This window comes from Brachionichthys hirsutus, unplaced genomic scaffold, assembly GCF_040956055.1.
Source record: "Brachionichthys hirsutus isolate HB-005 unplaced genomic scaffold, CSIRO-AGI_Bhir_v1 contig_200, whole genome shotgun sequence".
NCBI lineage: Eukaryota > Metazoa > Chordata > Actinopteri > Lophiiformes > Brachionichthyidae > Brachionichthys > Brachionichthys hirsutus.
Window position 1 is genome coordinate 151,525 of NW_027180317.1, and position 130,733 is coordinate 282,257.

The following is a 130,733-nucleotide window of genomic DNA, read 5'->3' on the forward strand; positions in this document are numbered from 1 at the left end:
TGCTCCAGCGCCTCTTCACTAATGCCCAAGTGAGCCGACAGGTAGGAGATGTAGCGGATGGTGAGGCGCAGCGTCTCGATCTTGGTCAGAGTCTGTCCAGCTGGTGCGACTGAAGGGGGCAGATATGCCCGAAGGTGATGCATGGCTTTGGTCAGATCCCTCATCCTCAGCTTCTCCCTCTCGCTCGCTGTCTGGCGCTTCTTCCCCGGGTATCTGGACCTGGATTTCTTTGCGGTGGAAGTGGCCGTGGAAGATCTTGAGTGCGGCAGACACTGTGTCTTGTGGGTCAGATGAGATTCTGAAGGGGGGTTGACGATTAAATAGTCAGAAGAGCCTTTTTCATTCCCAACAGCCTGGATGGAATTGGGGGAAAGGCAGAAGGAATCCACAGAAGAGGTAGGAGACAGGCTGCTACCAGCACTAAAGTAGCCAGTATCTGAGGCTGAATCGAAGGCAGGAGCATCGCAAAACTTGTCTGGCAGTGACTCGCAGTCAAAGAGGAAAGAGCTGTCCAGGAGCGGGAGAGCAGAGCAGAAGGAAATGTCCATAGTTGCAGTCGAAGATTGTCCTCGAGCAGCAGGCTGTGTTTCTGGTAAGGCAGAGGCAGGAGACAGTGACGAGGGCCAAGGAAGCGGCTTCATATATGTGGTGAGAGGTGTGATGTTGCACCTCTGGCAGCCACCTCTGGTCCTGAGAAGCTCTGGGAGCAGAGCTGACACCTAAAGCAGGGGGTCCCATGGGAAACTGGTCAGCCTGAGGACAAGGTGTGACCTGGCAGCTTGCATCATAAAGAAGGCGAACTCGCTCTCCTGCCAGCCTGGGAACACGAGGCTGCCAAGAAAAGATATGACATAACAGTGACAGACATCCATGCTATAGTGCAGCATGCTGCATCACCATCCATACATGCTGCACTAGTGCTTTAATGAAACAGTGAGGCTGCGTGTCATTCATTGTGCCCCTGCTGGAGGAAGTGTGCCTCTCTGGCTCTGAGGTGTAAAGAGTTTACACCTCAACCTGTTTAGACAGGAGTTGGCTCCACTGGCCTGGGACTCCCAAAGAAAGAAAAACACATTATATATATGCAGAAGTGGCCTGAATAGATATTATTAATCAGAATTAACAAAAGCGATCAGGTCCAACCACTGTGACCAGGTCTCCATGAGGGTTACTTCCCCCTTTCAGACCAGAAAGCAAGAAACAGTTTAACCTAGAAGATGAATCAAAGAGTTTTAACTTTAAATCAATCAATAAATAAATAAATCAATATAGTAATGTTGACATGTTGATCCATCACTGAATCACTCTGACAATGAGAGCTAAGATAATCTCAAAAATAATTTTCAAATGATCCTTTTCTTTTTCTTTTTTCTTTTTTGCCAAGATCAGCAGATCACTGGATTCTTCCTACTGTTTCTGTGAACTTGAATGACCGTGGATCTGGGCCCTGAGCAGCGTTCCCACAATCCTCCGCGTCACATTTGACTCCTGCTCTGAAGCAGAGGTGCAAATCTGTGAATGACGTGCTAACCAGTCACACACCTGTCCACCACCTCCATTTTGGGAAAAAAAATCCTTCTTTAAAAAAGACAGGATGCAAATTCTTTGGAAATTTAAATTGTAAAAATTAAATATCTACATGCCATTTTAAATATATTGTCGGAGCGGGTTTATTGTAATATTTTTTTCCATTTTATCATCTGTCTAGAAATATGTGAGGTGACACCAGGCTTAACAGCTCCACTAGATCCACTGTGACATGACCCAACTTTTATATTTTATCATACCCGGTATTAATCTGCTTTTGCACAAAAGGCTAGGCAGGTCATCTTTATCCACAGCTCAGTGTATTATTTTTAATGTATGTTGCTGTGATTCCATTTGCGTGCTTTAGTGAAGAAACTATCCTCTTTATTTTACATAATATTTAATTAAGTATTACTTTGAACCTTCTGCAGAATCTTCCCAGCTGTCGTCTTCTCTCTTTTCCTTCCAGGTGGATGATAGAAGGAATCTTTCTACTCTTAATCCACATTAGCCTGACGGTGTTTACTCACATGTAATGAGAGAATAATCAGCACAGAAGTGCTAACCCTTTCATCCCAGACTCGTTTAGCTCCCAAAGTTTATTAGCCTTTCTGTGATAAAAGTGAGTATATTAAGTCTCTGTTAGGTTCGCAGCTTGCATTTCAAATGAACTGCAAGTATGTGGGAAGCTAAACACTCGGGCCTAATTCTCCAGCCTGCTATGCAGAGCCACTCTTCTTCGTGAATATTAAAGGCCTCTCTGTTGGCTTTAGCAGGTAATTAGGGTTGTAGGTGAGAAAAAGGGGGAAAGAGTAAGAGCGCTCTTGGTCTAGACTTAGTGGTGCCACGGACCTCTCTGTGTTTGTAGAGTTTCATTAACAAAGATACTCTAAATAAACTAGATAAGCTGCCCCAGAAGCTGATCTCCAGTCTGCAGGGGATGAAACCTCAGCTACTGACTTCTCAAATGCTTAAGACCATAAGAGGAGGTTGTTATAATGTTCCTAATGTGTTTCTGTGGCAACTAACTGCAAATGTAATATATGGAATTCTATAAATATTATATACACATGTATATATGGATGTGTCATATGGAATTACATTGCAATAGTAGGATGAGCAAGACATGGAAAGCATGCAAATGCAAAAGGAAGTTTTAGGCTGCTATAAATAATATTACCTCCGCCAAGGAGGTTATGTTTTTGACATTGTTTGTTTGATGGAAAAGAATAATGGGTTTTGGTCTAATTTAGATCCCATTGAGAGCAATCCGGATACCCATCTGGATTAAAATAATAATAAATAAATAAAAAACTTCCGGAGGCTTTTTCAAACAATCATATCTAAAATATTCATTCAATTCACTCACCAAAAATCACAGTCATAGAGGGGTCCGATATGAACTATCATGCAAAATGTCTTCTGGATCTTTATCCAGAATGAGGTCAGGATTAACATTGAAAACCCCATTTATCGATTCAAAAATCTGTTAAACATACAACTGCCAACCAACCAGTCCTCTTGCCCCACTCTCCCCCACATAGCCCCTGTACCTAACAACCAGTGCTATTTCTTGCAAGGAAGGAGGCAACACGAAAACAACATGACACTCTCACATGTTTTACAGATCAGTGAGAACAAAAATGGTTTGAACAATGTCAATATTAATTTGGGAAATGTGATTGTACACTATTAGCCTCTAGGCTAGCGGCAGTGATTCAAGATGTGAGCAATATAGGAATGACACAGACAAGTATGCTCCTTTAAAATGGGCGTTTGTTGCTTTAATTTGAATTCTGAATGCATCCAGTAAAGTCATGGGAAATGTAATTCTGAATTAACATTAATATGATTCATATAAATCAATGTACGATTCTCATCAAGAGTCCAAACACAAATACATACAAACTACTTGATTTCCACCCACGGCCTTCAAAATAAAAGCACTTCAAAAATGTCACTCAGCACTGGAAATGAAGCGACTGGATGCGATCACTTAGAACACAACTTCCAACACTCCACAATATCCATTATGACCTGTTTACCACTGATAAGAACATATAAATGAAGATGTGATTCTGTCATATTGGTGTAAGTGTCGGGCATTGCATTCCATGTTTCAAATACAAGTTTAACCAGTATTACAATCTCACTCCATTTATATTTTATGTCATAGCTACCATGAAGTGTAGCTTTTCCAACCACTGTTCCTGCTCAGGAAAGGTGAGCCCTTTGCCGCCCAGGAAAGTTCTCACCTCTTCCAGACATGCAGCGAGGCGTTTCAGCACCTCCTGTCTGGACAGTCGCCGGACTTTGTTGTGGAGGAGATCAGAATGCATGCTTTCCACCTCGTGCAGTAACAAATGAAACTTTTACCTGTTACCATTAATTTGTTGACAGTCTGTGACAACATTCATGACTTCTGTGTATTCTGGAGGAAATGTTTATGCACACAATGCCTCTTGGTGTAGGGTGCAGTGAAATGTCATACCCCCCGGTCACTTATGCAGATTCATTACTTTCGTGTGGCAGCCTTTGATTTTTACAAGGGAGGAAAAAATCACTTGTTTCTAACATTGTAAGATCTACTGTAGCAGCAGTAGATCAGTGGATTGGGAACTGGAGGGTCCCGGAATATGGGCTGGTGACTGGAGAGGGGCCGGTCTTCCTCCCAGCTGCTCCTGGCGCGCCTATACCACGGGGGGCACCCCTCACCCTATGCCCTCCCCACATGCTACAAGGTCCCTACATATATGCATGTGAGTGTTGATTGAACCAGTAACAATTGGAAAGAGCATTCTTATGTTTGGTGAATGATGTTTCATGAAGACTTTGAATGATGACAAAAATATATATATTTTAATATTTTAATATAAATAGTGGTATAAAGAAATATAAAAAAAATAATTGTTAGATATCGATATTTACATGGAACATTTCAGCACATAAAATAAATACAATGTAGAATAAGATATATTTCCGATAAATTACTTGTTTCACAGTGAGGCAGCAAAAACAACGAAGTAGTTTCTGTCTGTTGTTGGAAGATCAACGCTTGAGTGTTTAACTCCAGTACTCCATGGGAACCAACGGCATGCAGAAGTCTTCACCAAACATCTGTACCAAAAGATCAAAAGGATATTTGATGAGCATTTTGTACATTTTATTTCAAATCAAAAAGATGAGTGTTAATAATTCATGTTCAGGGGTAAATGTTCACCTACCTGACATGAGGGCTGAGTGGCTGGAGATGAGTGCAGCATCGCGTCCAAGCTCAACTCTCTCTGAGTAGCTTCACTGCGCTGATCCACTCCAAAACTACTGCTCCCAGAATGCATTGTGGTGTTCTGGTTTTGACACTGGGTTGAATAAAATCCCAGGTTCTGCAGCTGGACATTCTGGCTTACCACAGAGGCTTGCTGGAAATAGCTGAGGATGTCAGGTGAGGAGGTGTCACTGGCAGAGGTGTCTCCTTGTTCCCTTCGTTGGAACAGCACCTCCTCACTGAGGCCCAGCTGGGCTGACAGGTAGGAGATGTAGCGGATGGCGAGACGCAGGGTCTCTATCTTTGTCAGAGTTTGTCCAGCGGGGGCCACCGACGGTGGAAGGTAGGACCTGAGGTGATGCAGAGCCTTGGTCAGATCCCTCATCCTCAGCTTTTCCTTCTCGCTGGCGCTCTCCCTCTGCTTGCTACGGATCCGAGTGCCTCGGCTCGACTTCCGGCCGCGGACAGACAGGGAGCAAGATGAGGACTTCAGGGTCTTGGAGTATTCCATCGTAGCTGCCGTGGGAGTAGGCTGCGGCTGTTTCTGGTAGGAAGGTGAGAGGCTGGAGTCCATAGAGTGTACAGGAGAGAACGTTTCTGCAGAGGAGCTGCTAGAGAAGTCCGAGTCAGAGCACCACTGGTACTGAAGGCTGTAGTTCAGGAGAGAGACGGAAGAGGTATCCATGTTATGAGAAAGGACTCGACTGGAGAGCCAGGGAAGCTGTGAATGCTGCTGAGCTCTGCTGCACTGGTTTATAAGTCCAGGCCAGGCTGCGGAGGTGCGAAGTGACACCTCCACAGATTCTCACAAACCATCACTGTCCAAAGCATAGGCCCCTGAAAACACACACACACACACACACACACACACACATTGCAGAACCTCTCTCTCTCTACTCTCTGTCTGGGAAAGTTCAGCTACTGTAATGGAAGTGTGAATTTTGACTCCTGCTCAAAACAATAAAGATTTTTTTGGTCTTGCTTTTGCCGTTTTTGTTTTTTTTTGCTCCTGCAGGAACCCAGATGCATTTTGCACATGTGTAATGAAAGGCCAGGGACTGTTTGGACATGTTCATTTGCAAAGCCAAAGAAATAGATCAGGTATTTGCTAGATAGAAGAATGTGTTGATGCATTAAGTTAACACTGCAACAGTCTTTATGCTGAACGTTAGTCACAATTCATTCTTTCCAACTCATGAACAAACATAAGCTTCACTCCATTATGCAGACGTGTTCTTTAAGAATCTCAACTGAGCGATGATAAAGGCCTGTGACGATACACATCTTAGGCTGTGCAGAACAATTATTAAACAAAGTGGGACCTGTAGAAATCAGTGTCAGAAATGATCCTGTTCTCCTTCTAGACTGAAACTCTCCTCTTGACCCTTCTTGTTCACCTCACACCAACCTTGAACCTGACATCAATGCGTTCTACCTTTCTCTTGCACTCATCCGCTTTATATCCCACTTCTCACCAACACGATCGTTTTATAGACATAACAAGCCAGGTGTGAGCCGTGATCTCCAATCCTTCACTCTCCCGGACCTCAGAAGTGAATCCTCCCCCTTCTAATGTTCCTCTCCTATGAGCTCCTGAATATGAGCCAATCTCCTGTAAAATTACTAAATGTAAATAGATCTAATGAAGCATTATCGGCCTGCATTATCCGGTTAAAGCAGAGGCGTGATGTTTTCACGCTGATGTGAACTGATGAGTCTGGAGGCGTCACTTCACACCTCAGCTGTGAGAACCAGGAATGCTGGAAAAATATGGTTGCTTCCGTCCTCCCTCTCTCCTCTGTCCTCCTCTGTCCTGTGTGTTCCTCGGGTAGGACGACATAAAGGGTATAATATAAACTTCTGAGTGATGCATTTTTGTACCGGCTTTGATAGTTCTACACTTTGTTTTTTTAAAGCATATAGTACTGATCCCCATTGTAAAACTTGAACAATGTTTGATTTGATTGGTCAAATTAAAGCATATAAGGGGCATATTTTTGGGGTGATTTGCTGAAATTTAATTCTTATTGCAATATGTTGATATTTTATCCTATTAAAAATACTAAAAGGGTGAAATAATGTAAAAATAAATAAATAATAATAATCGGAAATCTTTTGGCAAGGCTTCAGCGGATTTGCTCAAGTTCAGTGCTTGAATGGTATGTTTAAACTAAGACCTCTAAGCAAACCGATGTTGTTTTTTAAATCATTGTAAATTAATTCCTCTGATAAAGAGTAGAAAATTACAAAATGATCTCGTCTCTGTTTCAAATATATTCTCGCAGCATTTTGTCATTGTTCTTTGCCATCCGGATGGAGAAACGGTTCAGCAGTGTGGTCAGGTGAACGGACTGGATCGTGCAGCTCAGTCAGTTCGATATACAATATATGAGTTTCTCAACAAGCTATGGTGCCATGTATGCTGTGTCAGGCCGAGGGCAGGCTGAACTAGGTTTGAACCCCCGAGCGACCCTGCCAGTCACCCTGACAGAGGTGAGGCTGTGGGAGCTCAGCTAGAACTTTGGCACCTCTGGGTGGATGAGCACCCACCCACTGCTGGCTCTGAGGCTGGGCCACCTGCCACCTGTCTGGGACTCCTGCATCCAACAACCCCAACAGGACCTCCAGCGTGGAGCTTCTGCTGGGAATAAAAGCTCATCTCCATGATTCCTGTATTAAACAGTGATGTAACAATGCTGCACAAAACTTGTCATGGTATTAATTAGTAACATAATAAGTACACAGTATATACAGCTCATTTAGAAAGGTGGGGGACATTGAGGCGCGCTGTCTTTTTAGAGACACAAAGGACACACATTGCTTTTATTTCAGTTGGGTCCATATGGGATACAAACAAGTACTGCAGTTTCCAGATCTTATAAGCGGTTTGCACAAATATTCTCTTGTTGGTAGTTTTGTTAATAAATCATCGTGAAATTAATTGTTTCATTATTGATTAATAATATTGACAGTATTCTTTCTTACAGCTCAGTGAGAATAATTTCTGCTTTCATAAGTTATGAGAACATTTAAAATAAAAAGTTTTTTTGAACCTTGTGGAAGGGAGAGTCAAAATGGCTCCTTTAGACCCGGAGTCATCAGTTGGCCCTCGGTCCTTCCATCCCGATGACTTCTGACATGATGAGAACAAGGACTGGCCTGTCATTACACCGATTATTAACGTTCCAATCAATAAAACTTTGTCATCAAAAGAAGAGGCAATCTAATAATAATATTGTTTTTATTTCAGCCCAAACCTAATGGCACTTTTCAAATCTTTGAAAATGAGCACTTAAGTTGTTGCGGTGGTGCATGGGTCACACAGAGTAGAGAGAAGACAGCAGAAGTGCAACTCCAGGGTTTCTTTCAGAGGATATAAAGGCTTTAAAGTTTCATTTTAGTTGGGTTGTGAGGTCTTGATAATATTTCCTAAATTGATGTTATTTGGGGCCCAAATTGTCCCTTTCAGTGCAACAGTGTGTGAGTGAATGTAAAGTCACACAAAGTACTGGATCAAGACTATAAGCCTCTGATTTAACCCCCGCTGAGTGAAAGCTATTTATTTTTTACAGAGTCGCAGCAACATTTTAACTCTGGTGAGTCATGGACATCAGACTTTCCCTGATAAAACAGAATAATGAATAAAATCAAACTGCACGATCTCATCGGGAATGCTTTTACATGCTGTATATTTGCATGTGTTTTATGTGTGTGTGTGTGTGTGTGTGTGTGTGTGTGCGTGTGTGTGTACACATGTGAAGTGCCAGGTGAGGGAGACACATTCTGCACCCCAGGTGTGAAACATAGTTGGAACTGCAGGGGTTACACAGAGGTGGATAGTAAATTTTCTTCTAATTGTGAGAGATCGACATTTACAGACACCGATATTCAGTATGAAAGTAGAATCTATGGAATGTAATTTAATTGTTGAAACAGGAAGTGTTAAATTAGCTATTTTATTACAGAACATTCAAGTAGCAGAATCCAATCCATCATGAATTTTAGTTGCATTAATAAAAACAAACTCTCAATTAAAGCATTGATTTTAGAGACACGTGTCTTCTGTTCGCTGCCATGCAGTCTGACATCCAGATAAACCTGGTGTACACATCAGCAGTGTCTTTCACACCTCTGTCAGAGTAAACACATCCTCCTACAACTGGCACTTGCTCACACTTATGTTCTGCCATGTTTTTACAAGCCCTCCTCACATAGCCCCCCCCCCCCCCCCCCCAACAAGCATCTGTTGCTGGCATGGGAACAGTTATACCCAACTCCTGTTCACCATCATTAGGATTCAATGCACGTTTCTATGCTACCGTTTCTAATGTACCTCACATTACTGGTTCAGAGTGCCAGAAAAGATTCAGATTTGTCTTGAAGGAAGTAATTCAGAATATAATCAATGTTTTTTTTAATTATAGAACAAAACAATATTCAAATCTTCTTTGTTTAATAATTAAACATATAATATTCTAAATCATCACAATAGTATTTGTGTCTTTCTCATTATAAATCTTAATTTTCTTTGATTTTTAAGGTTCTCTGCTTACTTTTCACTCGGTCCACAGTAGAAACTGACAATCCTCTAAGATTCTGTTCCAATATACTGTATTCTAATGCGTAGGCCAACATTATTAGAAATACAGTTCTTTGCTTTCTTGCCAAAATAAATATGTAAAATATGTAATATATAAACATCATCTGAAATAGGAAAATATGATCATTAGAACAAAACACGTAATTTCATTGTTTAATATCTTTCTCAATTTTAGAAAAAAGATGACAAATAAATTAACAAACAGAACAATTCCTTACAATTTGTCATAACAAGATGTGACAAATACAACTGTTTCTACATCATCACCACCTACAGAACACAGCTCTACAAATCAGAAGGGATAAAACGTGTCAGTCGAGGATAACCTGGGGGGAAATCCAGCTGCTGTTCAGGTTGGAAGAAATGGGAAGCTTTGGAGTCGGCTAAAAATAAATACAAAATACTCCTACAATTGATAAAATGGTTAATCCATGTTTATGATTAGAGATAACAAACCAAGCAACAACAAGAGGACTAAAGAGGATTATTTACAGCACAGGACAGGAGAAAATAAAGACTCGGCGAATGAAATTAAACAGTTTTCTTTGATAACGACACCAGCAGAGCCGATGCCGCTGAGCCATGGCAGCAAATACGACAGGAATAAAATCAAATTCAGGCTGCGACTCGACGACCTCTCTCTCTCTCTCCAACAGGGAATGAACGCAAAGCACAACATGGTCACATGAACTACATCACCTTTCAAATACAGACACATTTTCATCTCATATTAATCTTTTCTTTACACAAAACTTCACACTAAACAAATGCTGATTGTGACAGGAGGATAGGCAGCACCGATAAAGAGGAAATGACAAACACTAGGTTTTCTACGTTGTGACAGCGATGCCGGGCGGCCTGAGGGAGCGGAGAGCAACCACAGTTCACATAGGCAACCAGACGGGCTTTCAAGATTTTTAATCAGACATAACCAGAGCACGTCCATAAAATACAGCCGGCACAGCATGACCTTTAGCCCTCAGCTTTCAATTTCTCATTTGTCAGTTAAAGCTTGTATTTCCCAAGAAGCTCTCCCCACAGCTGCGGTAGAGGGAGCCTGCAGGCCGCTGCAGTTTGGCGATTCAAGAGAGGATTTTCTCCCGGGTTTCGGGCAGCTTTAATGCTACCATACCGCCGCAGACGAGGGCAGAGAAGGCCAGGAAGATGGGAACGATCTTTGTGATGCCGATAAAGGCTGCGAAAATGAAGCTGGCGACGACGGCCGCAAACTTACAGATCCCGTTCAAGATGCCGAATGCCGTCCCTCTGGAGATTGAAAAAGACAGAGAGAGATTAGATCCATCAATGTACATGACTGAATGCAAAGCACCTTGCAATGGGCAAAATCTTTTTCTTAATGAAACTCAGTTTCTATTCTCGCTATCACTGGAGAACAAATAAAAAAGATATATAAAACGTTATAAAATGGAAATAAATTTCAGATTTTAAGCATTAACATTCAATATTGTTGGGATTTATGACAACTCTCCAGCAGATCATCCATAATTGCTGCGATATCATTGCTAATTCATATCTGCTAATGGTGTTTGGTTCGACGTTTGTGATTCCAGGCTGGCACTGAGGTTCGATGCTTTTGGTATCAATATGGTGAAACAGTATCTTTCACTTTCCCAAGAGAAGTTTGAAGGTTATCATGCCTCAGGAATTTAGCTTCAGCTGGTGGAAACGGAAACTCTCAAGAGAATACACAGTTGGAATGTAATGAGCTGCTAATGTGGCCTGAGCGCTTTCTGATTTAGCCCTACAGATATTAAACATTGTTAATTATTGCTGGGATTCAATAACAAATAACCATGCGATTCTAGAAATGTTTAATACAAAATCTGTTAATCAAAGTTAATCAAGTGTGGTGTGAAGCCAAGGCCAATGTTTTTCCACACTCAACAGTTTGATTGGCAAGCAGCACACTGAGAGCTCTCACTGTACGTGTGAAATAAAACTGTGGGCTGGTCTGTCTACGGAAAACTGTTGATCCAGTTTCATTTGAAAGCTCCACTGACAGACCTCACCAAAGAAGAGGTGGGCATTTGTTTTTGGGAAAAGTGTTGTCTTCCCTCGCTGCCCCCCCCTCCCCTCCTCTAAACTCTTGCTATGCATTAGAGGAAAATGCCCGGCTCAAATTAGATTGATATGATTCGGTGTTTAAAGTGAAGGAGTCTGCTGCATGGTCGGGGCCACACGGGACCTTTCACCAGTGGTGCAGAGTTCGGCTGCACCTTTTAGAGGAGGGGTAGAGTTCAACAGAAATGACCTCCAGTCCGTTCCAGGCTGCTACGCTGGCGCCATAGAAGAGACACTGCCAACATATTACAGCTCCTTGGCTGAAACTGAGTAGCAACAGAAACGTGCAGGCGGACGACACCAGCATGGATCCACCTAGACAGAAAGATAGATTGCGGATCAATAGATCAGATGCAATCGGTTCGATCGGTCAGAGTTTGCCGCACAGGCATTGCCGATCTCACCTATTATTCTGATTCTTCCTATCTTGTCCATGAACAATGCGGAGATGATGTTGCCAGGCAACACTGCCAAACTACCCAGGAAGCTGACCATGTAGATGACAATGTCGTTCTCCTCCTGGAAGTTTAGATGACAGCCTTTTTTCGGGTGGAGAAAAGTGGTGTTCTCCATTTGACAGTCTTTAAACTTCTCCTGCCAGAGATCTGCAGAGGAAAGAGGGTAATAAAAGGATGCAACTGCAGCAGCTTTGATTTATGGTTTACATTTGGCTGCAGTATCATTATCCTCTCAGTGCTCGAGGATAAGCATTTTGCAAATACATAATTAATGCTTTCACTATATATATATATATATATGGTAATTAGATTAAATACCTTTTATTGATCTCTAAACTTTATGGAATCAGCATTATAAAGGTCCTATAATTTTTGTCCCATACTCATTTTTCTTGATACCTGTGTTATAGAAGACGGTGTTTTTGATGGTGCAATTCTCAAACAAGGTGTTGGTTGATTTGATGTCCTCAAAGTAGCAGTTTTCAAACAGAGAGTCCTCAAACTTCACAGATTTAATCTCAATGTTGGCAAATCTAAATGAAAGAGAGCGGTGCATCATTCAACACTGGTGTGGACTTTAAATATAGCATGAATGTGCATGTGGGGTGCTGTTGAGGAAAGTTACTTGTCATGGATGTACTCTCCTTCACGATGGATCTGGTTGATCAGAGAGAAGTTGAAGTGGAAACGTTCGACCCGTTCTCGGTGGAAGACTCTGACTTTCGACTCGTACTCCTCGTACTGCATGTATTTGATCATATCAGGGAACCACACTCCCAGCCCGTGGTAGCTGATAGACATTAAAGCATACAAGTCCGGGCCCATTAAATGAAATGATATGCATGATTAGATTTAATCACAGGGGTAAATTTCTTTTTTTTTTTAGCTTTTTGAAATGTTCTAAAAATGCTTGATTTGGAAAAAATTACCGGCATGGTTGCAAAAGCATATATTCTTTGAAGGTTTTTGACTTAAATTATTGACGCAGTTTGGACAAGATAAATGATGCTACCTGAATGCCAAGCAGAACCAGACAATAACCAGGAAGAGCCCTTGCAACCTGAGCGCAGGAGCAGACAGGGACATTATGTTTGCCATCACCTGGAAAGCAGACACACAAAGCATAAAGCCACTTTTCACATATTGATTTGATTGATTGAGTGGGAGTGATCTGCAGACCTGTTGCAGCACGGTCATGTGTCTGACGGTCCAGCGCTGGAAAGCAGTTCCAGTATCACTCTGGATCTCTATGAACTCATCGTCTTGAGTTTGTGGAGTCTTAATATTGGTCACCTTGACAAAGACACACATTTATACAAAAGGTATGATAAACATGCTCTTCCCTTATCTAAGTCCCTTTTCACTGAATACACAGAAGGAAAAGTGGTTGTGTTACTACGAACATTAACAATGACTCAGCAAGTCCTGACGATGTGACGGCAAGGCAGCATGACCGCATCCTGAACATGAAATGGATAAACGGCTAATTCTGCCATCGTTCATTTCACTGTTCACGCCTATTCATCTGGTTTAATAAAGGTTATACAGCTTTTTTCTTATAAGAATATAGCATGCTATTTGTGACCTAAAATGAATGATGTGCAGCATGTCTGGCACAGACAGACATCAATGTGATGTTGAAATTGTACAGCCTACTGTATATATTTATTTTATCTTTTCTATGCCGAGACTTGTAGTCATGTCTCAGAAGTGAATAGATGAATCCAATCATGTTATTTCTGTAAATTAGATCTAATAATCTGTAGTTTGATGCATGTGTTATTGTAAATGAAGACATACGGTGAAAACTCTCTCCGGCTCGCCCTTCGCCTTCCAGTTAGTGTCATGAACTCGTCGAAGGATCATCCACGCCTCATCATGTCGGGCATTCTGAACAAACAAACATGCACCTACCAACTTACAATACATTAAAAACACTTCAAGCGCTTTCTGTCACACCTCCCAGAATTTTGGACAAATTTATTTCCCTCATGCAATTAACAGTGTTCTCGTGAGGTCTGGTTCTTATTGGATGGGGTCATAATTCAGAGGCATCCTAGCCGCCCTGCTGTAACATACAAGTATAATATCACACGTGGTTAAGGGTCTGACAATGTTGCATTAATTAAACATAGATGTGGTTTTTTTGCATTTGAAGCAGACTGTACTGTAATATATGTTTTAATCCTGCACATTTTAATCTGATGATGCTTTATCTGACCTCCAGGAGGAAGCGGGGACTCTCTGGCATGAAGATGACTCCAACAAGTGCAGCCAGCGTCGGGAAGAGACACACAAAAATAAATAATCTCCAGCTGTGCATCTGGAACTCTGAACCGATGGCAAAGCCCCAGCCTGCAAGACCATAAAGTAAAGTCAAATGAAATGTTAATAAGTCAAGAAGCTTCGTAGCTGGCAGATTTAGTGAAGTGCCAGAAAAATGTTGTTTGAGTCTTTTAAAAATGGAAATATGACATAGATTCAAATTTGGAAATTCAATTTTCACAGAGGTAGCTGTATTTTTATTTTGACCTTCCATAATATATAATAATTCTCTAATGGTGGCAAACTTATGTCATATTTTATCATGAAGCGCTCATGCAAACTGAGAGGAAAATAATCCCGTATTTATACAGTCAAATCCTTCTACAGTGAATAATTACTCAAATCTATCACACGCTGTTGTAGCTGTGTGTAGCTGCATGTCAGCGTCTGTTACCATAGTGAGGAATGATCCCCCAGGCAGTGAAGGAAGCATAGAGGCCTCCAAGCATCCAAAACATGCAGAGCCAGCTGAGATGCTCGCCACGCTTATCCAGCTGCAGGAACTCTGTGAAGTAGGTGTACACTATTGGGATGGAGCCGCCGATTCTAAGGGAGGAAGCAGCAAGATAGGAAGCCTTCCTGTTAAAATGTACAGGAGGGAGTGGTTGACTTAAACTCTGCTGTTTGATGTGGACTATTGGTTAGAGTTAAATGATGCGGGATTGTACCTTAGTTTCAAAGGCCTACCCACAAAAGTGGATCTAACGTTAGTGGCCTGTCAGCCAGGGCCTTTCAGGCAAACTGAAACTGTCTGCATTGTTTCTCGCATTTTTAAGAAATGTAAGAGATATATAGTAAAAAAAAAAAATTAAATTAAGATAATGGCCATTGTCATTTGTTATTTGTGTTTCTATTTTTTATTATGATGATAAATCTTATTCAGGGTTGAGGAGTCTGCCTGTTCTTTGTGCTTTGTGAAGCCAGCAAAAGAGAGTGTTGATGACTAACATGGGGCTCGTTATCCCAGTGAATCGGCAACAGCTGAATGTTTTATTATGGTGACCTTGTATTATTATTATTTTCTTTAGCTTGGCAATAAGCTCTGACTTCAATATCGCAGGTCTGAGAACACTCGTGGCGCAATCATTATCAAAATGAATGTGTCTTTAAAAACTGCAAAATCAATCTGTGCATGGCACCGAGGTGCTGAGGACAGCAGGAAGCAAGCAATAAATCCCAAATGAAGCTTAAAACAAGCAAAGAGCATCGTTCACTTTTTTAATTGGTATAATAAAGGCACACTCTGTTGAACTTAACACAAAAAACTCTCCTTGTGTGCAGGATGCATCTGAATGTTTTATATTTTTATATTAGTAGTAGTATATATATACTATATATTATAATAAATATAGCAGCTAACCAGTCAGTGGATGGGCGTGGTGAATTCTGATGTCCCCTCTGCATATATTTATGATGCCCTCAGGCTGTTCTTTAAGCTGGTCTAAGTGCTGCTGAATTTCTTTCAAAACTTTTGCTACACAAATGCAGATATGTAGTCCCCCCCCCCTAAAATGATCGAGACATTTTTTAATACAATAATTATTTATGGAAAAGGTCAGCTTTTACTGAATAAAAAATATATAGATACATTATGTAAATCTGAGTTTTCATTCTTTCGGTTTAAGGGATGAAAATGTAAATGTGTTTTATGTGTCTCACCCGAAACCAGAGCAGAACCTAAAGAAGAGGAAGAAGCCGTAGCTCTGAGCGAAGCAGGAGAGGAAGGAGAAGAGCAGGTCGATGGTGAGGACGTAGATCAGACACTTCCTCCTCCCCATCTTGTCACACAGACCCCCCCAGAGCAGTGCCCCAACCATCATGGCTACATACACCAGCAGACCTGTAAATGCACACAAGGTCAGAAACATTATGTTGTGACATTTAATCTTTACAATCCAGAATGTCTTGATGTCCCTGAAACACACAGTGTGAGCTCTCTGCACGAATTTTCGAAACACTTATACCTCAGTAAAGGAAAAAAAGGAGTATTAATCGGCACTAGGGGGCTCCCTTTACCTTTGAATCACCACACCATCAGTGTGTGCCGCTGCATCCTCGCAGAAGACGAGACCGTCACGTTATTCAATCAGCTTTCAGCTTCGTTCAGACCTGCTTCTGCAGTTTCCTTTTTGACATGTTACATCCTTTAGACCTGGACACTATCCCAGGATGCATTCTTGATTAGGTCACCGCTGCCATTTATTTCCTATGTTAGGTCTCAACAGTGACCAACTGTGCTGCCCACTATTGCACAAAAAAGATGACAATGTTTATGTGCATCCTTTTTTATGCACCTAAGGAGAGAAATATGCCCCCCCCACACACACACACCTGCTGCCAGGGTCAGGACCCAACGTCGGCTCCTCACTTCAGTGCATTGTTTAAACCTGAGGATCTGTACCTTCTGCCTGCTTTATGTTTTTACTACGGTACACACACCCCTAATTACAGCGGGGACTAAGCAGCTTTACAGCCTGTGGAGCCACAGTCTGCGCCTTCCCTGTGGATTACTAGACGATCCAAATGCTCACACGCCCAGCTACACATCCCTAAGTCATGCAACAGGAGACTGCTCGGGGCATCAGGAGACAGAGAGTCAAGGCTGACATGCCACCTACTATCATCGCCACGTTGTTGCTAGAGGATCTAAATGTGCATAGGCAGGGTGACAGAGTAGTCGTGTGAACTGAAAACCTGTCCTTCAGGCGGAGGCCCAGGATCATCCCCCGCAGCAAAAGTAAAGTGTCCTTGAGCATGGTGAAGACAGAATCCCTGGAGGGGACAGACTTCGCCTTCTTGGAGTATTAAATGTGAATGTACTGCTAACACCTTCACCACTTGGCAACAAATCTAAAGTGCAAAAACCTGAAGAAGTATCCACCGAGCGTGAATATGTGACATTTAAAGAATGATGCCCCCCCCCAACAGATGTGAGGTTTCTATGGAAGTGCAGATGGCTTTGTTTAAAAACTTGTTTTTTATGACAGATATTATAAATTAAGCTCCCCGTGTTGTAGCTTCAGCCCAGAGTATAACGTAAGTTATATGACTATTGAACAATGGACAGCCGGTGGCGTGGTTCCACGATGGCTTGTTAAGTTATTCTCCATTTTCATTGTGACTCTCTTCTCTAACTCAGAGAATCAGACTAACTCGACAACGCTGACTGAATAATGTAGAAAGAGGTTGACAGTAGCTTGTCAGGAGCGTTTGCACCGCTGGCGCACAGTTGCTCTGCAAATGCTTGTATTGTCGCATTTTGCAGAGACAGGACAGAACAGGACTGTTTCCATGGGAACCCCAACACTTTGGGAGTGGCATCTCTTCATCTTCTACCTTCATAAAATAATGAACTTATAAATAAGCAATGGTGCACGTAATAGTTCCGACATTGACTGAAGTCATTACTGACATTTGCATTCCTGATCCAACAAACAAAACTAGTACCAGATCGCTAACAAATAAAAAACGCTTTGATGTAAGAGTACAGGTGGGAAACTAATGGGACATTATCCACACATCAGATTTGACATTTCATCAGGGCTTTGTTTAATGATGTTGTAAAGTGGAAAGGTGTTGTTAATGTTGGCTACAAAAGCCAACAAAGCAATTTCGGGAAGTAATATCCACACCAAAGAGGATGAGGCACGAGACATAGAACAAGCGGGTTTGATTGGAGGAAATAGAAGAAGAGATGGATAATGTGCATAAACAACGACGCTGACGTCGCCCAGCAGACAAAATGTAAAGCTGATGAAAGGAGGGGCTGCATTTAGCTGGACATCTTACTTGACTGACATATATTGTTGTGCAAAAACACGACTGACTCAATTTCTTTAAGAGAAAACTTTAAATTTAATCAAGCAGAAGATTCAAACCCTGGTAGAATTTTCTCTTTTATTTATCCAACATTCTACATCCCATCAAAACATTCCTGTTTCTCTCTCTCTATTGATTCAATTATATAATAATAATAATAATAATTATTATTATTATTATAATAATAGTGCATCAAACAGCCTCCTCCTTTTCAGAAACTGTTTTGTAGTCTGTTTGCTCCCCCAGACACAGAGGGGGAGATTAAACATGTCTGCTCTTGTGCATCTGGTGAACGGAGCATGAGTGTGAATCAGAGTGGATCATTCTGCAGAGCTACTTCATATTCCCTACCAATGATCAGTGTTCGCCTCCCTCTCTGCAAAGACGCTGTGATTTCACTTTCACCGGGCCCTATTCCTGCTACCACAGGCTGTGAGAGGCCTGAAGCGTGTCTGACAGCTCAGCACCACGCGCTGCAGCCTGCAAGGATCTCTGACGGCTGCAACATGCTGCCCATTAGCCTTGGAACACACTCTGAATGCAATCATCCCCAGGCTCTTCATCAGCATCTCATGAAGCTTCATCCCCAGGAGTGTGGCGATAGGCAATCTACCACAGTGGACACACGCAAGGCCTCAGAAATAAAGGACTTTAATTTACAGCTTTGTTTTCACAGCGTTAGGAACAGAGCTGATTGCCTAAGATCGTGTGTTTTGAGCCTGTTAATTGCTGTCATGCCATATTTGGGGGGGGGGGGGGGGGGGAATCAATCAAGATAACTGAACAAAAGGAAACACTATTCACATTCTACTGTTCTTTTGGCTTGTCTCATTGGGGGTCACCACAGCAAACCAACTTTCTCCACTTCACCCTGTCCTTTGCATCGGCCTCCCCAACACCAGCCACTCTGAGGAGACAGGTCCAGTCGAAATTTCACAACAAAGCGAAATTTCACAATAATATCTCTTACCTCCACAAATGAGGTTCCGTTTTTGCTCGCCTTTACCAACACTGTGGAATTAGGAGTGGGCAAACAGATTTGTTGTATCTTCAAAAGCTATGGATTTCGATGCAGAAGAATCCGCCATTACTTTACCAAATGTGTGCTTTTTGTGAATAACTTCTAAACTAAAAATGATATCAAATATCACACGTGGTTAAATAAATAAATGTAGGACCTTATTTTGGGTGTAAATCACAATATAGGGGGACCAAGGTGCTTGGCGGAGGTCTGCGCTCTCTGAGTGCTTTTCTAGTTCATCTAATAAAATCTTGTCAAGCAAATGTTTTATCACTAAACCACATAATCTTATAGAAGCCTCAGTTTTCGCATCCTTCCTTTGCTGTCACTTACCCAATAGTCCTTTGCCAGAGTTGGATATGCACATGTCTTTCTCAGCACTGGGCATGACGAAGCCCACCACAAAGCCGTCCACGCCATCAGCCATTAGTGCCAGTCCCAGCACGAAGAACAGCATCCACTGGAAGCGTCCATGGCCGCATTCCTCCATGATGGCCTCATACTGCTCTGGCAGGTTTTCCTCCTCCTCTTCCTCCTGTTGGCCAACCAGACGGGCTTTCCTTCTGGCTTCCGTCCGAGCTGCCCGCCGAGCCTCCTTGATCTCGTCAGGGTGGGGGATGCCCTGGTACTCTCCCTCATATATCTGCTCATCATCATCTGCACCCTCAGTGGCATCACTGGCAGCATCATCGTCCTGTCCAGTGTAGTCCTTCTGGTAAGGGTATCCACCCTGACCGCCGCCATCCTGGGTGTAGGTGTATTCTCCACCCTCGGTCATCTGCTGGTTCACGTTGTTATGATAAGTGTCATCCATGGCTCCTGTTGGGGGGTTTGAGGAGCAGGACTGACTTTGCCTTGTAGCCGTCGTACTCTGAGGACGCTCAAGTCGTCAGCTATGATGAAACAATCGTCCAGGAAGCTGTATTGCTGCAGTCTTCTGGGTGTTCTCCAAGTCGACCTTCTGGGGAATCGCTGCTTCAATTTTTAAAGCCTCAACAATTGTAAATGACTATTGCCTTTTTTGGTTCGTGGATTGCTGCATGCTGAACCTAAAACACAATGCATTAGAAATATGATGTCAAAGAGCTTCACAATATGAAGATATTATAAAAGCATGAAGGCCTCAGCATTATCTCGACGCCTGGAAAAGCATTTCATGCACTCACAGAAGGGCAGATTCTAATTTCCCTTCATCTTATTTTGCTTTGTGTCGCTGTTTAACAGTTAACTTTTTTTCTAACTTTTGAAAATTTGATTGTATTACCAGTTCCCTATTATGACAAACTGATTCATTATAACTAAATTGCCTAAATACTAAATATTTGGGTATTTATAAGTGCGGGTGTTATAAGTGTTCGGGATCTATCCCTTGTATGCCTTGAATCCCTCGTCCCTCCTCACAAGCAGATAATCCATTCATCTGGCTTCCTGCTAAAACACTCTGGCGCCATTTTGATCCATCGCACGGCACTGCTGCAACTATGACTCAGACCTGCCTTGATTTCTGCAGAGGCCAGAGGCACCAATTCTAGTCTGATTGCATTTTAGGGATTCAGCTGGCTGCCACACACATCTCTGACATAATGAATGCATAAACAGTGAAGTCAGGGACACGTTCGTTCAAATTCAAACAACTGTTATCCCAAGGCTGGACCCTCTGTAACTTAGAGATAACAAACGATGATGCACTGGAAAATTAACGGCTGATGACCAAGCTGCATAGCTGAACATTAGGGAGAATTTAACTTACTTCAGAGCGGCTCTAATAAGATGTGAAATAAGACACATCTTGATTGAACTTTTGTGTGCACAGTCTGACTCAAAGTTTTTGCTTCTGTCTGATACAACTGCTCTGTATTCATAGTGAAATGCCTCTGTGACTCTTTCAAGGGCTCCCTGACCCTGACAGTAATGCCTTTAAAGCTAGGTAAAAGGTAAAATGACCTAACAATGGCAAATTCTTAAATGGAATAGTAGATTGAGAGAAGTCATAAAATCAGTAAACTGATTTGTGGGACAAAATCTATTTTTATAGCATTATAATTATAACTTTCATCTGTAAGGAAAGCAAAAAAATATTTTAAGATTTATACTAATAATCGACATGGTCCGGTCCTGGAGATGCACAGCATCATACGATCTGTCCTACATGTTATGGAAGATTAGTCAAGGAATCTGACTCCTCTTTAAAGGCGTGTAATATTTAAAATCTGTATTTCAATAAATACAAATGAGAAATGCTGCTCAGCTGTTCAGAAGAAGCTAATGTTTGTAGCACTTAATATAATTTGAAACTAATGTTGATAGGAAATGAAAAAGCAACAGGATTCATGGGACATGATTATTTTCTTTGTTTTCTTTTTTACTTCTTACATGTAAAAAAAATAATGGATCGCTCCAGAATCTCACAGGCACCAGTATGAATATCAATTCAAATTTATGTTAATTCATGCCAATTATCCCCCCCCAGACAATTCCATTATTTCTGGGATGTCACTTTCTTGTTCTTGTATCATCCTCTAGCATGCGGATGGCTGGTTTGTCGAAGTCTGTTTGGGACTGAAGCTGCTGCAATTTAATCCAGATTAGGAGTTCAGATTTTTTTTTTTCATTTTGTCCTCATTGCCTCACATTATTGTTTCATTTCAAACCTCGTAAAATTGTCTGATGGTGGTGGTGGATTATGGAGCCGGGATTGAAGCCCTGAAATATATTTGCTGCTCCTGGATGCGTGTTTATAAACGATTCCACAGTTAAATGTCAAATGTGCACATTATTTACCTTTATTTCCGACAATAATTGTGATATTTTGGTCCTAGTACATGCTGTTTATTTCAGTTTATTTGAGTAATGTGAATAATACAACTTGAATAATTCAGGAGAGGGCGAGAGAGCGGGTGGACGCTTGGTCTGGTTGAGCGATCGTGTGTTGCATCCATCATCCAGCTACAGCACACACAGCTGGTGCTTACATAACAGCCCGGCTGCCTATATTAATTTTCCTCCTTCTCCCTCCCTCTTCTTTCTTTTCTAACATATTGATTCATATTTGTGTTTGTCAATGTACCAACCTGAAACCTTTTACCCCCAACAAGCACAAAGCCCCAGTCTGCCCTCCGTGACGGCGCCCCTTTTATTAAAAAGTCAAAGATCTCGTTTGACTCGTGAAAATCAATGTGAGTCTGAGCATTAACAAGAAGAGGAGAGGTTGCACTGTAATTGATCAAAAGCTAGCTCAATCTCACAAGTGACCTTCTATTTGCTCAGAATCGGCTTGAGAGACATGAAACTGGCACCTTCACCAAATACAACTTGTTCTGTAGCGACAAACAGAACCACACACAGACAGATATTAACGCGTGTAGTAACAGACTTTGGAAAAATAGTTGGGCATATTCCGCAGAAGCAGCTGCTGCTCTGGGGCGAGGAGCTGCAGACCTTTTCTTTCCAGCTATGGTCTGATCATCAGTCATCCAGCAAATTGAAATACATTTAGCATGAGTGCAAACTTCCAACGCCGGTCACAGTGCAGCTCCAAATGTTTTGCTCTGCCTTCTTTTTATCAGCTGTGAATGCATTGCTCAAGGGCACACCATTGGTAGTCACTCATAGACAAGTGTGTTTATTTATTCATGTTGTCACTCATCCAGAAACCTGGATATAAGATATATGTATTAATTGCTATTTATGAATTTTGCTCCCCCCCCCGGCCCCCGCCCCCACAGATGTGTTATTTATCAGTTGCTCAGGGCAGCATCACATCCGCACAGTCTATACTATTTGTTTGTTTATCATTCTGCTTGAATCAATTCTTTATCTCTATCAAACGTGGGTATAAAGCAAAGAGTAATTCTTTGCTTGGAAATGATGAAAATTGCATCGTTACCATGTATATACATACATATACATATACATGATATCGTATTCCCTCAATAATGGCAGACATTGTCGAGCGGTTAACCTCACCTAAACGCCACTAATCAACAGTGTGAGATGTCTGGCTGCTCGTCAGGACAGATATATTGAGTTAAAAACATGCACAGACATCTTTTAATCTTCTAATTCGTTACATGTATCTGCTGGTGGAATAAAACAGTGAGTTTATTTTCATCTCAGCTACTCTAATATTGTAATATGTAGTATTGAAAGGTCAAATGATGATCCGAGATGACTCTTGGACAGGACTTGTCTGCAAACCTATCAAATGTGTTTCACAGTAAAACACTATCACAAAGTTATGGAGCAAGAATTGCTGATCGAATATGTCGGGATGAATAATGTGATATTTTCATGTCCATAGCTTAACAAAATGCTACATTGTCCCAAATACAATGGAGGGCAGTCAAACTGATTAGAGACTCCTCTGTCCTATACGTTTCTGGACTTTGACTTTAATTGTGCAATAGGACGACTTAAACTTGACGAAATATTTAAAACAAATCCTTGCTATATGACTTTTTAATAATGTTAATAGTTAAAAAAAATAATGCTGTTGTGGGAGACAATAAAGAATTAAAGCATGGCACCACAGGTATTATTTCAGCCTACATTATTTCTCTCTTGTCCTGTTAAACAGATCAAAAAGGACAGCATGGCCAATATTTGAGGGGAAAAGGGGGTTGTCTTACCAGAGGTGTCATCACTTGTAAAAAAAAATAAAAATAAAAAATCTCCTGGACCAAAAAGACTTAAAAAACTAAAGTCCAAGTTGTATATTCATCTGCCCAAACCCTACATGTCGGTTTATCCTAAGGCCGTACTGCAGCCAGGGCTGAGGGATTAGGATCCAACCTCACGATCCCCCCCCGCCCCCATCACCCCTCCCACATCAGGGCTCATCTCTATAGGAAACTCCCCGGAACCAACCCCCACCACCAAGACACCATGGTACAGCCTCTAAAGTGTAAATAGCAACAGGCTCTGCTGCAGTGAGAGTCGACTGGATCCAGTCCACAGGATTATTTTTGTGATACTCTTGATCTCTGAATCAGAGGTCATTCTTGGCTGGCAGCGCAGCAGCCTTGGAGCTGGTGGAGAGATTTTTCCCAAGGACACTTCAGAAGAGCAAATGTTAATATGTGCCCAGTGCTCTCTGTAATCAATGTCAGGAGATGTCAAAGCGTGTGCACAACAAACAGGAGGTGCCCGCTACCTGTGTCATTGCAGGTCTGAGCTGTGGTAGCATTGGCTAACGCTCAGAAACATCAGCCGGGCTGTGCCCTTCTGCAGCAACAGCTGCAGGCTCCATTTATATGTCCTTGAGTTAGAAATCGGTCTGCTGCTTTGCTGTGTTTGCACATTCATCCCAAGTGTCGACAAATGTGTTTTGAGAGATGGCTGAACTATTTGTCTTTCCTTGACGCAGGACTGAAGACTTGATGGTTCATTGAGAACATTTTGATGATGATCCAGATCACCATGTCGCTGGTGTAAATGCAATTAAGAGTGAAATGAGCTGCTTGGCGGAGGTTTGTGCACTGAGAGTGCTTTTCTAGTTAGCTATTTTTCTACTTTTAGTGAAGTAAAACGTTTAATGCTGCTAATGTTTTGATAATAAGTTATTTATAATTTAATTGACATAAATCAATCATCTAATGCGTGTGGTACCAATATCTATAGCTGTCCACTACACAAGGTAAAATATAATAACTGACACTCTATAGACAATACTGTGAAATAATGTCCCCACTAATGTGCTGTGCCGTAAATTATTTTAATCTATTAAAACAAAGACTTTATTATGACAGCAGCCAGTCCACCAACTCATCCACCCCCACCAGGGGACATGGTACGGCCTGCAATGGGACATCATTTTAGAGAGTAGATGTCTTGCATAGAGGCAAAGCTCTCTAATCCAAAAACCAGATAATTCGAGCGCAAAGAGGATTAGCTCCACCCCAGCCGAGCCATTGGATAAATTTAGCCCTCATACTCTCTGTCTTCGCCAGTCTGCATTCATCCCCTCCCCCTAGTCCCGCCCTTGATAGCTTTTACCCGTCTGTCCAGACACAATCTCCACCAATCAAACGCTGCAGTTTGGGTGCTCTCCAGCATCATGGCTCTCTTTTCAGGTCCGGTCTCTTGTTTGTGTTCGTGACAAAGAGTGAAATCACACATGATAATATAGATGTGAGTCATCCTGAGAGAGAAGTTTAGACTTTGGCTAACATACAATTTGTCCTGATGCCTCTGCCCTTCATCTGCAGAGAGTCTTCCTCTGGACAATGCTTTGATATTACTGCTGATGCTGCCTGCTTGAGCTCCCTCTGGAGGAGGGGTCCCGTTCTGCACCATCCCTGCATCACAGAAGCATCGAATGTAAAACTCCAGGAAATCAAAAGTTGAATAAAACCATTCGACCCACACTCTATATTCTTCTTCATACTGGTCCAGATTGGAACATTATTATTATTTCCTCCAGTGAAAGCCATAGCTGTGTGTCATATGTTTATTTCCTCTGACATATGAAGTCCATGCATTGAATGGCTGATTAACATTTTTGAAATAGCATGTTAGCTTTCTCTTCTTTCCATGACAATAATACATTTGATATGTGTTCAAAACGTGATAAGTGTCAGAGTGTTTTGCTTTAAATTCAATTGATCTGTAATATTGTTTTAAGTCCCCCTAGGATTTCTATATCACATACTCAACTTTCTCTTCGTTTTTCTTGATTTTAAGTGCCTGTTTTCTGTATGGGCATGGAATAATTTATAGATAACAAGGCAGAGTCAGGAAGCAAAGCCCTGCTGGTGCAATTACGGCGATATCGCTTTATGCTATTTTTCCTCTGCTGAGTGCTTCTTTAAAAATAGACTTTGTGCATCATGTTGGATGTCACTATGAAGGTAAATTTCATAGCCATCCTAGATTTTCATTTGCTGCTCATTTCCCTTTTTGGCTGTCTCTTTGATGCATATGGTTAATTTTTTTTTACAAATATATTTCAAATTCAAATTGCTATTTAATGTAACTATCACACTTTAGCGCTAATAACTTTATTACATTGCAAGGATACTGATTATCATGATGATTATGTGTTATCCACAAAAATTCAGGCCGTCTTTTTTCCAAACTGTGCTTCCTTCGAATCCTCCTGTTTGCTCCTAATTAAAGAGGAGAGATCTGAGGGAGTTAATCTTCTGTGCTTTTGTTTAGTGAATGGAGGTTGGATGTAAAGGTGGATGGGTGTGTGGGTGGGTGGGGGGGGGGGGGGGGGGTTATCGTGGTCCAGACCTCCTCAAATCCTTGTCCTTTGGTTGGACACACCAGCTTGCCTAAAGTCACCTGATCTGATCTCTGCTGTGCGTCGATGACTGCACACACACACACACACACACACACGTACACGCACACACACACACAGTGATTTGTATTATGGTGCGTTTAGACTACAGAAAGAGACTAAAGCCCAGACGATGGGATCAAGTGTATTTTATGCCCTCGTGCATCAGAGACACTGACATCTTGTGGACGTGACGGGGACCAGAACGACCCATTAGTGGTGTTAATTAAAAAAAATATGATTGATTTATTTCACAGTTCTGCATTGAGACCTTTCACTCTTTTTTAGTTGCTTCATAAAATATAGTTTGCAGGGAATACTTGTACAGTTCAAAGTTTGATCACCAGTTTACTGCACATATTTAACCAAAGGTCAGATGATACAATCAGGTTAGTTTAAAGCCTTAAGGTTAAAATGTTTTCTAGAATTGCAATATTCTACCATTCACCTATTTTCAATGCAAGCCTGTTAGTTATGATTGAAGGCGTGAACTATATATACTGTATATATATATATATGTTGCATTTGAGTCAAAATATTAAAACATTCAAAAGAGATAGGGTTTAGAATTAAAAATAAACAATTGCAGACTTTCAGACGTTGACAACTTAGCTCATACTTTGTCTACACATTTTATGTAAAGTGGGGAACAGCTTGGAGAGGAAACTTTTCCCTTTGCAGCTCTAAGAAAAACAACTAAAATCTCATGACCAAGACTGAGCGAGAAGAAATGTGGACGGAGCTGGAGCGTTTCCCCTGAAACAGAAGACAATGAATGCACTACACTACAGGCCCTTCAGCCAAATGATATGCCTCTCACTCCTTCCTCCCTCCTTCAACGTCTAGTGTGTTTTTGTGTTTCTGTCCAAGTGTTTACTCTGGCCGGAGGTTTTTCAGTCGTCTCTTCCATCCTCTTCTATCCAAGTTCTCCAACTTACAAAACCTCCTTTTATCCCTGGATAAAGGCAGCAGTGTACTTTTTTGTGTCACGCTTGTTTCTCATGTTCTGGTAGTCTGCTTCAACATTCCCTCCGTGTCCCTCTAGTCCTCCTCCAGCTGCAATAATATGTGTAAGTGCTGCATGGCATGGCGGTAAATGGGTACTATTTTCAATACCACCTGCTATTTATCTAGCCCTCAGCTCGTTATTGGATGTGGAGAGAGAGAAAAGCTCTGAGCTCTAATGCTTGTGAGGAGGAAGGCCCGGCTGCCTGCTGGGCCTCCCGAACAACCATTCTGCAGTTCAATTTCACCTGGAGGGATGGGAAATATATAAAGCATTGCAACAGTATACTTAATTTCCTCTACCTTGATTGCAACACGGTTCCACGCTTGCTTTTCGCATGATAATTGCTGAATATAAGCGCTTTGTCATAAAGTGAAGTGTTTTTGCTGCATGAGATGCCACTGTGAGGTTTTCTGCTTGAGTTTGATTCTGCACAGAATCTCGATGAGAAACACAAAACTATAGTACAACCCTCACCCTAAACATTCTCAGGAGACACTTTTGCTGAGCTGGATGGTGTACTTTTTTTTTTTTTACCAAGTACACCCTCCAGTTTAGTACTATTTAACCAGAAGCATTTACTTAACCTTAAAACTATTAAGATTCGTCAAAACCCAGTGGATACCTGTGCTTCAAGCAAAAGGGATGTTTCTATTATATTATTCTATCCATTATATCCAGCCTTCCACAAATACATCTATAATGGTGGCGGATGTTAGCACGCAGGACTGCACCTGTTTATCATTACTCATGCAAACGCACACCATGTTGTGTTCAGTATCTCGCCCAACAAGTCACGCACACACACAACAATCCAACGTCTTTTCATATGTTGATCGAGGGCAGTTTTATTATTTTATATGAGTATTTATTGAAACAGCATTATGAAGGCAAACAAGAAGTCAAAAGTAAATTAGTCAAAGGTATGAACACACAATACTAACAAAAAAACAACACCCTGTAGAGTACTTATTCCCAGCAAGGTCTTTGCTTTGCCCATACCCTACCTATATATATATTCATTTACAAAGTTATTTAAAGGTGATATAATTATTTATAGTCATTAAGTTATCATCTCAGTTGTTGATAATAACTCGAACTTGTAAAGGGTATTAGGTTTATTAAAATGAACGATTGGGGCTTGGTGAGATCCAAGAATTTTATTCTCATTATGACATTAAAACATTGTGTTTTTCAACATTTTCTTTAATTTGTCTGAGAATAATACCTGAATTATGATGGAGAAAACACATCTATGTGTTTTTGCAGTTTGGTGTGAATGCATACAAGTGCATCTGGAAAAGAAAGCTGGCATTTGGGCCAAGTATAAACTCTTATGTACGATCTTCAAAAAAACCGCTGATTATGACACGACTGCAAGGCAATCAGACGACTGTGGTTACGCAGAGTCATGAGCTAAACATAGTAGATTTCAAACAACATAAAGTTGAAGGACATTGAATCCATTTCAAAAAGTAAAAAAAATAACAAAACACTGTCAGTTGCACTCGTTCTAAAGGCTGAATTATTGGTCCAGAGACTGGTACCGTTAAAGTGTGTGGGAATATGGCCTTTATTGATTGTTTCTCATTTGCATGTCTACTGTGATTAATATTATTTTTGCCTTGATTGTTGCTTTCGCTGTGGGTTTTTAGTTTTGTTAGTTTGCATGTATTGTGTTTTGTTGTGCAGAAACCTTTCTTTTCTTTGATTAATTATGTTCAGGACTCACCCACCACCTGATACCCAAAAACAGAACGCACCTGCTGTCAATCACAATGCAGTGCAGGAATGAGTAGGTCAACGCGAAGGAATAAAAGGACGAACACAGGAGGATGAGGAAAAGGAGGAGGACAAGAGCGAAGGTGAGGGAAATAAGGAGACAGGGTATGGACTTTAACCTATGGACGTAGAACAGGGAGTATGACTTCTTTGTGGTACTGCAAACATTGCTTCCAGGATGTCTTGTGAGCTCGACATAATGCATATTAAAAATACATATTGATTATAACGACACAAAAAAATATGTTTCTGTTGCCTAATCAGACTATACTGTTTGAAGCACCAAATTGGTAGATTGTTTCGTAAATACTCCTTATGTAAAAAAATGACATGTTCCGAATAGTTTATGTTTGAAAAAAAGCTGATTGATGACGACAGAAATGCAAGCCAGTCTGAACACTGTGCTTTTGGGCAGGGTCGTGAGCCAAAACTGACATTGCTCTCTGAAATACTCTTATTTACATTGCAAACATTCAGAATTGTAAAAACAAAAAACAAACATCCAATCCAATCAATCCTATTTTATTTGTAAGCACTTTTAAAACAGCCACAGCTGACCAAAGTGCTGTACAGGATACAAAAACATCATAAATAAAAGACAAAACAGCTCACAGACGACATGTTACAGCAAAATAAGTTAAAAGACATTTAAAAGTAGCAGTCATACAAACATGTCAGATCTGATGCCATACTGGTTCAAAAACAAAAAAATACTAAATATAATAAAATAAAAAAAAACAGATTTAAAAACAGCAACACATTTGCTTCATCTGGTGGCTGGGTTAGAAGCATCCTCTATTGGCAGAGTTACAAAGTGTTGCAGGGCTTGTTGTTGGGTTGTTGAAGAAACAAGAAGCCAAGCGCCTTCAAGCATTAGTTGGTCCCCTGCCGGACTTATTATGACGCTGCTATCCTACATTAGCAGAGCGGAAAAGCGTGCGCCATGACGCGCTTTTATTTTGAAAAGCGGCACTCGGGACGGCGATAGATTTTGGGCAGCTTTGCTCCTGGAAGCCCGACCGCCACACACTTTGTTTCTAACTTGAGCAATCACAGTTTACCCCCCAGTTATCTATAAATATGAACTCCACTTCTTCATCTGGCCCAGAGATCTACTTGTGTAAACGTGACGCCAGCGCCGGAGCTCCACTGCCCCGGGGCTTATAATAATAGCCCTCCTGCGGACTCCTCCCACCGAGTTGTCCTGGGAAACACTAACAACTGGAAGAAAGTGCGGCTCCGACACTCACAAGTTTCTCCCAGCTGTACTAAAGTTGTTCAAACATTTTCAGGGCGTTTCTTTCAGCCTCCAAACACAGATTGTCCCTCCAGTTCATTAGGAGGATTACGCGTCTGAAAGCGGCTGCTTTTCCACACTGAGCCGCATCTGCTTGAGGTAAGTAAGGGGACTAACTGCGCTCTAAATGATTCCTGTAATCGGCTCTGTGCGCGTATCTTGTGCCCATGTCGTGTTTTTACGCGGACCGAGGTTGCCAAATGGCTCCCGGTCGCCGGGCTGGCTTGTTGCGCGGTCGGCATGATGACATCCTCTCGGAGCGCTGGAGGGCCGATGTGCGAACTTCTCACGTTTCTGTGAACTCGACGACGGCGAGGAAGACCTCAGCTGTCCTTTTAGAAATGTAAAACGATACTGTTCAAAAGGAGTGTACGAAATACTCAAAGCAGGGGGGGGGGTCGCACATGCTTCCAGTTTGCGCGACTTATAAAGGCCACATTTGTGTTCTTTTATTGTTATAAATGAAGTATTGAAAAAACAATTTGAAATTGGATATGAAAGCGAGCACAAGTTGTCTTTTTTTTTCTTTTTTTTTTTTTAGAATAGCCAATTTCTGTACCACAGTGCGCGTAAAGAAAGGATTAACACGCACCGTTGAGTCACTTCTCTTTCTGACAAACCGGAAACGCTTCAGAAGTCGCACTCACGTCCGGGTATTGATTCCTCAGCCGCAGACTCCATTCTAGATGATTTTGTTGATGATTCTTTGACCCCGGAAAGCTTAACATATTCGGTTGGAGTCACGTGTTTGTCATATGTGGACGCAGTTTCTTATGCAGGAAGGTGTTTTTATCTAAATATAACTAACCTCACACAGATACTGGTACACAAAATCCAATTACATGACTAGAATAACCCGGTTATTGCCGTTGGTGCTGTGTTTCGGCCCCTATCATACCCGACTGTGACTCATATTCTAGTCTTCCAGATCCAAAACTGTGATCTAGATCCAGTTGCACACAGCGATGAGTTATCTGTTGTGGAATATTTATAGTTTCTGTTATTTTTCACAATATTTCTTAAATGTAAAAATAAAAAAAGTAGTTAGAAGTCTTGTGATATTGAAAATGTGACTTAGAATCGGGATCTGTTCTGCTGCAAATTGTAATCAGTTCTTCTTTGGTCCATCATCCACTAACGCTCAATTTCATAAATAAATCTGCCCGCAACCTTTTGAGATGTCTGGCAGACAAACACACCTGGTTGATTGCCAGGTTATAATAACCACTAAAACATTACTGTTCGGCAGCAAACCGTAATGTCGCATCACCATGGGGAAAACTATCATGAAGGACGTTCTACTTCTTAAGCTAATGAGAGGTGAACTCAAACGGGAATGGCCTGACCTTGCTCACTGAAACACCAGGAACAGGTGAATAAACATGGCCACCCTCTGGTTTCTAGTGTCGAGACACACCCTTAGATTTGCTCTCAATGCTCGTATGCCGCTCACTTTCTGACACTTGCACTGATCAGTGACCAATAAACCTGATTTAACCTAAAGACGGACCTTGAGACTTGAGGGATGCTCCAAACACTCTGATCGTTTACGTCCAATATGTCGTATCTTTCTGGTGTCGTTCAAAATGATCTAGTATTTACAGGCTTTTACAGACCAACACCTGCCATAGTAGCATCGGATCCTTTGTGTTGAGATGCTTCTACATGGTTTGTAGAAATGACAAAGACTGAACTCATTTGTTAACACTCCACCCGGGTGGCCGGGCGCTCGCCATCACTGGGTTTGCCTCGTTTGACAAGCGTTTACGCTTCTTTCCGTCATTTCAAAGACTTCTTCCAGGCTTGGCGCAGTGTGTCTAACTCTGCAGCCTCGGCGTCAATCTGCACTCTGCCTTTCCCTGTGGGATTAGTGTGCCATTGAGTGCAGTGATTCAGCAACCTCATATTAAATTCTTCAGAGGGTGTGACAGCGTGAAAGAAGGCAATAATGCTGTTCTATCTCACTCCTAAAGCCTCTCACGGGTTTGTCTTTTTTTTTTATAACAAGAGCACTTGAATTATTTGCCAATGTTCAACTTTCATGTCGTAAAGGATCACGATTTGGAATGTGAGAGGTTTATATTTAAAATTCTCTTTTGGCTGTCCCAGTCAGAAATCTGTATTTAGCTGCAGTGCGAGAGACAAACGAACGAGGAGTTGGCCTCCCGTTTCGAGTATACTGTAAATTACCGTGAGGATTGAGCTGGCTCCAAGCTGAACCCAGCCAATTTCTCATCCTCACAAACCCCTAATTTAATGATGATGGAGGACACACACAGTGTCAGCCTTGTAATTACACTGCATTTAGTATCAAATGGAAGCATTAGAGGACGTCTTGCAGGTACCAGTTTACGATGCCGCGCTGTCTCAGGGACATGTTTTGAATGCCTCGGATGGCAGCTGCTGACTTCCCTGCTGATATTCACAATAAAGCCTTGACTTCGTTTTTGTTAAGACTGGAATTGCTGGAATCCCCTCAGCACACCAAACAGCAGCCGTCTATGCTGCGCCCTGCAGTAGTGTCTCGCTCTGCCTGGGACCTTTCTCGAAGACTTTGTTGCTAATTGTCGCAGTGCCTGTGGTGCCACCACATGGTATGACAAATAAATGCTTAAAACCTTGTCAGCATTCAGTTTGACCTAAAGACATGCCTTGTTGCTTATAAAGCTCTCCCGTGGAAATGTGGAGTGGGTTGATAGGATTGTGTAATACCACTCCATCACTAAGGGAAGGACAGGGTGTCATGACATTTAGGTCAATAGTACTAATTTAGACGTGTGGCAATAATACCATACATTGGTGCGAATCGCCTCTGGCATTTACTGCCGGGTTCAAAGGAAGTCCTCTCTCATGAATCAGATATCAACGCAGTCACGGGATGTTTCCTATTGGTCGAGGTGATTCAGCTGAGCGCAATAAGACGTCAGTCAGGTATAAAGCAGGACATTTAGCCCGTGTCTACTCATTGACCTTTTGTGCTGAGCAGAACTCTCCTGCTTTTCGGTGGAGCCTCAATAATTTTTGTAGAATATTCAATTTAATATGTGCAAAGACCTGTTCCGATGTCAGTCAACTGGCCGATGGGAGCCATTCATTATAGCGGTATCGTTGCATTTACACATCTGCATAAAGACCCATAGTTTGTTGTTGACATATTATTATACCCCAGCCAACAAGGGCATCTAAAGGCTACTCATGCATCCATTTACAGGAATTATTTTATTAATTTATCAACATCTCCTCAAAAACTGCTGATTTGAGGGAATTGCAAACATGGGGGGGGGGCTGTTAGATGCCATCATTCATGATCATAATTGTTTTCAATTGGATTATTTTTTTATTTTGTTTTGGCACAGTTGAAGTAAGGCAGTTTTCTTGGTAGTTTGGGTGGCTTTAACAATCCACATCGACACAAATGAAGATTACACAGTAACAGGAGCATCTGTGTCTTCTATGTTGTTTTACTTCTGCTCGCTGAAACCCTCTCATTTTAGTACTATTTAAGTATGTAATAATAAGAAATATGTAAAACTGTATAACCCGGTGATCATCAGTGCTTTTTGCTGACATTCATTTTTTTTACTTGGTACTTGTGTTAGTCCTTATTTTCTGCCATCGTCACCAGCCACTCCTCAGATGCTGGGAACTGATCGGATCACGGGCTTGTGTGAGAAAGTAGCAGCATATGAAAGGGTCAGTCATCATATCCATTTCAGTTTTAATCAACTTACTTGATCTTCATCTTGATATTGTAGGATTTCTTTTCTTCAGTGACTGGATTTTTATATATAGGTAATTTTGACTAAAAGTGCTTGTAATCATGCAAATGCTCAAATACGACAATTCCCATTGGCTGTTTGAGGAGGGTCCAGTGCAGGCCTAATGCAAAGCTGTGATTAGTGAGCTGTGTTCATGGTTTAAAGAACATATAAAGGCCTATTTTTTGACTGTTCAGATTCAGTTCTTGACTGAGAGAAGGGGGTACTACTTTGTCCCAGTAAACCACGCGGCGCTAGACAGTTCGCTGGTGTCTCCAGCCCCTCTGCAAGGCAACATGAATCTTTATTTCAGGAGACTAGCAGCTTTAATAAATAGATCCATTATTTTGAAAGCAAAATGTTCAATTTGCTGCCTACTTGAGAATCAAACATGGTGGGAGGCCAGAGTGCTCCGCAGTGTTATTGATGCCCCGTGTCCAGCAGTGGAAGGCAGCCGCTCTGCCGCAGCATGAGCTCGGGGGACAGCCATTGCTGTTCCAGCACTGAACAGACTGAGGACAGTCATTTTTCTCACCATAGAGTTCGTTGTTCTGCTGGGCTCATTTGTTTCTGCTGGAATTTGCTGCTCCGCTAACGTTACTCTCTGGTTGATGACATGGAAAGTTCACAATATACTTCTCATTACTCTCTCAAGGGTAATTATTGAGTGAGTAAATCAAAAAGTGCTAGCAGCCCCTTGCGTTCCTTGATGATGAATTACAAGCCTTGTGTGTGCCTGCTGTACCCTGTCTGTGCTGCACTCGTAGATGAGTGCTGTCTTTTTTTTTTTTTTTTACTCCATCATGTCAGCTAACATTTAGAAAATGGATTTTCCTGAAATTCCCAGTGCTTCACTCCGGCGAGTCACGAGGACTCCTCCTGTGCTGCTGATAAGAAATGTCTTCAGCCCAGTGCACTTCACTTTAAAAAAATGTTATGCCATTAAAAAAAAAAAAGCAGGAGCAGGGATACAGAAATGTAGGGAGAGATGCCGCGAAAGTGCCGGCCAAATTCAAACCGGGGACATTGTGGTTCATAGTCGTCATCAAACCGCCAGAGAGGTGCCACATTTGTAAGTAATAATTATCGACTCACGCACGCCTGTGAGGCACAATGATGAGGATTAGTTTTCTTCCTCTTTACTTCTTTTGCCACCACATTTATTATGGAATCAATGTATGTTTTGCTTCCCACATTTATCCGTTCGTTTTTTTTAAGTTATAAGTAATACATGTCCAAGAACATTCTGCATTCATCTTTCATAATATTCTGTAAGTATTTAATGCTGCTGTGTGTTGGTTTGACAAACCAATGTTCAGAACATACAGGATTATTCAACGTACAACTATTTAAAGACAAAGAAATGCAACAAATTCCTTTATTTGTGAACCGATAAGTCAGACTTTTGATCTTTTATTTATATATATATATGAAAAATGACCTAAATAGCCCAGTTTTTATGTCATTGCCAATCATTTAGAGGTTTCACCAAAACAATTCCAGTCCATGGCTTTAACGTGAACATGAGTCCTCTCGGTGTTTGGGAATGATACTCTCTCTAAGGTGTTGATGCCATACGTTTACTTCCCTACTAATGACCTGTTAGAATAAAAATTCATCCTCTTATTGTCTGACAATATTTCAGCGAAACATGGAAATGGCTCATCAACCGCAAGCACATTCTTTATTTTCCCTATAATGAAATAGTCGAGGTTGAACTGTTCACCATTTTGTCTAACAGAGGTTGTTTGCATGTGCACATGCTCCAAACTACAAACCCCGAGGTTGCAGCAGACACCTGACCTGTGGCCTGCAGGCTCCGCCTCTCTCCTCTGACATCAGATTTGATCTGCCTACTGGCTGTGTTAGCACAAAGCCATATTTAGCCCAGTGTAATCAGTTTGGTTCGAGCTCCATGCCTGCTGCAGATACCTCCCTAGCATAAACACACCTGCTCTGCGTGATGGACTTTAAATGAATTCGAGGTGCACCTGAGTCTGCGCCCAGCTGCGGGTAAGGTTTCCACCGATGCCTTCATTTGCTGCTTAGTTGGCTGAGACAAACACTTTGAATATTGTTCTCTAGTTTTTGGGTGATAACATTCGAAAGAGAAAGTCGGCACTCAGCTTTTAGGCTGTGCTTTGTTCTTTATTGATCCACAAAGTTATCTTTGTGTTGACTCTGGAGGTTTTCGTCCTTGCTTGATGATATTCCCCAGGGCAGTTTGACTGTTCTGCACCTAGTATGCACAGCAACATGTGCTTCAGTGATAAAGCCTAATTGTATAACCAAGGAGTCTACTGCTAAATTCAGTCTGAATTTGGCTCATATTTCATATATGTGATGGCACTTGCTGGAAAGGCAGCGCTTTGTTAAAGAAAACTGCTGGTAAGATCTTCATGAAGTCTTTATCAGGATGAATGATTCCTCATTTGATTGAAAGTTGAAAGTCTATCAAAGCTTGCTTCAAAACGCTGCTTCGGTTCTTTGAAGGTGATCAGTCTGTTTCTGTTTCCTCTTCATGTTGAATGAATGATTCGTTTATTTAACAGGGACAGCGCACATTAATAAACATTTCTGTCAATGTGCCAGAATTAGCCAAAAGGCTATTTTTCATCTGTTGTCCCTGGACAGAAATTTCATAGCCCCAAAATATATATACATATGAAATAAAATATATGTTAATTGTTAACTTCTAACTTCTCAGTCATGGCTTATGTATGTATCAAACGCTGTCCCAGGTGTGCGTGACACACGTACATACGGGGATCTGAGTGTAGAAAGTAGAGTTGTTGAATGTTATTGCAACGGAGTCGAGGTCTGTATAATTGTTAGCTGAAGTGTGGACGCTCCAACTGGACTTTTAGGAAAGGCCTGAAGTTGCTTTGCCTCAAATCCAAGAGGCAGAACAGAAGAAGCCTCTTGGATGACAGGTGAAACTTTATCTCTGCGACTGAGAATCTCTGCAGCCATATGGGTATTTCAAAACGTGTTTGACGTCACGCGTCTGAAACGATACGATTTCCTTGAAGGTCCTGAAGCGATAAAACGGATCCACTGTCAGATTCTCAATGCAAGACACGGCTGCTAATGGTTTTAGGATTCTGTGTGTGCAGTTTGATATAGACAGGCAATAAAAATAAACCATTTGATGAATTATGGCATTATGGGATAGATTTTTTTCTTATACTAGTGTAATGAAGATTCAGTTTGATGATTTATTTTAATTTTAAATGATTGATTTCACCATGTCAGAATTGTGTATCAAGTTTCATCTTATGAGAAACTGACTCCAAATGGTTAAAAAACAATGTAGCAGAGGTTAAAATTTAACCCCTAATATAGGTCAAGCTGAAACCGCTGAGTCATTCATTTCCGATGGCGCAACACAGCAGTATCTTGCTTCGTGCTTTAGTCTCTGCCTTCTTGCCCACGTGTTTTGGATTCCACATCTCCAGGATAGAAATGTTAACGATGTCTCAAGTCCAAGTCGAGATAATTGTGATGACATCATAATTTAGAATATTCAGTTGGCTCATATGAGGGCTAGAATGATCTTCATGTGTAAATAGCCCTGCAGTGTCCCTTTTTAAGTAAACAGTAATATGTAACTCAAGTGTTAGAACTGGAACATTTAGGTACACCTTTAAAGTAATAAATACTTGTTCTGTTTTTTACATGGAGCATTTGTGCGTTCTGAGATGTTACATAGAAAGGGAACCGATGAGGGGAACTAAGTCACGCCAACTGCTGGCAAAACAGTTCCCAAAAATCACTGCTGTTTGCTTTAGTTTCACAGTTTTTCAGAATTATGACCAAATTCTGAAGATTGAGTTGGTCTGTGAGCCTTTTGTCTGTTGAAGGGACTCCTGAGACGTCACCAGTGCATTACTGGGTAAAACACACACACACGAATACTTGTAGGCAATTTAGAGTTTCTCATTGAGCAAGCCTGCAGGCTTTAGGTTTACATAGAAGGACCCGGAGATGAATTGTAAACCTCAGACCGCGCCAGTTTCATTGATGCACTGTTCAATTTAAGTAGGTCTGTTTGTTAAAAGAAGCCCAACAATACCCATAAGCCACTACTGCGGTGTACCCACAATGCAATAGTGGCTGAAGGGTTGTTAATGTTAATCTTATCAGGCCAGCTGTGACACTGAGGTTTGCATCGCTCCGGATTCCCCAAACTAAACCTCTTACCTGCCAAATTCGACAAACGGCCACATTCCTTTCCTGAATCTGAGTCCCCCCCCCCCTTCTACCTGAGTGCTTTATTCGCACATCAGCCCCTAGTTTGTCTTCTTTTCATTGGTAGATTATTTTGCACACTGCGAATGAATGAGGTAGTGCAGTTTGTTGGCATTTCTGTTTCTGTAAATGTCAAATCCACGTATATTGCCTGGCAAAGCACCCAATACCGCTTACATTTCCAAGTGCAGGTGAATTTGATTTGCAGAAACTGTTTGGTTGCTTATGCTGAACAATTACTCAATGTAAAGGTAAATAACATGTATGTTCTGCAGGTTCCTGGGCCATATTAGATATTGTAGTGCAGCACATTTGATCAGAAAGCAATGACGCCCTGCCAATCCCTTTAAATGTTTGAACACTTTTGTTCTTTCTGAAGGAGATTTAAAAAAAAACCCCAACTAAAAACAAAATGGCAGCAAAAAAACAACAGAACCTTTCTACATTTGCTGATTCACTCTCATACCAGGAGAACAAGAAAATTATTGCTAACAAATAAGACTGGAAATAAGGCTTAAAAGCGAGTCTGGCTTTGAACTAAAGTTAAAACATCTAAAAGCAAATGGAAAGCACTAATTATGTATGCAATTTTTCATTTGTTGATGATGTGGAAATAACGGAGTATTTCCATATATGGAAATACTCCGTTAACCCTTTTGATTTCCACATCATCAACAAATGAAAAATTGCATACATAATTAGTTAACGGAGTATTTCCATATATATATATATATATATATATGGAAATACTCCGTTAACCCTTATATATATATATATATGGAAATACTCCGTTAACCCTTATATATATATATATATATATAGTTTGATATACAGCATGACGGCATAGTGGGTAACGCTGTCTACTCATAGCAAGAAGGTCCCGTCCTTGAGTGTGTGAGTGCTTGTCTGTCTCTATTGGCCCGCGAAGCGCCGGTAACGTGTCCGAGGTGTACCCCCCCCCCCCCCGTGACCCGCAAACCAGAAACATTGCTGCAAATGCTATGATCGCCTCGTCTACAAGAAAATGGATGGACTTGGTTTGATATGTGACTGGGTATTTTCACTTTTGACACTAAGATGCAGTGCGTAATGGACACAATTAAAAAAAAAAAAAAAAAAAAAAAAAAAAGATGTAAGTCGACTAATATAACTCACTGGCAAAGTGAGTTTGGAAAAGAAACAGCAGGTTCTCCAAATTGTTGGACTTTATCTTTTCAGAGTGTCTACAGAGCACCTCCTGAGCTCATAGTGTGGAAATAGAGTGTGTTTGTGTGGGGGGGGGGGCATCAAACCTGGGGAGGAGTGCTGATCAAGGCTCAGGCCGTGATTACAAGCCAGCCCCCAGTGTGCCTCACAATAAGATAATGCTATCTTGGCCCACAGGTATTTGGTTTCAGTGGAGAGGGTAATAACTGTCACCAAACACTGAGGAGACCTTTCATCCCACAGACTTGTGCTCTCAGCCAGCGTTTGTGTGCAGTCTCTGCACAGAGGCCGCTTTTGTGTGGCTGGACATCACCACGATGGCCTCATATCTGTCCACAGACACAATGCCTTGGCTGATTAAATCAAACAGCCGTGACTATCTAAATGGTAGCCGACATGGTGCGTCCGAGTTACTGTGGCGGTGTTGCTGAAGAGGTGACGTAGCCGCGGACTAATTTAGCCACACACCAGAAGAGCGGCGCTGATACTGTAAACTGTGAACTGTAAAAAGAATTGTACGGGGGTTTAACACACAGCAGACGCACTTTGCGCTGGAGGTTTGTGCTACAGTGGAATGCAGTCATCGCACGACATTTTGTGTTGATAGACCAGAGGAGAAAAGCGCAAGAGGTTAAACAAACACCCGAGTTAAACATCAAACCCGGCTGAGCCTTAATCCTCCCACAGTTGGCCACTTTCGAGGTTTGTGATTGCAAACGGTTTGTATTCGTTGCCGGGACGAGCCGTTGAACGCTTCATGAATTTGAGTAATTTTCTCATTGTGTGTCAGAATTTTATCATTATGAGTCAGACCTTGTTCAAGTTTGGAATTAAACTTTAAATGGACAGAATAGGGTCTAAAATGTCATCGGTGTGAAAATTAATTTCATATCATTCCATTCCTCAAGCGCTTCCAAACCTAATAAAAAGAACATGGCATGGGAAAAAAGGCAGATTGATAATAAATGAATAAAAAGAGGTTAAGAGCAGTCTGGTTGATTAACTGCTGGAAAGTTCAGCGTGCACCCTTTCTCCTCAACTGGCCTCAAAGCTCTCCCTGGCGTGCTTATCTGACATTTGGTAGAGGCTCGTATCCAAAGCTCCCTCAAACTCGAGGTCTTGCATCCGAAGCGAAGCAAACCCTGAAACGTAGCAATGTTTGTCCGAGGCTCTTTGTGTCTTTGCTCATAATTGGAAAGCTGGAGATTTTACGTGAAGACAAATGGGTCCCTCTTGGTTGTGTTTTTTTATATTTGTCATATAAATGTATTTTTTTGGGTGCAAAAAATAAACCACCCAGAAAGCATGCAGGCCAGGTGTCGTTCTGCAGGGGTGGGCTGCAAACCCAGTCCTTCCGCTCCCTGTGATTTGCGTCCTGCCTCTGTTGTCATTATGGAGACCTGGTGTTGGATCACACCATAGGCCTTTATCAGGCTTCTGGCCTTCTTTAAAGATGGTTCCATGTCCTTGGCTGCAGCTCTCCATGTGCACATACATTCCGAAAGCTTAACGAAGAAGCAGCCGTAGGTAACACACACACACATCTACATCGACTTTCTTCAAGTTAATTAATGGCCAATGGGAGGATTTTGACCTACAAACACTGAAGTATAACGATCTGTGGTGATATTACACTGCTGCAAATGTGCCAGTGGTAAATTGAGTTCGACTGCTGTGGCCTGTTTTGTTGATGTTGTTGTTTTTTCTATCTGCTCTGGATTCTATAGAGCGCACATCTGAGCAGCTGCTTCCTACTACTTACTGTCTGTTACTAGGAAAGGAACTCTTCTTCAGACCCGTTTTTGTTTTTGTTTGTTTGTACAATCACATTACTTTCTATTCAGTGGCAGCTGCTGAAAGTGTTGATTATTATTTCATCTTTTATAGAATTAAGTGGTTTTCAATGGAATGTTGCCTCTAAGGAGGGTTACTGAACCATGTGTGATGCCAGACTGGTGAACCCCAGCTGGAACAAACATTTCACTCTCCATGGGAGACTTTATAATAGACAGAAGCAACAGATTTATAGACCGATCTGCCTGAAGAGTGTTTTGAATTAGGTGTCATAATCTCTCTCTGTCCAATGCATGTGATTGTGTTGGGGAATCCTCAACTGATTGGTAAGGGCGTAGGAAACGGTCTGATTAATGAGCTGTGAAGTTAATCCTATTTATCCCCCCCCCCCACCATTCACGCTGCAGTCACATGGCTATCATGGCTTAGTCTGAAAGCAATGAGACCTGTGGAAGCTCCAACAGGCCCATTCACAACACTGATCTGGCACGTCGTCACTCCGAGCCCTGCGCTGAGTGCTCTCTGATTTGTTGGTCCATTTGTGATTACTGTGCACGTGGAGGTGATGATGCCCAGCTTCTTCCTTCAGCCTCCGCTGTTTTAAGCAGTAGTTGAAAGGTGGTTTCAATCATAACGGCGATAATGAGGAGCTGGGATGAAGGCTGGCAGCACGCCGTGTTTTAGATTCTGGTCTGGTCACTGTAGAGTGAGCTTAAGGGATGCTACTTCTTGTGGTTCTTCTCTTACCGGAAACTTAGTTTGCTTTTGCTGATGTAGATGAATGATGCTTAGGTTGTTGTTTTTTTTTTACTTTCCTTTTTTGAAGGAATTGTCAGATCAACAAACAGTCAGTTGCTCTCTTATGATAATGATGGTTCCTCTTTAAAACTGAGATGCATTCCTCAGTTAGCAAAAGTCCAACTTACTGTTGACGTCTGCTGATCTTAATGATTAACCATTGGCCCCATTATGAAGATGAAAAGAGAGCAATTGTCAGATGTAGTGGTTTTCTTTGAGAAAATTCGGGTGCTTTGGTTTTTCATGTCTTCGGATTCTCCAGTGTTGCCATTATAATGGATACCTGGCGTGTCATAAGTGATATCCAGCTATCCACTGCATAAAGATTTAGTTTTGGAGCATAGTGTCCAAATGCATGCATCCTAGGAAACAGTGCAGCCTTTTTTTTAATACAGAAATCAATTTATGGATTTTTTTTAGTTGCATCATTTTCACAACAGCAGTTATTGGAAATGTCCTACATGTCAAAGATCCCCTGTGACTGCTGCTGCTCAAGAGGACCGTTACATACGCATTTGATACGGCCATGGGTCAATCAAAGTGGTGACTTAAAAGCCAACAGCATAGCTCCACACTGCATCTCGTGACTTTCTATTCACCATTTTAGTTTGAGCTAATTGATTGAATGGTTGAATCCCACATCTCTCATTAACCTCCTATGTAAGACAGCTGGCAAATGGTTCCAGCGAACAAACTCAGATGAGCCGAATAGCTGTTCAGGGCAAAACAACAAAATATAGGGCAAAAACCGTGGGAGGAATATTTACCCCTGAGTACTGATGCATTTCATCAGGCAGCCAGAAACGCAACCCTGAACACGATCTACCAACACATGAACCCATACTTCTTCATTAGCCTTGTAGGGCTACATACCGATGAGTGTCTTTGCATCCTCATCGTACCAAAATAAAAACATATTAGAATTGTCCCAACCTGTCCCCCACAGTGAATAATAAAGTAACAAGAGGAACAAATGCATCCTGTAATGACGTGGCGTAGTGAATCGGCTTCCTTTTATTTGTAACTTCCATCCTTGTATAAATAAAGGAAGACGTGTCCTTAGAAGGGAATTAGGCAGATGGTTGAATGGTGAATCAAGGGTGAGAGCAAATCACTTGATGATCACATACAGTGGAAAACAATACATTTAAAATAAATGATTGTTTGCAAGTCATACCTGAGGCAAAATGTTTGATACATTTTTTACAAATACATTTGAAGTCATATTACCCAGTTCCAGCAGTAGGTCATGTGTTTAGCTTTTTCCACCTGTACACATATTACAATTCTCTCACTGTCAACTATATGGCTAAACAATAAAATATAAATGCAGATTCTGTGTTTTAAAATGATACAGGCTGACATTTATTCTGTATAACATCCAACACATAAGCTCAACATGTCAGTCAGTCAAAAATGTGTAATAGATGCAGATTAAATACTAGGATAGTGATTGCTAATAGATAAATAAGTTCTGTTCAAGGTTTCTGCCTGTTAAAGGGAAGTTTTTCCTTGCCTCCGTCACCACTTTTGTGGTACAAGTTGGGTTCTGCCTTTCACTGCAGGTCTTTCCCTGTTCTACCTGTAAAGTGCCTTGAGATAACTTTCTGTTATAATCTGGCGCTATATATATTAATTGAATAGAACCAAAACGTTATTATCGGGGTTACAGTGGTAAATCCACCAGGGACCTTTCTGTGTGGAGTCTTCGTGTTCTCCTCGTGTCTACTTGGTTTCTCTTCAGGTTCTCCGGCTTCCTCCCACCACCAAAAACAAGTAAAATAGAGGTGAGCTGCTGACTCTGAATTGCCCCCTAGGCTTGAATTCGTGAGTGATTGCTTGTTTGTTGAAATGCCCAGGTATTACCATGCCTCCTGCCCAGTGTCAGCTGGGATGAGCTCTGTCCCCCCAGCATTTAAGAAAATGAGTGAAAGAATGAAAACACATTAACAGGTGAAAGAATTACCCTAACTGGTTGGCAAAATCATGATATTGACAACTGAAGGAGTGAGCATTGCAAAGGTGCTTTGTTCAGCCATCAGGTGTGGGTGTGTGCTGAATGTAAAGTAAGGCAGAGCTGATAAAGGGCGCAGAAACGTTCCTTGAATGAGTAAATGCTATCTGCTCTGTCCTCAACAGTGGAACTTGTGCTGCACCCACTTCCCATTAAATCCTTTTTTTTATTGTGCAATGGGTTAGGTCAACTCGTGGTCAAGATGTCACGTCAACGAAGCAACATCTTTCATGGTCAAACAATGAAGCCGAAGCCACTGTCGCAAAGATCTCGGATCATAGTTACTAATGAATTTGGAGTGGTCATAAAGAGAGCGCCAACAGATGACGTAAAGAGCAGGTCTGCCAAGTCGAAGAGAACCAATGAGCCAGTTCGGTCCAGGCCCATTTTCAGATTCTTACCAGTCGAAGAAGCTGGTTTCTGGTCTGGCCCAGTGCTCTGAAGTCAAGAGGATTAGACTCTAGAGTATTATTAGAACTACTGATTATCCCCTTACCTGATCCTCCTAATTCCAGCTCGAGCCCATTTATTTAGCAGAAAAGAGGCAGAATGTTTGGATTGGGCTGCGCAAGATGAATTGGCCTTGCCGCGCTTTGGTGCTCTGTCGAGTTCATTTGCTTTTTTTCTGCTCAACTCATTAGGTCCTGGCCTTTTGTCGCCTCCTCCCCCACTCTGAGATTCATGTGATTAATGCCCTGTTGACCACTGAGGCCAAACAGCGAGGGCTTGTTATAGTGCCAGGGAACAGCAAACAAAAGACAATTGTCTTTCCAAATGACAGAGGAGGACACACTCTCAAAGCTGGCAACTCTCTTGTCTTATTGTTGCATGCAGACATGTCAATACTACATCTTGAGTTCAAATAAAAGCTTTCTAATCCATGGACATGGATTTTGTGAATTTAGATCTTCCTATCTTGATCGTGTTGGAAATCCATGAGTTTTGTTTGCCAGTGTTTTTCAGATTTGTTCAACATGTTTATTTATGTATTTATTTATTTATTTGAAAGGATAAAACCCCTTGAGATGAAACCATCTCGTTTTCAAGAGGGGCCTCAATCAAAACAAAACAGAAATAACAAAATAACAGCAGTGCAGATATGAAAAAACAAAAACAACAAACAAAATAAAATAAAAAATACTCTCTCTTTACATACAAACACACATCCACACTCAAACTACACACATACAAACATGCACATGTAGCTCTCTGTCAAAATAGTAATAATAAACTAAAATTGCAGTTATTACATGAGAAAATAAGATAGCAATTGACAGAATGGCAAATGACTGAGATTCCACACCATGTTTCACTGCCATCTTCCACCCAGCAGAATGTTTGTGGCATGCATGAGCATGCTGCTAAAGTTGGCTTGTCATTCATGCCCAGATTTCAAGTCGCTGAGTCAAGCAGGATCACACGGTGTCACTTCAGCAAGGATTCAGAAAGGAGCGAGTGCAGGTTAAAAGTATCTCTCTTCTTAGCCAAGCGTGCATGTTTGTAACCGACTCCAGAGTCTATCCGTGTTGCTGGTGGTAACGATGATGACACATAGATGCAAATCCCAGTGTGTCCTGATCAAAGCACGGCGGGCCCTCGGTTCCGATATAATGCGGAGATTGACAGAACTCTGTCATAACTGTATTATTTAACGACTCAAATGAAATCTCTTGGTGGCATGGTGGTGCAGTGGGTAGCACTGTTGCCTCGCAGTGTTAAGATGCTAACAAGTTGGCTGACTACTTCATTTTTTATTTTTGAGACACAGGAATCGCATTGTATACAAATAAAATCGAATATAAACATAATATATGTGGCCCCGCGCTGACATTCCTAATTTCTCCTTTCCAAATGTAGCAAGTTGAACATTTGAAGCCACATGTTACAAAGCATCCAAATACAGGAAATGACATCGACTCCCATTAGATTGTCCAAGCAACATTTATGCTCCCTACACCCATGTTCCGATCCATTTGTCCTCAAGTCTAGATCTGTAATACATTTGTGTTAATGTAATTATACGGCCCCCTGCTTCTGAACTTGTGCCCAGAAAGCCGCTTTGAAGCCCGGGTCCCAGACTTGGAAGTAAGGAATCAAACGGGAACATGAGCCGCTAAAATCCCACTTGACTGATCTTCCCGGCATAAACCGATGCAGAAAAAAGAGCAGTGAAGTAGCGTGGCTCGGTGCCGAACCTAAACCCTTCTTCCGCTTGGCCGATGACTAACTGGTTAGGATGGGCAGCAATAAAGATGTTGTCATTTGCCTGACAACATTTCTGCTTATCTTGAAATACACGAGCACAAAACGGCACCTGCCAGTTGTCGCTGGTTGGTGGGTGTGTGTTCGTTCTGCAGGCCCACTCACACAAAGCGCGCTGGGCCTTTTTCCAGGTCAGCTTAACTGTCACCTTGTTAGCAACAATGTTCTGATGCTGCTCCCATACAGAACATGCATTTTTTGAGACTGGCGCCATCAGAAATTCATTCAGATCAATTTGTTTACATCGGTTTAAAATAGAAAACACTATCATTTGACTTGGAGCAACATTTAGGAGGTCAACGAGCACGACTGATATGACCAGGTTATTTCATGTTGACATTGTTAGTGGAGGTTAGTCGTGGTTGATTGAAGACACACCTAGGATGTTTTGCTTGTCATCCGAGAAGTTGAAGCTAAAAACATCTGTTTACCGTGGGTCTTTGAGAGGTTTGCAGAGAGTAACCAGAGGAAGTTGTGGAGAATGGATCATAGCAGCAGGACCAGAGGAAGCAGCATGTTGTCAGTTCAGCAGTAAATGTACAGAGCATGTTTAAGGGTGTAAATAAAAGCTACAGCTTCTCTAGTCAAGAGCAAAGGGAAGTGGTTTGTCCTCACCTGCTGAAAAACAAAGGCCTGTTTGAGCCCTGAAGCTGGAACTGACGCCTCTTCTGTTGCTTGACTCGTGTATTAAAGCAAAGCTGAAGAGCAGTCAAAGTAGATCTCCTATTTATTTAGTTGTATAAAATGTTTTTTTTGTGTGTGTCATTAGATGGCTGCTAGACAACAACACGGGTTCCTCTTTTTTGTGTGTGCAGCAAGCAGGAAAGAAAGTGGATTTGAATATGTGGCAGTAAATAGTTTGAACCAGATTATTTTTGTTTGATTAAAAACACGTTGGGAATGTTGGAAATATTTACATGCATTTTCAATCGTTTGTAGCTTTTGGACAGCAATGCACTGAAGTTAATGGAAAGGTTTGGCGGCACAGAAACGATCCCATGCAGCCATCGCTGGAATCGGGACGATCCACATAATTTTAATGTGATTTTGGATTCAAATGTTATTCTAAACTGCATTTGGTTGAAGTTATTAGGTGTCATCCTGTCTCAGAGGGCTTGATGTTTGAATACAGGTAGTCGTCGACCCACAACCTCTGCGACTTGCGACTGTTCGGCTTTACGATGTTTTTAATGACATACCGTAAAGCGAGCGAGCGAGTTTCTACGGTTTCTCCCACAATGTCTACCGAGAGGAAATTGTCTCTTTCTACTCAACCAAAAGCTTGACTTTAAATGCATTTATGGCGCACTGTACTTCCCCAAGTAGCCACCGATTGTCTTTAATATTGATTTAACAATAATTTTATCTATTTTAATTTGATTGTATGCAATTAAAAATATGATTTCAAATATATTTCATCTTACTTGTTCTTCTCTTTACAGCGTCCGGGGACATGAAACTCAATCCACAGCAAGCTCCACTTTATGTAAGTATTTCTACAATTATTTGATTTTAGTATGATTTTGCAATCTGTTTAATTACCTATAAGCAAATCCATCAGGAAAGGCTTTCATTAACTATGACGAACCCTGAAGTCACCCTGTCAGGCCCTTTTAGCTACTGGTACATTACTGTTGTTTTCTAAAGCGTCAGTGTGAAAACAAGAACAACTGACATGCATATTTATTTTCCAGTTCTTCTGCAACAAATGGGCTGAACTGCGGGTGTGAACAGGCTGCCCAGTACCTGGGGGAGGATATGCCTTTATCACGCTTAGCTTTACTTTATATGGAGTTAGATAACCTCGTGTGCTTCCTGGAAGAGCTCGGCCTGACCTGGGAACAGGCCTAATCAAGTGGTATAATAAAATAAAAAAACAAAAACAAGTGTGTGGCTGTGCAGGGCAGGGCAGTGGGGAAAGCAGCATTAGGCAGGCAGATCAACTGGGAAACAGTTGGAGCTATCCCGACGGTCAATATTGTGGATGCAACTTATGTTCTCAGTTACGTGACATTAAAATAACGTGATTGGAGATTTCCCAACGAGCAGGCAGTTGTCCTCTTTGTTAGCTTCAAATCTAGTTGACTGGGGCATGTGCCATTTGTCCAAAATAATAGGTGAGCACATAATTAATGGCTTGGCACCTTGCGCAAACAGCATGGCTATGTGGCCAGAAAAGTGGTGTTTTTTTTTTTATTTTGATTATGTAAACCGTGTGTGTGTGTTTAAGAACATGCTGTTCTGCAAAGTTGGGTTTGTCAAGGAACAGGGTATACTGGTCTATTGGTTGTGGTGGATAAGTTTCTCAGGCCTTACTGTATGATTTCTTTTTCATGAGTGGGAACACCGTGGTCAGATAAGGAGTTTATTCAAAGAATGTCTTACCAGCAATGCTTTCTTGAATGGTGAGGCTCAATTATAGCGCAATCATCCTGCCTTGAACGTGCTGCATTCATGGAGCCCTAAAGAGGAACAACTGTCAGGTGAGATCAGCAGCGCTTTGGATTAACATAAAAAAACCAATTTACTCTTCCTTTTACAAAAGGGGTTGATAAATTTAATGGACTCCTGGACCTCCTGCTGTCTCCCTAATTAAAATACATTTTTGGGTTGAGGGTCAAGTATATATCATCGAGACGTTTCACCGGGATCCTGCCTTTCCTCATCGCTTTTAGAAAAATGTCAAATTTGTCTCTGTTACTACCTCTGAGGGAAAAGACGGACAGCAGTTGTGCCTCCATGACATTCCTAAGAATGGAGGTGCAGGATAAAGGTGCACCAGTCCCACCTTGACATAGACGGAGGTCAATCCTCTGATGATACCCCGCACTGCAGAAGAACTGATTTTGATGCAGCTTCTTTTTTTAATGCAAGTCAGTAGGAGTTTTAAACTCACGGCTGAAAGGATGCCACTCGGTTCCAGGCTGGCTCGAGCATTTTGCTCGGCCAACTCTCGAGCTGTTGTCAGAGCGGAATTGAAATTGATGGAATCCAGTTATTGACAGCGACTGTATTAATCCCAGCAGAGATTTTCAGAATTAATTAATCCAGATTAGGGTTGTTTTATTTGTGGCTGATATTCCTCGTTGTCTTCATACAGTACAGTACTAGTCTCTAAAAAGCAATCAGTCACATGAATCATAAATAATTATAATAATAAAATGGTCAAACTCCGTTTGATTACAAGTAGCCTGGTTTTGTCAATGTAATTACAAATTTTGAAATTATCTTAAATTGAACTCAAGTAGAGTGTAAACCTTCTTAAAATGTCCACGTCAGACTTTAGTATTTAAAAGCGCAATTCTTTTAATTAATTCAGATTAAGACATCTTTTTGTGGTGAGGTGGTTGACCTGTAATTGATCCCTTTTTAAGGTGAGCATTTTGCAGACACTGTGATGGAAATGAAGAGTTCCGTTTCATGCGTCTAGGGGAGCTACCAACATGTGTGATGCTGAAGGTCGTGGGCTGTGTTGCTGCAAATTAAAGTGATAAATGAAATGTTCATTAATTTTCAGAGAGCAATTAGGTGTGTGTGTATGTGTGGTTGGGGGCGTGAAGTAGAAAATGGACCACAAATGGCCCTTAATGATGTTAAACTAAATGAACCTGGCTGACACTGCAGGTTGACATGAAGGTCCCCTCACTTCAGAGCTTTTTGTTGGGATCAAGTGAAATGGCAGCACTCTTAGTCGTTTGCATTATTCCCCCCCGCCCCTTCTCTTTGGGGAGCTTGGTGCTTGTTTTATTCTTCTTCCGGGATGCTATAGGCTAGATTGAAATGTTTAACAGGCTGGATCTGCGCCTGGAGGGGTACCTTATCCATGTGTGTATAATCGAGAGTGTTGGGGTTTAATTTGTTCACCAGCGGATGATTTGTGGCAGCTCTTAAAAAGTGAGTCATCTTTCAGTAACTGCATCTGGGCTGTTCTGACTGAGTAAACATGCTATTTTGCATTCTTGGTTGTTAACAGGCAGCGTTTTCCAGGCTGCCGTCCAATTAAATGAGCAGGTAGGAGCTCAATGCCTGACAAAGGGCACATGACTGCAGACATAGAAGCAGTTGTGATGATGGAAACTGTGACTGAATGATATTTCAGCAACGCCTTGAGAGAATTCCTTCGAATTTACCACGCAAATCTAAACTAACTCAAAGGTCATGATCACTGACCCCAGAGGACATGTTTCTTGCCATAACTAACCAAATTAAAATTATTATTATGTCAAAAGTTCACACGTCGAGTGGAAGTAACTGATGGATTTTTATCTAAAGGGTCAAAGATCACTGGCATCATATCGACAATTTTCCAGCATATTGGTCAACACCATAACTCAGAAGGGGAGATTATGACCAAAGGTCATCATTGATTGGAGAACAGATCAACTTGGACGTCTTCCTTGAGACCTTTGTGATCACCAGGCTGAAATTTATGTTTACATTTTTTTATTTATTCATAGCCAGTCAGAATCGATTACCGGCATCTTGGTCAAGCACATACATGGCCTCCCTCCTCACTATATTTCCTACCTCTCTGTAACATAAGTTCCTGAGTAGACTTTGATATCCTCAGACAGCAGCCTATTATCATTCCCAGGGGCTGGCCTGAAGTCTAAAAGGGACAGAGTGTTTGCTGTCAGGGCTCCGGGACGACCTGCCTGTGGAAGCTGAGTTGACTGAGACGGTTTATAAACCTCTTCTTCAAACATGGAGAGCCCTTCCTCGTCTTGCCCTTGTGATGTACTTTGTAACAAGGGTTTATAAAGTGTTCTCTTAATGAGATTGATGATGATGATTGATTATTAATATTTATGGGGCTGTTGGTGGTGGTTATTTTAATTTGACACCCTAGATTTGTTCAACTATTTGTAGGATTTTACAAAAAACTGCTTAATGGATTTTCCTGAAACTTGGTTGGGGAATAATTCTTTTTTTAATATGGAACACTTTTCTGGCTGTGTTTGTGAATAACACTTAACCTACTTGGCAGAGTTCAGTGGTTCTTTACACAAAAAGGAAGGAACCATGTAATTTTAGAATGGCTCCAGATAAAGGGGCGATGCGTGATTTTATCCGTGGTATATTTTTTCAAATTTCTTTAACAATGCACGATCTGTGAAGGCAGCAGTTCAGATCAGAAAGAACAGGGAATTCTGACTGTTCTAGAGCAGCTGTTTTCCCTACAGCAGAAATGATGGATTTCATATTCTAGGTGCATATAATTACGGATCTAAATACAGGAGTTGCGTATAAACCGGAACGTAACCGGCTGCTAGTCGGCCTTTTTGGAGGAACCGCTCTGCCTTGGTCTTGATAAAGGAACATCTGTACAACTTAAAGCACAATCCTAGGTCTATTGGTTTTACAGTTACAGTATTAATGATAATGTAAAGGAGAAAACATCTCAAACCTTATCAGGTGTCTTGATAATTAGCTTCCATGCTAAGGTGGGGCAAACGTCCACATTGTACAACCTACAGTCAGAAACCCAGGTTAGGTGATTAAGAAGTATCCAGGCGATTTAAATATTTTTGAATTTAATCCATGAAAAACAGGTTCTGAGAGATTTCAAAACGGTATGTGTCACCGAACTCGGTACCGTTCCAGGATGTGAGCTTTCCTCTCTAAAGCCCACATCCTCCCGCTGTTCTGTTGATGTTGCCCCTTCCCCGCTGAAGCTCCATGATTAGCCGGCCAATGCCCCAGCAGGTCACTTTGTTACGTAAGTCGTAGGAAGTGGCTGACAGACTGCTGCCACACAGGTTTGAAACTGTAGCTTGTTTTTGTTGTTGCTGTTGTTGCTGTTCGCCTCGGTGACGTTTCGTGCATGTGCTTGTTTGAATGCAGCTGTTTTTCCTTCCGTGTCCAGCAGATGTTTGTCGTCCTTGTTTCTCCAACCCCCTCTGCCAAAATATTTGCCTCCACAGGACTGACAATGGTCTTATTCAGCTTCTTTCCCATTCGTCCCTTCAGTCTAACTATGTTTGAGTGAATTGATCTCAGGTTGATGACAAGGATTCACAAAACACACCCTTTTCAAACCAGATAAAGAATTCATGTTTTTTTTGCTAATGGCTATTAAATTGAACAGAACATCTCATCCATGTAACTCGTGATCCAAACGCAGCAGGTTGATGGTTGAGATGTAATGTCTCAAATGTTTGAAGGTCCTCTCCGTTCAGCATCACCACAACAAACCTCACGTCAATCAAAACACTCATGTCTGCTTGGCTTCCTCTCCCATGCAAGTCATTTACTTCAGTCTGATTCAGTGTCGCTCTTTTGCCTGTCAAAGCTGAAACGTGGCAAAGCCGGCATCCTTCATGCATTAAATCAACGCATTTAGTCATGTCTGTCAGACGCTCACTGCAGGCTGTTTCCTGTCCTGTGGCCTCTGGGCGATGTGGTGGCCTTTGAACATGTTTTCCCCTTTTGCATTGCTCTGCAGCAGAATTGCCAAACGGCTGCTGGTTTGCCTTGCTGCTGTCAACCTGCTGATCCCCCCCACATGGAAGGGCCTGAGGCTACAGCTTCACAAGCAAAGGAGGAAACGCCTTTAACCTTGACTGTTAAGCTCTTTTTGACACCAGCTTTTGCCGGCTGCCATATCAGACTGCTCATTATTTAACTGGGCAAGTGAAAAGAGTGCCTCGCTGGTCAGATTAAGTAGGATGAAATGTCCCATTATGCCTCCTCGGTGTCACCAAGCTGCAATCCCACAATGGAAAACAGCGCATTTTGAACAATATCCCTATTTTTTGCTGCTTCTCCTCCTCCTCCTCAGTCTGTCCTCGGATGACACCACATTATCCTCCCAACGCTTCAGCCACCACATCGCCATTTGTCACATTAGAGAGAGAGAGAGAGAGCAGAATGCACCATTAACTATGCATGCTTGTGTTGGAATATCTTATCTCTTTCACATAGCAATTATCTAGCAAGTAAAATAGTGGAAAAATTATATTAAACCTTAAGTTAACTTTGATACTCCAATCACAAATCTATCATTAACTCTTGCTAAACAAATTCTGTTGCAGTGTGTATAAACCTACATAGAAATACCCCCGTTTCTCATTCTATTACTAATTTTTGTACAGCACTTTAAATACGTAAATGCTAAAGTGCGGCTCATAAAAAAACGCCCTCTCTCTTCCAGCAGAGGGTCGCCCATGTTCCCGGTTGACATTTTTGTAACTAATGATCTGCTTTTCACACAAGTTATTTTAAAATGAAAGTCGAAAATGTGCGTCTTTTGTCTACTCTACGCATAAAATACTACGGTAACGGAGTAAAGTTAAAGCTGCATGGAAAAAATCTGTCCGTGCCATCGACTGTTGTGCTGTGCAGCTAGGAGACAAGGAAATAAAGAAGCTTTAGACTAAGAGTGAGAAAACAATGAAAGGTTAGATTATTTCAAAATCAAGGCTCTTCAGCTGTTTCAGCAATTCAAGATGATCCAAGGCTGCTGAAAAAACCCAAAGTACTGCTATTCAGCCATGTTGCCTGCTTTTCTCAAACTGTTTTCACCCAATGCACTCTGAACATGGAGCTCCTGCACCGATTTGCCATAAAATCAAGCTGCTTCTCTGTAGTCGAGCTCTGCCTGCTGTCTACTTTCCCCGTTTGCTAATGATGTGATGTGCAGCATTTCGACGTCAATAAATCATTATCATATTATCTCAGAGGGATTAGTGTAATTGATGTTAACGAGTGCAGTGCTGCGAAGGCGTGCACGCTCCACACCATGGATTACTCTTGTGCCCTGTTTTTTGGATTTATATAGCCAATCTGTTCGATTGACGAAGTCTAGTCATGGCTCATTGACGAGCTATGATTAGACTTCATGATCCTGATTTTTCAACAGGAGATATAAGCAAGCACATTTTCTTTTTTATTATCATGCTATTTATTTCTTTTTCAATCGGCTAGAGACGAAGAGTTAGATAAGAAGTGCTCGAGTCCGAGATTGACAACCTAATGCCTACATTTTGCAGGCGGTGTTGCAGGGAAGCATTCCTGTTCAGAGCTGTGTAGGATAGTCTCGGTAGATACAAGCATCCCTCACAAGAAAGTGTGAATTACTATACGTTGCATCCAGACATCTCGTCATCTAAACTCACCTACACATTGACTTGGAACTATTTGCCTCACTTTGAATCAACCAACATGCACAAAATGCATCAACTGTGAACAAAGCAATGTGCCTTGAGAAAATTACCTTCATTTACATATCCACCTTTTTAGTAGACTTGATTCCAGTGATGCTGTTGTAACTGCAAGGGTTTAAATTTTCATCAGCTACATATTGAGAGGAATGCTGCGCTACACAGCTGACTGATTTACAATCAGTCATTTAATTGTTTCTATTTTTTTTCCTTCCAAAGATGAAATGTATGCAAGCTTTCTGTAACTGCCGTTTGTCCCTGCAGGGGCAGTGCGTTATCACGGTGCAGCTTGCCGATGAAGAACTTGCTGATGAGGAGGGCGTTGACTATTTCCTGCTGTTTGCTGGCAGCACACAGAGACACCTGACCAGCACCCTGAGGAGCAGTCATGACACCTTGTATGCACTGTGTCCTGGTAAGCCAACCTGCCCACGGATGCCTCGCAGTTTCCCTCTTCTCCGTTGTCGACCTGTGGGCATGCAGCTCCACCTTCAGTATTTAATATAGGCTAAAGAAAAATTATATTTAAAAATAAATAAATAATAATACAAACTATGGTAGACATTCAAAGGTCAGAATGCAACTCTTAAAAAGTATACGATAATACAGAAGATCATTAATACATAGTTACTAAGAGTTAAAACAGTTAAATAGTGAATGTATTGGTTAATCCTCCATAGCCCATATATGCTATTTCCCACGATAATAGTACAAGTAACTTAATAAGTTGAGTTATTATTAAGAGGTGCTAAAGCCTGCCAAAATGTCAAACGTTTTCATTAATTAAAGAAGGTAGATGAATGTATTCTGTTCTTGCAACACACTGGAAGCATGCCAAAGATTCAGAGGTCACTTTGCAAAGAATTGATTGTTTAAGCTGCATATAAGATGATTTGTGATTGGAAACATGGGAATAATATGAATTGAATGGACGATAATAGATGTTGCTGATGTCACCGTGTTCCTCAAGAGTTCCAGACAGGAAAAAATAATAAGGCGAAACATATTAAACTGAATTATGTTGTTGTCTCGGTGTCACTCTCCACTAACGGATTAGCTCTGCTTCACTGCTGCGTCCAATCAGAACAGAACACCGAAGGCCTGGTCCTGTGACCAAGGTCGTGGGATCGCGTTCTCAGATGGCCTGCATGGGGAAAACGGCTGCAGATGCACTAAATCACTACTTTGACTTGAATTGTGGTGTCCTTGAGTACGGATGCACACCACTGGATTTTATACTGGGGATATATTTTCCAACTCATTTTAGCAGATTGCTGGTACCAATAATATTTGCTCTGATTCCCCCCCAATTTCAGAGATTGTCTACTCTTATCGTGATGGTCCACCGGCAGATGCAGAAAGTCAATGCTTTTCATAATGTACACATTTGCTGAGCCACATAATAAAAGTTTCTCATCAGTTGTTCCCTCCGCATAATAAAAGCATCTTCAGTTCTTTCTGTCAAGTAAGCAGAAATGATCATTTAGGGTTGTTACCACCAGTATTACAAATGTTACATAACCAGATTCAAATTATGTGCCGAGTCTATCATGCATCCTTTCCCTTGAGCAAGGAAATTGAACCTCGAAGTTTAGATGGAGTTACCGAGACAACAGCTGACGGTTTGTAGCAACAAATTACACTGACACAGAACATTAAAGCGATTATTATTCCAGATACAGAGGGCGCTCCTGTTGATTTCTTTTTAGGAGAATAAAATGAAGAGTCCTGAATCTGTGGTGCATGACTTGGCATTTGGAGATGGAATAAATTGAAGCTGAAGGCTGTAATATCCTGTAAACTAGAAGCAGAGCTGTCAGGACTTCAGACATTAGCAGGGCAGCCATGCAGCACTTTCTTTCCCTGCTGCGTTTCCACACCGGCCATGTTTGTTTACCACAGTTGTTGTTGGACATTGCTATTGCTATGACGACTGAAATTGTATTTGTTCTTTGTCTGGTTAAATTTGATCTGTGCTGAATAAATGGTAAAGAGGGGAACTGAAAAGTGCCACAATAAAATACCAATCATGTTTATTGATATTAATCACCTCCAATAAGGAGGTCATCTTTTTTCTGGCATTGGGTTGTTTGTGTCTTTTGCCTGTTTGCAGCATCACTTAAGAAGTGGAGTTGTAAAACCGTGACTCATGATACTGAATGAAGCCAACGCGCTTCATGGTTCCCCCCCTTTTTTCCAAACTTGCTTATTTATCCACTCCAAAATGTGGTTATTTCTTCCATGGCAGATCCCCGACTGTCTCACTTTCTGTAATGGTTCACAGTAATATGTCAGGTAAGTGGTGTGTAATTGACAAAAGGTCCAAAAGTCCAATCTGGCAATATGTGAGAAAGAGAATATTCTGTATCTGTTCCACTCTCCCCCCAAAAAAGGGCCATTCCTTACTGCCCTCTATGTTTAATCAAAATGTGTCTGGTAGTTTGTTTAATAGATGTTAATGAAGGAAGAATGAGCAAAAACGAAAATACTGGATAAATCTTGAGCTTTCCAGATGTTGACGTGACTAAGATCCTCTGTGTGCCGCATCACTCAACACGTACAACTTTCAGTCATATACACAGACAGATGTAGAATCTATTCAATTAGTCCTTCTGTTTTTTTATTTTAAAATGGCAGTAAAATACATTATTGCTCCTTTCTTCTTCTCTCTGTGTCTCTCCTTTTGTCGTCTTGCAGCTCATGACTGCTGTGAGGTGGCGCTAGTCACCTTGTGTTCAGTCAGCCGAGGTGTCCTCGAGGCCCCCCAGGACCCATCGCCCTGTCTGGGTCATGTGGTTCCATTGGCTGAGCATCAATTCAACTTTGTTCAGGATTTGGCCTTTGACATGGCTCAGTTCTTGGTAAGCAACAGATCCAGACATTTTCATATGCAAACATGACACCAAGCACATAATCTGAGGTGTGTCACAGGAAAAGAGGAACAGTGACAGCGAGACAGAAATAATGTTGTTGTGTTTTCTCTGATCAGGCTTGAAGTCTCCTAGTCATAACTTATCATCCCCTAGACGTTTAATTTAAAAGTTGCTATGCCAAGAAAAAGGACAAGGTGATATAGCTGTCTGAAGCCCTTCACGTTTTTTAATAGAATATTTTTCTAACTTTTCTAGCCTGAATATAATTTGTGTTCACCAACCCAGCACAGGCACAAATGGAGTTCAGTATAGCATGTTTGTCTTCCTCCATGTACATCATAAGTTTTAGTCTACACTCTTATGCTGAGCCTCTCAAAGCGACAAAGCCTTGGCTCCTCCTGTAAAAATTCCTCTTTCCGACCTTCCTCCGCTCAGGTAAGCACAGCCGGACGGGCTGACGGCCTCGACGGGGCCCTGCTGCTCGATGAGTGTCGGATCCCTGTGCGGGAGTGCGAACGTCTAGACGAGAGCCTGGCGCTTGCCCTTCACCACCTTGTGCTGCCACCGGGATGGAGCTTACTGGGGAGAAAGCTGAGCAGCAGCACTGGTGAGCCTGCAGGCCAGCGGCATGGTCTCATCTAAACTTGTGATATCCTCGCATGATAAAATGTCCCAGAATTAGACGGCATGTCTAAAAATATGCAGCGTAATGCATTTCATGCATGTGCTTTTTGTGTCTTATCTTTCAGTGTCGGCCACATGTCATTGAATCCCGGGAGATCAATCTCTTAGTATAATGCAACTGATTTCTAACTCTATAGACAAGTCTAACGGCTGATTTATGTGACACGCCCTCAAGTGCTGCCACCACTACTACTCACGATGGTGACAGAGAGGAACTGAGCACTATTTATACTGACATGTGGGTTAATCACAGTCAGCAGACACGCCCTCTGACAGATGGAGGTTGTTCGCGTGAAGTTACTCAGTCTCAAAGGACCAATCCATAATACTTCATGACATGGGCGTTAGAAAAACATTACAGACCCTGTTGAAATAAAAGTTCTGAAGTTTTTGTAAAATGTCACTAAATGGGATGTGAATGTGGTTCGCAAATCATTTTTTACCTGAATATGGAAGGAAGATATTGGATGTTTGAAACTGATAGAATTCCCTGTTTGATAAATGTTAGATCTGTATTTGCTGCCTGCAACACTTTGCTGAAAGGTGGAGACGGGGACATTGACAGAAGACACAATATCAATGACTTCTGAAACCATTTGAAATGCAGACCTATCAGTTCTGAGGACAGTTTTCCAAGATGAGCTGGCACCAGGAGAAGTCCGTATCGCTTCTTATATTATATACTTGTATTGATGACAAACAGTGATGTTGATCAGATTGGACATTTAAAAGCTTCTCTATTTTTTAAAAACTCTTTTTAATGACTTGCATCATTACATTCTGTTTTATTGATGCTTTACAGACAGTAGGGGTTGCACTAATTGTGTCTGATGTTCACAATCGGAATGTGAAAGTGCTGTGTGGAGAAAGTTAGGCAACTAAAATCGACTGGAAATACTTGCTTGCATACGATAAAAATAATGATTTGTTCATTGTAATTAGATCTCTCTCTGAAACGACCGATTAGTCCTTTGTCAGCAAACTTCTCTGAATATTATTGAAACATGAGCATTTAATAGAGGTTTATGAAAAGAGAATTGACTTCACTGGATGACGTTTCTCGCTCCAATATTTTTTAACCCCAAAGTCTTAGTTTGTTGTTGGAGCATAGCCCAGTCCTGTGAGTTGCATTTCCAACACTTTAGCAAACTGATTTCTAAGCAAACGTGCTTCGAGGTGACATCTTCTAGACACATTGCAATTGTATGGGCAGGTTTAGAAGTGAGATGTCTCTGCGGCTACTGTGGCCTTTCTCCTTCCACCTACAACCTACAATTAGCTCATAGCAGACTTTTCCACTGTGGGATCTACTTTTTCTTATGCAAACAACATGAATCACTCAGAATTCAGCGCACATAAGCAGAAGCTTCTCCCAGAATGAAAATACTCCTACGTAGCAACGTAGCTTCATCTTCCTTTATTTTCTCTGTTGATTTAATGATCAATCTTGTTTGTGATTTACTAAATAGTTTAAATATATCACCAACGGTCAAAGGCATGTCTTAAATCCCCTCTATTTGAGGGGAATCTTTAGATGCATTGTGAAGGATTTGCAGCTGCAGCTGCTGCGGGGATCCAGACTATCATTTATACTGGTATACTATCTTAAGTCAATGATTGTAAACGGGAACTAAGGTAGATGTTCATTTTACTCACAGTGCACTGAACAGGAAATAATAATCCTCATTATGTTAATTCTTATTGAAGCATTAAAAGTTTTAAATCTACTTGTTTTAAAAGAAAGACAGAGAGCGATCCAGAGACAGTAAATTAACATGCGTCATGCAGTGTTTATATTGAAAGGGAATGCAGAGTACCGGTAAGTGTAGATGTGATACACAAGCTTTGTAAGCCTGTGTTATCATTACTTTAATCCGTTTATTTTAGCTACGCTGCAGACTGCATCCTGACAGCTGACTCTAATAAACAACGCTGACTGTGCAACGACAGGGGCTGCGTTCTGTCTTATTTATGTCAGATATAAGTTATGGGTTGCCTCCTGCGTGTCTGCCAGGTCAGAACATTTGTAGATTTAACACTGGGCGTCTGTTCAACAGGCCGGCTACATTTGATCTTCATCAGTGTGATTTGATCGCTGTTTGGCTGCATGCAAAAACCAAACGGTTGCATTCTGTGACTAAGTTTAGGCTGCAGCTAACACGCGTATCCTCAGAAGTATCACTGCAAATCAAAGCTCCAGCTGTGATGGAGATGCAGTTGAGTCCACCCTGGAGCTTTTCTGTGTGGAGTTTGTGTGATCTGCCTGTGTCTGGGTTCCCACCACCAAAAACATGCAACCTGGGTGTCTGTCGGTGTAACTCTGTGAGTGGTCGATTAGCGTGGTACACCATGGATGAGCTGGCGTCTCATCCGGGCTGTGCCCCATCTCTCGCCTGTAGCCAGCTGGGATAGGCTCCAGCAGAGCTGTGGCCCGCAGGCCGGATATGTGACTGCAGACGAGACGATTACGATTAAGAAGATGAATGATTCTTATTCTCTGCGTCACAGTGAAAGGATGTTTGACGTTAAATTGCAAAGCAGTCGATTAATATCAAGTAATGAGATAATATGCAGTAAAAGTACAAAATATAACTTGCTATCAGTAGCTCGATAATAAACCTCTGTCAGTGGCTTTAAAGTATACTTGGTATTGCATTCGTACCTAATAAACGACTGTCTGGTAGATTTTCTCAATCTTCTATTAAGCTTCATGAAAGGGGCCCTGTTTCTCTCTATACATGAGGCTGATGCCAACGTGGTCTTTCATCGGTCGGTTAGACTTGGAGAAGGCGGATCCGGCCCCTATATGGCATTCATCTGGCGGGTATCGGTGTTGTCTCTGTGCTGCAGCTCAGCCAAGAAGCAGTTTGGGTTGTGAGAAATCGAGCTGTGTAAACAAACCGACAAGTTTTTATTAAAATTAAAGTGACAATTGTCTACAGCCATTGACTGTGAGGACTTTCATCACTTAAATTTAAAGGAGTTGATGGTGAGGATGATAAACATGGTAATCGCTTACTGCTGGAAGGAGCTATAGCGCGGCCCCTGCCTGTGGCTATTGATAAGATGATGGATTATGATTTAACTTGAACTTGGATATTAGAACAAACCAGCAGAGTCAGTGGGATGTCTGACTAAAATTGAGACTCAGTAAGTGTGGAGTGGAAATTGAAAGTCCAGACACTCCTCATAATGTTTTATTCATTATTGGTTTGGAGCCTGAAAAGAAAAGTCATCACATCAGATTTGCGCTAATGACTTCCCTTCTGATTAGATCAAATCTGTTTCTTGGTGTCGTGAAGAGAGTAACTACTTTTTAGGCTTACGCACACGTGCGTACACACATACACGCACGCAGCCCTTTGCATAATAGCCGGTTGTCATGTTGTACATTTTGAAGGCGTCTTACTGCTGTGGTGAGTGATGTGTGCTCTAATAAACTCTGCTTTGAAATGTGTCACTGCTTCAACACAAGACACTTGGAATAGAATAACTGTGGGAAGGCAGGAGGGCTGCTGCTCGGGTTTGGATGATGATGGATGGCAGCAGACTATGGGTGGAGGTAATGATGTTTCATCTGTCATCTTTGCGCCGTGGACACGCAGCCGTCCCCTGATCTCACCGTAGCCACCACACATTAGGGGACATTAGAACCTGGAACTGTGCAACTTAGAAGATTATAACACCTAATTATGTGTTGGTGTTGAGGAGTGAGTAAATCCTTGTAAATGTATCAGTAGTACTATTTAGTGTCCAGGTAGTAACTCCATGATCTCCACCATTAACTAGTATAAACATAAAGGACCAGTCATGTCTTTAAGGCAGTTAAATGAGGCAAATGAGGTGGTCTGTGTGTGCCTGATGATATAATTACTGGTGATTTACCACAGTATTCATTTACTTTTTTCATGGTTGTGTGTCCCAATTTAATTTGGAGTGAATTTCATATAAATATTAGTGAACGTGGGTTGTGCTCTTTTGCGAAGAGTAAAGCAAAATATTGACAAATTCATTGACAATGAAAATATGTTTAAAGCTTGGCGGAAACCAATTGATGATGCACAGCTAGCGAAGCCAGCCAGCTTCCTGTCATGTCTCTGCCAAGGTGCAGGTCCACAGGAAGCAGCATGCAGCAAGTAGCAGCGTCTAACTGGATGACACTCTCAGGTCAAAGTACAACAAAGTCACGGATGGTGCGGCTGCCAGTTTTAGGGAATTGCCACCAAATCCAAAATTCCCTGCTGCTGTTGGCGCCTGTCATTCCCGTCTAATCCAGCTCGACCAGGCAGAGCGATAAATACGGCAATTAGGTTGAAATCCGTCAGCGCATGTTGGTAAATGGAATGAAGCCTCTCATCAGCAAACGCAACCAGCATTTTAAACCAGCATGTTTTATATTGGGGCGATATGCTTTATGTCGCTTAGCCCGGCACAGTTTAAAAGTCCTACGATAAATCCCAGTCGAGTTTCGACACAGAACTGCTCATCTGTGTCAAACTGAAAGATCATGCATTTCTCCTGTTTGCTCAGATAAATGTCTGATTTGATGAAGAAAACCTCCATTCAAATGAAAGATGAAGAATAAAACACAATCTGTCTGAGGAGGGTGAAGGAACGATCTGTCTAAAGAATCCACACTCGGCAACAGTACAGACATTTATCTCTCCCGAGCCTGTGGTTTCTGTTAGAAATGCATACAGACCAGCTGATTTGATAAACCCGAGTACTCTGTGTTCAGTTTATTTACTCTGCATGCAAACACACTTGGGTTCAGAGGTGGGGATGTTTCACCGCAACAATAATATTTTTTTTTTTAACCCATTAAGGCTTTTTATTTCTCCACAATTGCCTCTGTGTTTTGCTTTTTATTTCATTTATCTCTGAACAAATGTTAAAGTGACAATAAATTAACCAGTGCCCAGACAGTAAAAGCTATTGATAAAATAACTGGTTAACTGTACATTCCATCCATTAATGTTCCCCATTGAAACTGGAGAATGGTTTAATTTCATAGATTAAGCTTGTGATATGAATTTCTCGACAATAACGGCGGCTCTTGCTGGCTGTAATACAATATGGGGCCTTCCTAAATGAATGTGTCCATTATCTCCTTGTCTTTGTGGATGTGTCAAGAGGAGGGTTTTATTGTTCAATTATATTCGATTTTTCTATTGATGTATGGAACAAATAATGAACTGGCATTAAAAGCTCTTGTAGCTGCTCACCGCTTCCAATCCAATCCCAAAAAAGTTCGAGCAAAGTCTACAACGAACAGAACTAAGAACAGAACGTACTTGTGTTTGTTCTGCAAGTGCTCCATTGCAGAAACGTCCTCTGTACTATCATGCTTTTCATCGCCCCATCCTTTCTTGTGAACGACACACTTCTGAAGATGCCTCTTGCATAACAGACCATGATACGTGTTAACCGGTGGGAGGATTTCTTTGAGCGGTCCGCTTCTGTCCAGGCCTTTTGCTTCTCCTGTTTGAACCCGTTACTGGCTAAACGCGGACTGGAATACAAGCAGTTCAATGGAAACCCAGTTTTACAAGCGTCACATAATTCTCTAATTCTGTGCGTGGCCCTAAGGCACTAAATAGTACTGCCAGTTGGCATGTTGACCTGAAGCCAAAACAATTCCAGTACATTTCGAAATCTTTTTTCAGTCATTGATGAAGACCAGCGCAGCGATAAGCGACAGTTTCATCAGTCATTAAATGTATGAAGGTCTGCGTTATTTATTGGGTCGCTGTGACTCCTATACTGGTTTCATTAGACAGCACTGTGGCGTTGCCAAGCTGCCTGGAATACTGCAGTCCTTGCAGTCCTCTGGGCGGCAGTGGATCAGGAGGTGCATTGGGGGGGGTCGTCCACATATCAGCTGTTCAATCCCTCTGTCCACACACTGAGATACTGACACTGGAAGATAGTGAACCCCACTTCCTCCCAATGGTTGTTACACTGGTGTTTGAGTGATCGTGTGCAAGTGGCCACCTCACATTGTAACCTCTATTACTACTGTATAAAATATGTGAAGGGGTGAAGCACGATATATATATATATATATATATAAAGTGCTATAAATATAAAATCTGTATTCTCTGGTTCTGTGTTTGTTTATCGTTTATTATTTTACCCTTGCATTTGTTTTTCTATTTATTGTCCACTGTCATTTCCTCAGATCCGAATCCTCAAGAGACTCTGCTACATTTCTCAGCACGTCGAGGTCTCTTTCGGGTTACGCAGTTTCTACTGAGGCAGTCCGGAGCGAGAAACGCGCTGCGATTGCCCAACAGAGAAGGCCACACCCCTTCCACCATCGCCGCGCTACGAGGACACGGACGACTTCAAGAGCTCCTCACAGAGCACGTCTTGCAACAACAGTCAACGGCTGACGGGTATCCGGATCACTCTGAAAATTTAATGGGATCTAAGTTAGACCGAGACTCATCTTCAGATGTTTTTTCATTAAGATCCATCCAGCAGTTTTTCCATAATCCTGCTAACAATCAGACAGATAAAAACACAAACGCTGTTAAAAACATGACCTCCTTGGTGGAGGTAATCAATATATATCTCAATCTCAGTACGGCAAATGTGGTTTCTCCTGGGCCTGTAGGGCGGCGTTATTTGTGTGTTGTCTTCATAGATCAATATTATCCAAGAAGCACAAGCCGCACAACCTGAGCAGTTTTAGCTGCTGCAGCGTAGTTGGGGATGGACTGAGATGTTGTGGGTTACCAGGATTGTTCCGACAGTATTCAGAGAGATGGGGAAACTATCTGCAGCGCCAAAGTCTTGGTTACAACTTTTGTGTCTCCTGAAATGACAAAAGTCTCAATAACACAAATCCACACGCGTGTCTCTGTTCTGTTGGCAGCTGTTAGGTTTGAACCGAATCCCAGTATAGCGATTCATCAAACTGGGAAAAGTACAGACTGAGGCGTGACTTGGAGTGAAACCGGCCTCTCTTCTTCATTCTAAACGCTTCATTTCTAATAGTTATCAAGTAACTAACAATGACAATAGCGCAAGCTGAAAGACAACTACCTTATTCATGTTGCTCATTACCAATGAAGCCTTTGAGTTGCTCCACAGCTCCCCTGTTTGTGTTGTAATTACATTTTCTTCAGGAAAAGTGAAATCACTTGCAGCCTGGCTGGTGACATCACTGTCGGGCCTCCCAGTTAAAGCAGTCCACCCAGGATTAGGCAAACCGATGTGTCAGAGTGGGAGGAGTCTCCTCTTTGCAGCACTATCTTTAAGAACAACACCACACACACCTTACCGTCAACACTTACAGCAAGGTTTCTCAGGAAGCTTGTCAAAAGGATTTTTACCACAGACAAACCGCAACATGTCCCACAATGTCTGTTACTTTTTAACTTTCACTAGCCGCTTTCTCATCAGACACGCTCACACTAAGGCTGCTTGATTACCCGAGATGTCCAAATAGACTAACAACCACAGCGTTTCCCACTTGGGTTAAAGAGAAACACACATGGATTATTAGGAGGAGCGTGGATCCGCTGACATCGGTTTTTCTTGAATGCAGTTCTGCAGTGTCTTATTGCTCTACAGAAATGTTTGGATGATCTTAGTATTCACTTCATGGCAGGGCGGAAGCAGACACCGAGACTGACCGAGGAGCCGAGGCTGCCCGGCTGCTCTCTACGGAAGCCCGGCTAGTTTGCCACCTCCCCAGGCTGAACACACACACGCTGACGGTGAGCGTCCACCCCGCTCGCGTCCCTCCGACCCTGCAGAGGAGCGTGGAGCAGCTGCTACACTTGATATGCCATCTCCACGCCAAGGTGAGTCACACGACCCTGCCTTTTCACCACATTACTGCTTGTTTTAGTACTGCTGCCGGACATTGTTCACAATTGTTTGTCTTTTCATTGCCCTCGCGTCTTTCACCTTCAAACTTACTTTGCCCTGTAACACCTTTAGCAATCGCATGTGACGAATGATAAGAAAGAACTGCGTTGGTTTCCATGAAGGGAAAGCTAACCATCGCTCTCCTTTTCTACGTTCTGAAGGGAGTTTCTGTTCTGGAGCTGCCGTTCGAGTCCCTGCACACGGCTGTTGAATGCTGTGATGGCATAGACACGGAGCTGACGTGTCGTGGCCAACGACGTCTACCTGATCGAGAGTTGCGGTACCTGGATACAGCGACAGGAGAGCGCTGTGTGGAAGACTGGTCAGGGGCAAGCGGCAGCAGCAGTGTTGTTTGTGGACATAGTGAGACGTGGAACACTGAGAGAGACTGGAGTTTGTTTGTGAGCGCACCAAAGACAGAGGTACGTCCCCAGGAGCATGGCGTCGGTCCCCCGGAGCACTGGGCGTGTCTCAGTTCAAACACTGGGAGAGATTACTGCCAAATGGAGGAGGAGGAAAGGGAGCAGTCTTTTTCCACCCAGGGTTTGAGTTTGTGTGACAGGAGTGACGGAGCACAGAATAAGGCAGACGGGGAGAGCTTCACTGTGGGAATCGTGACACCGGCAGGCTGCAGTAAACAGGCAGCGGACACTGATAAAGGAGAGGCTGTGATCCAGGAGGAACAGGACACAAAGGGAAAAGAGGCATCGGAGCCGGAAACCGAGGACGTCACAGCTGGTAAGGAGGAGGCCACCTCCGAGACCATAGATCTGACAACGGCGAGTGGAAACACAGAAGCATCAGTCATGGGTCAGTCCTCGTCATCATCGAGTTCTGATTCTGAAATGAATGAGAGCTGCCAGGAAGGAGAGGATGACGGAAGAGAAGACATTCAGATGGGTGGGGAACACCGTAGCAGCCCGTCTTTACACGAGGACAGGGCAGACAGTGAAGGGTTAACAGACCTTGCGTCATCCCCAGGGGACCCCTCCAACCCGTCGTTGATAGACTGCGATGATGTCATGGAGGGGCCGGCATCTGCCGGTCCGTGTATCTTGATGGAAGAGCTCCACAAGGGGGAACCTCCACCAGATGTAAACAGCCTAGAACAAAACCAGGAAACAGCTGTTGGGGATTACACGACGGAACGGCAGCGGGGCGTGGCCCCACAAACTGGGCGTCATTCAGGGAAGTGGACTGAAGCAGCCAGTGTTAAAGACATAGCTGGGCTTTCTGGATGCCGTGTCGAGCACACAGATCCGCTTCCGTTGGCCGAACCTGACGATGCAGTGGCCTGTCAGGCCGCTGGCGACTCCACGGAAGACGTTCAGACGGACACTTCACCTGAAATGATTCCCGGCTCCAGTAACGGACCTGCTGATCAGGATTCAGCGTTGAACCATGGTGCTTCCAGTGATGATGATGATGATGATGGCAGTTTCAAGTCTGTTGGAAGCTCCACAACAGAAATATTCCACCCCACTCGGGACAATGCGAACACGGGGGATTGTGAATTTCCCAAAATGGACACGGAGGAAGTGATCTCAACAGACATGAAGATGGAGGACTCGCATGGTTCGCACCCTGGTGACAATGGTGAACATTCATTAACTGATACAGGGATCCCCTTGGAACTGGGTACTGTGCATGCACTGACAGCGACAGAGCGCGGCGAAGCTGGCGTTGATCCTGAAGAACAACTGTCACCCGACCGTGAGACAACGGATGCTGTGAAAGACACGGGAGAAGATCTTGTGCCAGGACCTCCTGCAGAGGATCTGCTATCTGCCTCGTCAGAGAACAGAGGATTAGGAGAGACCACCATCTCTGAACCAATTGCGGGCATTCAGCATTTGGTACCGGACATCACCTGTCAGGATTTATCTGAACCCTACCCTCCTGTTGTAGGAGAAGGTGAAGTGATGGACTTGGGTCAACAAGACGATCAGTCAACGGACACCAGTGAAGAACGTGCCGCTGAGGACAGTGGTTTCCGGTCGGCGCTACAACCCAAGCCGGACGGGTCTGAGAGGACGGGAGATGAAAAGCCCCCTGAGGAGGGTTTAACACGCTCGGAGCCTCCTGCTGATGCCTCGCCGTCACACAGTGGCGCTGCAGACGCAGACGTCGAAGACGCTAAAGCGAAGTTGCCTTTTCCAAACGCCGAAGCTTCCAGTGAACCGCCTTTTCCGAAGGAGACTGAATTTCCCAAAACTGTCGATGCAGTCTCACAAAGTGCAACTCCAGGTGGGTGAACGTTGCTTTATTTCACTGTCAGGTTTCAGATGTATGCTAGTTTCTTACACTCAAACTCAAAAGTGTTCGACCCTTTTCTTAAATTAAATTTATCCAAATAAATTTAAAAATAATATTCTAAACCAGCTAAAGTTATAATTCCTAAATAACTTTTACATCAGATATAAACATTTGCCTTAGCATAACCTGCTAGTAGAACCTTTTGCTCATTGTCCAATGGTTTTGGCAGCTACAGATTGTTTTATGTTAGTCGGCTAGCCATGTTTTTTTTTTTTTAATGATGGCTGACCGAGGCTAACACTTTCATGCCAGCTATTTTTGTTAAAACAATAAATGAAACTGAATGAAGTCCTCTGTAGACGCTTCCGTTGCGTTGTGGCTTTTGTAAATGTGTTTTTCCGGTTATTTTACTCCATTTCCATGTACAGTGTTTCCTAAGCTGCAGCTCCTGCTGCCTGTTAGTTGTATCTTATTGTACTCGGTTGTCTTTAATTTCTGGCATGTAATTATCTAACATGTAACATTAACTGACATCAGTTTATGATGCGATGCCATCTTGCACTTTGACATAAATGATGCATTAATGGAGATACTGAGCTGATTTGTGATAGATACATTTTATCTTTAATACTTTATTCTATATGTAGACTGACAACACTTCTTATCATTATTATATACTTGTTCTTTTAGACTCGGGCTCATGCATGCATGTACAGTCCCGGATGCACACCCCGAAGGCTTCTCTAATGCAAACACCCACAAACTTGTTGTTGTCGGCATGGAGCGGCAAGTAAAATTCTGGCACTCCTCTGTTGGTAGTTTTTACTCATCAGGAATAATTGCTCTAGACTGAAGTCCAAAAAAGAGAGGTTAAGGGCGAGGCTGGTGCTGTGCGTCGCGCAGAGCGTGGGGTGTCATTACGAACCAGGGGATATATTTACAGCTGAGCAGCACTTCACATCATGCACAATCAAAATTTCTGTTGTTTCATGGGTCTGGAATAAAGAGGGGGCCTAGTCAGTCTCGATTCTAGAGGATGTTTAAAAAACACAAAGGCAGGCGAGGTTCTTTTTTACATTTTTTAGCATCCATTAAGTAGTATTGTGTTACATAACCAACCCAAGAGAGACGTCTGTCATGCAGCCAAGATAATTTTATCATCAATGGGATGATTTGGCTTCTGTTTTTCCAATCAAAGAGTGATACATCCTGCAGCGATGGTTGACAAATGTTTTTCACTTAAAATGCCAGCTATTTATTCCTCTATTAAGAGTATTTCCTATTGACACCATTCTGTGTCGTCTACATTGCTCCAGAGGTGGAAGTCGTCATGTCTGAGGAAAGTAGCGTTGGTGCCGAGAGGAAGGAACATGGCCCAGCAGAGGAAGCAGATGTCTCCATGGTAAGCTGTCTCTCTATCAAGCCCTGGTTTGTTCTAAATTAAATGAACATGAGGTATCATTTGCCAAACTTTCAGATGACCCTGAATAACCTTTCAAATAAAGTTGTGAAGCAACTGAGTACTGAGTTCTTTATGAATATATAGTAATCAGTTACTTTTTTATCGTTTGTAAGAATTGTTGCATGACACAAAATTTGTTCCTATAGAATTTTGTCATTCTCAAACAAGTTTTATTTTTTTTTAGTAAAGATATTCAACAAGAAATAAGATGCTGCCTTAGGCATTTCCTGTTCATTTATTGAGATGTCAGACAGGAACTCTCTACTTCATGCTGTGGGAATCGTGTTATGCAGTGGATTTACTGTTTGAACTGAGCACATGGATGCAATCTTGGGTAGAATCTGAAATGTTGCTGACTGACAGATTCCTTAGGAGCCTGGACCGGAGTGGATCTGTTTATTCCTGGGTTGTGGTTGAAGTCAGTGGCTTGCTCTGAGTGCCAGATGTTTCACTCCAAGATTAGAAACGTAGACTGTGAGACTCTAGGGTCGCCAGCAGAGGGCGATGTAGCTCCAAATGCCATCTTTAGGGGTTTTCCTCCCAGTCAGAGGAAAAAAGGCCTATTTTGTGCTTTTGAAATTTCTGTGATGGACAGACAATTGTGAGTCGTGCTTGTGTTGGGCACACTCCATTCCTGAAAGAGATGAGGTGAAGAAATTAATGTATCCTCCGAATGTTCTTGATTTCTATTTACACTGTTTGAAAAATGACATTTGTTGCACATAATATGAAATACGTTTACAAGAACATTAATGGTTATAGTAGGTAATTGTTATTTCAACAGTAATTATAATCTACTGTCTTTTATCAGTGTGAGTGCTGGTGGTGGTTTAGGTGGTCAGAGTGTTGCTGATCCCAAGGATAACAGGAGGGTTAAATTGATGACCGATCAGTGAGGTTACCAAACGGTCAAAGGTATTAACACGAAAAGCACAGAGTGTACAAATCTCCACCGAGCAGCTTGAGTGAATTGAATGCATATTATACAAGATATAATTTTTTGGTTTTTTTAAAAGCCTGCATTATAAGTAAATGCGGAAAATCCAGATTACGACAGTATCTGCAATCTGTGTCCAATCCGGATGAAATTTGGTGGTGAGATGGAGGTCCCCCACCCTACATGAATGTTTCCAATTCCATAAACATCGGTCAATAATCAACCAAGATATTGAGGAGCAAAATTTGAAGCTCCATTGACTGCAATGTTACCGGAAATTTTGAAGTGATCCATAATCTCTTTTTGGTGTATCATCACCAAAATGTAATCTATCTGAGAGCAATCTGAGCATGTCAACGAACTTACCTCCACCAAGGAGGTTGTTTTTGCCTGTCTGTTTGTCAGCAGGATTACAGGGAAACTGCCAAATGGATCTTGAAAATCTGAAGATGGGTCTTGTTATAATTTAGATCCCATCACATTTTGAGAAACAAATCTGGATTTTCCAATTTACTTATAATTGAGGCTTTTTCTATCTTCAATTCACTCACCACGAATCAGTCATGTAGGGTCCGTTATGCACCTGCTATGAAATTGCTGCTTTTTATTGCACCTATATCTCAACTTAACTCAGACTTTATTTGTAAAGCACATTTAACCAGTCAATGTTTACCAAAGTGCTGTACAGGTTAAAATAAATGTAAAATATAACAGCAGCAGGGGGGGGGGGGGGCAGCTGTCCCAAAAGCTTTGTCACTTTTGGTTTTTAAGATGTTCTTTAGCAGCTGATTGGCTGATTGCAGGTTCAAGGATATACCGTAAAGGAGAACTGTTAAATATTGAAGTAACAGGTCATGCAGAGATTTAAAAACAAAAACAGTTCTAAAAGAGTCAGGCAGAGGCCAGAACAGAAGTGAAATGTTCACACTTCTTCATGAATGTGAGAAGACGTGCGGTGATATTTTGCACCAGCTACAGGCGACAGCGATTAATTGATGCTAAGGTAAAGGGAAATTAAGTCGTCTCGCCGAGTCAAGACGTAATAAGACATATTGTCTCAGCATCAACATATAAACAATGTCAAACAACAAACAATTGCTTAAAACCACGTGAGGCTGTTGTTCATTTGATTTGATCAGGGCATGCATGGGGAAAAAAGCCTTCCTTGGGGACCACATATTTTAAAACAGTTAAAGATAACAAATGAAAAAGTCATTTGTAGTTAGAAGTACAAATTATGCATACAAGATCTTTAAAATAATAATAATTTGTAACCATATTGGGGAGGTTAGGATGTGATGAATCACATGAGGCAACACATCTGAAATAAAAGCAGGACCAGAGAGTTGCTAACCAATCACAGCTCTGCCCCCTGTGGCGGAACTTGTACGTGATGATGTACAAGCTCTGGCGTAACAGCTTGCCTGATTCTTCTTTCGATGTGGCCACAGGCCAGACTGTCATCTCTGAGAGGTTCAATCGCTCCCAGAAGGCGCCTCACAGTTGGCCGTGATTCTCATCCAGCAGGGGGTGTTCAGCGTCGACGGCGGACACTGACCATTCAATAACATCAACAGAAGAATTCCCAATTCCATATCACAATCCCAACAATGTTGTGTTTGACTGGTTGACTTATAGAATGGGAAAGAGAGACACATTCCCAGCCTTTTTGAGAGAGCGAGAGAGAGAGAGAAGGAAAATGCACACAGAGGGAGATCAAAGGCGTGACTCAGGCACAGTCATGGGAGAAGTTTGGAGGCGACAGAGGAAAGAAAAGGGAGGGAGGGAAGAAGAGAAGGAGGGAGGAAAGAGGAGAAGGAGGGAGGGAGTTGGAGTCTGGTAGAAAGCTGCTTCTGTGGCCAGATGTGAAGCTTAGCAGACATCTTCAGCTCTACTCAGTTGTGTTTTTGTTGTACTTTAACGCTTTGTTCGGTGAATCTGCTCTGGATACTTAAGGGAAAATGTATGAGCGACATAAACGGCGGTACAGCCTCTGTGCCAAGGGAGAGAGAGCCGTAGACGTGGTGTTGATAAAGGTAGGAACCCTATCGGCACACATTAACAGAGTTGCTTGGGATTGTAATGTGTATTGTGCTGCAGTCGTGCACTAATTTAAACGGATGCGGTAAAACAGTTTTTTTTTTGAAAAGGGAGAAAATGCAGTAAATCTAGGAATTTAAAAAAGTACTATTAAAGTAATAACGGAGTTTAAACACACATCAAGCTACGTATGTTGAGCAGAGTTTGTGCCGAGATTCAGCAGCTTCAGATCTCCAGGGTTTAAAGGCCTGGTCACACTTTTTCCTAAGTTCCCCAGGAAAAGTACTTTCTTGCGTGAAACACAATCATAACTGTCATGAAGTGCTTCAGCGTGCACGGCCAGAGCATTAGTTGTCTGCAGGGAGCGTGTGTTTTGCTGTGTTGCACCCTGGGAGATGATTGCACGGTTGTTGTTCGTGGTCCTCCAGACACAGAGTGCTGATTATTTTGGGGTGGAGTGCGGTTTTTGGATGGACGCTGCATGGGCATTCTGCGTGTGACGCTAACACAGATGCCCACATTCAGTCCGTCTCTGTTAAATAGCTGTGTATGAAATGCGATGAGGGAGTTTAAGGTCGTTGAGGGATTATTTGGTCAGGCTTGTGGGTGCTGACAAAAATTTGCAGAGCAGATGTTCTTATCTCTTCTCTCTAACCTCTCACTTCTCTAACCATTTATGCTTTGTGCTGCATTAAATCTTTCTGGAGAATATATTTTTTATTTGGTTGTAGGACAGCAGCATATTCCTGTTTCTTTTTTTTAAAATCAACACACTTTCAAGAACCTGCTTCCACCAAGGTTTTTGATACTTTAGTTTAGATCAACAGATGCCTCCTCTGGAATGTCTGTAAATCCACAGCTCAAAACATTAGATGAAGTTTCTGGCTGCTTTCATTTGTTCCTTTCTTAGTTCCTGATTATTTTTCTTTGCCCTGCTGTGGCCCTCTTGATTCATCAAATGATCATTCTCCACTTTATAAGTCACATTTTGTGACGTGTGTGGTTGGTCCAACGGTTTTGTGTGGAAATGCAAATAATTTGTTAACTCAATTTGTTTAGTTATTTGAATATGATATGAATGAATCTGACATTACTGACACAGTAAAAATGTAACTTGGTCACTTCTAACACGGTAATGCTGTCAGCGTGGGAATCCAAAACTCCACATCAGATTTTTGGATGCCCCTTACAGCGTGTCGTGGTTACCATCATGCTGGTTGTTACCAACAAGAAGGGAAGGAAAGTGGCATATCTATGTCACCTGTCTTCAGTCTATTCAATTGTCAGTCTCTCCACCGGCTCCTGATATCAGCTTCTATTTTTACCTGAGGGTTGAAATATAAGGGATTATCTTGTATATGTGTGAAAGAAAGTGAGAGAGATATGAGTGTTTGTGTGTGTGTGTGTGGGGGGGGGGGGGGGGGGGAAAGCAGGTGCCAAACCAACACGTTCCTCTGGCCTCAGATGGAAACAGGAGATTGTCCAAATGACTTCATTACAACATCCCATCATGTCTCCTGGCCCTAAGCCATAGAACACATCATATCTCCCCTTACCAAGTACACTAGTCGCAAATAAGGCTTTACAATGGCTGGTGCAGTGCAGTGCAGGAACCCTTGGTTCCAAAGAAGCCTGTGTAAATCTTTTTAATTATTGTAACAGTAAGGAAACACCAAATTTGTCTTGCCGTTGGATATTTTCGTGCATTCCCAGGTCCAGCTGAAGTTATTCCCACCATACGTGTGTGGATAGTCCTAAAAAGATCAAAGCTGGAACAACGTGGGCAGCATCAACCCACAAGCTGAGATTTACAGTCTCAGATGTCCGACAACAATATGGAAATTAAATTAAAAACAGCTATACTATTAGCAAATGAAATAAAATCCATAGTACAAAAAGCTGAATTGCCATTATTTATTTTAACTAACTCACATATTTTATAATCACTGAAACTTAACGGGAACAAGGTCATCAGAAACACTTTGGCTTGTTTTCCACGGTTCGAACAGTCTCTCACTCTGGTTTGGTCAAATAAACCCATCATTTACTCAGGTAAATACAGGGAAAGGAGTGAGAGGGAAGAAAATCACGTGTTTCTGACATTTCATTCTATTCTGTCCACACTGCAAGATGAGGCAGTAGCTTCTATATTATATATATTTATTTAGACAGCTTTTGGTGCTGCACTGGTTTTACATCACAGACTTGTCCGGACCCTCTTCCTCTCTGAAATTGCACTTTTGGTTTTTTCCAGCAGTGGCTGATGATGATAGTTTCTTGCTAGCTTGAAGAAGTCGTTCCAGATCAGGAAAGGGGAAGAGAGTCGTCAAAGTGGCAGAATGCTCCAAACACCTGATTGGAATAATTCAAAGGCAGCAGATGCTTGTATCTGTATACTATTAGTATTTGCCGTTTTTATACCACCAACAGAATCGGCACAGACAGTGTGTGTGTGTGTGTGTGTGTGTATGTATGTGTGTGTTTCCAAATATAAAATAGAATCAAAAAGCCTACCCCCTGTATCACTTGGATCATTGTCTGACAAGTGCTGTGCTTGCTTTTGTCCTGTGTGTCTGGCGAGGTGAAATCAGCCCACCCCCGGAGGTGCAACAGAAACCGACCTTGCCCTCTGGTTTGCTGCGACCTCTCCTTGGGAAGCTGCCGTGTATCCCCGGGGATCAAACCGTGTGTACAACATTGTACATACCTGGCTGGAAACAATCATCCTGCCAACCATGGCATCCTCCAGTGCTGTGGAACCTCTCTGGCTGCATGCCTGTTTAGAAAACAGGCAGCAGTCCAAGTCCTGCCTGCCTCGGCACACACACACACACACACACACCAGCCCGCCTTTTTATTTTTAAACCAGATGTGTTTTTACTGGGTACTGCGTAGATTCCCCCGACGCTACAAATATGCACTGGGCTGTTCTGATTCTGGGCTGCCAGCTTTCGCTGGAGGATCTGTTCTTCGGTCCTTGGCTAACTGGCTGGAACAGTCGTTGGCTGGCTGTATAGCTGGCAAACTGGTTAATTGGGTGCCTGCTAACTGGCTGTAACTGTATCCCTTTTGTTTTTTTAATGGGGAAAACGAATGTTCTCACATACTGATCTTCCACTATTTACTTGATTCAAGAATATGATTCTACTCGACTTTAAAATGAATGAAAATTCGGCTTGAATATTATTTTCTGAGAATGTTTTCGGCATTTTTTGCTTTGATTCCACCAAACTTTGCTGTGTTTCTTTGCACTGATGCCTTGTCTGGTTTATACCCGTCCTTGATGGAGCTTTTTATTTTCCAAGTGGTGGTTTGTTTAGCATTGGGTCCAACGAGTCGTTTGTGAAGCACCCTTGATTGGCGATTTGACTTTTGAGGATTGAGCATCTTTTTGAATATGAGCCACTGTCGTGAAAATTATGCACATCTTGCATAATTTTCTTGCATAAATTATGCACATCTTGCATAATGCCAAGTCTAATTATGAGTTTGGTCAGTCTGATGATTTATCCCTTTGGTTTCCTGACACGGTTTATTCTTTAAGTTGTATCAACTTAACTTTGTGGCACAATGACCATGCACATCTACCTATAGCGCGCGCTGCAGTATATTTACCTTCACAAGTCAATTCATGTATGGATTCACAATGTGCGCTTTTGCAAACTGTGGCACACTTGATAATGTAAGCTCACTCATCCTTTAAACAACCGGCGGTTCTTGTGCCTGTGTGTGTAAACCTCAAACACTTGAAGCTGCTGTTTCCTTTAATTCGGCCTTAATCTGTGCTTCAAACCTTTGATTTTTGTTTGAAGTTCTGCTGTTTTCTGTTGTAAGGTCACGCCATCTAGCCTGCAACACCGGCAATCGACTTCTGAGCAGTTGTGTGTGTATTTCTGTGTGTCTATATGGATGTGTGTGTGTGTGTCTGTGTGTTCAGGCGCCCTCTGTGAGCAGCTAATCTTTCCTCGTCAGCGTGTTTGTTCTCTCTCAGCGAGCTCCATTTGATATCCGAACACAGCTGTGAGAAAAGAGAAAGGCCTGTGTGTGCTGTCTGTGCATGTGTCGGTATGTGTGTGTGTGAGATCTTTTTTTTTGTAGCGTGCATGTAAGAGTTGATGAGTGAGAAAAGGAGCCCAAGTGTTTGTAATGTGTGTGTGTGCATGCATGAACACGTGTTTGATGGAGGTGCATGTACATAGTGCCAGTTGGTATAGTGCCTGTCCGTTTGTAGGAATGTAAAAGTGGATGGTCACAGCAGTTACTTTCTCTCACACACACACACACACACACACACTCCCAGGTCTGGACAATTGAGCTCAGTGTTTGAGGGTCTCGGCAGCCTTGTTGGTCGCGTGCTGTGGGGCAGTTGAGGCTTACCGTAGTTGTTGAGAAGCTGAGCCCAGCACCCTCACCCCACAGCATTCTGGGAGGGTCAACCTCACTGGTTTGTTTTGTCTTGTGCTTTTGAGTACATAAATAGAATCAAAACAGAATTTTATTTTTAAGAAAAGTTAGTAAGTATTTATGATTCAAAGAGTAGAAAGACAAAGAAGTGTGTACATTTATTTGTAGTTAACCAATTAATGCAATTTATGAAAAAAAGACAAATATCTGAAGTGATTATTATCTTTCACTCTCACCAAACCATAGATTTGTGTTGTTGCACTTTGGTTGTTGTGTTAATTAATCTATTGATTATTTATTGTTAATTAGTGACCTTTAGGGGAGCCCGAAATCAGATGGGGCCAGGCTAGATTTAACATTTGTATTACAATTTTTCTGCTAAGCTAATGGCAACAGATTTAGTCACTTTTACACTTATGTTTTATTGTGAATTAATACCAAGTTATTTGAGAAGCATTTGGTCATATTTGCATCATCTTGATGATACAAGAGCAATCAATGATTAATTAAATTTAAATTCATATATACATGTATATATGGTCGATGCAAACCAATTTTAAGCCCATCCAGTGATTTCATTATTGTCGAATTAAATGTTTGAAAAGCATATATCTTAAAATATTGGAATATTTCATTTAAGTCACTATTTATGCAAGATAAATACTGTGGATCTGTTTCAGTACACACAAGTCACTCCTAAAACCTACCAACATCAGAAGAGTCTTACCGGGGCTAGTGAAAGGAAGAAATGTACGACTGCTCAGTGGACCAATGTCCACTTTTATACATGAAAGTACATTTTGTATTTGAGGTAATGTCCCAGAGTCTGGATGAACAGTGGATGCCCAGGATCCAAGCTGTGTGAAGTCTCTGAATTTAGTGTTATAAATCTTTTTTTGACTGATTTAATAAAGTACAGTATTTCAATATTTTCAGATATCAGATGAAATATTTTTGTTAGACGTAATCCATAGCTATCAAAATTAAAATGAACAGGCTTAAAATATTTTTTATTTCTGTGTAATGAATCCAATATATTTGAAAACGTCATTATATTAAAAAAGAATTTATGCATCTGTAAATTTATTTGAGTGAATGAGAAATGAGGCAACTGGGCATGGTTCTGACAACAGTTCAGTGCTGTGTGCTCCTCGAGGGACTGGCTTTGGATGAAGGTGTAAAATATTTTATTTGGTTGGAAAGTTAAACTCTGCCATTCCTGCAGGATTCTTCAAATAAATCAACTGATCGTTTAAAGAATAAGACTTAATTAAATAACTTTTCTGAGATGCTCGGAAATGACAGGTTGTTTACCTATGTTTAACAGTTTGTACAGTTGTCAGTGCTAATAAATGGGCTGCAGCTGTGGTCCGCTGTGCTTCTCGATCCACTGCCGTCTTATCTCAGCTCAGCTTTTGTGATGTTGGCCTCGTAGATTCATAGATCGATTCATTTTGCTTGGTTGAGAGACGCGTTTCAATCAAAGCTCATCATCAGCATTAACATGTCATTGTTTGAGTTTATGTCGGTGTCTCTAAGTCTCTGTAGCCTTACATTCAGAGGCGTCAGTCAGATCTGTGGTGCTTCAGTCAAACCGTCAAAGCTTTTGTATCAGCATTTGAAGAGCGGGGTCCCTGTGGAGTTTTAAGCTAAATCCAGCTTTCTAACTGGCACACACATCCACACACAGCTGTTGTGTAGACATTCAGTCCAGAGAGGAAGCGCAGTGTTGGCAACCGCAGATCTTCGACAGGCTGTGTGTGTCTGAGTGTCTGTGAGAGCGGACTAAGGCTAGATCTTACCCAATACCTTTTCTAGGAGATGGCTGGAGCATAGCCACTAAATCCAACAAATGGTCTTAAGTCTGCTGATGTGGAATAGAGTCTTATCGTTGCCTCCCATCCTGTGTGTCGAGCCACACTTCCTAACTGACAAACTGGTCTGCATCATTATTTCTCTGTGGGTGATGATCACATGTCGCTGAGGCTGATTCAGTGTCTTCCTGTTCCACTGCAGATCCACCGAGACAGAGAGGCGTCGTTCCATCAGCCGCACAGCACTCAACACTCAGGTAAGCGTTACTGCTTTTCATTCTCTAACACTTCTACTCAGAGAGGGAAACGATTTCCAATAACTTTAATAAGTGTATTAATATATGGTGCTGTTAGCCATACTTGTAAAAAGTTTGTTTTTTCTTTATGCCCAAAAGCGGGTCATAATTGGCAATAAAGACACTGCAGCATATTTTGGCTCTGGTTGTTGAATACAATATTTGCTTGTGATAGCATGTTGATATTTGGTCAGGAGACTCAATCTGATTCAAGTATCACTGACATAATGCCCTGTAAGAGATCCTCAGGGACTGATAGTTAGGGCTCAAAAAGTCAAAACTTTAGAACATCCACTGGGCTTGATAAAATGCAGGAGGATAGTTGGAGGAATGAAAAACAGCAAATTTAGTAAGTGTAAAGTACGTGGGTGAAAAGTCGAAAGTTGCGTGTCAAGTTTTTGACCATTAATAGAGCTGCATAGTTTAGATGTGTGGTGATGCGGCTTTATTTTCTAACGGCATACACACAGGGATCGATCTCACTGCGTGCTACATAAGGCCCTTATTGTTCAGGCTATTTCACTTGACCTTATTTTTGCATGTGACCCTGCAACTTCCAAATTAAAATGAGCCTCCGTGTCTCATGGTATCAGCAGAATGGGATCTGGCATTTAGCTCAGCAGCTGTGGGAGTTGCTCATGGTGGTCATATTACTCATCTCAGTGTATCTCTTAATTTAATAACCAATTTGTTCTGGTAGCAAGAATCCAAACCCAGCAGCTTTTTAAAGTGGTACTTTGGGTTAAAGGTGAAGCATAATATCCTCGCAGTGGAAATGCTAATGTTTCACAGGCTGTCTGAGTTTGGCGTCTTCCTATTTCTAGTGCCACACTGCTAGTGTGGCTACAAACGGCACTGGTTAACGTGTCATTGCACCGAACTGTGGACTGTGACTATTGTAGATGTAGTTCTGTCAGTATGTGAAGAATGACTGCAAGAGAATTCTCCATATGGAAAATGCATAGATGTTTATAAAATAAGTATCTGTCTGTATGTGTGTGTTTGTATGTATATATATCAGAAGTATTATTATTAGTAAACCAGTCTGAAAACAGATCAACATAACGAGGCAGAAAACAGGCTGTGCTTTATCTTTGCTGGAAAAGAGATGAATCAACAGTCTGAGAAAGAAAGAGAAGGATTTTGATTTGGTGAGGAAATACAGAATGAACAATGGGAAAGAGAATAATAATGAAACAGTTATGTAGTGAAACTGCAATAAATTGTAGGATTGAGTAAGGGTGGGATTTCCTCTTTTGTGGAAAAACCGCTTTCTCTTTCACTATTCTAATCCAAGTCCTTCAGTCTTTAAGAAAAAGAGGGACATAAACATGTTGCTAAAGTGAGAGCTGATCAGAAGAAACAAAGTTCTCTGGTACAGTTTTTGATGTAAGAGTCATGCAGTCTTTAAAGGCAGCTAACCAGTCAGAGGGTGGACAGCATTCAAGCTACTGGTTGATGTAGAAAAACACGTCTTAGCATGTTGTATGACACATCACGAAAACAATTTAGCAGATGACCGGGAGGAAGCATGTACAGTGGAAACATGAGTGGTCTGAGGATGGACCCAGTGTGGGACTCCCCAGAGCAGTGCAGCAGAGGAGGATATGTGAATGCAGATAATATAATGCATTTTAAAATGTCTGTCAGTGAAATATGACTCAACTGTTCTTAGAGTATAGGAAATGCTGACCCAGACATGTCTGCTGTCAGGTTTATTGAGACTAGTGAATAAATGATTGTCTATGCCTGAGAATGTTGGCGGTCACTCAATGTAAAGCATGTTTCTTTCACAATATTTTAAAATGAATCCCTAATCGAAATGCTGTCACCTGCAATTTTACGTTTTGCGGGTGTGTAACATTATTATTATTCTTGACATCCCACAGTTGGACTTTTTCTGCATCCTCTAAATTTAAATATTTCTGAATCACCAGATGTGGAAAGTGACTTTGATTCAGATCAGGTTTTGATATTTGTTGAATCTCATGGTGGATATCATTATGTAATTTTTGGTCAGGCATTATCAATATCCATAAAGTTAGAGGTAAACAGCTTGTAACTGAACCAATCCCACAATGGTCAAGAATCATTTACAAAATATTTTCTCCAGATGACGAGCCAGCTCTCCACCACTATCTACAGGACTGTTTCTTTCACCATACCCCTAACTTGGGAAAAAAATGGCCATCGGTGGCCCTTTCATCTGTTGTCTATGTGTGTGTGTGTGTCTGTGTGTGTTTGTGTTTGAGGTGGGTCACTCTGTTTGAAAGGGATAGTATAAGACAGCTGTCAAAGCTCACAGTCTCCTGCTACTGTTTGGTGGACAGGTGTGATGGTGTGGAATCTGAGAAAAATTCCCGGCATCCACTTTTGTCACCACTACTTTATTATCTCAGCCAGCGTTTTATAGAGCAGCTACTTTAGATGGCGTGAGTCGACCGACTGTATGAGGCTCTGTGTGTGACTTTAATTTACTCTTGCTCAGTGATTATGTAACAGATACAAGGACCTGTCGTTCCTGCCCTGTGAATATCATGCTGGTCATAATTTCTGTATAAACGCTTAAACTGCTGATACTGCTGATTAACCTGACAAAGGTCAGGTTAATTTAATATTGCTAGTTTTATTTATCGATGTATTGTTGCCCATTATAAGCTCTGTGCCCCACTGTTGAGATGCAAGTTTTTCTGAGTCACATATTTGCAGCTTTTGGTTGATCTTCTTGGGTTAAGGTTGTGTTAATTAGTGAAATGAACTAGTGTAGTATGTAAAAGCACGTGAATATTAACAAGTCTTTCACTGCAGCTGACAGTTCCCACTGCATGCTGTCGCATGTCTTCATTGCCATCTTTGATTATTTATTGTCGATATTTTCAAGTAGAGATCAGGTCCTTCTTAATAGGAACTTCCTCTGATTCATATTCAGTAGGGAAATTGTTCCTGAGGAACAAAGAATAACTTCTGCTTTTTTGTGTGGTGAAAATAGACTTCAGAAATGATGCAAAATAACATTCTCAGGGAGTTATCTCATCCAGCGGCATCTGGTTAAAGAAAGCTGATTTCTATGCATGTACACTGTATTAAGCTGCCGTCTTCCGCTCTTAGATTGACGTCCCTATATATTCAAAAAAGAGAATGAAAAGTACAAATGAAAGGCATTTCATAGGATTTGCAATGGCATGTTTGAACCCCGGAATGGCTCGTGGTGAGTTGCTATGATCAAATAGTCCTGGGATGTGACAGATAATACTGAACTGAGGTCTTAGGTCAAGTGTTTACAGTGGGAGCGATGTTGTAAAATTGTTTTTGTAGCTTAAACATTTTATTTTCTGGCTGTGATTCAAGTGGGAAAGTGGTGACTTATGATGCACTAACATGCTGCACAATATCTCTGCAACGGTTCAACCGTGTGAAACAATCATTCATAGTTTAAAAGACAAAACGCTGCAGAATGTCCAGTGGGTCCTATGATGATGATGACTAGTGATGTGTGTGGTGAAAGCTGGTTTAAAACATTTTGTCTCCAGCACTGCACCCTGAAAACACAAACATCCATTGTTTGCCTTTGCAGTGTCAGTCAGGACAGTCGGCTATTGATCCACACAGATTTTCACACCTCCTCAGATTCCCAGGAGTCTTTTCGCTGACGTCTAACAGATGTCCTTATGTTTTAGAGGAGGGATGGAAAAATAGAAACAATATATATAAATATTTCTGGTAGCTCAAGTTTGACCGTTTCTGTGTAACATTGCCCCCCCCCCCCCCTCGGTCTTATTTAAAGGTTAATGTGTTTTGTTGTGTCTTTCAGGATCCTCTCAGTCCTCAGCATCACCCCGTTTGCCCAGCAGAACCGGAAGTGGCACCAGCCGCCCCTCCACTGCTCACAGAGACTCTGGCAGCGACATAGAGAGCTTCTTGAACGCAGAGCCAGGATATGACGGCATTTTCAGAAAGGTCGGACTCTGTTCTTTACCTTTTCCACAAAATATACCTCCTGAAAATTGTCCTCTCATATAAGCCACTTTTCATGATTAGAGCAGAGATGTGGTTTGAATACTTGCATTGCACACGAATAACTGGAGGTAGAAAATAACTAGAAAAAGCACTAAAGTAAAATGAAAAAAAAATCAATGAAGCATAAACCCATTTCTTCTATACACACACATTTCATAATGCAAATTGCCTTGGTTTTGAATCCCCCCACCCACCTCAGCTAGTCCTGCGGGTATTATACAGTATATGAAGCAGTTATCTTGTCAGCCTGTGGTTGGCTTTTTATCTGTAAGTAGTCAAAAGCTGACACTCCAAACAACTACGAAGCATTAATTCAACAGTATCGTTTCAGTATCTTGTACCAAGGCAGTGGGGCCTTGGTACAAGATACTGAAACATGAAATACTCCATTCCGATTACATATGACAACAGAAGCATTGTCTAAAGTCATAGAATAATTGAAATACATGAGAGTTGAAGATTCCTCATCTTTCTTGTTCCAGACAGGTGGACTCACATTACACCGCAGTCACATCACATGGGATTTGAACGTATAGACTCCAACACATAAACTCCTGCATCCTGTCACTCCCAGAGGAAACAGTGTGTGTCGCATAAAGCAACGCTTTCATTCCCTGGTTCTCCAACAGAAGCAGCTCTATGCTCAGCTCTCACACTGCAGCTGCCAGCACAATAGGCCCAGTTAAAGCTCACACCTCCAAATTAGCTCTAAATGGACTCTACAATACTCGTGTGTGTGTGTGTGTGTGTGTGTGTGTGTGTGTGTGGGTGGGTGGGTGGGTGTGTGTGTGCATGCAAGAGCTCTTTCCCACCAGACTCAGGCCAAAGAGAATACACCAATGCGATTTGTTTCCGTGATGTCACAAACTCATTGCTTGAACAGAATAACAGAGCGCAGGTCAGGATGGTGCAAGGAACAAAGTCGGACAAAGATTAGCATTTTCTCATTGACAAAAATGCTGATAATGATTTTGCACAAACTATATGATGTGTCCTTGTTAACTACTAACTTATTATTCTCATCAGTGGAGAACTAAAAAAAACCTTTACCTAGCAAAGTTTGGCTTTCGCAAGGTTGCCGTCATTTACGGGTGTTGTTCTTAATGTCAGCACCGCTATAACGTGGCTCCGGCTCATTATCCCTAAGCCTTGTCATTTGCTCCTCATTATATCCCATTCCTGTGGCTTAAATAGCTCTCTAGCATTCTCTTAATTCATCACATGCTTCAGTGAGGAAAGGCTGATGTATGAACAATGTGACCTCATGTAATCAACAGTAATTTGAGAGACATCTGTTCAATTCTGTTTTATTTTAATGCTATTCTGTTCCATTATTGTCCTCGGCTTTATGTATGATATAACAGTGACAATGGTCTGCAGACATAGTCAAGGCAGTCCTCTGTGGCCTTTGTTAGTTCATAGAGAAATCAACGCACCAGGATGGGACTGAAGTTCATGTTTAGTTTTTCTGCTGAAGTGTTAATTGATTAAATGTAGGATGGAAGTAAAAAGGCTATTTTTCCACACGGTTCCTTAAAAAAATACATCTGTGAATATTTCATTACAGCGGAGCAATATTTTAATTAATTGATCAATTCTTGTGGTTCATGATTAACACTTTTTAGTGTTTTCATTTTCAAAAAATGCTTTTAAATGATAATATTATGTTTGCTGAATGTCTGCAGAATGAGGAAGCAGTAACGGGAGGAGACAGTACCAGCGAGGTGTCCGTCTCCTGTTCCTCCACAGACGACACAGTCAGTGTCGGCCCTTCCAGCTCCAGTCCCGAGGGCAGCCAGGGCCCGGAATGTAGCTGGAGCCCAGAGGAGGGTATCCGGACTGCGGCTCCTGGTGCTGCAGGACTGGACAGTGGTGAAGGGGGAGGAGGTGCAGCAAGAGAAGCTGAAGAAGCCAAAGACCGAGTGACAGAGGTGCCACGGAGGTCTTGTCTCCTCCGGAACAGCATTCGCTCCCTGTCGCCTCTTCGTCGCCACAGTTGGGGGCCGGGAAAGAACAACATAGGAGACGCGGAGATGAACCAGCGGAGGTGAGACTGGAAAAGGATACTAGGTTATACTTCAGAATTATGGATACTTTCATTAATTGGCAGAAAGGAATGCCGTTCTTTTGTCCTTGACGTTACGTGCGGTTTTCAGTAGATGCAGATGTCAGGTTTGTTAGAGCTTGATGTTAATCTGTTAGTGTTGAGTGTTTCCTTTTCTTGCCATTGGCAGCGTGACTCTCCATATCACAAATCATCTAACCCAATATCCATCACTTCATTTCTGTCTCATCCATCACCTCCAGTTCCACCTGTAGCCCTCGTGAGAGGAAGCCGGTATTTCACAGGAGAAGGTACTAATGAGTCACATTTACCAGTTTTGCATTGAGTGCAGCTTTTGTCTGGTCCCCTGCCTTGCCGTATGCATGCTGAACTACCGCTGCACTGTGCTGCATCCCTGCAGGAGAATGGCCTGAAAAATGTTGCTTCCTCTTCCCTCATCAGGATGTGTGTGGGGCAAATAGATGACTGAGGCACAGCGGGGGTTGTATTACAGTGGTAACATCTCCAGGAGGGAGTTCAGTGCTGCAGGTTTAGAGGGCCGTGTTGCCTATAGGTTGAGAATGTTGTTCTTTCTTTGTGCAATCAGCTTTTTTATGGGATTTTTCCACACTGTAAAGACGTTAGATGAGTTTTGAATTCAGTGTAGGAGAAAAAGATGTTGTGCACCAAGATTACATTGATAAATAATATGGATCAAGATGGGAAATTTGATTAGTTAAAATAAAACTTGGTCAGTAAGCTCTGGCAGATGAGATGCTTTTAATGAGCTCAAATAAACCGTAACATTTAACATTCCTGTGCTTAAAATGACTTCAGCATATCAGATACCACATATGATGATGGCTGATGTGTCATGATTTACCGTTACCATGCAGATACATGAACATCATTGCTATTGTAACTTCAGTTTTCCACAATAGCCGTGCAGTGGAAATGTCATTGTGGCATTCCTGCTGCATCTTTATCTCTGATTAGCTAATCAGGGCTAATAACATCAACCCACCTCCGCATCTGTCATGCTCTGATTAATATACCATATTCACCTCCTCTCTATCCTTGCCGTTGTTACTCTGCCATACATTCCCTTTTCTCAGTCTCCATTCTTCCTCCAGACTAACCCATCCACCCTGCTCTTTGTTAGCATCAGCTGGTGCCCCCCCGATACTCCCCACAGCCACGGTGTGGGAGTAGTTAGTTCCCTCAGGTACAGTTTGTCTCTGAGTGTGTGCTTACATTCTGACCTACATCGAGTAAGGCATTTTTACATGCTGTTTGATTTGCATTTTTGCTATTTGATGCCATATATGCCTGTAAGCATGTGAATGTATGAATGTCCCTGCGGGTCAGTCAGTCATTTCCCACAGTAGGAAGCTGCAGCAGCTGCTGGCGCTATTTGTGTTTCAGTAATTATGATATTTTTGGCTCTGTTGCATCATATGCAATAATGCTGGCAGGATGCAGGCATTAGTATGGTAGATAGATACCATAGTACTGGAGTGCTGCCCCCCCTGTTAGTCACTGATAATCCCCAAGTGATGATTCTCTTTTAGTCCGGTTTAGGTTCTAGTGATGCTTGACTGATGATTGACTGATGATTGGCTGGATAAGGCAGCGCCATGCAAAGAAAGGGGCTCGAGATAAGAGAGATTTACCGCTGCAGCTGTGTCTTTCACTGAGTCTGTCCTGCAGAGGATAGAGCTGCCGCCCTGTGTTATAGCTCATCCTGAAATGTGGCTGTAGTTTTCCTCCATGATCACTGCATTGGATTTTTCAAGGCTTCTTATTTGCAGTCATAGATCGATGTAATTGGGTTTGTAAATCACAGCCGCAGAGCTCTCCATGCCGATGCTGATGTTGGAAGTCATTTACAACTGCTTCAGCTGTAAATCTGCTCTGGACCCCAGTGATAACTCAGCTAGCTAAACACTGTGTGGGACCAGCTTTGCGTGTGTGTGGCAACAGGTGCACGTGTGCATGTCTGTGTGTGCTTGTGTTTGAAGCAGCACCGGCTGTGTGTCACAGGAAGCTGTGATGAATATTCCAGAGAGACTAGTGGAATATAAGTATACAGCGCAGCCATTCCTTCTTTTGGGTCACCTCTGATTTCTGTTTTTCCATACAGCTACAGCCTCGAAGGGCTCAGTAGGGCCCAGGAAGAGCTGAGGAGCCCCACCACCCAGGTGCCCCAAATCTTGGAGCCGCCAGCAATGCCCCGGAAGGACAGCGATCACAAGGGCTCCCTGGTTTCTCTGACAGAGGAGCAGGATGACCTTGAGGAGCACAGCAGAATGCATGACCTGGTCAGCTGACACACTTAACCTTGGTCCGTTAGATGCCGTGTTTTTACACTGCCACACCGTCGGCTCCATAAGATCCTCCAAAACATTGCCAGCCCAAAAATCAAAACTTATTATGAACTCGCATTCACAACTACACTTTGATTGTTTTTGTCCTTATTTTCCATTAAGTAGCTGGTTATGTTATTATCCTGTTTTAACATCCTTGTTTTTGACATTGTTTGGCACCTTGATTGATTCAGTCTTGTCTCTCTGTCTTCAGAAATCAAGAAGATATCGACCTCTGAGGAACACTTGCCCCCCCATGACCCTGCCACTCACCAAGTCTGTATCTATGCTTGCCATTAGCCAGAGGGACATCGATGGTGAGTTGGGAGGCTGCCTTCCTGTTTTCTGCTCTTTTATTCATTGTCGCTGTTTTTTAATTTTATTAGTATTATCTTACTTCAATGTCATAAGTCAGCATCATGAGTCAATGATTTTGAAATCTAGAAGTTTAAGTGTACTTCACATGCTCAAGGCATTATAGGCTCTGAGTAGAATTTCAACTTTACTAAAGTAACTCAAAAAGTAGATTGTTTACTTTTGTTTTCCTGGAATCACAGATGGTTGTTTACAAAAAAAACGATTCTGTCCGTTCTTCATGAGCCTGACACCGATGGTCCTCTGTAGCTCACTTATTTGCGTAATGCCTATCTGTCTGTGTGGGAGTCTTCAGACTGTATTTGACCTGTCTGACCTTTTGATATATTTTACTGCAAGAGAGGAGCAATGAGAGGTTACAACTGTTAAGCATGGTGGTTTGGTGACCTCATATGACTCCATCATGGCTCCACCCACCATCAACTTCAGCAGAGGTCTGATTGGTCAAAACAAATTGGAACACACCGTGTAGGCGGGCAGGGTCTTTCAAACATCGATGCCAATATAGGGAGTGTAGGATTTTCTTCACCATCCTTACTGTCATTCTAAAGGTTCTTAAGTCAATTCTTGCTGTGGTTCTTCCCTTCTGCTCCTTCCAGCAGTGGGACGCCTGAGACGTAAGAGGCGCATTTCCTTCTCTTTCAGCTTTTCCCCAATCCTCACCAAATCTAAGTCTCAATTCAGTTATGGCGACTCTTTGTCTAGTGATAATGATGATGATGATAACTTGAGTAAGTAATGTAGTGTAAATTTAGCTACATTTGAACATAGATGTGATGTTAGAAAAAAAACAAAAGCCAATAGCTGTTCCTGTTCTCCTGGATCGCCCCAGAATGAGTGTCACCCGAAGCCGTTACTATTCACTATGTGAACATTAAAGTAATGATACCGCTGTCCTCACAGGGTGAGGAGTTGGGTGGGTGAAGGAAATCCTTTGAGCTGGAGAACATTTACATCGTAGACAGTGTGACAGTGTTTATTGTAGGTGTTCTGTCCAGAGTCGCCTGTTTACTGTCTGTGTGCGCAAATAAGGCTGGCAGGAACCGCGATGTGCATCTAGGAAACACGGCGGTCTGAGTGCATCTATGGTCTGTCCTTGTGCGCAACAACAATAGCATGGCATTTTCAAAAGTTTGCCTTTTCAGCCCTAAAAAACAGCATCCTCCCTTTTTGGCTGAAATGTGTGTTGTGTGAACGACCTACAGACACTCTGAGACGTTACACAACATTTACACAGCCAAATCGCTGCACACTGCTGAACTGTAAGCTTTCAACTTCATTACAGTAAGATCCTTGCGTGTTCTCGTAGATGAAGTCAAGACTGAGTGGTACTAACTTATATTACATCATGTGTTCTATTGGATATCCTTAAGCATTTCCCATATACTGTACATGTGGCCTCAGTATTTTGTCATTTTACACTCGGTGAGTACATTCATACAGTTTATGTTTATCCAGTAACAGAAATAAAAACACACTCCAACACAAATAGAGGCTGAAAGGTGATGAAGCACCAAAGTTCAGCTGCGACAAACATGAAGGAGACACTAATTACTGCTGATGTGACGCTACTTGCAGTGTGAAAGTGCAATTAGACTGCGCTTGCATCAAACACATCTCACCCAGGCAGCAAGCTTTGTATTAATAATTCTTATAAATTGTTTGTTCCTCCTATCCCCTACCCAACTGAACATTTAGACAGCCTCTGCTTAGATTAGTCTTTGAAAGAGGGGAAAAAAGAGTAGCCATAAACGGTAGATGTGAAACGTGGAAACCCCTTTCTTTTCCTCCCGATAAATATGAGTCTGTGAGATACTTTCATTGGTGATTGTCTCCCAGTCTTTGCTCTTCCTGATCCCATTCTGCGTTTGACTGTGTCGGAATGTTGGGTTGAAATAATTGTTTAGGAGGAGGTAGGCTCGTTTCCCAGAAATGATGCATGCTTTTTTTTAACTGTTACCAAATAAATAGACTCGGTATTTATTTGGCCAAGTACAGTTTATCCTTTCCATTATGCTTCAACTATTCTATTCTATTCTATTCTAGCCTGTTCTGTTCTGCTTAGTCAAGTCAGTCATTAAGTCTTTGAGAGGAAACCCAATGTGCTGGTCGAGCTTTTATCAAATCAAGCTAGAAATATTGTTGCTGTGTGAATAGCAAAATGCAGAATCAATTAACTACGAGAAGTTATTTTTGAAAGAAAAATGTACTGGATATTGAAATGCATGCCATGAATTACACGTGTATGCTGCAACACTTTCTTTTGTGCCAGTATCACAGCAGCCTGTATTGCAATTGACCTGAAAGCGGTACATCAGCTCTCCTGCCGGTCCGTATCAGTGCCAGAGTCAATTTGATTTTGGCTTCAACACAGCTTCTGTTAGGCACGTAATGTTAAATACCTTGCTAAAAGGTAACTGTTGAAGGAGAGGAAGCCATGGATTATTCAATTTTCTGCCCAATTTGTCCAACTGGGCCTGAAACTGTCAATTCGTTGTGCATGCTGCAGGGTCAGAGAGGTCATTAGTTTACTGTATCAAGGGAGAAATATTATAACATGCTGGTTCCCAGCTTCAGATAGAGCCAGGAAGGAGACTCATCACCAGAGATGGAAAATGCATACATAAAAACCTGAATCTTGTTGTCTTATTTCTTTCCAGGTATGAGGTCATTTTCCAGCACCTCAGGGTCAGTAGCATACAGGTTAGTCCACATCGGCACATGCATAGAACAGCAAAATAGGTTGTTTTGCTTCAACTGGGATCTTTATAGTCTCATAAAGAAGCTGTGGGGAGGTTCTTGTGAGCAGTCACATGGTTATCCATGGAACATTTATAGTGCTGTAATGAATCATTTTCAGAACAGATGAACCTTATGATTGCAGCCGTTTGATATAAAAGGAAATGTGTGTGTGTGTGTGTGTGTCTACCAGTATATCTGAAGAGGAGCCTGGCCCTCTGCGGAGCGACACCGAGGCAAAGAGTCAAACTACAAAAGTCAGCCGGACCTTCAGCTACCTCAAGAGCAAGATGTACAAAAAGACCAGGGTGAGTATTGTATAAGTATTGATTTATATTTCTGTTGTAACTTATATAGCTATAGGTTGAATAATGACACCATCTCCAACACTTTACTCACACTTTAAATCACACTCGCACCATGCTATTTTATCCACACAAAGTTTGCAAGTGACGCCTAACTGGTGAGCTAAGTAGCATTTTGGAACATCTGGTATTTCAATCTGATGCGGAATTTGAGAATTTGGAAGACACACACCTTAGGAAGTCTTAAACTTCCTCTTTTACAAATGAATCCGAGCAGGTGCACCGTGCTATTGTTTACAAAGCTAGAACGTTTCACTCAACATTCAACAGGATGAGGTTTTGTCGAAATACCACCAATTCTTTTCCCTGTGGATGAGACGCATGATAAAGATCTGATGACCTGTCTTTGTTAATGACTACATTAAATAATTGCTCACTATTTACCTGTGCTGTTGGTAGTTGATATTTACAGGAAAACAGAAACCGATCCAGCCATCTACACAACACCTCTAAATCCACCCAACAATACCAGCTTGAAATGCTGGGGGGGGGTTGGCCTAATTATTATTAAAGTTTGTCTTTTTTTTTTTCTTCTCAGGAGGGCCTTCATTTATGTGAAGAAAATTAATCGTTCTTTAATAGACTTTCCGGCTTTAAATATTGAATCAGAGGGCTTTTCTTCCACCACATTTATTTGTTGGCGTCTCTGTGAGCTGCCCTGTGGATCTTCAGCTGCTCTGAACAGCTTCAGTCAAACGCTTGCAGAGAAGCAAGAGTCGTAGAGGGGATTGCTATATGCGTCTAGCTTCAGGGCAAAGTCAGAATTTCTTCTCACTTCCCCTATTGAGAGTTCCCCTGTAGGTTTGGTTTTGAGCCTGCCACATTTATCTCGTCATATATGTGAGTCTGTGGCGTAAGAAGTGGGCAACTTTTCTGTTGCACAGAAAGTAGCTCCGTGCCAAAGGTGGGTTCCCTTAGAAAATAACCCTAACCCTAACACATTGTGAGTTGTGACCATTGTAAAAGTTTATGGTAAAAAAGTACAACTGTTGTACTGTTTTCCTCAGTTGTACTTTGCAGGAGTCGCATACCATATTGTAATAGAGAAAAATGTGAATTTTGACAGTTGTGAAAAATTGCTACGTATTTGCTTTAACTTCTGTTTGCTGTCTGTGATTGGGCAACCCGTGCAAAGAAACACGAGTGAACAGGAAGTTAAACAGGAAGTCTGAGCTGGCTGTGAGTTTATAATCTCATCTCTAACTTTAACCATTGTTTTTAAAGTGACATTAGTTCACCACAATCTACAACCAAGATTATCAATCACATTTATTAGATTCAAAGAAAATTAATAAAGCTTTGATGGATGAGAATTAAATTTGCATGTTATCAATGGATCTTTATCTGTGTATATTTAATGAGACTGAAAATGGCCGTCGCATCAATAACAGACCAGTAAAACATCACATAACATTTCAGATTTCTTAACTGGATTCAATGGGATCAGTCTTCTTGAAGGATTCCACTCACATTTTTTAATCTTTTGAAGTAATATGCAACTTTTCACTTTTCCAAAACATAACTAACAAAATTGTTTAACTGTTCTGGGAGCAGATCTAATTTGTGCAGGGCTGACACACTGTCAGTACCAGACAGAAGGGTCATTGCAGTAATAACACGTCCTGTAGAGAGCCAGTAACTTCCTCTTTGTCCCTTTCCTGGTGAAGTCATAGTACTGGTCTCAGCGTCAGGAACTCACACACACAGCCGGGCATGTTATACAGGAGATTTATAGGGAGCCATGGCTTCTCACTGAGATGGAAAGGTTGGCTGGAGGTAGGATAACAGAATGCTGTGGTTTTTTTCCCAGTTAAATTGTAGTCAGTCTGTGACAATAACATATTAAATGTGGCATTCTCCTCGGGGCCTGTGTCTCCTTACAGTCGAGTTATCGCCTGTGTTGCAGTGTATTTCATTTGAGTGTTTATTTTTTTAATCGCAGCTTTAGATGTCACGAGTGATCATGCTGCCTGCTGTGGATGCTTGTATCTGAAAGCAATGCGCTTACTTACTTACTTTTTTTTTCTTTTTTTCTTAGATATAAACCTAAAATGTTTCGAAGTGCAATAATTATAAAGCGTTCTGTAAGTGTTGTAATGGCCTTCAAAACATGCAGGCATGTTGTGGTCAATTCAGCATTATGGTACCACGAAGCAAGTGAACAAAATGAGCTCGCCTATGTCACGGCTTTGTGGTCCCTCATGATGAGAAACTGCAGGGCCATTGAAATGAGATGGAAACTCCAGTTTTCCCATTTCCTCTGGGTTTGGGTGGAGGCGCTGTGATGTCAGTCCAAGAGAATGAGAGCTCTGTTCTCCTCTCCATCCATTTATGCGATTATGATTCATCTCGGTGCACAGAGTTGACCAACAGCTGAGGATGACCTCGTCCATGAAAGCAGAGACAGCAGAAAGACTGCCCTGTTATGGAAAGGTCAAAGCATTGATTCCCAGACAGCGCGACTCCCTTGGGAGTCATGAATGCTGCCGTGTGTGTGTCAGCTGCTCATACATCATAGGGCCGCTTTAACGAGAGCCTTTAGCAACGAGAAAGCAACACAATATGCACTATGAAAATTAATTGGCTGCTGTAATTGGTAGCGGTTGCTACGCTTATTGTTTAGCGGCAGCGTTATAAACCTCTAGTGCTAGTGATGCACATAGAAATACACCACACATCAGAGTTTGTTAATTAATTCAGCAAACGGTGATTCACGGCAATAAATTGAATAGTCTTTCAATAACTGGATTTGTTATCAGCATAAATAATGCATTGCTTTCTATGCAAAGTCCCCGGCTCTCCAGTACATCACGGTAATAAAGTCACTCTGCTGGATTCAGATTAGATTTTAACTCAAGCAAGCTGCCAAATGCTGAGACGTTTTGTCAGCGTCTGGGAGCGCCGTTTTCTCTCCACATACCAAAGCAGACGTTTAATTGGCTGGTATAAAGGTTGAAGTAAATATGCAACTCAAAATGACCTTCCCCTCCTGCTGTGATTGGTTTGTGACCTTAAACTGGGATAATTCTACCTGTGCAGGAAAAGGACAGAGAGAAAAAAGAGAAGGAGAAGGACAGCAAAGAGAAGGACAAGAAATCGGTTCATGGTCATCTTTTCACACCACTCAGTCCGGGCCAGGCACCCCAGTGCTCCCAGTGCAGCAAGGCCTTCAGCAGTAAGGAAGCTTTCCATTGCACATGTGAGTACTTTGAATTTCCCATTATGACTCTTGTCTTATTGTTACTTCATTTCTTTCATAACTTTTAATGTCCTTTAAGATGGAAATAGAAGTAAGAAAAGAGTCGTAGGTATATCCACACATGTAACTGCAATATAACAATACAACAACTACTTGTCTATAAGAACAATAATACAAGTGTTGTGTTAAAGAAAAAGGGTTAGTTGAACACTGCTACTAATACTCTGTTAAAGCTGTTGACAATTACTTTTTAGACGAGCTATTTCTAATATATTCTAGTCAGACTATCAGTGCAGGCAACCAAAAAACAGCTTTTCATTGTTTTCCACTGAAGCAGCAGCGGCAGTCCTAAAGAGGATGTAATTTATTGTGCAAGCATTTTGGCGCAACACTAAGTGTAGCCTGAAAAGGAGATGAGATCGCAGTAGTCGTCTCAATGGTCACAATCTGCTAGGAATGCTTCAGTGGCAAAAAACGGCTCTCGTCTTCAGATGATCTGGTTCTGAATGTCGGAGCTCGAGACGGCTCTGAGGGTGTTTCTGTTCTGGGGAGTTTTGTGCTCGCAGATGTCTGCCTCATTTAACAAACAAGTGCTGTGCCGTGATCCTTTGTCTGAGAGAAACCGGAATTCACGACGTAGAAAGAAACGGTAAATCATTTAAGATGAGAACAACGTGTCATCTCCCAACTCAAGTACTGCACATAAACACCGGTGAACCCTTCCAGGTGACTGGTGGAATTAAAAGTAGAAGCTGTTTCACATTGTTTTCTCACCCCAGCTCAAGAAAGCTGACGTAATCCCAGAATCTAAACCGTACATGTGGCGTCTGATCGTTGGTTTCGCTTGTGCAACACGTCTATTCTGTGAACTGCGGAGGAAACGGGGTGGTCCTCTTTCTGCGTTCAGATTTTCACACCTCGGTTGTTTTTGTCATTGTTAACATGACCAGTTTCAACTTAAGGTTAATTCTTACAAAATGGTTTGACGGTTTGTAGAAGTACAAAACAGGGTAATTAATGTCTCTGACTGACTCACAGGATGGATTTCATTTTATCAATCTAGAGGGATGGCCCTTGGTCTTTTGTGCTTTGAGGATGTTTACGTAATTGAAATTTTCCCGTGCAATTCAGTGTCTCTCTCTCTCGCTCATGAGCAGTATTACCCTTCGATTGCATCACATGCTCTGCTCCGGTCTGACTTTCATTAGTGGGCTGGTGGAGTTTCCTGGCTAGCTAGGAAAACCAGTCAGACTTTCTATCCCCCACCTTTCCACACCCGCACATCCTCCGTCATCATGCTCATAGTATTCACTGAGTGCTCTGCTGCCTTTTCTTTCCAGACTGTAATGCGTCCGTCCACAAAGGCTGCAGGGATAGTCTTCCTGCTTGTGCCAAGGTGAAAATGAAGGTAAAGGTTCCCTCAGAGTAACTCCTCCAATGATTCTGTTGTAATCGTTTGTCCTGCAGCCAATATTGATTTGATTTATTGATTATTTTTCCTTCTCATTTATGCCTTTGTTTTATGTTTCTCTGGCTAGCAGCCCAAACAGCAGTTTGCAGTGCCAGATTCAAGTTCTTTCCCTATAGTCGCGATGAGGAGTAAAAGTGAGTGTCAGATCTTCAGTAACAGTTTGTATATCTGCAGATTCAAGCAAAAACGATATTGAAGAAGCATTGTTTTTGTGTGCCCAATAATTTGGCCTCAAAGTAGCTTAACTAAACTTAAAGTTTCTGCTCCCTATTTCTACTTCTTGTTCACTCTCAGACAGTTTTAGTGCTGTTTTACGATCAGGACCGACAATCAAAATTATGATTCTTCACTGAGGGAATACAGAGCGTCTGTTGCTTCAGGCTCCTGTGCCATTATTCAAAGTGAGCAGGGAAGTTATCTGTGCATAATTGACAATAAATATTTCTTTTATTAGGTGAGAACACAAATATCTCCAGATTCAGTCCATTTTCTATGCTTTTGGTCACATAAGTTAGTGCTAGATCCTTAAATGTCAGAACAAATATTAGTTATTAAAAAAGAAAAGTTCTACTATGATATGTCATTTGGGTTACTGTTTTCTTTATAAAGTAATGTCAGTAATGGGAAACAGCCTATTCACCTCTCTTCTGAAATTGCTGGACAGTCTTCATTGAAATATCACGTGTTCTCTAAACATTGTCTTCAGTCTATTTATTTATGACGCCTTAATAGTTTGGCAGTTTCATCGCCTCTTATTGTTGGTTAGGATTTACTTGTCATGAGTTGAATACACATTTTGTACACTGTCAGTTTTTGTTCGGTGTCACTGGTTTTCAGCTTCAACTCTGATGAGGAGGTGGAATTTAAGGGAAGTGCAGAACAGTGTGTGATTTGCACACTAATGAGAAACGTCATTTCTCTGGACCAGATGTTTGCCCTGGATGCTCAGACAGACATCATGTTTGACGCTTTTATTTTAGCAAATACTCTGTATTAAAAACATTATATATAATCTTATTGAGCTCAATCTCTTGAGCAATACAAGCCTCATCACCCTCAGTTTTCATTCCAAAACTAAGGCTCAAAGAAATTCATTATTTTCTTCCTACGTTCAATATTTTGCTCAAGGATTCGCGATAGTGAAACAAGTCTTTTCTGTCAATGAAAGTGTAGATTTATCTCCTTTTTATTTATCTGTCTGTGGTCCAGCTGGCATCACGAGGGACCGCCCATGGTCAGCCATCTTGTCCCCCGAAGACCATTCTTCCCTGACGTTGCCATCGTCACGGAGACACGCCAGCATCATGTCTTTCCATGGCAACAATCTCTCCAAGAGTCTTTCCATAAGTAACATTGCTGGGTGAGTGTGTGTGTGTGTGTGTGTGTGTGTGTGTGTCAATTAAATAATTGTTGTTTAACTTTTGTATTGAATACATGCTATTAATTTGAGATCCTTTAGGTTAGCATTTGACTAATACGTCTGCAGTCAGGTATTTGTTTCACTGCTTACTTTCAGTCTTCCTATCTCCTCATTCAGTCCGGTGTTTGATGAGATGCCCATCAAAGGCCTGCGCTATCTCTCGCAGTCTACTGACTCCCTCAACAGAACCAATCAGGTCACAGAGTCCATGGAATCCCTCACAGATGAAGGTCAGTACACATCACAACTATGAAGGCCGCTGCATGTCAAAGTTTTGACGGGAATCTTATCTAAGTGTAGCGGTGCAATTTTTCAAAAGTGCTCATTTATTACTAATAAACTAATCAGAGAACAAAACTGCATTGATGGTGTGTGTGAATAAATCAGAATAGGATATATATATATATAGGATTGACATGTACTTTGATATCGTTTAAACAGCGACTACAGCAAATATCTTCCTCAGTGAAGAGGCTATTTGTCAATACAAAGAAAACCTATGCTAAAAAAAAATTCACTGCTGTGTCATACACATTGTATTGTAGAAACTGCAACATGAGCTTTACATTGCGTGGTTGGTGCAGGGACCGAGATGATGGACGGTCAGCTGATGGGGGAGTTTGAGTCCGAGGCAAAGGAGCTGGAAGCGGACTCGTGGAGTTTAGGCGTCGAGCAGCAGCACCTCCAGCTGCTAGACAGAGAGCTGGTGAAGAGGCAGGATGTCATCTATGGTAACAAAAATATGTTTTTAAACAGGATCTTTTGAGCTTAATGGTAAATTAAGATGATGTTGTCTGGACCGAATGCCTTGATTATTGTTCCAGGTTTCTGTCTCATCTGCAGGACCCGTATTCTACTGACACTGTAGATTTAAATCATTTACATATGCACTGAGGTTTTTATTTCGATTTTATTGATATCACAATGCTTATGGGAAAATTCAGTCCATGTCAGTAATTCTGAAAAGCACATTTCTATTTCTGTGTAAGGTAACCATGTCACATACAAATGTTGATGATGCATTTGATGACACTGTGTAGACCTCTGAGGTGGAATTATGTAATTCATTGAATAATACATATAAAATCTGCTTCTTGTTCAGCCTGCTTACTTTCACCTTCTTCTATGGCCTTCAGAGCTCATGCAGACAGAAATGCATCACATCCGGACCATGCGCATTATGTCGGAAGTGTTCAGCAAAGGCTTGCAGAAGGAGGTGCAGCTGGAGCTCCAGACTGTAGAGAAGCTGTTCCCGGCTCTAGATGAACTCCTGGAGCTTCACACACAACACCTTCTCCGCCTCCTGGAGAGGAAGAGGGAGAGCCAGCTGGAGGGAAGGAGCCTGGATGGAGGCTCCATCATCAACAGGATAGGAGACATTCTCCTCAGCCAGGTTAGAGGGAGGGAGGGCAAAGGAGGTCAAACAACTGAGAGCCAAGTCACAAAGAAATGGCAATGAAAAATGTTCCCAACCAGCTAACCGATTGAGGTTTGTCATTTCCTGCATTGACCACACCATCTGAGGCAGTCCATGATGATTTGCTTTTGTCCGTGTCGTAAGCCACAAAATGAATTTTCACCTTGGAGGTCATTCTGCCTCTGTGTTGGCACTGATAATAGTCTGGAGGCTATTTCATATCAAGAGACCATCTTAAAAGACGATGTACCTGCATACATCGTCCCCCGGGATGAAAGCAAAATAAATACAATTCCCATCAACATGGGCTGCACTTTGTGCTTTATTTTAATGAGCAAGTGTTAAAAGTGTGTAACATTGAAGACACTACATCTGCTCAACTGCAGCATTAAGTTCAATAATTTAAATGTGTTGTATAGCCTCACAGCACTGCTGCAGGTCTTATTTCCTATCGAGTTTAGTTTCTACATTTCAAATCTACAACTATACAATAAATAAGCAGAAAAAGACTCCATATGGAGAGAGATAAATGTAAATGCATCAATTATTCCTACAGGAAATGCAAAAAGACATGAGAAATGAAGACAAATGAACTCTTTCCTGCATCACTGTTGAACTAATGCATTTTTGAAGATGAGTTGAACTTGGTATCCCAGAATGTGTGTTGTTGGTGAGAGGATAAGAAAGTATTCGATGCCCCCACGCCGTGTTCATTTCTGTCACATTCTGCTCTAGTTTTCAGGGTCCAATGGTGAAACCATGAAGAGAGTTTACGGAAGATTCTGCAGCCGCCACAATGAAGCAGTAAATTTCTACAAGGACCTCCTGACCAAAGACAAACGCTTCAAAGCATTTATCAAAGTAAGAATTGGATATCAGCACCCTTTTTTTTATTATTAATTATCTCTGCCTGTTACCTTTGTTTTGACTTTGGTTACCTTGACTTGTGGTGGCAATATGTCGCACTTAAAAGACATCTAATCTGAGTTGTCAAACATTCTGTTCCATTCTATAAAGTGCTTTTTATTGTCTTAGCCATCTCTGCCTCTCATGATTTTTTTTTTCATGCTTGTTTTGAAACATTTGTTTAAAAGCATTGTCTTTGTTATTTTTGCTTTCTTGTTCCTCTGTGTATTGTCTTTTATGGCTGTGAGATTGTCACATCTATAATCACAGCAAACACTCAGGTATTATGTCTATATTGCTAACCAGCAAATGAGATTCTGAGATTCCCAGCGGTTATTTGAAACCTTGTGTTGCTTTGAGCCGTCTGTTGTGTGGGTAGGTTTAACAGAAGCACTTGTTTGCTGTTTCAGAAAAAGATGAGTAGCAGCATTGTGCGGAGGCTCGGCATCCCTGAATGCATCTTGCTGGTGACGCAGAGGATAACAAAGTACCCGGTGTTAATTCAGAGGATGCTGCAGCACACGAAAGGTTAGCATCATGATGTCCTTCTCTCCAATGTCATCAGCGTGTGTGTAAATAATGTAAATCAGGGAAAGTGAATAGAGGTTACTTGGAATCATTGGGATTACTCTGGCAGCGACAGACATTATTCCAGACTAACAAAGCAGCAACAACATAAATGAATCATAATATCTTTCAGATGCTTTACATATGGTAAGTACAGTGTAAGGACATTTTTTTCTTAACGTTATATTGTTATTGTTCTTTTTCTATTTTACTGTTCCAGCCACATTGCAGATTAAAATATTGATTTTTAATTCTCAAATTTAAAGTTGAGGTAAATTTTATATTCAAGACGGAATAAGTAACAGAAATGTTTTATCTATTTTTGGATTTATTGAATCAAGTTGACTTGACATTTTGGCAATATTGCTTCTCTTAAGAAGGTAGATTTAAAGCCTGTTGGAGATGTGTTAGCACTGCACAAATTTGTGTTTGTTAAAACCATTAATCTGTTCTCGAAAGCAGACTCTAATCTAGACACGAGCTTCATTAAATCTTTTAGCGTGGCAACAAGTATTCCTGAACTGCGGTAATACTTCACACCTTTTGGAGAACCTCATCCATTCATGTTATCATTTTAATAATGGCTTCATATTTTTTTTAGGAGGGGAAATACTTTTTTTTAAATTAAAGATCAGGCAATGTTAGATGAGAAATTCCTCACCATATTATATCTGATTTAAAGCAGCTCTATTCCGTTGGCCTCCCTAAGCGCACACTCACTCTAATCCTTCTCCAATGCCTGGTTGTACTTCTGTGTGGGATGCCTTAATCCCCAAGGTGCTTTAAGAAGACTCTGTCCTGCCAACTCATATATACTAAGTAGAATTACAGCAGCACACTCAAAAGTTAGAGATAGCATTTTTGTTCTCAAGAGCACTGAAGCACATCAACCAATGAAAGTAAATATTCCATTTTTTAATGCATTTTTTTTGTACAAGACCCAAGTGCAAAATACATTTTTATCTGTGATATTGACTCTGGGGCTTCAGTGTGTGGACCTGCAGGCCTCCTTCAGACTCATTTAAAATTGCAAAGCTGAGTTTGTCAAGTTTGATGTATTTGTGCCCCTTAGCAGGTAGAAGAAGATGCAATGTCAAAACAATAAAAAAAAAAACACCTAAAGACAGCGCAGAGGTTTTAGGCGACTCCATAGAGATGTGAACAATGAGCTCCATTAACTTAAGCCGTAAAATGGTTTTGTAGTTATCCTTGAAGTTTGAATCTGGACTTCTGAGTGGGCACAGAATATAACATATTTACTACTTATCTAAAAGCAACCTCTCATGGGGTCACAATGCTGCTGCCCTGGCACTGAGCATCCTCTCAGATGTGATATTGGTTGCACAAAGGCATGTACCGGTATGCTTCCTTGACAAGTTGGCCATCAACAGATTCAGTTCTTAAGGATAACCATGGCCTGGATGACCACGAATCTAAGAATCTACTCCATTGTATGGCTTGGCAATAAAAAATAACAAAAATTCAGCAAAGGCCAAAAATATATAAAACATTTTTGCTGCACCTCCTGATGTCATTGTGTTAATCAGATAAATTGGTTTGGTATCAAGTAAATATGTCAGTGGCCCCTGCTTAGAATCTACCTGTTCATTGAGGACTAGGGTTATTTATGACTTAGAAATGGCCTGTTTCGCCATAGTACAATTATTATTATTTCTAATTTTGGTTTTATCATGGGTTTGCAGAATAATATTTGTTCACTAAGCCTAAAAGGCAGACACCAATGTTTCATGTTTTTACCAATAAATGGCTCTGCGTCTTCAAATGTGCTTTTATATTATTGAAATGTGTTATTAGACATAGACTATATTGGTAAAATAAATGTAACGGACTTCCACGACCCGCATTGAATGTGACCTGTCGCATCTCATGTTACACGCAGAAACCGAGGAAGACTTTGCTGATCTAATGGAGTCTGTTAGGCTTGTGAAGGAGGTGATAGCAGCCGTTGACAGTAAGGTAAATGAGCATGAGAAAAGACGCCGCCTCAAGGAGTTTCATGGCCGAACAGACAGCAAGTCCATTATGATGATGAAGAGTGGTCAGATATTTGCCCGAGAGGATCTGCTGAGGAGGAGGCTGATCCACGATGGAGTGTTGCAGTTGAAGAACAACCAGGGAAGACTTAAGGGTAAGAGGACGTGGACTGACTGCTTCACTTCACACTAACTTACCACATGGTCATGCTTGATTACTCCCAAGGAGAACCTCAGATTCTTCATCTCCACCACGTCTAGCTCCGCCTCCTGTCTTTTCCCCAGAGCCACTGTCTCTAAGCCGTACACCACTGTCTTGTAAAGCCATACTGCTGCTCAAAATAACTTCATTATATCCCTATCACTGTTCAAAAATATAAAATGCATTCATTATTATAATTATTAGCATGAGCATTATTAGAATCAGCATAATTATCATTATTTGTGACGCTATTATTCCACTATTTGTGGAATAAGTCAGACTTCCATCTTCTCAGCTCTCGGTCTATATTAGAAATGGAAAACGCCGCCATTAAAAGATGGTTTTAAAATACAATTAAAATGGAAGACGATTGCTGGCTGGAGAGAGGAAAGCCCCCAGGACCTGGGAGAATTCATTATATTAGACTACAGTCTTTGGCAGGGTCTGACCAATCAGCTCCAGGAATAACCTACACGCCCACAGTTGATCGGCCCAACACATCTGCAACCCATCGCATGCTCATTAAGGGATAACAGCAGCAGAGAGCTATTAAAAGCATGTTTAAACTTGGACATATTGAAGATGTTCGAACGAAATTGGAGTTGTAATACAAATGAACCAAAACCTTAGATGTTAGTAAATGCAGGGTTGTAGAAGTAATCAATTCTTGGATCAGCTTACCCACAAGCTGTTTTATAAGTCTTGTTTCCTTGTTCCAACTCATCGTGTGTGGCTTTGCTGCAGCTCAGGCTTTGCTCCTGCCAAGGGGACTCGATTCTAGCTGCACTTTCTGAGCCCGGTGTCGTCACAGCGCTCAGATTAGTGCAAATTGGTGCGCATGCTGAGTGAAAGGTTCAGCTAATGCCACTTTTCAGACCTGTAATTTGCACCCGTTCTGTGTAATCGAATCACAAATAGACAGCTCAAAGTACAGGCGTGAATCTGCCCAAGACCCTTATTATTGTTATTTACGGAATTTCTTTTCTCTGTACATTATTATTCATTGGAAATATGAAGTACATGAAATGTATTTGAACTTCTCATTCATCCAACCGCAATGACTTCTCTCCACACTGTTCTTCAGATGTCCATGCTCTGCTGTTATCAGATGTCTTTGTCTTCCTCCAAGAGAAAGATCAGAAATATGTCTTCGCCATGCTGGTAGGATCCTGCTGTTTGTATCTCCTCCTGTCACTCTTTCCTTTCTGCAGCTGTACTCTTTGTTTCCCCACCATTGTTTCCGTAATAAAAGTCTTAAGAGCACAGCCAGATGTTTGGCTAATGCTTTCCTATCCCACTGTCGTTGCTGTTAGCATTAGTTGCTCTGCTTTCCTTTCATATTGTGCAGCTGGGTAGTCACTATTAACGTGATCCAGTGATTGAATCTGTTTGCATTTTTTTTTAATCTGCGTTGTAATAAACTATAACCCCAGTGCATTGCAGATATTTTAGAAACAGTTAGTTAGTAAGTTAGTCTATTCCAAAACTTTCGTTTAGAAAATGCATTTCTATTAAGAGTTAATTTGAAGAATATTTTAATACATTGATTGTATATGGCTGATTGATATGTTTAATGTTGGTGAGCTGATGAATAACCACAGCAAAATGGTTTCAGTGAAATGTTAGTTACACTTTTGTACTGCTCAAAATCTCTTTCCAAGGTTGGCCGGTTTCCTCTTGAATGATAATTAGCAGATTGTATCTTTCCCTCTTCCTCACATTTCTAATGGTCTGTTTTTACAATCCTCCTGTTAACTCCACCTATAATCTTAATTGTTCCCTCTTTTTCCCCATTCTTCTTTCCTCTGCCTTGTTTCTTGTCCCTCCCTCTTTCCATATTTGTCCTTCCTCTCTCTTCTATTCACTCCCTCTGGCCTTCCCCATTCTCCTTTCTGCCTTCCCCACCCTCATCATTTGTCTGCCCTCCTTCCACTCTCCTCCTTGCCCCTCCCATTGTCAGTTTTTTGATCGTTTTTCCTTGTTGCCTCCATCAATCTCTCTGCTTCTTTCCCCTCCTTCGTCTCCTTGTAGGACCAGCGCTCCACAGTCATCTCTCTCCAGAAGCTGATTGTGAGGGAGGTTGCTAACGGAGAGCGCGGCCTCTTCCTCATCACAGCAGGCATTGAGAAGCCAGAAATGATGGAGGTCCGGGCCAGCTCAAAGGACGAGCGTAACACCTGGATGCAGCTCATCCAGGATGCCATGCAGTCCATGTAAGTTGGATTTATTTGTATGTTGATGTGCTTTTAAAAGGTGTTACATCATCATGTTATCCTGATAGGCCCTGATCAAAGCTATTCACCTTAAAACCATGATGTCTACTGCAAAAAAAAGAAAAAGAAAAATTGCACTCAATTGGCTTTATATTCTGTAGTGGCCTCTCAGGGTTCAGCTATAATATGTTCATGTTGTAACCGAGGATTAGACCTAGCCCAGCTGTCAGATTGTAGTAAACTGTAAGTTAACAGAGCACTTTGCTATCAGTTGGCTGCTCCTCCATGGCGATGCTAAACTGGCTTCAGGGGCAGCTCCTTATGACCAGACGTTTATCTGAATGTAGCCTGTGGGACATATTTACTAGTCTTGCTACCAGTTTAAGAAAAAAAATCAAGTTAAGACTGCGGTGGGGTGGGAGCGCCTGTCTGCAACATCCATCAAAATGCTCTGATGTTGATTTAGGGTTAAAAAAAAACATCTTATTTACAGGATTGTTTTGTTTAAACTTTGAAATGGTAGCATTCGTCTTCAATAAATTGTTTTAGTCATGACCCATCCTTTTAAACCTCTTTTCAATCATTTCTATGAATCAAGCGTTTAATCAATTACAGATTGACATTCTAAATTATGTATATGGTGACATTTTGTAGATAGAGGGATTGTGTTTTAATGTTGCCTGGTTCGACAGGGACAAGGATGAGGATGAAGGGATTCCCAGTGAGACGGAAGATGACAAGAAACAACTGGAGATGAAAGCAAAGGAGATGCGAGGTGATAAAAAAAAAACACCTCTAGTGTGTTTTTATGAAAGGGTTTGCTCCAAATCCCACAAATAGTTTTCCTCACTCTCTTTCTTCCTATCCTTCCCCACTGGTCAGATCTGTTGAAGCAGAAGGACACAGAGATCATGTCTCTGCTGGAAGAGAAGGTGCAGCTCTTTAGGGGGATGTCAGAGGGCTTAAATCCAGGCGAGGACGTCTCCAGGCAGGTCCAACCTTTCTTCAGGTCAGCCTGCAGCCAAGAACCACCCAAGGGAGCATCTGTGATGAAGGATGCCCTACAGGAAGGTAAGAGAGAGAGTTTTATAGGATAAGTAAAGTTCCATAACTTTGTTGTTCATCATCTATTCTTAATAATGAAATTAAATGGCTTGATCATTTTTATGTGGCAAAATAGAAGTGGACACAGGTCTTGTGGCTGCCAAATCGATATAACAGCTGGCAGGACATTTGTATCGGCAAGTGCAGCCACTCAGCACCAATAGCTTTTAATCAATATTCTTGTCCTTCACCAGAAGCGTCTTTCCAAACTTTGCATTCAAGCGAGAAGCAGTAGATGGTAATGCAATGACAGTGTGAGGGGGACCATGCCTGTTTCCTAATTATATGCATGTTATTCCTGTGATTTAAGAAGTATGAAAATATTAGAAATATAACCGACTCTTTCACAAGTCCAAAAACGAGAGTACTAAAGTATGTACTGCGCCATGGAAAATATATTGGGGAAAGTTGTTAGGGATGACAGCAGAGTTCTGAGTACTGTGGCTGCATATTCTGTTTCAGAAGTGAGAAGACCGCAGTGGAATAGAAATCATTCAGGAGGAGAAACGAATGAAATCAGTCTCCCATTCATCGTCTAAAGAGCAGATGCATCACGAGCTTGAGATTCCTGCGTTTTATAGATACTAACTGATCTTTCTCGTTTTATGGAAATAATAATATTCTTTATTGGTCCCTTCTGAACACTGAAATTAAACTAAACTGTTTTGTATTTGTTGTCTGAGATCAACATGTGAATCTGCTATACCACGTGCTGTTCATTCACCAAGCAGAGCAGGTGTTTGAACTTAGGGTACTGATGAATAATCTTTTGTTTGTGATCCAGTCTGTGCCGGTTTTGCTCAAATGGACTGTCCTCAGGACATCCTATCCACATCTTGATGGACTTTTCTGTTATTTCCGTCCAGTATTTTATTAAATCTAGTGGGATCACTGGACCTTCCTTCCAAAACGTGACACCACAATGCGATCTACATGGGTTTCTCCCTTTCATTTCAATGAATCCACAGTGGAGCAGTGGTTCATAGAAGTGTTCCGTTTATTTCTAGCTCGGATAATTCAAATTCCAACACACTATTTATGTAATTCTCCACCTTGTCTTAGTGCTTACTCACAAATTCTGTGAAGCTGAGGCGTTGAGCTGCGGAGAGATTGCCCTCAGGTTAATCAGTCAGGGACGTGCAACAAAAAATAATCCTACTGTAATCAATAGAGTCAATAAAGGTAACTTATCCAGATCTTTATTTATTTTGTTTATCTTTTATATAAGTTACTTTAGATGTACTCTTTGTCAATGGAGACCTGCGCATAAATTCAAGATAAGTAGAAATTTGCGTTCATTGTCATTAGCGTGACAGTTAATTCCTGACCAAGGCACAGAATGGGAAATCTTTTTCTGCCAGGTTCTGAGCACATCAAGCAGTCACCTAGAGTAGAGCAGATCGCAAGCGTTTAAGGACAATACAAAGTCATTCTTTGAAGCTTTTGTCACTGTCAAAAGCAATGTTTGTAGAATATTAAGCAGTATTCCTTGGTGTCCACCAACATAAATCAGTGTATTATCTTCACTCCAAAAAAAAACAAGTTATTTGTGTTGCTACCTGGAGCTGAGTGGTTAGAGCCGTCAGTCTTTTGGGAAGGGTGAGACGTCAAACACAGACGCAGCCGCCTCTCTCAGTGATTTCCAAGTACTGCTGCAGGCAGAGTGTGTTCCACAAAATGATGTCAGTGGTCCACCAGACCAGGAATCTGCTGTAGGGTTACAAATTGTGTAATTGACCTTCAAGTACGAATTGTTTTCAGCTCTAATGCTGGAGAAATGTGTCGAGAGCTTCTGCAGTGGATTCCACGTTTACAGCTAGCAGCAGAGGTTGAGCTCCATTAACACAAAATGCATTTGTTACCAACTCTTTCTAAAGCCAGTGGGCAATAATTGTTGACATGTGGCATGTTAATTGGTACTAATAATATCATTTCTTCTGCCGAGGGTACGATGTGTACTCTAAGTAATAGTGGCTTTGCGTCTCCTCATTTTCACTGCGAAGGTCACAGATCTGCATTAGCAGTATACAGATGTGGATACGTTTTGTAGTTTCTTTCATTTGAGTTGGTGAGGGTATTCAAAGTTTTTGTAAAACAGCTCTGCAGTTAAATAAAAGGTCTTCAACAGTTGCTTAGCAACAGCAGCCAATACCAGGCTGACAGGAGAAGTGCCTGGTAGGATTCATGCGTGGGGAGCTGAACAGTAACACAGTTAGCCATGATAATTCACTTACTGATGTGCAGATTGTTGGTTTCCCTCTGTGTGTGTCCACAGTGGAGACGTTACAGGCGCTGGTGAATGACAGTCTGGGCGGGGCAATGGCCAGCATCCAGGAGGGCGGAGGCGCAGGGCCGGTGTCTTTGCCCCGTCGGGCTGAGACCTTTGGGGGCTTCGACAGTCACCAGATGCATAGCAGTAAGAGTGAGTCAGCTGCCACATGCACGTTCTCCAGTCTAGATTGTGCACAATGGTCATGTGGTCAAATGTAAGCGCCCAGACTACATGATGGAGTCCTGTGACAGTCAGATCAGCGTGTTTTAAGATCACTCTTGGTAAATGTAATGAATCCATCTCTTGTTTTCAGGGAAAAAAGCTAAATTATTTAGTCCTCAGTTGTGAAGATTTGACTAATTTTCTTTAATTCACCATAAAGACCATCATTTCTTGTATAATCAGTGTTAAATGACTCAATTATCGCTGGACGTGCAGGGCAAAAATCACTATTTATCATCTAATTATTTATCGACTTCATTTGAAACTGTGACATTACAAACTTGAAGGTTACTTTACCAGCATATTGGCATATGCGCGACAGTATTGAAAATCTTGTGCATCTCCTCTTGTAGTTGGCATCTTATTTTGCAACTTTTTCATTCCTGCTTTCTGTGGTTTCTCTTCTTGTCAGGCGGAGACCGAGACGAGAGCGAGGATACAGTCGGAGATCTGCGCAGGACGGAGTCCGACAGTGTTTTAAAGAAGGTCGGCATCTCGGCAGCCAATTGTTGACTCCGAAGTCGCTATGCCCCCACACCATAATGAGAACCTGCACCCCTGCTTGGGGGTGCACTTGTCCTTCAACATTAACAGTACCATTAAATTCATTTAGATGGTTCTTCCCCTCAAGTTAATTAGTCTTTTGACCCTTCCTGCTATGTTCAGTTGCTAATGGCGACCATCAGTTGAATAAGCATTTGGCTGTGGATGAAAATGAATGGACTGCGTTTAGTTGCTGCTGTTGCAGCTCTGCATTGGATTCTAGCTGTTTTACTCATAGATCCTGCTCATATGCAGAGACTGAATTTCACACGTTCAGTTTTTGCACGTTTTAAGGAACAATAAGCTGCTTTTAAAAATATATATGATTTATTTAGTCCGTTACCCAACTTGACACTTTGCTGCTCCTTTTTAATTATGCTTGAATAAAAAAAAGCAGTACTTAATGTTAATTAGCTTTTCATTCTGGGCATAAAGTTCACTGGGGCTCAGAGGGAAAATAAGGTAAAATTACTTTTTCTGTCAGGTCATGGTTTTTCATGTACCGGTAAAAGGATAATACTTATTTGAATATGTTTAGTGCATTGCTGTTTAAGATTCAGCTGCAATGCTTCCATATTAACGAGATACAATAAGATTGTTGCAACACATCCACAGTATCACATTCACACAACCAAGTATAGCATTCTTTAGCGTATCCATTCATGAATACACGTCATGCAAGCAAAAGACTTTATTGTCCAAAGGCATTATTGTCGCTGTACAGAATTGAGTGTGTTTTTTTTGCTTGTGTGCAGGGGGGAAATGCTAATGTGCTTCTGCTGCTGAAGAGGAACAGTGAGGTAAAATTGACTTCCTGTCGCCATCTCAATTAGAGCCACCGTTTACATGGAAACTGTTAAAAACTGTGTTACCATCATCGTTAGCAGCATCATTTAATGCAGAATCTAAAACAGCAGCTGCTGTGTTGTTTGTTTTGTCATTGACTAAAGCACACTTACTTCAAAAAGGTAGATTATTAGAAAGGTCGTGTCTGCTTTTTAAATATTATTAAAATTAGTTGTATATGAATATAGAGAAAGCTGCAGGCTAATTTTCATAATGCAGTCCAGCTGAGGCTGATAGGAGTCATCATTTACTGGACAGGTGGGTAGTGAAAATTTGATGTTGGGAAATGAAGTGATCACCAATGTGAAGGATGCAAGGATAAGTGCAGTAAATGTTACAACAATCCATGCACTGCTTGTAAAAATAAGCTGTAAAGGATATATATGTCTGCATATCCTCCATGCCCATCGAGAATCATGTTTCACGCTATTTTGATGAATTGCTGTGGATCCAAGGATATTAATTGTTCAATTCGGTGTTATCTTAAGTAAGAGCATAAGTGAGAAGATGGATTAACTGATTAATCGACTAATTGAAATGGTTTGACTTATTTTCCTCTATTCTCTTTCTATCTCTATCTCTCCATTTCTCGCGCCATTTGTGCTAGTTTTCTTAATGAGGTTAATTTGTAATTTAATGTTGATGTTGACATATTGCTATAGCAACAGTGTCAGGAATGAAGCAGTGTGGGTGAGCAATTCTCAAGATATCAAGTAGTCCCTTGCGTTCAAAAGCGCTCTCACTTAAAATATTCTTCATAAATGAGTAGTTTCCTTTCTTCATCCATTACATTTAACTATACTAAAAAAATATACTGGCTATAAGATCACTTTTTATTTTAAATTATAAAATGTTGGTACACCCCAATTTGATTTTTTACCTCCCACCATGGTCCATTTGTTATATAGGCCGTTATCGACACCGTGCTGTATTTATCTTGTTCAGAAACACTTCCTTCAGACATTCTCTTGCGGTCTGTAGAGAATGTTAATTGGAGTATTCTGTGACAGCTGAATGCTCAGTGGCCTTGTCTCTGTTAGTGTTTGAATGAAGAAAAGGTCACATCATTGTGAAATCAAGTCAATTTAAAGCTGACTGAAAGCACTTATAAATGCATACAATGCACGGCGAGAGCTAATTAAAGGGAAAAGTCAGCATTTTAAAGAAAGCACTGCAACCATCCATGGTGAATTTCAACTATAAGTCGGGTACAGTAATAAACAATGACGCCAACCAAACAGATTTCACCATGCAACAGGACACTCGGTGACCCAGCTTTTCTTTAACAGCAGGTACTCCACAGTGTGTCCAACCTGCACCTCCTGCTCAGCACTCTGCAGGTAACATACAAGCCTGAAAGCATCACTTAATGTCAAACAAAGAGGATAAATAAATCGTAATTGAAGATGTTTTCAGGTGTAGCGCTTGCATATGTAACTGACCCGGACTATCCGTCCTGCTGCTGTGCTTGTGTCTGACAGGCTGTGGTGGTTCAGCAGGATAGTTTCATAGAGGACCAGCGGCAGGCCCTGAGTGAGCGCTCCTCCTCCTGCACGTCGTTATCGCGGGCGTCCTCGCGGCCAAGCACACTGATCGAACAGGAGAAGCAGCGCAGCCTGGAGAAGCAGCGGCAGGAGCTGGCATCCCTGCAGAGACAGCAGGCAGCTCATGCTGAGGAGAGGAGGAGACGGGAGAGAGAGTGGGAGCTGAGGGAGCAGCAACTGACTGAAAGGGAGGGGCTGGTGCACGTACAGGTAACTGGGCCTTCTTATCCATGAGTAATAAATAGGTAAATATTTTACTAACTACCTGTGTGAAATCCCACATTTCCTACCAGATGTGTCTGCATTCCAGTCATGAGCTTTAAATGCAGCTCGTGAGACCAGCTCTCTCTGATGAGAGATAAGTCAGAAAGTTTTTTCCTGCAATTTGCAACAACTAGGACAACAATTCCTCTTCAGAGACAGTTAGAAGCTTGTGTTAAAGAAGAGAGAGTACCGACGTGTATTTCTTTAATAGAAGGAGACATTTGCATTAATGTGACCTTGAAGGGGCCCCAACACATATCTGTACTCATTTCCTATCTTGGATAATAGCACCTTATACAATCCAAAATTCCTAAAGATAATACAATAATTTGTTATCTACATGTAATTCAATGCAGTTGCAAAGACCAGATGCACAATATTTGTTATTGTTTTATTAATATATGCGCTCATTCTGAATTTGATGCTTGTAATTAGAGCTCATTACTGGAGCTCTTCATAATCCACTGCATCTTTTGAGGACCCAGACTGTAGCGAGACGCTACAATGTGACTTCATTGTCTTGCTTAACTTGTTTGTATTTGTCGTTCCAAAATCAATATGTGCCTTTCAACATTGATGGTTCCTCTATAGTTGTGATGCCTATACCAGGGGCACCAACACCCCCCCCCTCACACCATCACAGATGCTTTTAAACTTCCACCTGGAACGATCATCTTCTGATGATCTTGCACTTGTGCATTGAAAAGCAAGGGTTTTCATTAAAGGGTGAATCTTTCCTCATCAATGCCTCTGAATGGCTGAAGCCTTTTTCAGACAGACAGCATTCAACACTGACAAAATGAGTTCCCTTCTTTGTGGCCCGTTTTGGTTTGTTCAGAAAGGATCAACCCAAAGTGTCACAACATCACATTGTTGGCACGACGGGTAACGCAACCCTGAGCATAAACACATATTGACATATGTCACGTTGTCCCCAGTTAGAGGTCGCCTCTGTTTCCTATTCAAGTAAGACTTCCTGTTGCTGCTGCACATTTAATACCCCCAGGGAAGGATGCACGCGTGAGCCGGTTACAAGAGTATTGCATGTCACGCTCCTGACCCCCGTCAGTGTTGTTAATGCCTCCGCAGGCTTCACAGAGGTGGAACAAACTGTCTCCCCGTCATTATAGTCCAACAGATCAGTGCAGAATAAGGTGTTCCAAGCATGAAATGAAAGCGCTCTCTGATTGGAACTGTATTCTTTCCATTTCACACTCCATCCTGATACCATCACCGGCTACCAATGAACCTCTTTACCTGAGGAGTGGTCCATTCAGGTGTTGGAGAGCTTTCCACAACGATCCCAGTCTTTTCTTGAAACCATAAATAAATATAAAATTTTATAAAATACTTTTTCCGCTGTTAGAAACCACTCTATAGATAGAGGCAGATATTTATATGGCCAACATTTCAATAAATCCATTCTTGGACCTCCAACCCACTGCAGGTGGAGGATGTGTTGAAGCAGCACAGGGACCTGGAGGAGGAGAAGAAGGAGCTGCAGCATAAGAAGGACGAGTACCAGAGAGACTTGGAGAGGCTGAGAGATGCCCAGAGGAAGCTGGACAGGGACAGGGAGGCCGTGCAGCGGCAGTTCAACAAGATGGGGGAGGTCCGCGTGGCCGAGGTGAGCAGGGACACTTTACAAATGATGATAATGATAACAATGACGATGCCATGAGCTGTTGCCCCTGCAGGGCATCTTTCAATGAGTTGTTGTTTCCCCCCAAGGGCACTTCAACAGCGTGTTTATTGAACCTGAACCTGGTTGCTCTATAAAAGCTTTTTGAAATATGTTAACCAGCAGACAGTGCTGCACTGCATTCAAAAAGCAGAGTTACATTCCCTGGCTTCTATTCTATAACCTCTACATAGATTCATATACATTTTCCACAATTTAAGCCGTTTTTTCTGGAAACAACCTTGCTCATCTTCTATTTATTACAGTGTTGGTAAAAAAAAAACCCATCACCTTTCATATATATTTGCTTAAGAGATACAGGTAATGACTTCACATCTTTCTTCTATCCCTTGCTTCCAGCGGACTCCTTCTACAACATCGGATGAATCCCATGTCCCCGGCAGTTCCAGGTCTCTGGAGCTGGATCCACTGGAACTCTCCTCCTCCTTCCAAAGCCTGCAGCTCCAGCTTCCCAAGCCCAAAGGGAGAATCCTCAATCCCTTTACCTCATCCTCCAATCCCAACCTCAAGGGCACTGAAGCCAACAACCAGATCTCGAAAAGCCTGCTGCAGCTAGCCAAGAACAAGAGCAAAACAGACAAGGAGAAGAAAAAGAAGAAGAAGAAGGGCAAAGGAGGGAGTGCTCAGACGGAAGGTAAGGAAGAGAGAACAGGAGAGAAGGGACAAGAGTCAGTTTGGTTGAATCATTCATTGAGTGAACAGGTTGGACTCAAGCGTTTTTGATTTTCAAGATAAGACACCTGACGTTATCAGACAGAAGAAACATGAAAGGTTGATGTATGGAAGGAAGCCAGCAATGGACCAAACAGGAAAATGTACTCGCTACTCTCACTTCAAGCTGCAGTGCATGCTGGGTAGGGCAGATCAGGAACTAAATTTGATGTACATGTATTAAAGTGGAGGGATTACATCTCTCAGCTGGCCAGAAAGATGAGATGAGATATTAAAGTGGTAGTTAAATACATCTGTCTTTTTAAGAAAGATAATTAGTAGCTCTAGTATTATGAATTAAATATCTGAATTGCATTTGAATTAGAATATTTGCGGACATCATTTCTGTATTAATCCAAAGACGACACTGAAGCAGATTTCAGAGACAATTAGCGTGGTTCATATGTGGATTGATCACTAATCTATGTACATCCATGTCCGGGACTGCTGTACCCCACCGTGACCTGCAAAGCGGAAACAAGCATAAGGGAATGGATGGATGGACTTTAGGAAGAGTTTTGACGCCTTTCACGTTGGAGACGTCTCAGGTTCAGCTGAGAAGGCATTTGGAAAATGTTTGAATGAGTCGCCTTGCCTTTCTGGAACAGCAGCACACTGAACACGATACGCACACCTTACTTAAGCAACAGTAGGAATTAAAGGAGTCGATACTCTTGAAAGTAAAATCCCTCTGTGTGTAAGAAATGATGGCTGATGAGCAGCGAGCTAACGCACACAGCTGCTTCCTGAGCGTCAGTTCTGGAATGGGCCTGAGATGACTCGGGCAGTGGGTGGGTGGGGGGGTGATGCAGCGCACTAACCGTCCTCAGAGATGAGACATAATCCTCTTAACCCTTGTGATGGTGACACTTACTCCTCTCTTCTCCTCCCCCAGACCCCGAGCACCTCCCAGAACCTCCTGTGGATGGGCAGATCTTCTTCTGTTGAGTAAAATGACTCTCCTCCTCCTCCTCCGTCATCATCAGCAACCCATCACAGCTGTTCTAACATCCAAAGGAGAGTGTTGCTGCCAAGTAGTAATAACATTCATCTTCACGAGTAAGGCTGCAGCTAACTAGCAGGCTCTCTGGCACCTTGAAAATCACCTTGAAAAGACTTTCAGTCATTTCTGCACATCATGTCGTGCTGTCAACTATTAAATGCAAGAGAAAGACAAAAAATATATTTTTATTTTTAAATTAAACCACGGGTCTTAGTTTCTGGTAAGTTAAATATGTTGATGGTGTGAGTACGTATACCCCCGCGGAGTGCAAAGTGAAATAGCACATTTTTAGTTTGCCAGAAACTCTTTTCAAGATGTTGTGGTTAAATTACAGCAAATTCAAGTATTCAAGTTGAAGAATCTGCTTACTTGTCAAATTGAAGTCGTGTGAGAGCAGATTGTGTTACAAGCCCTGTCCAGCATGTCAGATGCTCAGCTTCCGTTTTGTTTCCATGGTTATTACTGGGTCCAATCAGCACCCTGTAACAGAACCATTACATACCACTTGGAAACAGATGCTGAATGTCAACAATCTCCATGCGGCACTGGAAGCTCCTAATCATCCTACCTTATTGGTTTAATGAAACTGAAACCACAGAGGAAAATCTGTCCGTTGTTTGATGATAGAATGTTCAGATCCACATTGAAAGTAACATTCCACTACTGACTACTCACTTTGTTCACGGATTTTGCCTCAGGATTACAAGCGAAATGGGATCGACGCCTCCAGTAATCCTCTATAATTACCTAATGCCATTAATCATGTTCCCTGGCTGGTGTTTAATGCTTCTGAAGCAATGATGTCTCCATTTTGGAGTGAAACTCTTCAGCTGTTTGTCTGCTACACCAGACTCCGCATTGGGATATGCATCAAATGTCTCAGTCTTGTATTTCATTGTTTCGTAGAGCCTTGGATGGTTATTAATTTGATCCTCACTTCATCTTATTTAATATTCATCTTTCATCTAAGTGACAAAAAGCGTGGCTTTCCTTCAGTTTTTTTTATTTTTTTTATTGCATGTAACCTTTCATGTAGCATACGGTTTCTGTCAGAGTTGAGCTTCCTGTTTCTACCCTCCTCTTCTTAATAGTTCCACACAGCTGATGGCTTTGGGAAATTTACGGGAAAAGCAGCTGGTCGGAGAAAACTGAGAAAGGGCATTTATCAAAAAGCAGCAAATGATGTTGTGTGTCCCTTTTTGGACCTTTGATGACTGAACCTGCTCAGCGGGTACCGCCTGAGTCTCTGATCATTTCAAATTAACCAACACTCGGTGTTGTTCAGCACTTTGGTCCTGACATGTTGATGCAATTTTTTAGTTATCAGTGTAAGATATCAATCAATGAGATCCTTGTGTTTTTGTGTGTGTGTAAATCAAGGGCACTGATTCGAATGAAAAGCAACAATGATCCAAAGAGAGAAAATGTACTAAAGAACGTTAACAATGCTGCAGTGTCCCCCTGCTCGGGTTTCAGATCAACAAAGGGCTTTGCGGCTTTTAATGTTTGCGAGGTGGCGTGAACCATCTTGATTTTTAAGCATGTGTTTTAACTCCACCACCGAGCCCAGATCAAGGGCCGCAACTACCTGCTGGACAGGTAGGAAGGGAAAATGTGTTGGGTGAATGACAAAGCGGCTCCAAGGACCTGCTTTCTAGCTGCCTCTTTGTCTTGAAGTGCTTGTTTGTTAACCTGCTGTCTCTGTTGAGGATTTGATTTCATGTCCGGGCTGGTTTATTATAGTGTGTCTTCTAAGAGGCTTACAGGGCTAGCCAATTAGTAGCTTCATGTCTTTTTGTTTATGGTTCGAGTGTAATCCTGTTAAAAACCAGAGAAATGGGCTTTGTTTTCTCCTCTCCCTTCAGGTGGGCTTTGGCCACTAGGGAGCACTGCACCTATTGATTAAAATTGTTCCCTCTCTAACAAAAACAACTGAAGAGCAGAAATGATTAAACTACTCTTTAATTTCTTTTTAATACGTCCTTCTTGCTGTGACAAATTGTCATTTTTCTCAGCAGGTCATTGCCGTTCAGTGATAAGCGCAGTCTTTCGCGCTCTATTTTCCCCATGACATTTGTAATTGACTGCAGCAACAAATACGTTGTCAGATTGTAATTGGTTATTCAGTGAAACCAGACAGCAGCTTTAAAATGAGAAAAGACATTCTAACGACTGGAAGGAGCAACTGGGCAGAACCACAAACCTCCCTCTGCAAGGGACAATCAGCAGATGCGTCGAGAAAATGAACTTCGTCCCAGCGATGATGGTCCTGGTGATGAGACGGATGTCTCTATCAGGGGGACCCTGCGTAGCCTTAAATCTTAATGATAAAGTGCACTAGAGTAGAACCCAGCATCTTCTCAGGAGAAACAGGAGGGCTGTACACCTCTGCTTTGAAACACTTGTACCATGAAAGTGGTACAGAATTGTTTCATTCCCAACAATGTAAAAAAAAAAGGGCAAAGAAAAATATGTAAATATGATTCATGTATAAAACAAATCAAATGTAAAAAGTTTCCGTTTGTGATTTATTGCAACATTTTGTAAGAATGTTTTATTTATGTTCTATTCTCACCCTTGGGGCGATGTAAAGTCATATTTCTCTCATAATAAAATCATAATTGAAATGTTGAGGATTTTGATTTGTTATTTCTTTTATTACAAATTTCTGAAAATGAATGACCTTGCATGCTTCAATAACTATCACCTCATTCACTGACAAGTGTAATTACATGCTCCAACCCCAAATTATCTATTGACTTGTTTTTTTTAGCTGAGATTGATTACGAGAAGAAGAAATATATCGTTATTTATCGCTCCGTCTATTGCCTCAAAAATATTGAATAACATCTATCATAAAAAACATTCTACATGGGTAAAACACATTTTATTGTACATCATGTTGTACAATAAAATGAGGCTCACCAGATCTTTGATTTGTTCTAATCCTATAAGTGTGATGATTAACCCTCATTAGGGCAAGAAAACAATTGTTGAATTATACAGACATCACACATGTTTTAAGAATAAATATTAAGATACTTTTTAGAAATTTGTTTCTAAATGTAACATCTTTTAAACAGATATGAATGCAGGGCCTGTAAGGAGGTATATGCTCCATGTTTACTTGGATGTAAACTCCATTTCCTGTGAAATGTGTCTATCTTCGGGAGAGGGTTTCATTTTTCTGATGTGAAATATATTTATTAAAGACATTATATATTACCGTATTTGTAGATACTGTACTGTATTAAAAGAGAAAATTGCAGAATTTTCATTCCCTGCTTTTATTAGTCTAATGTGGGCGTAATCTGATCATATCTGGGGTTTGCGTTCTTTTGTCAAGCAAAATATGGAATGTAGTGATTTGCACTCCAATAACCTTTTCACATTTTTGAGCAATAATAAGGACTGCTGGAGAACATAATCAGACACATCATCTATCACTATTGTCAGTTGCAACTCTTCATTTCATTGTTGCCCAGCCTTGAATCAACACAAAATTAAATGCTTGTGACTTGACTTCAAAGTAAAAACTGATCATTAATCTCTAAAATGGACGAGAATATTTGGATCTGAATTGTCTTCTCTTGCTTGTTTCAGAAATGAGATGTGCTTTTCTCCTTTATTGCAGTAAACACTTATTTTCATTAATCCAGTTGCTCTGTTTCAGTTCAGCTGCTACCCTGAAATTCTGTAAGTGGTTTGATTTCCTGTTTCCAGTGGTACTGCTGTTAAAGCCGCGCCACTAAAGGGGCAGGTGACAGCTTGATGGATTGGCAGCCGTGCAGGCTCGCAGCGGTGCTTCCAGGGAACCAGCTCCTTTACTCTCCCATTGCTGCAGACAGCTTCCTGCTTGCTCAACCCTGCAGTGTTTTACCTCTAGAAAAATCAACTATGAGAATTTATCACCAAATCCTTAACTTTATAATCTTGTACTGTACATCATGGTTCATCACCATCACATATTTCGTCATTTCCCCATAGAGCTCGCTCATAAATTAAACTTCAGAATCTTTCGGCAGCCTTTTTTTTTTTAATTTTCAGACATTATCTGATAAGACCAAAAGCAAAAGTGAATAACTTCATGCATTAAATTTAGTTTACTGGAGCTTACCACTGCAGAAGCTATCCTTCTCTTTTTAGATTATTCCCACCAAATCAAAGTTGTGCAGCAGCAAGTTTGTTGGCAACGTACGGCAGAAAGTGCTTTGCCTCTGGGTGATGAGGATAGTGAGGGATGGATCGTTCTTACAAAAAGAGGAGGGAGGCGGACAGACGGGGAGATAGAAAATATTATCTTCACAATGCAATTATTACAAATAAAACAATCCAATTATGCCTTAGAAGAAAAAAAGTGGCTTGTAAATAAGTGTGTTGAGCTTAAAAGAATGACTAACAGTTGCAATTATTGCAGTCATACTGATTAATTATATGCCAAAGATAAGATAAATCCAACAGGGCCAAATTAATTATTGTCATATCATGATCAACAAAGTCTGTCAAATTGATAGCTGTAAAGCAGCTTTGAGCTGAGCCCTGAGGCAGATACGCTGCAATCCACCTTCCAATAGCTGCAGTCTCCAGGCCAAAGTGAGGGTTTGTCTTTGAGGTGCACTCTGTAGCTTTTTCTGCTCATCAAATCAGCTTTACTGCTCCCAGTGTATTTGCATGTGACTCGAAGAAACATTTACAGGACTGGAACATTTTTATCCATGCACACTCGTGAAAAACTAGAATAACTATAAAAAGACAGTAAAACAATTGTGTTGCTGTTCATTTGCAGTCTCAAAATGATTTCAATTACTGTCAGTGATATTTCAGGTCAATCATATACATTAGTATATGCAAATGTACTATACTGCATGTAGGTATACTTTCCTCCTATGACCACAAATATCACTCTGAAAATTTGATTTTTTTTTTTAACTCCAATAAAAATGATTCAATGCTTCAATTTTAATCAAGATTGTTACGTTTTCTTTGAGATGTTGATCTTCGCTGCAACAATTGCTTCATAATGTTGACATAATTTTCCTAAGCAGCCAAGATTGTGATCATTACTACATTACTCCTACTATTTTTGGACAGGACAAGTATAGCATGTTTATAAGGGCATCAGTTTGTATCCAACATGAAATCAGCAGGGAAGCAGGACTCGCATGCCTTAGTTTAGTACAAATATTGCAATTTGTAGATTGATTTTCATTGATTGATTTTCCAACCGCTTTATCCGTAACTGGGTCGCGGGTAGTGCCAGAGCCTATCCCAGCAGCCAATGGGCGAGAGGCACCCTGGACAAGCTGCCAGTTCATTGCAGGGCCACACAGACAGACAATTATTCACACACCTGCGGAGAATTTAATGTAACCAATTCACCTAATTTGCATGTTTTTCGTGGTGGGAGGAAGCCAGAGAAGAACCCACACAGACATGGGAAGAACATACGCACTCCTCACAGAAAGGCCCCAAGTTGGATTTGCACCTGCAACCTTCTTGCTGTTAGGCAACTGCGCCCACCACTCCACCACCATGCTGCCTAATATAAAACCGCTTACTGAAAAATTCCTGCTTTTAAATCTGCTTTAAAATGCACTGACATTTCTAATTGATATTGTATGGTGTAACAAGAAGTTTGCATATTTGAGGAACATGAAGCTCCTTCTTCATTCAGATGGAGTCCATCTCTCTGATTGACTATTTACTTTTGTAGATTTGTTTTTTGTTTGGGCCCCTGAGGCAAATTTCCACTTCTTTATCTGCAAAATCCTCACGCTAACTTGATGTGTCTGCCATTTGGTGTTGCGCCAATGTGCAGAACTGCCTGCTGCCTCAGAAATCTATGAACATTTGTTGCCGTAAATGCACAACAAGCTTAAAGGCATTAAAACAGGTGGAATGGAGAGGAAATACATCATGCACAGGGTGGGAATGATGACAATACAGATTTATTATTGCACCCAAAGGCAAGTCAATGCTGTTCGTGGATCCTCTTTGTGTCCCAAGAACTTGATTCATCTGTGGCCAAAGCAAATGACTTTTCTGATTGTCTTTATTTTCATGGTTTCCAGAAGGGGCTCTGGGCTGCCACTGTTCTACACCAGCTCCTGTTTGGGGCTGCACTGCACTGTTTTCCTGACATTCTGAGTCTGTCATTCACGGCATTATGGAATTCAATCTTTTATGAGTGTCTGTGAACAATACAAAAATAGTAGCACTACTTTGGCCAAACCTACATGAGTAAAAGGCAGCATTCTCTTCATGACCATGAACAGGAGGAAGAGTGTAGATAACATATAAATAACAACAGGCGCTAAACAGGCTCCTTCTGCATGCACATGCCTTCCTTTTTAGGACACAGGAGAAGAACAGTTCAAGAACAAAGAGCAGGAGTTAAGGATCAGCAGACAAGCCCATACAAAGCAACCCAAGCACAGCCGCAATGAACTGAGGTACATTCTCCCAGTGGATATTTACAGAATGCTGAGTAGATATTATTCCAGTCCTCCAGGAGGTTTGAGGGAAAACATGGCTGTGAGCAGTATCTGTACCACATCGAGTCGAGCGCTCACGGCGGCAGCAAGGATGGGGGGCGGGGAGATGTGATGCCAGGTCCTCCATCTTGCTCAGAGATGTGAGGATGATTTAGGAGACCTGTCTGTGCCAGGGTGTCGAGAGAGGGAGCGGGGCAGAGCAATCCTATTACTCCTCAGTGACCCTGCCTTAATGCACAACTACACACACGCACTATTCCGGTGTCTGGAAATCTCGCAGTGTGTCCAGGAAGCCACCACCACACTCTGAAATGTGTTTCACACACTAGACTACAGTTACTGTGTGTTAATAATTGAAGTCACCTGCACTGGCCACTGATGTAACTAAAGCCGCTGTACCATTGAGTGATTGACTTTATTTAGCCGTGGCTCAGGGGCAGCAGAATGGTTCAGACCATCTCAAACACTCCTGGGTGGACTGCATGATGTCTGGCTCAGTTGTCCAGCGTCCAGAATGCAATCACTTGGATTGAGTGACCCGCTGTCTGTGTCATGCAGAACCACCCTGCGGTTGGCATCTTTGCTTTATGGTGGCACATTTTTGGATGATTTTCTTCAAAATGTTTGCAAAGCACGTCACCCCCCCCCCCTCACCTCCAGTTCCCCGTCGTCCTCAGCTGTACTTTGTGTTTAGTGCTAATCAGCAGGTGTTGGTATGCTTAACGGTGAGCATGGGAATCACGCTGCCTGCTAAATCAGCAACATTTCCTTTGTGAGCATGTTACCATGCTGATGTTAGTGTTATCTCAAAGCAATATGTGAATCGTTTGATGGATATCAAATGGCTGCAGACTCTTAAAAACAATTCTTCCAGAAGTAAAGGCAGATAAGTAATGCATTTCTTCTCATCGTCATTATTGAAGTCCAGCAGAATGACATTTTAGCCACTCACTATTACTGGCCTTAAGGATATGCTATCTGAGAAACACTTTACCTTCAAAATATTTATTTTTCATCTTAAATGATCTTAATGCGTTACGAGTCATTTAATAAACAGAAAGGAAGCAGAACACAATCTGAAAAGCTCCTGGTACCTATTCAATACAAAGCATTTCTTCAATAATGAGAGTGAGCAAATAACAAGGCTGTATGTTTTTACAGTTTAATTTAGGGCCACAGTTATGGGTCAGAAAAACAAAGCACATACAAATGTATTCATGTAGACATCAATCACAAACCACAGACCACCATAGCAGATCCTGAATTGATCTCGCTTCTTTAGGTTTGTTTAAAGAAGCAACCTTCTCATAGAATAGTGTGTAACTCAAATTTCGCTGGAAATTGTACATTGAAGTTTCTTCTTTCCCTACGAGCCGCGAATGTTCCGAATTTTTATCACGAGTAAACATCAACAAATTGTGAAAGAGCAAACAGAAGCCAGTAATTTAAATGGAAATACAGTATGTGATGTTATCAGGGCAGTCTGAAAGCATGGCCTCTAATGAGCTGCTGTTTTTATTTTACAAATTACGGAAATGGCAAATACGGTAGAAAAATAAGCCACTGCTAATGAGCGCTCTATTATGAATCCCTTTGTGAAGTCCTGTTTGCACAAGACAAATGCTGCTTGGCTATAATCTCCTGTAAATGCCTGTTGTCTGCCGCCTCTAAAATATTACATGCCATTAAATCACAGAGTTGCTGCAGGACAGAATGTGATGGACAGACTTATATTATACATAATAGTGTGTCCCTTAATTTGGCTGCTTTTCTTTTGCTCATACATGGTTTAAAAGCGACCCATGAGCCTTTTGGATTAAAATGCAGCTCTTCTTCCCTGGTGGCTCTGCGGTTTAATGTGGATTACGTATAGTTATTTATATCCTCCTCAGAACTTAAAGTAATCTCCTTTATGTCAACATATCTGATGTCACTCTACTTAAAAAGAAAAAAAGAGAAAGCTCGTCATTATTCAGCAGTTGGATTTCTAAGATGGTGAACTAGAGCGCTGCACCATACTCGGGGGGGCAAAACACCCCCACAGACATTTAGAAGACGTTCGCCTTAAGTGCTCCAAGCGAAAATATAAACAGAATGTGTCACTGCCACTCACATAAACATAAAAAAAAGTGTGCAAACACAAAGACGTGCACAAGCTCTGATTTTCTCGGATCTCCTGTTTGCTAGTCATGTAGCCTGTTGCTACGGTAACACTCAGCCTGTCGCATCTAAAGATATTGATGACCTCAGTGCTGCCTGATGTGATCAGCATGATTGGTGAAACCCATGGAGGTGAGGCAGGGAGGCAGAATCCAGGAAATTAAACCTTTGCTGTTGTGACTACACCTTCAGCGTTAGACGTGTATTTCTATTCTGTATTAGTAGCATGCCGAGGGGGAAAAAAGATGAATCTAATATGATGCTGGACTTCTGAAAACACTGTTGACATTTATATACAGCTGAATATAAAACACTGATTAACATTCTGATTTTCAGTAAATCAGAACTAAACTAAACACAAAGCTATTCTCTGGTATAGGTTCATAAATTCAGGACGCTTCCTTTTCACTTCATTTGAGTTACACATAGAAATCAGAAGAAATCATAGGAGTCAATGATAAATATATTATTATTATTGGTAGTAGTAATAATAATCATCATCATCATCATCATCATCATCATCAATTCACTAAGACACTAAGAAGAAGCAACCTTGAATCAAAGCAGTCAAGGCAGATGGCCACCCACTATGACTTTTGGGTTCTGCTCAAGGTTTCTGCCTGTTAAAAGGAAGTTTTTTTTCACCTCCTTTGCCAAAGCGCTGTGCTCATGTGAGAGTTGGGTTCTATAACAGCAGTTCTTTCTCTGTACTATCTGGAAAATGCCTTGAGATAACTTTTTTTTTAAAGAAACAACCCATACATTTTCACAGTAATTCTTCTTTTCTAAGGTTCTTGATGATCTTAATCTTTAATGGTCATTATCTTCTTCATACACATGTCTTGTTTTCTTTTATAGACTGTCTAATCAAACCTTTAAAAGCAGCATCTGGTTGGAAGCATTTAATACCTCAAACTAAAGCTGACCAAGGGGCACAGGTTTCCACCCCTGGAGACATTTATGCCAATCAGATTGGTAGAATAGAATAAATGCCAGCCAGCCTCACGAAGCACATAATAAGCTGTCATCTTTTGATCTTCATTACATTCTCAACCATCCGACTTTGTCTTCCTTGTTAGTGAGAGCTTTTACCTCGACACTGTAAAAGCCATGTAGAAATAAGGGTGTTTAAAACTACCAAGAAACAGATAAATATTACTGATGAACCGTTTGCTCTTGATGGCAGCCTACAATACTACACCATGAATAAATGCAGGCGGTTCCAAGTTCAAGGACGTTTGTTAGAATGGAGTCACTCTACTGTGCACAGTAGCAATAGTGCACCTGATGGTGCTCGAGGAACAGCCTTGTTCTGAACACCAGCAAGACCAAGGAGGTCATAGTGGACTACAGGAGGTCCAGGAAGACTGAACACGCCCCTCTGTGCATACGAGGGGAAGCAGTGGAGCGTGTAGAGAACATTAAATTCCTGGGCATCCACATCTCCTCTGACCTCTCCTGGACACTCAACACCAGACACCTGGTGAAGAAGGCCCAGTAACGGCTCTTCTTCCTCAGGAAGCTGAAGCGGGCTGGACTCTCCTCTGTGCTGCTTGACAACTTTTACCGGGCCACGATAGAGAGCATCCTGTGTCTTAGTGCGACCGTGTGGTACGGCAGCTGCACGGCACAGGACAAGGACCTATCCCGGGCGGTGAGGACAGCTCAGGGGATTGTGGGTCACCGTCTGCCTGATTTGGACTCTGTTTACACCTCCAGAGTCCAGAGGAGGGCCAGACGCATCGCCACAGACCCCACCCACCCGGGCAACAAACAGGTTCAGGACAATAAGAAGCAGCACTGCAAGTCTCAGAAACAGCTTCTTACCCTGGGCTGTGAAAGCAGTTGTTCCCTTATATTTTGAATGGAACATGGAGCACATTGAACCATTTATTTTGTTCAAATGAAAAAGTACCGGTAAGCAGATATATATTTTTTTGAATGTGACTTAATATTTGTGGTTAAAAGTTGCACACATAATTTATGACATAAGGACACTAAAGTGGTATCTGATTTGAGACTACACACACTACACAGGTATACTCATATACTGTATTTTGCATGTGAGTACCGGTAAATGGAAGTACAGTATGTGATTTTGGATACAACAATTACCTGAGTGGTAAAAGTGAATCATGGTAAATGTAATTTCAATCTGCCCTAGCCCCTTGTTGCCAGAGTGGGTGCTGTTCATCAACATTTACAACGTCTCAGTTTTAGCATTGCAAAGCAACCTCGTGTTGCCAAACAGTCATTTGGTCAATTCATGCATTTTAACTTTTACATCTTTTTTGCATGTTTTGGGTGAGACGTTCTGTTTAAGTATCATAACCTCCTTTCTTCCTTTTAGCATTTAATGAAATATTTGTACACAGTAGATATAGATATAGATATAGTATGTACAAACTACTTTGTGTGAGTGCCAAGATGAAGTGACCCCTTGCTCTGACAAATGCACGAGTCAGCCTCCCAAAACCTGTGTCCCTTCAGTAATTAGTGTTATATCTTTTTACATTTACCACCTAATGCAACAGCAGTAGCCAGCACTCACTGTTCCCAGTACCAGGGCAGGACTTAGACGTTGGCTCATTTTAGCATTAAATGGGGCTAACAAGCTCCGCTGGGATTGAGCCTGCACACCAATTGATGTCAGTTTAGAATAGTTAAGCAGAGCTGATAATGCTTGCAGGAATGTCCCAGTGGCCCAATGCTCTTGTTTTTCCACACTGGCTGATAGGAATAGAACTGGACTACATATCCCCATGAGCTTTCTCTTTTACTCTTTAAAGAAAATGGCTTTTAATGGACTTGTGTCCTAAAATTAGTGCCATTTCATCTGCTAATGGATTCTCTTTGAAGCCTGCTTCTTACTTGACGAGGAGACTTTCCATGGGTGCAAGTTATTGTCTTGGTAATTATCATGCATGCAGTGTTTGATTTAACCAACTGGTGGTGATTAGCCTGGAGTTTTGACTGCAGTAACTTATATTATGGGGGGAAAAACAAAGGCTTGTTATCAAAGTCCTCCTTTTTCATTCTCACTGTCTCTTTGGGGTTATTGCATAGAAAATAATTTGTATGCAACAACACTTACCTCACAGTTTTGCTCTTCCTTGGATGTTCCTTGAAGCCACATCCATTGTGGGCACATGCGGACATGAACTTGCTCCCCTGTGCTCATTGTTGGGGGATGTGGTCGGAGACAGAGTGTAATTGAGTTCAGTCTATTGAAGGGGCTGCTGCCTGGCAGGAGGTGGCGGGGATGCAGAATTAATATATTTTTAAAAGCCCACCTTTGAAACTCCTTCAATTCCTCTAGCACAGTTTAATATTCAGGTGATCCTGGTCCTAAATTATCATATAGTCGCAACCCAGAGCTGCAGAATAGAGGAGATTTGTGGCTGGCATGAATCCCATGTAAAGCTGCGGCTCCATTTACACAACGCTGTTGCGGAAAACTCTTGACTTGACTTTTCTAAAATTTTGACTTTACTTTTCAAAGATTCTGTGTTTCCATGACATCACATAATGACATCTCAATAGCTGTTCAGTAAATCTGCATTTGATGAGTATTAAACAATACCAGGCAGTCTGATGCCCCTCTGTTGTTTTAGCAATAGGATGCCATCCGCCTGTGTGCATAAGGTTGAAACTGTAATAGGCTGTCTCAAAGAGGTTCAGTGATGTTTTTGGTTTCAGGCCTTCAAAACGCCGTTGTGCAAAAGGAATTGCAACAAAACAAAACTCTTTTAGTGGAACAGTTGTTGTGGAAATGGTTTCTTAATCTCTGCCTTTTTAACAATCTTCTTGGTGCCTGAGCAAGGCACATAATGATGGCTGCACTTTGGCTGCACGCGACAGTACAGGGGTTCTACCAATTTAGCAGTATGCAAATGTCTCGGTATGAAGCAGGGGCATAACAAAAAAAGCAGCATGGTGACCAGCTGGCTCGCACCGAATAATTACACTTAGTTCAAAAATAGATCTCAGAGCCGGGACACTGCAGCAGCTTATCTGTGTCTCTGTTTTGCGCAGTCTGGTCAAACTTTGACGCTTGTGTTTTTGGTTCTCCTCTGCATGTCACACTGCTGCTGGCAGAGGCATGGTTTTCAGCCTTTGGTATGTTACACAGCAGCAAAAGATTTCAAACACATTCAGAGCCCTATTGGTCCTTAAAAAAAATATGAATATTCATTGCTGCTTGTTATTACCACCACCGAGACCCATTAAACCTCAGTTACATTTCATTTGAATCCCCATGGGGGCCTTTGCTGGTGTTTTCCTAAGAACGAATCACTTCTTAATTACACTGAGAAAAATCTTTGTTTTGTCACCGGGTGAATTCAATGGCTGCATTGTATAGGGAATGGCAACAGATTACTGCAGAGACCTTCTGGTACCCTGTAGACTGCAGGGACATTGGATTGCATCCATGAAAACTTGCTGACTGGAACGAACAGGGAGGGGATGCAGCGCTCCTCTTTCAGCCAGAAATAAGAACGTGTCAGGTCCTGGTAGCTTTGTTCATTTTGAAGGAGCAAGTACTGGAGTACGGAAACAATTCCGGTTTAATGGACCATTGTGCAGCACAGTGTGCATAGAAATAGAAAAATCCGTCCTTACTTTGGGCCTCATTCCAGTTTGTTTCCGGCATTTCTTTTATTTCTGATAACAGGATTAACATGAGGGCACATAGCTCTTGAATTGCCCTGATTTTGAAAAAATGGGTCTAGACTGTTGTATTTATTCAGTAGGCCTACTGGTCTAAAGTTTGGATACATCGCCGCATTCACAATCATTCGCCGCGTTTCAAACATTTCGTACTGCGTTGATTGCATGATTTTATGGATGTGCATTAATCAGTGATTTTAACTTTGGAGACACTTTTGCTGAACTACATGCTGTTGGGCTAAACCTGTTACATGAGAATGAGTCAAATTCAAAATGTGCATGAAGCAAATACAATCAGAACAGCTGATCAGTTGCAGTTGATTAAGCAAGTAATCCCACAGAAAATGAAAACCAGCAAGAAGCCTTTCAGTTATATGAGGTAGGAAGTTAGTTACGTGTTGCTGTCATGTGGAAAACATGCACCTTGTTAAAAGATATTTAAATGTAGAAAACTAGAAAAGCACTCAGAGAGGGCTAAATCTAATGTCTACAATGTTACAAGGGAGACAGAACTGAATTGGCCATTGAATAAAACTTTTATAAAGAGAGCATAAAACAGAGGAATTAAATGTTGACCTTGTTCTTATGACTCCAATTTCCCCTACATAATTATAAGTTTGACAGATGAGGCCACACATTGTTTTCATTCTTACATTGAAATGTGCTTCTTGCTTTTGTACCTCATACCTCATCTGTCACTGTTGGAATTAAAAGCAAAATTCTGCAATTTAATTCTTACGCAAGGGTTACGTCTGATAGTCTCTATTCTATTTCTGCTTCAACATAATTCAGATCACATTAATTGTATCACAATTCTGTTCCCTCTCAAATACATACATCCTCTTGAAGACGAGGCAATCCGTAATTGTATCATCTTCAGATGCTAATCTGTATCACGGGTCGCGGGTTATGCTGGAGCCTGTACCAGCTGACATCGGGCGAGACACGGGGGGAACGCTGGACAAGTCGTGAGCTCATTGAAAGGCTACACATACTCAAACACCCTCTGATGTACACATTCACACCTACAGTTAATGTAGAGTGACAAATTCACTAAAGATAGCTGTAGTTAGTTTCTATCCATTAATGTCACATTATATTGTCTCCATATACCCTCAAGAATGAGTTTAAAGCCAAACCCACGATGGACTATTTCCTTTTGAATGAAATACTTTTATGTAGATGCAAGAGGTATTTAGTTAATTTTATAACATTTCATAGCGCACCAAAATTTAAATGGATCAATAATTTGAATGGGCAGCACTATGGCGCAGTGATTGGCGCTGTTGCCTCACAGCAAGAAGGTCCTGGGTTCTGTCAGAACTGCTCTCAGTCAAGAGTGAAGAACAGATGGGTGATATGAGCCCATCCTTCATGAGTGGACATTTTCCAGAACTTGCTCTTCATCTCCAAAGATCAACATATCCTGGAGATTTCAAAACTATAATCTCCACAAGCCAACTTTATATTTAGATCACAGGGAATGTTGTCATCAGAATTAAATAGCCCTGCACTTACACCAGCGATCCCAGTGAGAAATATATAATAAGCACAATCGTGTTCATGACTTTCATCCCATGTTTCATTTTAGCTGTGAAGTCACATAAGCGTAATGTTTCTAGGCTTTCTGCTCTGCTGTACGCCCACTCTGATGGCTGTTAATGATCTTTACTCTCGGGATTTATTTGAAAGATGCAAGGAGCAGACTCTTTGCCCGGGGATATGGGGCTTCGTCTGTCATGTTTGTGGAGACATACTTAAACATGAGTACTGGGGACATATGCTACGGCCAGTTTGACCATATGTCGGCTCTGCTGCTGCTGTTGTCCAACAAATTGCATTACTTGCATGTAAGTCTGTGTCAGGCCGGACTGTTTCAGAGGGACAGTCAGAGACAAAGGCTAAACAGTGAAATCCGTGTGAATCGGAATTACCTAATGAATTTATAGTTTAATTCATGCTAGCAGTCAATTTTCCCTTAAAATCACAGCCGTAAGACATTTATTTTTTCAATTAACTTATATTTTATGACAATATTAACTCACCAAGGTTTGTCTAAAATATCCTGTGCATTTCGGAACCTGAGCCCATATGTAGATGCACTCTGTTTGTGAACCATTCCCTGCCAGCTACGAATGTCTGACATGGGAGGCTGAATATTTTCCATTTCAATGCTGCACATTGACATCACACTATCATGTAAAGCTGTTTTCTGACAAATGCGACCCTGAAATTGAGTATGCATGAGCACTACACGGACTACCAAACATTTGGCAAAAAAACAAAATCCCTTTCATATTCTGGTGGGATGCTTTTCTTCCAATGTCCCGTGGCTGTACACACAAATGCCCCCCCCCTTGCCTTCTTACTGCTGGATAAAGTGGCAGAGGTAATACTCTCTCAGGGTGTCGGTGCACTGTTAGTCAGTAGGGGTCACTGTGACTGTGTGTCTGTTTCCCTCCTGTGAGTGGAGCGGCTTCAGCTGCATAATAATATCTGCTTTCTCTCAGGAGCTTTCACTGCTGGGAGAAAATCACTGTGTT

General features: G+C 41.6%; 3 protein-coding genes across 3 annotated transcripts; 2 read left to right on the forward strand and 1 right to left on the reverse strand.

The window, feature by feature from the left end:
- Positions 1–10,474: 10,474 nt before the first annotated feature.
- LOC137912588 (synaptic vesicle glycoprotein 2B-like) lies at positions 10,475–19,911 on the reverse strand. Its single transcript, XM_068756725.1, has 12 exons — positions 19,431–19,911; positions 15,917–16,097; positions 14,652–14,803; positions 14,154–14,287; positions 13,733–13,822; positions 13,112–13,225; positions 12,945–13,033; positions 12,558–12,722; positions 12,332–12,465; positions 11,879–12,079; positions 11,630–11,789; positions 10,475–10,658 (listed from the first exon to the last, which is right to left on the reverse strand). The coding sequence occupies exons 1-12, from the start codon at positions 19,909–19,911 to the stop codon at positions 10,475–10,477; spliced, it is 2,085 nt and encodes a 694-aa protein (XP_068612826.1).
- Positions 19,912–48,003: 28,092 nt separating this feature from the next.
- LOC137912579 (A-kinase anchor protein 13-like) lies at positions 48,004–68,405 on the forward strand. Its single transcript, XM_068756714.1, has 7 exons — positions 48,004–48,036; positions 54,977–55,127; positions 57,410–57,573; positions 58,021–58,192; positions 64,451–64,634; positions 65,888–66,083; positions 66,312–68,405. The coding sequence occupies exons 1-7, from the start codon at positions 48,004–48,006 to the stop codon at positions 68,403–68,405; spliced, it is 2,994 nt and encodes a 997-aa protein (XP_068612815.1).
- On the forward strand, positions 68,286–114,861 carry LOC137912590 (A-kinase anchor protein 13-like). The gene is made up of 32 exons (XM_068756727.1): positions 68,286–68,397; positions 69,723–69,808; positions 79,266–79,320; positions 83,171–83,316; positions 85,062–85,423; positions 85,684–85,731; positions 87,564–87,741; positions 88,001–88,103; positions 90,822–90,864; positions 91,094–91,208; positions 94,305–94,464; positions 95,805–95,872; positions 96,003–96,069; positions 97,145–97,295; positions 97,473–97,585; positions 97,940–98,086; positions 98,492–98,748; positions 99,508–99,633; positions 100,089–100,206; positions 102,146–102,394; positions 103,526–103,602; positions 104,473–104,654; positions 105,347–105,429; positions 105,537–105,725; positions 108,034–108,180; positions 108,665–108,738; positions 109,551–109,595; positions 110,931–110,981; positions 111,123–111,395; positions 112,897–113,076; positions 113,491–113,785; positions 114,758–114,861. The coding sequence occupies exons 2-32, from the start codon at positions 69,737–69,739 to the stop codon at positions 114,808–114,810; spliced, it is 4,227 nt and encodes a 1,408-aa protein (XP_068612828.1). The 5' UTR covers positions 68,286–68,397; positions 69,723–69,736; the 3' UTR covers positions 114,811–114,861.
- Positions 114,862–130,733: the final 15,872 nt, after the last annotated feature.

What these genes read in the sequence shown, in the direction of transcription:
- LOC137912588 (XM_068756725.1), bottom strand. Translation starts at nt 19,911, where the DNA reads ATGGATGACACTTATCATAACAACGTGAACCAGCAGATGACCGAGGGT. An exon ending in TGGTTCTGCTTGGCATTCAG is followed by an intron (nt 12,723 to 12,944) that starts GTAGCATCATTT and finishes AATGTCTATCAG; the next exon opens with CTACCACGGGCTGGGAGTGT. An exon ending in GGAGAGTACATCCATGACAA is followed by an intron (nt 12,466 to 12,557) that starts GTAACTTTCCTC and finishes TCTTTCATTTAG; the next exon opens with ATTTGCCAACATTGAGATTA.
- LOC137912579 (XM_068756714.1), top strand. Translation starts at nt 48,004, where the DNA reads ATGAAACTCAATCCACAGCAAGCTCCACTTTAT. An exon ending in CTTGTATGCACTGTGTCCTG is followed by an intron (nt 55,128 to 57,409) that starts GTAAGCCAACCT and finishes GTCGTCTTGCAG; the next exon opens with CTCATGACTGCTGTGAGGTG. An exon ending in TTGACATGGCTCAGTTCTTG is followed by an intron (nt 57,574 to 58,020) that starts GTAAGCAACAGA and finishes TCCTCCGCTCAG; the next exon opens with GTAAGCACAGCCGGACGGGC.
- LOC137912590 (XM_068756727.1), top strand. Translation starts at nt 69,737, where the DNA reads ATGTCTGAGGAAAGTAGCGTTGGTGCCGAGAGGAAGGAACATGGCCCA. An exon ending in GCGGAGATGAACCAGCGGAG is followed by an intron (nt 85,424 to 85,683) that starts GTGAGACTGGAA and finishes CATCACCTCCAG; the next exon opens with TTCCACCTGTAGCCCTCGTG. An exon ending in TAGCCAGAGGGACATCGATG is followed by an intron (nt 88,104 to 90,821) that starts GTGAGTTGGGAG and finishes ATTTCTTTCCAG; the next exon opens with GTATGAGGTCATTTTCCAGC.